The sequence below is a fragment of the Desmodus rotundus genome, chromosome 13 (genome assembly GCF_022682495.2).
Source record: "Desmodus rotundus isolate HL8 chromosome 13, HLdesRot8A.1, whole genome shotgun sequence".
Taxonomy (NCBI): domain Eukaryota; kingdom Metazoa; phylum Chordata; class Mammalia; order Chiroptera; family Phyllostomidae; genus Desmodus; species Desmodus rotundus.
This window is the reverse complement of record NC_071399.1, coordinates 71,642,732-71,786,910: the sequence shown is the minus strand read 5'-3', so window position 1 is coordinate 71,786,910 and position 144,179 is coordinate 71,642,732. Positions and strand designations below refer to the sequence as shown.

The window sequence follows — 144,179 nt, the reverse complement described above, 5'->3', positions numbered from 1 at the left end:
ATTGAATTTATTGGGGTGACACTCGTTAACAAAACTATACAGGTTTCAGGTCCACAATCCTACAACACACCATCTGTACCTTGTATTGTGTTCACCACCCCAAGTCAAGTCTCCTTCCATCACCATTTATCCCCCCAATACCCTCCTTCAACTCCCCCAACTTCCCTTCCCCCAGCAATCCTCACAGTGTTGTCCATGTCTATGAGCTTTTTCTCTTTTTTTTTTTTCTTTTCCTGTTTTTTCCATCCCTTCACCCTACTCTCCAGCCCTACAAACTCCCCTCCCCACCCTCTGACAGCTGTCAGCCTGCTCTCTGTCTATGGGTGTGTCTCTATTTTGCTTGATAGTTTATTTTTTTGGTTCGCACTTATGATAGCTGTAAAACAGTTTATGAATTAGGCTGCTCTAGTGGATTATTAGGAAGCTTGAAAATATAGTCAGGATGGCATGTCCTGTGGAACAGTCATGCCACTAAGACAGGCTTGAGGTAGCCCGAACTCTGGACTTGAAGAACAGGAGGCTGAGGTTTCTTGTAGCTTTTTATAATGGGGACTTTTCAGGTCATCTTCTACTGCCTTTACTGAACAACACATTTACCATTTGATCAAGTCAAGTAGACTTAAACACAGTTGCATTTTTTAGCTACATTGAGTATAAGTGATATACAAAAAAAATCACATTATTTAATGTATACATTTGGATGAATTTGGATATATGCATGCATGCACCTATGAAACTAATCACCACAACCAAGGTACTAAACACATTCATCACTCCAAAATTTCCTTCTTTTGTGGGTTGTTGTTATTGTTGTTTTGGGTAAGAATATTTAATATGATAGCTATCCTTTTTATATATTTTAAAGTGCACAATACCATATTGTTAACTATACAGTTGGATTTTAAGGTATAAAGGGGAAAATAAGACCTACCATGAAAAGAAATTTGAAAGTCCTTGTGTTATGTAAGATTAGAAGATGCTAAGTGTTCCATTCATAGACATTTTATTCTGGAATTTGTTCTTGATTTATAACAGAAAATGTCTCTTTTTTAAAAATGTGAATAAAAGTGAAACATAATTCCTCATTTTAATACATCCTTTTCTTGGCATGCCCACTATTACTCAGAAATATTTTTAGGCCTTGTTAAGATAGTCAGGCTAAATGACATGGTTACACACATGTTTCTTTTCGCCATGAGAGCTTCTTTGCTACTAGTAATAAAGCATTCAGTGAATGGGCTAAGTGTGTGTCCTGCCAATGATCACTACACGAGTTAATTTTCTCAATACGTCTGGAAGGCACCGAAATGTGTAGAGTTGTGTACACCAGTACACTCAGCCCAAGATAAAACTTAATTCTAAAAATCAAGCAAGCAATGAACAGGGTTCCATCCATAAGTCACCTACTCTGCTTTTAGCACTGGACTCTACTAGCTCACAGCTTCTCTTGATACCTGTAGGTCACTGATATACAAGAATACAAAGAGATCAAAATACTAATGATGGGTTCTACTGCTTGGGGATCTATCTTGAATTAGTGTTGTACGGTATCATATAAAAAACAATTCAGCCTCAAGATATAATTTAATTATTTTCATGACAGAGAATGTTAGGATTCACTTTAACATTATTTATTCCTCCTTTGGGTAACAAAATAATAAAATCGCACGATGGAGTTATGGTTGTTGCTTTATTCTAACAAAGAAGATAACATGACAAGATGGCACTAAGTTAATAAACTGAGGGAAAAGTATGCGGTTCATTGTAATATGTATGCTATTAAAAAAAAGCCTTATTATATCTTAAAATAGAATCTCTTAATCATCATCATCACTGTTTTTTTTCAAAGTAAAGTAGGTTAGTGTCCAGCTTGTTTTTCCCAAGACCTAACAAGGTCTGGGGCTTGGGAGGCTGTGGCCAACTTGGAACTGTTCTTCACACAGGCTGGGATGTCAAAGGTGTACCCCTAAAAGCCTCAGTCTTACACTACAAGTTCTCCAAGGGTATACGATACTAAGAAGGGAAGACAAGAGGAGAGAAGCCAGGAAAGCTGAGGTTTCTAGCTGAAATAGCCTGGATGGTGTATCAGTCTGAAGGAACAAGAATGAGCAGCAAGCCTTTGACCTCCAGGAACCAGAGGGAACAAAATAAGGAGCAAGACCTGAAAAGTCAGCTTTGTGGAAGAAGAAACCCATCTTCTAGTTTGCCCAGTGCTTAGAATAATGCCTGGCATGTTGCTGATGTTCATTAATATGTGTTAAATAAAGAATGGTTGAGTGAATAAATGAACTCACGAGGTGAATTTGTACAATTCAGCACGCAAAATAGATGTCCCTTTTATGTCACCTTCACTGTGTGCTGCATAAAATAGCTTTTAAAAGTATCTAACTCCAGCCCTGACCAGCATGGCTCAGTTGGTTGGAGTGTCATCCTGTATAGTAAAAAGGTCGGAGGTTCGATTCCTGGTCAGGGCACATACCTAGGTTGTGGGTGTGAGCCCTGGTCCAGGAGCATATGGGATGCAATCAATCGATGTTTCTCTCTCATTGATGTCTCTCTCTCTCTCTCAAATTAATAAACATGAAAAAACAAGTATCTGACTATACCAAAGTAGAAATATACTCATAAAAAGGGTAAAATCAAGGAGACACTATACTGTGCAAAAGGCCTTTCCCTTTGTACTTCGTCATAATAATTATCTCTGTTATCATAGTAATTAAGCTCCCATTAAGTGCAGAATCTTTATCTCTTTTTTTCTCTGCTGCTTGAGTGTTCTGTGTTTTCTCTTTATTAAGAAAAACTTCAGAAATAATACCAAGTAAAATTGAATGTGTGGTATTATTATAAGAACAAAGATACCTTCCCCATTAAAGATTTTTTTTAAGTATAGTATTTTCTATTTACTATTTTCTAGACTTAGACTATGTACTATTGGCAGGTTCAAACTCTTCCCCCTAATATTTGACACTCTCTTTGCCCTCATTTGACCCCACCTTATGAACTCCACGTCATGTCTTTCCAAGTATACACCACACCAGTTAAACTGATCTTTTCTCTTGTCTCATGCTATTTTATTTCCTAGATTTTGGTTATGTTTATCCCATATCTGGATACTACATCCCTTTCCTATGAGTTACTACTCTCACTTTTTAAGTTCTAGTTCAAGGTGTAGTGCTTCCTAAAACTTTTATTTGTCTGGTCATTCTTCACTAAGTTTTGATTGCATTTATAATTTTTAGAACCAAGTCGGTGTTTTGGGTACTCTGCATAATTCTTTCATGATAGGCATTTGATAAGTATTTGTTGACTTTATTTTAGCTGTGGTTTTGTGAGTCAGTCTTCATTTCATGGCTGCACTTACAGGCAACTGTGGTCTGAAACACCAGAATGCCATGAATAGGTGATGTGTCACATGATTTACTTGAGCACGTTATGTGACATTATTTTCTTTGTCCTTCTGAAGTCAGAGCATATGAACATGGCAACCAATGAATTTTGTTCATCCCAATGTAGACTATTATCATTTCCCAATTTCATCAGTCTTATATATTTGTCTGCGATTCTCTTTCTGCCTTATGGTAAGTATATTAGTCACACCAGGTCAGAACTACAAGTCTTTTTTTGATTTTGAGGCGTTTACAATGGCTTTTTTAGAAGCAACATCTGGCATAAGAAGGACTTTCACGGACAGCTGCAGGGGCTGCCGTACAAGGGCCAGCAGGGTGTTGTCAGTTCAAACTGCTGCAGGGCCTGGGCAGAGATTTCCTCTTCTGTAGTCACCTCCTGCTCTTCAGTTGTCCTTCTGATAAGCTCTATGTCATTCCTCTAATGACGATGGCTTGTAATTAGAGAGCACTTTCTGTAGCCAGGTGTGGTCAAATGCCAAAAAAAAAGTAACATTAATAGCAAGCACCCCATTGATAAAAAGATGATTAATATTTATAGTAAAATGTATTGAAAATGTATGTTCCTGGCTTTTGGTAAGAGGAAAGTAGCATAAACCAGAATAATCCTCCCACAATAGGCAGTTATAAATTCTGGACCAACTATAAGACACAAATGCTTGAGATATTAAAGAGCAACCAAAAGCAGACAGAAAATGAAGGCGATATAATCCTTGAAATAATGGAAACAAACTGGAAGAGATATGAATTTTTTTTGGCTTCTCTTTTTAGGGCAATCCCCAGTTCATGCAGGATAGGGGGTCTAGAACTCAATCAGGAAGGAGAAGTGCTTCTGCACTGAGAGCTCAGAGGTTAGAATGCAGGCTGCCAGAGCAAGAAGAAATTCTGCAAAAGCAGCAGCCACCAATTTGAGGAGCAGATCCTCAAATCTACCTGCCGACCTCTGTCAGATTTGTCTGAACTGCACAAATGAGAAGCAAGAAAATAATGTTCCAGTGTAAATCCCTTGTAGGAATGCTGAAAGAGCTGAAAAGAGATTTCAACACCTGCCTAGTACTAGCGGGGCAGAATTTGACATTTATGTCCTACTAAGTTAACAGGGCTTAGTGGACATCTTGAGCTTCCCATTAAAACCCCAGATCTCACCTTAGCAGGGAGAATGACATCCCAGAATTAATATTAAAACTGAAATAGATCCTACCTAAAAAACTCAAAACTAAAACCAAATATTGAGAGGATCAGAGGTGATCCACAAATAATTTAACTGTCTGCTAAAACTCCCCTGGACACTTTTCAGAGGGAAGTGCAGAATCCAGAATCTCTATAATGTATATTAATTCACAATGCCCAATATAAATATTTTAGAATTATTAAGTGTACATTAAAAGTTAAATAATTGTTAAAAATATTAAACATGAAAATGTGACGATAGTCAAGAAAAAGATCAACTGAACCAGATTCACAGATCACTCTGATGCTGAAATTGACAGCCAGGCCTTTAAAATAACTATGGTAAATGTATTAAAGGATCCTCAGGAAAATGGATGAGATTGGTAATTTCATTAGTGTTGTGAAACTCTAAAAAAGAAATAGTACACCTAAAATTAAAAAATAAAATATCTGAAGTTAAAAAAAATAGCTGGGATGAACAGCCAATTGGACAAAGTAGAATAAAGGATTAGTATACTTGAAGAGAGGCCAATAGAAATCTGTTGAGGCTAGTTTTGGGACCCAACATGTGGTCCATTCTTGCAAATATTCCATGTGCACTGGAGAGGAAGGAATCATCTGATGTTCTGAGGCGGAAGGCTCCATAAATGTCAATTATGTCGTATTGGTCTAATGTGTCATTTAAGGCTTATATTTCTTTATTGATTTTTTGTTTGAATGATCCATCTGGAGTTGTCGAAGGAATATTTAAGTTCTCTACTATGACAGTGTTTTTTTCAGTTTTGTTTTTTAGTGTTGTTGGTAGTCACTCTGTGTGTGCCGGTGCTCTCTGGTTGGGTGCACACGTGTTGAGAAGTGTTATGTCTTCTTGATGTAGCAGCCCCTTTATCATTATAAAATGTCCATCTTTGTCTCTTGTTACCTTCCTTATCTTGAAATCTATTTTGTCAGATATAAGTATGGCTACAAACATTAATTTACATAATCCCCACAATAATACAAAAAAAATGCAGAATTATATAGGAACTTGACCAAGGTCAGAGTGAGTAGGTATTTAAGAGGGTAATGGTTAAAATATGTGTTCTAGAATGAAGTAAACCTGGATTCAAATGCTGTCTTTCCACTAAACAGCTGAATGTATTTAGAACATTTGTTTAATGCTTTAAACATCAGTTTCCTTATCCAAACATGCATAATAATGTCTCTTAAGTTGTAAAAATTGTATAAAATAATTAACATAAAGAAAAGTATCCAAAGCTAGGCATCTAGTAAGCTCTCAAAAAATGTTAGCTATTGTTTTTATATGATCTGAGATTAAAACTCAGTAGTACCTACGAAGCCCATGTCCTTAACCATTGCTCCTTACTACCTGTCTCTTAGAGAACAACTCAAAACCATAAATTTTTTTTTAAATCCCCAAAAAACATTCTTCTCTATCAGGGAATCAAGAGTGTAGAAAATACAAATGTTCCTGCCAAGTTAAAAAAGAAAAAATCTGCTACTTTCTTTGATAGAAGGCATCTGTTTTGAAAATTGGTAAACTTGGGGGTGGAAATATTTACTTTAAATACCTTCAGATACTCAAGATTCCATCTTATACAACCTTTTATTGTTTTGTTACAACAGCACATTTTCTGTACCAACCCCCAAAACAAACAATTACCAAATATGTGTATCTCAGAATAGCATTACTCACTCATATCAAGCTTTTGGAATTGCTAGGGGTAAAATCATTTTTCTTCTTTTAGCCAGTTATATTTTCTTAACAAAATTTTTAATGCCAAATCAATCTGGTGGTGCAATAAAATCACTGTGATGATTTATAAGCTATTATTTTTATTTTCTTTTTGGCCTTTTAAAAGAATCGTAAGCAGCAAGGAAGCTTCCTATCTATGAAATGCATGTCTCTAAACAGTGGTACCAAGTTTTCTGTGTTGTTATTCATGGGATTTTAAAATGGCTCAATTTCAGTCCCTTAATAATAATTAAGGCATTAATTAATTCATTCATTTACTGAAAAATTTTCTTGAGCATCTGCTATATGCCAGGCACTGTGTAAGGCATTATGGGACAGACACAGCAGAGCAGACATCCGGAAATGACAATCTGGGGGAGGACTCAGAAGAGTGTGCAAGTAATGATATGTATGCGGTGTGAAGGCTGCTCTGACCGGAGGGTTAGTGCAAAGGCAATAAAAGATAGCAAAGGCAGTGAACTCAGCATTAAAGGGTGTAGAGGAGTTAATCCAAGCTTTGTTCAAAAATCACTTTAAAAAATACACAATCCAAGCACACCAAGACCCATAAGGAGCACAGTGGGGTAAGGTTTCAAAACTAAAACAATATTGAAAGCTTTAGACATTGGACTTGACACTAATTTCTCGGATGTGACACCAGAAGCATGGGCAATGGAAGTGAAAATAAACAAGCGGGACTCCATCAAACTAAAAAGCTTAGGTGCAGGGGAAAAAATCATCAACAAAATGAAGAGACAACCTATAGAATGGGAGAAAATGTTTGCAAACAGTATATCTGCTAAGGAGTTAATATCCAAAGTATATAAGAACCTCATACAATTCAATAGCAAAACACAAATGACCTCATTAAAACATGGGCATAAGACCTGGATAGACTTTTCAACAAAGAAGACACACAAACGGCTAGCAAGTGTATGAAAAGGTGGTCAGCATCACTAATCATTAGGGAGATGCAAATCAAAATGACAATGAGATATTACTACATATCTGTTAGGATGGCTATGTTCAAAAAAATAAATAAATAAAACCACAAAAGGAAGAAAAAAGAATCCTTATGGATTTTTGATGGAAATGTACATTAATGCAGCCAGTACGGAAAACAGTATAGAGGTTCCTCAAAAAAGTAAAACTAGAATCACTATTTGATCCAGCAGTCCCACTTCTGGGTATATAAAATAAATTTAAGTCAGGATCTGAAAGAAATATCTGCACCCCCATATTTATTAGAGCATTATTCACCATAGACAAGATATGGAAGAAACTTAAATGTTGATCAATGGATGAATGGATAAAGAAAATGTGATATATAATACAGTGGAATATTATGCAGCCTTTAAAAAGAAGGAAATAGTGCCATTTGCAACAACATGGAGTGTCCTGGAGGATATTCTGCTAAGTAAAATAGGCTAGGCACAGAAGTATAAATACTGCCCGATCCCAATTTCATGAGTAATCTAAAATAGTTAAACTCATAGAACCAGAGAGCAGAATTGTGAGAACCAGAGGACAGGGGAGGAAAAGGTGGGAGAGATGTTGGCCAAGGAGCACAGTGTTAGTTATGCATGATGGGTAAGTTCTAGAGACCAACCGTACAGCACAGGAATCAGAGTTAATAACACTCTATTATGGACTTAAAAATTTGCTGGAAGGGTAGGTCTCATGCTAAATGTTCTTGCCACAAACAAAAAAATATATTTTTTAAATAAATAAAGGGAAAGAGGTGAAACTTTTGGAGATGGTGAATAAGTTTATGGCCTTGACCATGGTGATGGTTTCACAGTGTATACTTATCACCAAATTCAAGTTGTACATATTAAATATGTGCAGCTTTTTGTGTGTAAATCCAAACCTCAATAGGGTGGTTTAAAAATAAAACACATAAAAATAGTATGCAAAATATAAAAGTAAACCAACATCATATTAGGTATTAAAAATCCCAGTCTTAAAATTTAGCCTTTTATTGGTGTATATTGTTTTGTTATAATATTCTATAAATAGATAAGTAAATTAAAATAAAAATGAAAATAGTACTGATATTTTAAAGTTTATAGTATCAATATTAAAAAAGTAAACTACATCATAAAGTCGATTTTGGCAACAGCTCGGTTAATATACATTTTATAAGACCAGATTAAATCAAACAGCTTCAGAAAAATAGAGTTAACCTTAATTAACAATGTAGAGTTACTGTGAGAAAAACTTGTCACATAGTATTTCTGTTTTCAATTGGCTTAATTTAAGACCTACTTTCTGCTTCTACCTTCACACAAATTATAAAATGGCCTCATGTCCTATTTACTTACTTGGAATTTATTTCTCACAGAAACCATGCTGCTTAAGAAAACAGGTGTTTCAGCACAAGCCCTGGGAGGCATTATTTAAGCTTAATGTGATTTGCTTCAGGAGTCAAGTAAAGTATGAACACTTTGTTTCAACACAGGTTACTAGCTGATATTTACTTGGATCTTATTAAGTGATGATTTGTCTTCAAAAAAATACCCCTGACTCTTACATGAATCTGTTTAAACTTGCTAACTCTTTGAAACTAATAATGATGTCAAACTTAATGCTTTGGAGTTTGGGGGTTTTGATAAGGTAGGATAAAAATCTAAGAAAAATTACCTTTCTGCTTTAGCATGTTATTGGATCTCCTTAGTGAATATCACTTCTCACGGAATAATAATAGTAACAATAATAATAAATGCCATGGATATTCAGAGTATATTTTTTAAGGAAGAATGAGAAAGAAGCAAAAAGAAACATTTTGGTAGAAAGCATTTTTGACCCTTGCAAAGGGGTAGGAAAGCAGTGCTATTGCTAACATGCACATCTGAATGTTCTACTTTGTTGATCTTGCTGTGAACAGAACCAGAACACTCAAGACAGTAAGTCTCATTAAACTCTGGATTATCTAGTGTGGCATGCACTTCGGGATGAAGCCTACAGAACAATGAGTCTTCCTTGCATTTTTTTTTCTTTACCTAATGAAGAAAAATCAACCTCCTAGGATTACAGTTAAATGATAAGTAACAATTTACAGACTTTGAAGTTCTAGAAGATGGATAATGTCAAGTTCAGCCGGCTTTGTCTCACAGTTGTAGCTGAGAAGTATACATGCTGTTTATTTGAATCTCAGTGGGAGGAGGTGTTGAGCTTGAGTGTAAATCCTGATGACTTGAAATATCACCTTTCTCCCTGAGCATCTTCTCCACTCTTATGATTAACCCTGAAATGGACCCTCCTGGCTGCAGGATAGAAAAGAGACACCTTGGGACTGCCTCCCCTTGCTGCCCCCTCACAGCCCACACTTGGACTTGAGGAGCTGCAGGAAGAGAATTCTTAAAAAATCCTCATTTCTGATAAGGCCTGGTACCTCTGAAGTATGTGTAACTAGTTGTCTCATTTACTATCAAACTTGACTCTTCCCTTGATTGGATTTTTGCTAAAGCTGAGATCTTTAAAAATATATGTTCAAGTGGCTAGAAATGTAGTATTACATTATTGGGTACATTCCTACAAATGTAAGGGGTAAGAATAATTATGATTGATCTGCAAAGGAAAATGGGGAAAATTTTTTATTTGCTCTGATGTTAGGATTTGGCGTTTTCTTGTGGGAAAGCAAGTATGGGGATGTTCTGCCAAGACAAAGGAAGGAGGAAATAAGTACCGCACCCCAGTAGGACTATATAGAGGTTTTAAAAAACATTTTTAAAAATAGCTTGTCTGATGATAGAATCAATTGACCTTAAGGACAATTTCCGAATCCTACTTCTATGAGGTGTTAGTTTCCAAAGTTATATGACTGTTATTCTGACAGTGGTCCCATTTCTTTCTTTTGGGATTTCTCAAATCCTGTTCCTAGCTCTGCTCTGGGAGGAGGGATAGTTTTAACGAGTCCCACCAAGCTATTTTGAATCAGGGTCATGCCTTTTTACACTCTTCCCTAGAAAAGTCTCTCTTATTTGGACCTCATGATTTTTTTTCTCAATGTTCTATTAGTGCTATGACAAGAAGAGCTGTTTCTTTCTGCAGAAACATCACTTATAATTTTGAGATGACTTCCCAGTTAAAGGCATAATTACTAGCCTCTGAATTGGCAGAGAAGTGATATCCTGAATCTCGGGTGATAATAACTCATCTCTAACACATGTAAATCACAGACAAAGGGCAAGGGGAAAACTGATTTCTGAACTTCCCATTAGCAGTTTCCCTTGATTGATGTAGATAGGCCAAAATTATATTCTGAAATTTTGGAAGGTCTTCAAAGATTGCTTTGTAGTTTCTTATTTTCCGAGGTATATCTTTATAGCTGGAATAGATCTAAAAGTACTAGGTAGGTTGAATGTTGGTTATCCAAGGAAGGTACCTATCTTTTTTGATCAAAACTTATTATAATTCTCTGTGAGAAAAGATGTATCATATAATTTAGATAAAATGGGGCAAAGAAGTGGAATAAAGGAATGAAACATTTTTCCCTTACATAAGTATAAATGGAGGATTATCTTACCTATTGGGACAGTTTTTTACTGTGAACCACCTTCTAGGTCAGCGCTGAGCCTCTCCCATGGCTGCTCTGTGAGTGTATTCACTCAATAGACACTTGGAACACACATTATGTGTGAAGCAGTGCAATTTTTTTTAGAAGTAGGGCATTCAGAGATGAAAGAGATAGGGTATGTGTCCCCAATAATAACTTAAAAACCTATCAAAGTTATACAGTAAATAACGATAATAAAATGTTTATCACAACACAATACCAAGTTTAAGCTCCTGCTTTGATTTCCACAATCTAATCCTGTCTAGAAATACACTAATTAGAAAATGTTGTTTGGAGGTATGTTATTCTATTTATCACCTATAAGAGAAAATTTATTTTGTAGGAGAAATAAAAATGAGTTAATTCAGCTTCTTGTGCATTAGGTTTGTTGACTGAATATAGCTTAAAAGCAGGATGAATCCTAGAATTCTAAAAGCTCTCAAGTAGCATAATCGATTCATGCAATATTTTTTCATTAAAGTAAGCAATACTTGAAATATATCACCTTATTTCTACTGACTATACTGTAGAAGTCCAATGTTATACATTTAGTGATGTTGATTGGTCATGGGATGATATTCGTGTCAATTTGACAATAGTTTTTTAATTGTTCAGGATGTGCCAGCACGGTGCTAGGTGTTTTCAGAAGGCTCAAGGACGAGTAAAACACAGTCTCTTACACATAGTCCTGGGACAATCATAGGAAAAGACTGTGTTGGGAACAAGTTGCAATAAGAAAACACACCCTATTAGAGCACAGGAATTTTGAAATAGAAACTGAACCTTGGATAGGATTTCTGAAGGAGAGAATAAGCCACAGGACGCTGAGCTCTAGCAAAGGCTCGAAGGCAGTGTAGGGAGCGGGGAGAAATGTCCGAGTTTGTTAGAATTCTGACTTTTGGAAACTTGGGAAACCTGTAAATATCGAAAAGCTTGTACCCTACTCAACAAGATAATCATTGTGTTATAATTTCTGGTGGAAAATAATACATAAAGACAGAGTTACCCTAAATTCCCTTTGGAGTAAATTTACCACATTATCGATCTGCATTTGAACAATGTGGAGATTTGATGCACAAGGCATATTTGCATTCAGTCTGATACTGAAACGGGCATGGATTTGTAGATGCACTGGCACAGCAACTGGGCTCCCCGGGGCAGGCATCTCTGGCCCTCAGTTTCGCAACCACTGATGTCTGGTATGGCATTAATGGAAGGCAAGGCCAGGCTGTTATTATAGAAGGATGTTGAAAAAAGGTTGTTCTTAATTTGAAACAAGGCATTAAAAATATAAGGGCAGATGTCTTGTCTGTTGTATTCATTATTGGATACACATGGCTAACAGAATGCCTGGATTGCAACATGTGCTGAACAAATAGATATTTGTTGAATAAATGAATAAACAAATGAATGAAACCAATTATGGGAACAGAGTTCCAAAAAGCACAGGGAGATAAAAATTGCCAAGTGCCACAAAGCAACAGAGGGGGATGGCAATAGAAAACAAGAACATCAGACAGTGAATTGTGAGGGGTCTGGAACGATCCTCACAGGAGCCGATCCTGTAGAGCCCCAGAAGGAAAGGCCAGCTTGATTGGGCTTAACGAAAGAAAGGTTAGTTAATGAAGAAGGTGGAGAAACACGATTATTTCAGAAATTCCAACACCCCCTTTGGAGAAGACTTTGGCATTGCCTAACAAAGTTGAGTTACACATATCCTGTGGCGGAACTGTGGATAAGGCAGAGTGGTTTCTCACTGAGGGGAATACAGAGAGTGAACAAACACTATTGAGGTCTCTGTCCCAGACTGTAAATATTTAGAGGTGATGGGGCATCATGTAGGCAACTTGCTCTCAAGTGGTTCTGGGAGAAAAAGTACTTTATACTCTATCTGACCATTTCCTAAAAGTCTGGGATTGTTTTGAATTAAAAAAATAAATCATTAAAAAGGTTTTAAAATAAAGTTTAAACTGCATGACATCCATAAAAAAGCCTGAGCCAGGACAAGAATTTGAATGATAGGCAATGTTTAAATAAATATGAGGTTTTGGTGGGGTTCTGTTTTTGGTTTTGTTTTCTAGAATCAAGAGAATGTTGATATCTTTATAGACAGGGAAAGTGATTAAATTAGAAGAGAAATACAGCTGGAACCTGTTCTAGTAAATGCTTCAATCCAGCATGCTGAATTTTGTGGGACAGTAGAAAGGAAGTAACTGGCAGAGACCGACAGTCTCTACTTTTGCCCTCAGAAAAGTGGATTGCAAATGCCTCGAAGCAGGAGCACATCCCCTTTCACCTCAGAGTGGCTCCAAGATGTCTTAGCAGATGGACTGCAGGTCAGTCTTAATAGGAATGGACATAACAGTTGCTAGGATTTTCAGGGCCAACATTCCCAGTATTCCTGGCCCTTGGCTCCTACGGGAAGAGGCGCTGATTTTGCCTTCCTCCCAGTTACAAAGACACCAAGGAAGGTCTCATTAGTAGGGCATTGTTGCCATGTATAATCAACGGCAGGCTGTGCTCCTATGAACAGTTTTCACAGCAATCAGAGGAGAGTTACCATTTATTATCTAAATCTGGCTCAGAAAAATGGGGGTGGTGTAGCTGGGGGTACAATAGACAGAGCCACTTAAGAAGTGGCTTAAACTGGCTACCACAGCCATTTTGGGAGATTAAAGAAACAGAGCTGTAGTCTATTTTAGGAAAACATTGGTGTATTTTAGGCCATTATAACCTCCAAAACTACTGTGGCTGGGTGAGTCAGTAATGTCGCTCCCGCCGCTGGTGCACTACCACTGGTTGCGGTAGGCTGCTGTCATTCTGTTCAGTTACACGTGTTGGCAGAGTAGGCATAACAGGCAGACCGGGAGACCATAGGCAACATAAATAACATTTATATTTGCTGGAAGAGATACATAAGGTTACATTATGATTATAGGTCTTTAATTACCCCAGAGGACATTTGAGATGACGGTGAAGATCAGACAGGGGCGAGCTCCAGACCCCGAGAGAGAGACGGCGTGTGAAGATCCTGGGGTTCGTGTTCAGACAGAGGTTCTGTTTCATCCCAACTTGTAACTTTAAGCAAGCTAGTGAACCTCATTTTCTCCATCTTTAAAGTGGGGCTAATGGTACCTTATAGGGTTTTTATAAGGATTAAAGATAATGGATGCAGAATGACTAACTATGTTTATCTGCTTACTCAAACCCTGGTGTACTGCTCATTAGCTATTATTGCTTTTTATACTTACTCCTCACAAACTGCATTCTAGTCCAGTAACTCCTTAAGTAGAGGCTTACGAACAGTCACAATCATCAAAAACAAGCAAACATGCAGGTTAAAAAACATAAACACATGTTTAAAAGCCTTTGCAGGTGGAGGTGTTTTCCTATAAATCTTCCATGTTATTATTATTATTATTATTTTTTAGCTGTCTTTTTGCAACCTCATGAAAAAAGAAAAGAAAGAAACTATATCTGATTGGGAACAGGCACTACAAGGCCTGAAATTTAATAAAAGTTAGCCACATTAGGTGTAGAATCTATCTCCTCTTTTTTTTTTAAGGTATCAGGACATTTAGAGGTGTGTCTAAATAAGCAAACTCAAAAAAGAGTTTAGATTCAGTTATGACAATATTCAAACATGATAACTTATAATCTTTCTCTAAATAGGGTCATCTTTTGCCCTGGTGTGCACGGGGAACTTCCAGTTATTCCTGCTATTCTGGCTTAGTTCCTAATAAGTCCTACAGTTCCTTCACTTGTAAAGGTATCACAGTTTGGACAGTAAGTACAGTCATCCTATGTAATGCATTTTGCACTTGAATTTTCCTGAGAACCCAGGTGAGATACAAAGCAATAGAAGGTATTGGATGTTTCGCCTACAACCTGAGTAAATTATAGAGATCAGCACTTAGACTATGAAATGTTTTCACAAAAGATTTTCCAGTTAACATTTTATTATTGAGTTACAGTAGAGATAAAGCAAAAGAGAAGGATTTACAGGACCGAAGCGAATGGAAACCTGTGCTCAGTTCCCTGGTGGGCAGGGCCACTGGGGCTTTGGGTGGTGCGGAGAACTTGGACGTTAAGCAGGCTCTTTCCAAGCCCTGGAATTTTTTGAAGTTCCTCCCAAAAAGATGAAAGATACTTTAATTGACTATGAAGTGATTTTTAAATTTTTTTTATTGTTGTTCAAGTACAGTTGTCTCCATTTTCCCTCCTGAAGTGACTTTTTAAAAATCTAAATATTATGCAGCTATTTTTTTCCAAAATGCTATCAGAGTTAAAAACTTAGCTTATTTTGAAATTTTTGAACTCTGAAGTCCTGTGCCCCAGAGGTGAGTAAGATGAGTACACTGCATAGAATTTAAAAATGATGTGACGTGGGAAACATCCAGTGTGTGGACGGCTCTTCCTCTTCCCTCCAGTATGTTCCTCCTCATCCCCACCTCTCCAGCATTTCTATAAGATTTACAATATTCCCAAGAGAGGGGAGAAACTAGGGTCATGCTTCTTCCCATTAAAAACTGAAATATCTGTATTAATTCTAGCTTGTGGGAAAATTCAAATAGATTTATTTTTGTAATTTAAATAAGTTATAGAAACAAGCATTCATTCAAATATTAGTTTATGGAGTGTGAATATATTGATTTTTGCTATGATATCACTGTATCACGTTTAATACATTTTTCAGCATTATGCTTTCCAATATTATTTATTTACTCAGCCTTACCTCCATTGAACTATTAGTCACAAGGAAAACAAAATGAATCTCTTGGCATGGAATAGAGACAGATGGAAGGAATAGGTGGCTGTCAATGCCAAATAGCAAAATGTAGATTATTTTAAGTCTAATGAGTTCTAGGGAATTATGATCACAAAGTAATTGTGAGTTAAAGATGTTTTTGTCTTTCATCAACTTGTCATAAGTAAATCCCCATGGGCAAAAATGTATGTAAATTCTCTGCTTAAAAAAATATTCAGCCTGAAGTTTTTTATTAATCCAGAGACACTTCTGCCATTAATCTATTAATATTCTCCATCACTGAGTATAAAAAGGGACTATTGTGTATGTATTTGTTTTTAAAAATTAGTTTAAAAGACCTTTCTGAATATGATACTTAAGGCAGAAATTATTATGAAAAAGATTTATAGATTTGACTACAGAAGATGACATCTTCTGTAGAATGAAATCCACCATGAACATAATCTGGAGATAGACTATATAAAATGCATGATGAACAAAAGATTACTCCACTTAATACATGAGTTCTCGCAAATCCATTGCCTCCCTTAGAAAAGTGTGCACAGATTGGGCACGAGAATTTATATCATAAAGCAGAAAATAAGAAAAAGATATTCAACCTGCCTGATAAAGAAATCCCAACTAAGAAGAGATTGCATGCTGTTACCTAGCAGACTGAGACATGATTTTTAGAGTGAGAATGTCTATACTGATGAGGATGAAGGCACTAAGTCACTTTTATACACTGCTGGTAAGCACGTAAGTCAGTAAAACTTTTCTAGACAGAAATTTGGAATTTGTATTAGAAGCCTTAGAGATACACAGATCTTTGACATGGAAATTCCCCTTCCAAGGATCACTTCTTAGGAATTGATTGGAGAAAGCTCAGGGTATTACATATAAAGATATTTGTCACAGGGTTTCACACATGGGCAGAAATTAGAATCAACTGTCTATCAATACTGAATTAGTTAAAGAGATATGGTGCACTGATAGATAAAATACTATCATTAAGGATGTAGATATATTTATGGACATACAAAAAGGTCAATAGACATTTAACTTTAAAATGTTAGGTACAAAAATAATGTTTATAATAGGATATACTGAAATTATATCAACAGACATCTTTCAGTGGTAGGATTATATAGAATTTCACTTTCTCCTCTATATGTGTCTATATTTCCTAAGTTATTTACAATCAAAGTAAAAACAATAACTCTCCACACCTCCCCATTATGAAGGGGAAATGGTATGGTAAGTAATTTTTGACCACTTTTGATTAGGTAAGTTTAAAATTTAATTCTCTGTGCAGAAGACAGTAATATTTATATTCCAATAAAAACCTAAATGAAAAGTTTGCATCATACCTGAAGCTATCAGACAATAACAATTAAAAATTTCTACAGACAGAGATTGTGACCTCTGCAAACAGAAGGGCTATGTGGAATCATAAAAGGCCACATCTTATGACAGTCCATCTGGAGGAGACATTTTTTTTTAGTTTTTATTTATTTATTTTATTTTTAAAAAGATTTTATTTATTAGCAGAGGAAAAGGGAGGGAGAAAGAGAAGGAGAGAAACATCAATGTGTGTTGCCTCTTGCACACCCCCTACTGGGGATCTGGCCTGAAACCCAGGCATGTGCCCTAACAGGGAATCAAACCAGCGACCTTTGATTCACAGGCTGGTACTCAATCCACTGAGCCACACCAGCCAGGGCTTATTTATTTATTTTTTAGAGAGAGGGAAAGGGAGGGCGAAAAAGAGGGAGAGAGACATCGATGTGCAAGAGATACATCAATCAGTTGCCCCTCACATACAACCAAGCAGGGACCTGGCCTGCAACCCAGGCATGTGTCCTGACCAGGAATCAAACCAGCGACCTTTTGGTGCGCAGGCCAGTTTTCAATCTACCGAGCTACACCAGCCAGGGCTAAAGGGGAGATTCCTTAATATTGCATTGTTGTTCTTCTGAAGGTTGGCACCTCTCAATGGTAGTCTCAGCCCTCTTTTTCCTTCCTCACCAGCACAAATTAAGCCAGACCCTGGGAACCAGGAGAAAGAGAAATTGGAGGGAACCTGGGGAGAAGGAAGTGGTGACAACAAGGAGAGAGCCCTTCTGGCCACAGTTTATAGAACAGTGCTATCGGGCCCATAAATTTGGTGCTAATTTTGTCTGTGGAAAATTACAAAAATGAGCCCAAATGCCTTTCCTCCTGCTCTATGCATAAATTTTAAGTCAAAATTTAGCCCAGAGGTAAAAAAAAAAAAAGAGCCAAATAAATACATGTAGCAAGCTAAATTCCTCACAAAGGGGCCTTCAGTGTTTCTACTCAGCATAAGAACATAATTTCTGGCTCTTCTACTGAAATGATTCATGCAAAAAAAAAGCTGAATATGTTTTCTTAAGAAGAAGTCAATGTGTCAGAAAAATATGATTGTCCTAATCCAGTTTAACTTTTAACCTCAATAAATAAGCAAGAGAAGTTTGCAACCTGAACCTTCTTAGCAGTGAATGTTTCTCTTCCTTCTTTCTCCTGAAGAGCTTTTTCTTTTTCATCCTGGGGATAAAGGGATATTATAATTCATCAAAATTTATCCCTACAGGAATCTGGACACCCCCAAAAATGAGCTAGTGAAATAAATTATGAACCTTACTTTCACAAATATTGTTTTAAAAGAAGTAGGCACCCATTTGGATGCAACCTGGGGTGAGCGCAAAGGACTAATGCAAGGCCCTGTGTAAGACCTTCTCTCCCAAGATGAGGAGCAGTGGGTGGGGGAGGCAGGACCAATGACTCCACCAGTATCAGCCGGTTATGTAATCCTGAGCAAGTCCTTTCGCTGCTCCAGGACTATATAAGAAATGGAGAACAGATTGCTGGTTGACAGAGGTGGAGGTTGAGGGGAGGAGGAATTTGAGGAAGGTGGTGAAAAAGTATAAACTTTCAGTTATAAGCTAATTAAGTCCTGGGGATGTAATGTACAGAATGGTAACTTTAGCTAACAAGACTCTATTGTATATTTGGAAGCTGCTAAGACGTAGATCTTAAAAGTTGTCATCAAAAGAAACAGGCCCTGACCAGGTAGCTCAGTGGGTTAGAGCGTCATCCCAATACCCCCAGGTTGGGGGTTCAATCCCTGGTCAGGGCACATATAAGAATCAGCCAATGAGTGCATAAATAAGTGGAACAACAAATCGATGTCTCTCTCCCCCCTCGTCTAAAATCAATAAATAAAAACATTTTTAAAAAAGAAAAAGAAAACTTGTTACTTTGTGTGGTGATAGATGTTAACTAGATTTATTGTGGTGATTACTTCAAAATATACATGCATACTGAATGATTATGTTATATACCTGAAACTGATATCATGTCATATGTCGATTATAAAAAACCAAAATGGCATTGACATAAAAACTGGTTAGACTAAATGGTTTTATTTGTGCCTTAGAGTTCTAAGATCCGATTATTTGTAATATACTACCAAACTGAGGGAGGGGGCACACTGAAATGCATAGTAGGATCCTGTTTTTGTACAGTAAAGCAGAAACAGTAATAAAACAAAAATCTAAGACAAAGACTAGAATGAAACAAATCATAGATTGCAGCTTTTCATACATCTTCACGCAAGCCTTTGATTACTATACTATTACAAGTAGTATCTTCTAATCCATGGCTTGATTTTTTACTCTGATAATGGTGTCTTTTAATGACAGCCATTAATTTTAATGCAGATCAATTTATTGCTTTTCCCCTTTAAATTAGCACTTTTTCATTAGCCCTGCTTAAGAAATCTTTACCCACACCCAGAACTGAAGTTACCGATGGTTTATTTTTGTTTTTATCTTTTGTATTGTCTTTCAACCTGTAGACCAAGGGAAGTACTGTACTCAGGGAAAGTGTTGCAGGGTGGCATGCCTTGTTTTCAAATGGAACTTGCATGAAGGAAATGAAGGAGAAGCTTTGAAGATTCGGGTTCCTCTTTTCTCTACAGCTGGTAACCTATAAGTCCCTTGGGGAGTTGGTTCTCTCTACCTTTCCAGGAGACTCTCCGATTCTCACCATGCCTCATTGGCAAATTCCCCTATTTCGTCAACGTTTTCTCTGAATGCTCTCTTGACTCTCTTAAACTAACTGAAACACTGCCGTTCTACCCCACCCATTCCTCCCAGCAAGGGTGGATCCCAGTTTTTGGAGTCTGGAAATGTATACTAGTTGGGAGCCGTTTTAAAGAAAAAAAAAAAGTAAAATAACAAAATAACCAGGGCAGTGTGTTTAAAAGGACAAACGTAAAATGCCCACAGATGTCCTGTGTGGGATCGGTGCCAGTGAGGTGTTCTGACCACAGGTCACAGTGCACAGCCTTCTTGGAGGGGGCTGTTTTGTTTTCCTACATTTCTGTATACATGAGCCTAGAGTAGGGGTACATTGTGGTTTTTAAGTCATTTCTTTTCCTTCTTCTCTCAAAAGCCCTCACTCCTTTGACATGACATCACACCACTCATCTACTTCCTCTCCTTGTTTTTTTATTACTAACCTCTCCGTGGCACTGACCTTGTATTGAGGATTTTAGCTCTTGTGGGATTGCTCTTCACCTACCCTTGTCGCTTAACATCCACAAAGATAATTCGTCTATCACCATTGTCTCCCATCACTTGAGACTGCCGCTCTGATGCCGTGAGGTCCTCTAGCCACCACTTGGTTTTCTGATCTCCATCACAGCAACTCACCTCACCAGAGCTTTCTCTAGGTAGTGTCTTCACTTCCTCACCCCCGGTCCTCAACCTTCTTCATACAGAGGAAAGTGTCATTCTCAAGTCAGTGATGAATCTGGTGTTTCCAAAAGCAGTGACCTCTCTTTGTCTTCATCTTGTCATCTGAGCAGCTGTCCACTCCCCCTTAAAACAACACAAAACCAAATCCCATTTTTTTCTTGGTTTCCATTATACCACATTCTCTTGGTTTCCTCTTCCTTCCCCGGCCATTTATTCTCTCCTCCCGCTCTGCTCCAGCATTCCAGTCTCAATCCTGATTCCTGAGCTTTATCCTCTTAGCCATCTGCACTCACTACCGAAGTGATTTCCCAATCACATGGTTCTAAATGCCACTTAAATGCATGTGATTCCAAAATGTGTACCTTCACCCTTTCATCTTCCCAAATCGCTGGGTGCATATCTATCTATCTTAGCTTCTTGGGGCTGCTGTCACAAGTACCACCAACTGGGTGACTTGAACAACAGAAATTTATTGTCTCACAGTTCTGGAGTCCAGAAGTCCAAAAATCACATGAGCAGAGTTACCTCCTTCCGAGGCCTGTGAGGGCAAATCATTTACATTTCTCTCTTCAGTCTTCTGTTAACTTCAGACACTCTTTGGCTTGTAGATGGCATTCTCTTCACATTATCTTCCCTCTGTGTGCATCTGTCTCTGTCCAAATTTCCCCTTTTTATAAGGACACATTCATACTGAATTAAGGTTCAATCTCATAACCGTACCTTAACTTGATCATATGCAAAGAACCTATTTCCAAATAAAGTCACACTCACAAGTACTGGGGGCTAGGACTTCAACATCTCTCAAACCAAATCTTCATCTGGCTGCTTCCCTGACACTGTTCTTGGATGGGAATGTCAAACAACATGCACAAGACAGAAATCTTGGCTGATGCATCCACAAACTGAGTTCTTCTTTAGGCTTATTTACTTGAACAAGTGGCACCACCCTCCACTATTTTAGGCCTCATCCTTGATAATTCTCTTTTCCTCACACCCCACAGCCAATATCTCAGTAAATTAATTTACCTCCATTATGCATTCTAAATCTGTTCACTTCTCCCTCTCTCCACCATCACTTTAATCCAAGCCACTTTAATCTCTCACTGGGACCACTGACAAAGCTGCCTACTTCCATTCTTGCCTTTCCACAATCTAGTCTCCACCCTGTCACAATCACTCTTACCTTAAATTTTGTTTATTTTTGATCAAAATAATATATTCATATATTTTAAAAATATACGATAGTATCTAAAAACTTCAGTGAAAAATAGCAGTTCCTTATTAGCCCCTATTTTCTTGTTTTATTTTCTGTTGTTAACCTCCACATTTCTAAATGATATGATTTCTATTTCTTAGTTTATGAATTTAGATATTATCTATTGGCTTCTATGTATGAGCTAGGTGAAGAGCTAGGCCTGCTACACTGTCATTCCCTACTTTTACTCGTCCACTTCTCTCAGTAGAGTAATGTGGTTTTATTTTTATTATTTATTATTTTTAGAGAGAGAGAGAGGGAGGGAGGAAGTGAGAGAGAAAGAAACATCAATATGTTGTTCCACTTATTCATGCATTCATTGGTTGATTCTTGTATGTGCCATGACCCAGGATTGAACCCACATTCTTGGTGTATTGGGGTGACACTCTAACCCACTGAGCTACCCAGCCGGGGCTGTTTTCTATTTTCTGATCAAACAAGTTATCACGGTTTTCATTACTTTGTTCTGTTAAATATTTTTATATTCTAAAGCTAGATGGGTTTTTTAAATCTTGTGCTTTACTTATGTATGTGAGTAATTTTTTGAGAACTTGCAGACCTGAATGTCAGAAAATGATTTTATTCTATGATCAAACTTAATAATTTGGTTGGGTATGAAATTCTAGGTTAAGAATAATTTTCCTTGGTACTTTGTCAGCATTCCTCCATTGCCTGTTTTCAGTGGCAGGATTACTTTTGAAAAGTTGGCTAGTGTTAAACATTGTTCCTCTGTAATCTGTTTTTTTTTTTTCTTCTCTCTAGAAGCTTCTAAAAATCTCTTTACCATGTACTCTTACATGTCATGATGGTGTGTCTTGAAACAGGTCTTTTTTATTCAGCCTCTTAGGAATTCTTCAATCCAAAGATTTGTGTCCTTTAATTGGAAGAGGTGCTCTTGTGTAATATCTTTCATAATATCTTCTCCTAAATTTTCTTAGCTATCTGGAATTTTCTGAATTAGATATTATACACCATGATTCTCCAAATTTTGTCCTTTCTCTTCCTTTTTCCATTATTGTGTTTTTTGTTCTACATTTTGAAAGACTTTCTTCAACTGTTTTCTTGTATTTTTAATTTAATTTAAGTTTTTTCTTTGTTGGTTTCTTTCTTATAGTTTCCTGATTAGATATATAATATCTTATCTTCCTAATGATATTAAAGATTTTTTAAAATAATTATGCTCTTTTTATCTCTGTTTCCTCCAGGATTTTCTTTTGTTTCCTTTCATCTCTCATATATACGTGTGTATATATGTGTGTGTGTGTGTGTATATATATATATATATATATATATACACACACACATACATGTATATATGGCTGTTTTCAAATGTTCAGTTGTTATGATCTACTATTTCATATTTAATTGTGCTTGGAAACCATATTGAGTCCATGGTCAGGACTGATCAAGTGGCAGGCTTCACTGTAGGCTGAATAGTTAGAGAATTACAAGAACATATGCTCTGGGCTTTTCATTTTCTTCTGAGAAAAATTCCTTGAGTTTCTTGCTTCTGAAGTATAGACCAACGTTTATGCAACAGACTGGTGAAAGGGGTGAGAATTAGCCTACTCAATTTTCAGGGTTTAGATTAATCGTCCATTATTATCCCTGAGCTGCACATAACTGTCCTTCACACTGCCAAGTGCCCCTGATTCCTTTACCACTCAAACTCAAATTCCCCGTAGAATACGTGTTCCTTTTTTGGTCATAGAGGTCATTATCTTGATGCTAGACTGGGCATGGCATCTGGAAACTAACAGCTTCATACATTATACAAATTTGCATCCAATCCCTTATTTCTGGGCCTTGGCCCCACCTGGCTCTCCATGGTGCTTCACAACTTCAAGTCCTGGGCAGTTAAGTTGACTTAACTCCTCTTTGGTATTCTCTGCATGTACTTTAGGTTATAATTACCTGCTTCTGTCTAAATCAGTTACCATTTCACTGTCCATCTGCTTCCATTTTCCAAAAATACACGGTTATGCTCTAGCTCCTGCTGTCTCCTCTCCTTTCATCATTATTTTTAAAGTTTGATGCCTTTTATGTTCCTTTACTATTATTTCTGCCAAGGCATTGTAATAAGAGGAGATTGGTTAACTGGTCATCCTTAACATATTTGACCAAAATAATGACTTCGTGTTTGAAGTTCTCCAGTGAATTTGTATCACATTAAGATAAAATCCAAACGTGTTAGCATGGCTCCAAAACGCCATGAGATGCTAGGTGTCTTTCTGCCCTGTCATTTACCTCTTCTCCCCTTTCACCTACTATGCTCAGACAACCTGACCTTCCTGGCACTTCAAGCCTTTTTTCTCAAATCTTAACATGGTTTGTTTCTTTTTGTTATTGAGATCTCAACTCAGATACCAACTTCTAAGACAAATGTTCCTGACTTCCTAACTCTAAGTACTGCCCCCTCAGGGCACTTTATTATATCAGTTTGTTTTGTTTTGTTCTGTTTTTTAGAGTATTTTGACCAGTTACAATTATCTCATGTCTTTATGTGTTAGCCAATGTATTGCCTGTCCCCTCACCACTAGAACGTCCACCTCAGGGTGCAAAGCTCTATCAGGCTTGGTCACTTCAGTGTCCCCAGTGACACACCATGGATACTCAAGAAGTGTCTGCTATATTATAAATCCTCAATGTCGATGTCTTCATTTACTAGACTGGGCAAAACATGCTTGTCTCCTCTGATACAGCAAAGGAATTTTGGAGAACCTTAGGAGAATTTATTCTCAAAACTTCACTCTAAAAGTCAAGATATTATGATTTTAAAGCATTTTATTTATTTATTGTTTTGTTTAGGTTTAAGAAGCTGCTGTATAGAGAACCGATAGGACCTGAAACCCTTCTAAATAAACCCACCGACTCACCATTCCTACTGTTGCCAATTTATTTATTCAATCAATGAGTATTTATTGAGTTCTTACTATGTCAGGTACTGGGCTAAGTGAGAATATATAAATTTGATACAGATACTATTTCTGAAACTTCCCTACCAGTAAGATAGTCAGATAAAGAATAATGCTCAGACAAAGAAAGAAAGTCATAATAAATTTTAACAAGTCTAAGAAACGATAAAACAAGTAGATTGATAACAGGTAGGGACCAGCTTTAGATAGAGTAATCAGGGAGCATCTCTTTGAGAAGATATGAAAATTTATTCTCATAAAGGGGAGAAAAATAATCTCACCAGTTGCCCTCCATCTCTTGGAAATGTTTAGTCTTCTAGTCCAAGTCACATGCCCCTTTCATTTTTTTGTAACTTAAAGACAAAATTTAAAAGTTCCACCTCCAACGCATCTTATATAACATGTTGGTTTGTGGGGAGGTGGTGGTGGAAAGGAACTAAAATACACAAATATATACATAACAAAGCAGAGAAGAAAATATGCATAGCAATTATAATCCTTGTGTCTGCAGCTAGTCATGAAGCCATACAGTTTTCTCTTTTGCATTTGATTTCAGGTTCCTTTGCCCTCAGCCAGCTCCTCAATTCCTCTGTTCTTAGTTTCTTGAAGTGGTAGGATGATCCAAACCTTTTTCTCTGAAGGGTCTGAGCCATTAGTGTTCTTGCTTGTACTCAATTCTAATCTCCTTCTATGAATTTTAACCCCTGAATGACAAAGTGCTAAGAAGTGCCTCTGCAAAACTCTGGGTTCCAAACACTCCTTTTTGCATCTATTGTACAGAAATGACCTTATTTCCCTTGATAATCAGTACCAATCACCAATGTACTATCCTTGTATGACTGTCTCACTGAATATATTAAAGCCTTCTTTGCTTTTTGTACACAAGGAGAAAACTAGAGATGCAGGTGAGGAACCCAGTATTTGGAAAAAGAACGAGGTTAGGGTGTGTTATGAAAACCAAGAGAGAAATGAGTAGATGGAACTATCCGACATGCTGTCAAATGCATAGGGCTGAGAACAGATCTACAGATTCACTGACTTTTAAGAGAATGACTTTAAAAGAGAGGTGAAGGCAGGAGACAGACTTTGGAGGGCTGAGAAATGCAAACTAGTTAAGAGGTGAAGGCCCAGGTGCAGTTTGGAGATGGGGGGACTTGGCTGTAGTAGATTATTAGTCATTCAAAATCACTGGCAGGGGAGGGAAGGAAAGAGGGCAGGGCAGGGTGAGAGAATGGTGATCATAAATTTAGAGTATTTCAGTCTGCCCTGTCCGGTAATTCTCTGTAGCCCCACTCAGCTGCCCTGGATAGGTATTCTCTGGTGAGAAAAAAATATGCCTTCTTCATTGCCTGTCTCTCCCCTCTCTCTCCCCTTCTCTCTCTCTCCCCTTCTCCCTCTCTCCCCTTCTCTCTCTCTCCCCTTCTCTCTCCCTCTCCCCTTCTCTCCCTCTCCCCTTCTCTCCCTCCACCCTCCTTTTCTCCATTGTTGATTTCATTGTACTTCCTACCTTCAGCTGAATGTCTGCAGATGATTCTTATAAGCTAGTTCTTATAAGAATCTGCTAGATTCTTATAACCTGGTTCTCAGAGCAGGCCCCACACCAACCATACTGAATGAAAACCTCTGGGAGAGGAGCCCAGCTATGTGTTAACAAGCTCTATGGTGATTCTGATGCATGTTAAAATTTGATAACCACTCCCAAAAGCTGCATCTTAATTTCTGAACCTTCTTCCAAGCTGACGGTCTTGCCGTCCCTGTGAACCAAACATGGCTGTCTCAGTGTTACCTCCTACTTTCTGAGGCCCCTAACTCTTGTTTCCACTGTAGCCTCACTGTTCACCACTCCTCATTTGAAATTTTCAAATATTTTCATCATCCTAATAGTTTTATCACATATTTAATTTTCCCATATCCCTTTTATAATCAAATTAGTTTTAAAAAATAATGTTAGCCCTGGCTGCTGTGACTCAGTGGATTGAGAGCCGGCCTGTGGGCCAAAGTGTCGCCGGTCTGATTCCTGGTCAGGGCACATGCCTGGGTTGTGCGCCAGGTCCCCGGTTGGGGGCGTGTGAGAGGCAGCCGATCAGTGTTTCTCTTGCACATCAGTGTTTCCCTTCCTCCCTTTTTCCCTCCCTTCCCATCTCTCTAAAAATAAATAAATAAAATCTTCTAAAATATAATTTTAAAACTGTATATGGCCTGACCAATAAAAATTTATTCACTGTTATTCATACTTCCTCTGTGTTAATCATCTTCACCACTTTAGCCATTTAGGATCTTTGTGTTTTTATAAATATTAAAGTTCTTCATGTATTGGGGGCATGAATTCTGTTAAGTGTATCACAAATATTTTCCTGTTTTGTTGGTTTTTAAAGTTTTGTTTTGTTGTTTTATTGTAATCAGGTTTAAAAGTCAATACCGTAGTATGTAATAAATTGTAGACAAATGTGTGACTTTGGTTCTGTAATATTTTGTATTGTTCAATAATTAGAAGATTATCATTCCTACAGGATTGAAATAAATTTTACGTTGTGGCTTCTAATGTTTTTCCATGGCTTTAAAAATGTGTAACATTTTCCCTGGTTCATTTTGGTGTATGGTATAAAGTACCCATAAGGTTTATTATACCCCAAATACTTATTAGTTAATGATTACTTTCCCATCTGCTTTATTAAACTTCATTTTTCAGAGGCAGTAGAGTGTAAAGGTTCAATGTGGCTCTGGAGCCCAGTGGTCTAGATTTAACATTATTAACTTCAGCTCTAGCTGATGTTGGGAAAGTTACTTTAACTTTCAGCTCCTTCACCTCTAATGACAGACCTATTCATATGTCACACATCCTCAGCAGCTTGCTGTGACTACGAGACACATCAGTTCAACATCCAGCACCTAGTAAGTGATCAGTAAATGTTAGCTGTGTTGCATTTCAGAATTCACTACCTTCCCTTTTCCTCTTTTATTGTGACATCAACACATATTCCAATGTTTTTGCCTTGATCATATTATTGTTAATTATTGTTAGTTTCCAGATATAGGCTATTGTAGAGTGGTTTTGTTTCAACCCCCTTTTCTGGAAAATCATATACAAAAGGCACATGCTATGGCTGACTCACTTGACGAAATAGTTAGTAGGTAGACCATAACTTGAAAGAAGAAATACGGAAGAGTTTGGAAGATATCAGTCCAGTCAGGTGTGCCTTGGCAGGTGGGCAAAATGAATGTGATGCTTTTGTGGGGGAAGCCCGCCTTGGGACAGCGGCAGAGTTTTGGATGGGAGAGAAGAAGAAAGACAGGTGAGTTAGGAGGTGGTACAGGACAGAACTTGTGGAGAAGAAAGCAAAGAGGCAAGAAAGGCAAAGAATAGAACAATAAATCCTGTGAAAGAGAACTATACACTGAATCTTCACAGCTCGTTATCTCTTAGAGGGACTGGAAAGGGATCCAGCTAACTCTCTCAGCGCTCAATAAGGAGGCTTTGCTCACACACAGCCAGGGACATGAGAGCTCCTCAGTAAAACATGTACCTCTGCCTTTAGTGCTCAGCTCTATTCTATTTTGCTTAAGTGTTTAAATGCAAAGTTACTGATTTTCCCCCCTATTGGCTGGATATTCCACATATTATGTTTTGCTCTAAAACATTGGAACCGCTCTTTATTGGTACCTCCAAATATTTCTCAATATATATTTGCATGAATTTTTAAAATCATTTATATTGTTTCAAACTTACCTAAAGCCCCTTGACCATTACTTCAGCATGCTCAATCATTTTGGCAGTATTCCACATTTGAAATTATGATTTGTGTTTCCCAATAGATTTCTGCTCAAATTTCATCTTGACTCCTAACCTTTATTTTACATTACCTAAGAGCACATACTGTTACCTTCGGAGAGGGTAGATGCATATTGCATTGAAAAGCTATGCTGGGCCTACTCGTAAGTTTGCCTTAAAGCCGATTTATGCCACTTAAAGTAATCCAGTATGCGCCTTGGTAATTGAAATCCTTCCATTACCCTCACCCCAGCCCATTTAAATATTTCTCTTTCCGATGCAATTACGTCAGGAGGTGAGCCAAATGCTTTGGGAAAGACATGGGCATTTCCAACAAGAAGGCTTTTGGCTGCCCACCAAAAAACTTACTGGTGTTTGTAATTCCAGGTCCAACTCTTTTCTCTGCAAGGCTCCCATTCGCAAAGAGCACTGCCGACCCTCCTCCTCATTCTAAAAATGACGGGGACTTGAGTTGACCAATGCTCAGGGTGGCAACCACTGAGAGGAGGTTAACCTGGATTTCTTCATTGCTTGATTTTTTTGCTATAAGAAAATCTCATGCCCTCCCTTTTGCTTCTTATCCTCAGTTTGAAATCAAAGCCTTTTAATCATGTAGCAGCATCATGTCATTTAAAAATCTTAAATCTTCCCTGACCAGTGTGGCTCAGTTGGCTGGGTGTCACCCAGCAAAGTGAAAGTCACCAGTTCAATTCTCAGTCAGGATACAGGCCTCACCTGCAGTTTGGTCCCTGAGCGTCTGAGAGGCAACCGATCAATGTTTCTCTCTCACACTGATGTTTCTCTTTCTCTCTTTTTCCCTCCCTCTCTCTCTAAAAGTAAATAAATAAAATCTTCAAAAATCTTAAACCTCATAGATGCAATTTTAGCCTGAGTGCAAGCTTACCCCATAATTAAGAGATTGAAAAGAAAGGTTTTGGATATTAACAAAACTAGCAAATTTCTAGCCTAAAGCATCAGTAGTTTTTTTTTTAAATGCGCTTAGACAGATGTTTATTCTGTATTGACGTATGAGAATGCTGCTGGATACAGCATGCAAACTAAATAATTCAATGGGATACATAGAGAAAACGAATGATTCTATATTCTAATAACTGTTTTATGAAAATCTTTTCATTAACTCTCAAAAAATGACTCGCAAAGTGACACTTGGATGATGCGACACAGTTATATTTAATTCTAGAACTCACCTCATGTACCGGCTTTCAAGTCTGCTTCTAAGTAAATGTCCCTTTGGGGGCTCATTAGGACTATTCACGTCTTTTCTCAAAACAAAACTATCATGCATGCTCATTTCCCTTCTTCCCTGGGCTTCTGGCTGTCAGAGTTACACCTCTTCCAAGCTATGCTATCTTGGCCTATAGCAGCAATATCACACCCAAGCACAGGGAGCCCAAGCCTGACAGGCTTTGCCAGATAGTACCTAACAAATGTTTTCTTATGTGATCGATCTAGTCAAGACATGGCCCAAAATAGTATTATAGGTGAGGCTTATAATGAGCTACTGGAAGAATTATTAATAAATCACTGATTGATATCCATAATTAAAAATAGACCAAATTTACTGAAATACAGAGAAGTATATCCAGCCAAATCCACACAGACTGCCCACCCCTCTGCCAGACCAAGGATTCGAGACGAAAGGGGTTGTTAGGCTGCGTTGCTCCTTGGCAAGGTCGAAAAGTTGCACAATAATAACAGGCTTGTCACACATGAAGATATTGTTGTAGCACGCATCGGGGCTTTTGCGCCGAGTTCTAGTTAGAAATCCTACTAAAAACACATTAATTTCTTAGTCCAAGTCCGCCCCACCAAAGAAGCACATTTACTGAAACACCAAGAATTCTTCAGAGACAGGGTACCAAAATACTTAGTATCCTTGATGTTACCAGAAAGATATGTGGAGGCGGGAAGCTGAACAGCTTCCATTCGTACGTAATGGAAAGAAATGGGGCATTGTGTCTGTCTGTCTGATATCTTTCATGGGTACTAACATCTATATTAAAATTCCCTGTAGGCTTTAGAAAATGCTCTTAAGTGTTCTATTAGTTTCACATTTGTGAGGTCTCTGGCATTTAAAATCATAAAATTAACATTTTAGCTCAATTTGTATTAGGTAACAAAATATATCCTTATTGTATACAACATAGCGTGTGTGTGCATGCGCTCACATGTGTCTGAGGGAGAGAAAGGGACAGACAGCTGTGCCTGAGCTTACACGCCGCATTAACGACCACAGGAATCTTGGTCCAAAACTCTAAGGTGTACCACTGACAAATACTCATTTAGGGGCTTTGGGCAGGCTATTTAATTTTTTGGCTCTTCAGTCACAAGTTGGAAACCTAACACTAACACATTTTTCAGAGTGTATATTCTCTAATTCAGCTGTAAACATTCCTGAAAATATGGCCTCATAAAATTTGTTCAAGCCTCAACAGAACAATAGTAGTCAAAGCATGAGACTTCGCCTAAAATGCAAAAACGAGCAATGGGGTTCAAGCAGTTGGGGCCAGAGAGTAATTTTCTCAGGGTAGTCCACAAAAAGAAAACTTTTTAATATTAAAATCTTTATGACTTTGTGGTATTGATGGGCCCATAGCCCAAATAAGTGAAATAACATCAAAGTAGAAAATTTATCTAATAAAACCTGATCCCTGAAAAAGAAGGCCAGTGGTCTGGGATTTAGTCCTTTGGGCTCTTTCCACCGCAAGGCTTGAACAGTAATCATTTTCTCAGAGACCTTGAAGCAACCCCACATCAAGACCTGGTGGGCCCTGGCTGGGTGGCTCAGTTGGTTGGAGTGTCATCCCATACACCAGAAAGGTCGCAGGGTCGACCCCCACTCAGGGACCACACCTAGGTTGCAAGTGAAATCCCCGGTCAGTGGGTTGGTGCATGTAAGGGAGGTAACTGATCAATATTTCCCTCCCTGTCTCTCTCAAGCTCTCAAAGCAATAAAAACAAATCCTCAGGTGAGTATTAAAAAAAGGGAATCTAGTGGGCCTCATTCTGCTCAGAGTTTCAGAATAACCTGCACTCCTCAGAATCCAGGTTACTTAGAACTTGGCCTAAAAGTCTTTTACTTTAGCTTTTGCTAATCAAAGTTGGGGTCGGGGGTTTGGCATTATTTGGAAAAATTGTGTCTTTCCAAGGAAGTTCATTTCAAAAGTAATTATTAAAACACATTCTCAAGACTTCAAAAAGAAATTCCTAATTTTAGAAAGACACTTATTCCATGACCTACGGAATAATTTAAATCTCAATTCCCAGAATGAGGAACTGCCCTCCTTTTCTCTTTGGCAGTTTTATGTAGAGAATGAAATACTGTGTTTGATCGTTACACAGGAGCATTATTTATGAAGAAAAAAATTCATGTTTTTTTTTCATTATTCTGTCTTCTTATTCTAGGGCTAACACTGAGATGGGGGTTTTGTAATCTTCCTCAACAAAGCTTACTTCAGGAAAAATTTGGAAAGATCACTAAGGAAATTGACACTTTCTCAGAAAGTTGAAATGAAATAAAACGAAAAGCTAAACTATTTTGGTCAGGACAGAAAGCACTTGGGACTAATTTGCAAAGGATACAGTCATCCCTTGGTATCTGGGGAGGATTGGTTCCGGGATCCCCGTGGATACCAGAACCCATGGGTGCTCAAGTCCTTCATATAAAATGATGTACTATTTGCATGTAACTAACACATACCATGCAGTATACTTTAAATCATCTCTAGTTACATATGTTATCATACCTAACACAATGTAAATGCTATATAAATTGTCATGCTGTATTGTCCAGGAAATAATAACATGAAAAAAGTCTGCACGTGTTCAATACAGACATAACTATTGTAGGCCTAACTACATAGTACAGATCAAGAACAACATAACTTTCTTGTTTTCACATATTTTTGATCTGTGGTCGGTTGAATCCACAGACGTGGAAACTGCAGATAGGGAGGGCCAACTATAATTCTGATTTAGGTATGAGGAATCGGCAATGATGCAGATCAGGTGTAGAAGCTGTACCAAAATCAAGACTCCATAAGTCAGGTGCACTGAACAGGCAGGTGCAAAACAATGTCCTTTTCTCATTCATTCCATCTGGATCCATGGCGGGGTCCGACAGGAGAGAGGAATGTTCTATAAATACCTTTCTTCATTCACTCACGCACGCACTCGTTTATTCTTTCATTTATTTTTCATGTGTAGATACACTGAACAAGCCCTACGTGTGTGCTTCAGATACAGAGATGAATATAAGACCGTCTTCATCTTTAATGTGCACACAGCTTACATCAGGAATAATGTGAGTTAATAGTACAAAGAGGTGAGTACAATAAGAAAGGTACAGAGTGAAAAAGCAGAAGAGAAGAGGTTCACTTGACTGAACTTCGGGAAAAGGAGATGGTGTTTGAGCCAAGTCCTGAGGGCAGTTGAGATCAGCAGGCAGAAAGAGTCAGGTGGGATGGAATTCCAAATAGTGGGGAAAGGTGGGCATGAGAGGCTATGATACGTGAGGTCAGTGACCATATCACTCTGTAGTGTGGAACATTTAGGGCTCTGAGAAAGATGTGGCTGCCGAAGTGGACAAAGTGCTTACCCTGAAAGGATCTCTAGGCCATTCTAAATGGTCTTTACTTGGTACAAAAGGTAATAATGAACCCAGGGATATTTTAAGCAAATCAGTGGGATAATTAGAAATGTAATTTTAAAAAAAGAAATGTAATTTTTAAGCTTTCCATTTCTTAATCTTTCATTTTTATTTATTATATTATAATATGTAATAATTGCATAATTCATAATATAGTTTTCAGTTTTAATAATTTTTAAATTTAGTGCATTCACATTTTCAAAGGAAATAAAACAATCAAAAAGGTATACAATGAATGATCTTATTTCCATCCCTGCCCCAAAACATCCATTCTAAATGCTTATGTCACATAACCACTTTTATTCGTTTCTTGAAAATACAAATAAATATATCCTTACTTTGCTTTTTTCTTGCATAGAACTTAACATCAATGCCCAGTTCTAAACCTGGCTTTTTAAAACATAATATATCCTGGAGATTTTTTCCTTTTAATTCATAGATATCTTTCTCAGTCTTATATGAATGCCTAGCAATTATAAAGAAATACTCTCACTGCAATGTAAAAGAAGGGTTGGGGAAATGAGAACTTGCAAGAATCCAGGCAAGAAATAATAAGAGCCTTGAAAGGTGATAGATCTGAGAAATGAAGAAACACCAAGGAGACAGAATTAACAAAATTTGAAGGCACACTAGGCAGGAGGTGAAGAGTTAAAATGACGTTGAGATTCTGACCAGGGCAATGGGGAAACAGTGCAGATGGTGAAGCATTTACTGAGAAGGAACTCACTGGAGGAGCAGGTTAGGCTAAGACAGACTAGGGGGAGATGATGAGTTGGGTTATCAATGTGGAATTTGTGTATCCAGCAAGAGCTGTTCTGTAGTAAATACGGAGCTCAGGAGAGAGGCGTGAGGTGGGAAGTTTGGAATCGTTGGAATCATGGTCAATGATTAAAGCCTTGGATACAGATGAAATCATCTAACAAGCCTAGAGGACGAGAAAATGAAAGCAGGTGAAGATAGAATTCCCTGCATTTAAGAGGCAGTTGCAGGAAGAAAAGTCAATATTATAAATACCACATGACATGAAAGGCTATAATAGGTTTTGCCAAACTTCATTCTTATGAAGGTGCTACATATGCACACGGTGTTCCGTGGGCGGAAATCTTGGGGATTCACAATACACGTTGCCATGCTAAAGGCTAATAACACCTTAGGGCCCGTTTTTGGAAAACAATATCCAATTGTTTTGAGGACTGGAAAGTACCACCTTTACATGTGAAGCATATGACTTCAGCCCTGGGAGCTGTTCTTTTGAGAACCCTGTCTTGGTTCTACCCTAACTGTTCCCTTTCCCGTAGAAAGAAGTGTCCATGAAACTAGGAATATATATAGCCACTAGGAGATCGTCCCACCCCTCCTCCCACAGTTAGACCATGCTTTTGATATCTGAGACCTTAAATCTGCACCTAGGGCCTGAGTGGCCCCTCATTTGGTCTGCGCTCCTAAAGGTGGAATGTATTTACTCTCTGGTGTACACACTGGTAATCCCAATTTGTGGTTAAGAAGTGGCTGTTTATGGAGAATGCGGAAGAAACGTGGAAGGGTAAGCTGAGTTATCCATACAGTTATGCATGACAATCCTCATGGTATGGGTGGGAGTTGGGGGTGGGAGGAAAAAGCTGACAGACCAAGGACCAAACACTGGGGCCAGCTTTCCTCAGCGACCACATCACCCAAAAAGAGTGACAATTCTGAATTCAAACTAACCTTCAGAACCATTGTGGATGTAGGTTTATCAAGTTGGAAGACAGCATATATAGTATCTCCCTTTCACCTTGCTTTTGCCTTCCATAGTTTCACTTACCTACATTCAACAGTGCAAACATATTAAATGGAAAATTCCAGAAATAAACAATTCATAAGTTTTCAACAGCACACCGTTCTGAGTAGCGTGACGAAATCTTGCATCATCCCACTCCGTCCCACCCAGGATGTAAATCATCCCTTTGTCCAGCATATTCACACTGGATATGCTCCCTGCCCATTAGTCAGTTGGCAGATGGAGAGGTTGTCACATCACCTGTCATGGTATCACAGTGCTTGTGTTCGAGTAACCCTTAGTTTATTTATTTGTGTCATTCACCTAATTTTTATTACAATATAACATTAGAAATGCCCTATTTTATTATTATTTGTTATTGTTATTAATCTTACTGTGTCTAATTTATAAGTTAAGCTTTTTCATAAGTACACAAGTATAGGAAAAATATAGTATATATAGGATTCGCTACAATCTATGGTTTGTGACATCTACTGGGGTCTTGGGACATACCTCCCGTGGATATGGGTAGATTGCCACATTTAATTTAGCCACGTGTTAGTTTGATTGATAGCTTGTAAATATTCAGACATATGGTATATGGAGCCTCCATTTGTATTCTTAAACTGGCCCCACAAAGTTTATGGGCTGGTCCAGGAAGGAATTGCAAGAGGATGGTGTAACTGACAACCACTGAGGAAGGGCGAGGTAACACTTGTAAGAAATAAACATCTTGGACCTGGAGGTTATTATGCTAAGTGAAATAAGCCAGTCAGAGAAATACAAATACCCTATGATCTCACTCATATGTGGAATCTAATGAACAAAATAAATTGATGAACAAGATTGAAACAGAGGCATAGACACATGGAACAGACTGACAGCTGTCAGAGAGTAGTAGGGAGGGGGGCTGGACGAAAGAAGGTGAAGGGATGAGCCAAAGAGCATATATGCACAACTCACAGACACAGACAACGGTGTGGTGATGGCCAGAGGGAAGGGGGAGGCAGGGGCTGGGAGGAGGGGAGCAAAGGGTGCAGGGGCAATGGGGACATTTGCAATAGTGTCAACAATAAAAATAAAGAAAAGAAATAACATCTTTAAACAAATTTTAGGAAAAGTCCCAGTTCCTTAGAGCCATGAGCCCTGCATTAGCTCCTTTAATCCTTACAGCCTTGGGGCATGCAAATGAGGCAGCTGAGATTCGGGGAGATCCACAAAATTCACAGTTAATAGTTGCTGGGCCTGACTGCTCAGGACGCCCAACTCCAAACCGGTGTTATTTCCGCCGTAAATGCTGCCTCAGATCTTCAGAGCACCAGCACCTTTTTTCTTTTACAAAAGAAAAAGGAACTTTTCACTAAAACAAGTGCATGGTTTTAAACTCATGATTCGTTCAAAAGTCACCATGCAGTCTTCAAAAGTAATCTGCTCTGCTGTTCTTACACATCATGCCCTGAGGCGCATCTGATTTAGAAGTAAGGGCCTACGGTCCACGTCACTTCTGAGATCAATAGTCTCCCCAGAAAACGTACACATCGGCACACCAGAAAATCACCCTTTAATGTTGGCAGTATGAGTCAGCATTTAGTAGCTTAGTATTACAATCATTCGATTTAGTCTATATTTAGAAAAAGAGAAAACTCCCTCTTTCTCTGTATATGCTCATATATAAGCATTAATATATAGACCCATAGGAAGTAGGAAATAGCTTTATAGGAAAGCTAAGTATATACATTATAAAACAACATTATCATGTGCTTAAACTAGAAAAAGGTTATATTGGTGCCATCTTGAGTTGGTGTTGATTAGCCAAGAAATGTTCAAAATACATTTTTAAATAAGTTGTATCAATAAGAAACAATCCAAGACCAAAAATAAGTCTATAGTGTTTAAAGAGTTTATAAATATTTCAGGAAAAAAAAATGCCAAATGTTTTCACTTGAGTTGATTCCTGAGCAACTCTCTGATTTAAATGGATTGTGTTCACCTGAGGTTGTTTTTTGTTTGTTTGTTTTTTGTTTTTTGTTTTTCTTGGGGAAGCAGTTTGGTGCAAAGGCTTGAAAATGAAAAGTTACATGGTAAAAAAAATAAGGAAAATTATGTGATACAAATTAAGGGCAAATTCACGTGATAAAAAACAGGTTTCAGAAGTGAAATAGTCCCCCATCTCCCTACGATGCCAGCTGGGGACTCCTTTCCCCATTCCTGCAACACTAGAAAAATGACCCCCACCAGCGCCTGGAGGTCCCCTCATGTGCACTGGGAAGATGGGCCTCATAACCACCACAGGTTATTTGGGACTACAGAAGCAGAATCTCAACATATCTTGAATTTGCCTGGGGCCCAAGATTCCCAGGGAAAGATCTTCAGCTCAGACCATAACTGGGTTCAGGGTTAGTCTGATGTGTGTAAAACAATGACCTTTCTCCTCCAATGGTGGGGAAAACTGGGTCCCTGGAAGTAACCAGAGAACATGACTTGACTCCCATACCTCATGCGGGAGTCCAGGATGGTCCATCACTGCCCTGCAGCCCTCCTCCCCGCAGTCCCTGAGTGTTCTCTGTGTGCCCCTGGGCCCAAACCACACTGCTGCGGGAGCCCACCATGAAAGACCTGGTCACAGACGTCTTGAGAGCCATTGGTCCAGAGGAGAGGGCAACAGTGACACCACGTGCAAAAGCCACAAATTAACCACGGGAAGGATGTGGAGTGCCAGCCATAGCCTCCAGCACTCATGCTCCCAGAACTTGTTCCTCTCCTAGAACTCCGAGGGCAAGAGACTTGTCTAGGCCAGCAAGAGGCCTGCGGGACACTTGACTTACCCGTAGCAGTTCTGAGGCTGCTCAGAGATATTATGGAGGGGAACCTATGGAGAATTCAGGACCTGTCTAGTATCAGCGGGTGAGGGAGCTCAGAGCACGAAGATGTGGGCATTTGTGGCAAATAAGATCATATATTCATCAGCTAGACAAGCCAATAACATAGAACATCACGTAATATGCGTACCAACACGTTACATAATATATATGTGCATGTTGTATATTATACATAACGTGATGGTACTTTTTGCCTTCTAATCTCTTATTATCCAAACAGAAATTATGATTGCTCTTGAAATGTGCCCTTTATTTAACTTCAATGCCACTTCAAGGTAAATGCATGCTGTACGTACTCCCATAAGACATTCTTTCAACATATTGAATAAGTGATTTCCGTGTGGCAGGCACTATGCAAAGCACCGAGTGAGCAAACGAGACCCGATCCCCACTCAAGTGCACCTTACAATCAAGTCTGGCTCCAAATGTAGTTACCGCTCAAAATATTTTGTTAAAATCTGAAGTGCAAAGCTCTCTGCCTGTTTATTTTATACATGTAGAAGGAAATGCCTCCAGATTTTACTGCGGTAAAACACACCACACCCAATGGCAAAGATGGACCAGCGTCACTGCTGTGTGACCTGTGCTGTCACCGGGGGCCCCGAGCTTCATGGAATGTTCTGTTGTCACTGTCTTAAAATGCGTAATAATTTTGAAGCAAGGAGACCCACATTTTCATTTTGCACTGGGCCCTACAAAGTGTGCAGCCTGTTCCAGGTCAGAAGAGTTTTGCTGCCCTGGGCATAGAGGGTGTGTTGCTTATGTAAATGGGTAAAGGGGTCTCGGGTAGGGTTGCCAGGTTTAGCAAATAAACTACAGACACCCAGCCCTAGTATAAGTCCCAAATATTGCAGAGTACACAATTATACTAAAAATGTTATCCATTTCCTACAGATAATTCAAATTTAACTAGGTGTCCTGTATTTTATCTGGCAAGCCTTCTCCTGGGTAAAGGTAGTTATAAGCCTATGATGCCACTGTAATTGTTAATACATATTCTTTCACTCTCCTAAGTGTCTTAGTTTGTAAAATAAACCTTATGTTCGCTCTAGGTACAGGGCCTGAGAAGAACCTAATGTATATGACACATGTGTGGCCCAGAGCACTGGGAGATTCCTGTGCTCTTCGCTTTTAGGGAGACAGCAATAAAAGGCTCAGGAGGATAACAGGAGGAGGCAGACAGTTAAATGGGGGCAGTGCCAAAGGGCCTTACAGGAGTCAAATGGACTTTCCAGATCTAATCATTTTGAAAATTCAATGTGGGATTAGACCAAAAAAAAAAAAATCACCCCATATATCATACCTAATTGCTCATGGACGAGCCTTGAAGAGGGTTTCTTTGAATGGACAAATGCAAGAAATGGAGGAGAATGTGAAAGTCATTGAAGCATCTCAAACCAGCTGAGTCATAGAGAGTTTGCCAAAATCTTGGTTGTGGAATTTTTAGCGTTGCTTTTTGGACTAATTCATATGTTTAATTCCCTATAGCGTTTTTCCTTTAGATAGTGGAATCACTTGACTATGACTCAATGATGGTTGCTAATAAATATAAATCCATAGAGTACTGATTCAATTTTTAATCCCTCATAGTCTGACTTCTATGAATTTCTTAATGCTGTTCTCTAAAAATCCCCAAACTTCTTTCCTTACCAGACTCTGCAGTCATTCTTCAGTCGTGGTATTCTTTATCCCCCTTTGGCTTCTATGCCACTTACTCACCTTGATATCCTGTTTTCCTAACTCTGTATCTGTTTATTCAACATTTAACAGGATGCCACTGACTATACCCATTATTCCAAGGCTTTTTCAGCCTAGTTCCAACCTATCCTGCAGCCTAGTCGCCCAGCTTCTCCCTTTTATGTGTCTTCCACTCTAATCAAATGAGACTACTCTGTGTTCTTCCCATGGCTACAAACCACCCTCCCACTCTGCCTTGTGTTCCAGCCACATTCTTCACCTTCTCCATGATGTCCTTCTTCCTGTCCCAGCCTTGCCTTCTGAACTTCTGTCCTAGTTTGCGGGGGTCTCTTTTACATTCTAACTTTTATTACAAATAGTTATTTGTAGATTTGTCTTTCACCTTTATAAAGTCCAAAGTACACCAAAACAGGAGCCAATTTGGGGGGGGGTCTGGCTATTAAAAAAATAATAAGGTTTGTCCTCTATTCAGCTCACTAACTTGAATAATCCACGCATCAAATACAGGTGCTACAATCAGTGGATTTATTTAAATGGAATATACTTCAGACCCTATAGAGTATCTTTATAGGATAATAAAATAATTTGGCTGAGAACAATTGACTTTGAATCTCTTTGATTGCATAAGTCTTTGAGAGAGATGCCAACATATTCAAATAAAACGAGGCCTTGGTTTTATTGAGAACCAAGAATTTTTTAGTGCAAATAACAATAGAAAAACCCTTTTAAGCTGTAACTATAGGAAGTCATTACTTACTCACTCATGGTAGATCGTAGCTAACATATCACATTGAAATTGCTTCAACAAATATTGAGTCCCTCCTCTATGGAAAATGTAATATTATGTGCTACGCTTCATAAAATACTTTGAATTGCCAGAAAATAGAAACCCTTCCTCAATTTTGGGTTGCTAATGGTATTGGAAACAAAGAGGGTGATTCATGTAGAGCAAAATCATATTAAAATTTAAAATGCATTAAAATTAAATAAAGGGCATACTTCAAGAGCACATATAATTTACATTTAGGTAATAAGAGAATAGATACTTCCTTTTCAGAATTTTTCTTTGATATTCTATGAGCAGTGTCAACTATTGATGCCTTCAGCTTATAAATGTGGTGCAGTCATAGAAACAGAATTTTAAAATCCATTTTGCCTGGCCTCATTCTCTCCAAAAAAAAATTCTCTATTGTATGCCTCTTAATCTATTTCCTGATAGCTTCTCTCATTTAATTTTACTGCTACTGATAGTGGTTGGTGTGTGTGTATTTGAGCGAGGAAACGTAGAGCGGAGCAATGTGGTAATTCTTGAGCTGTTACACTCTCATATTACACACACACAAAAGAGGATTGCATTAAGATATGGAACATTCCACAAAATCAATGAGATCCAACCTAATTTCATGGAAGTGGTTTGCGATAACACTGGAAACTAGGATTTCTTACAAGCGAATCTGTTCACACTGTGCAGAGAGCAGCTCTAAGTCTGGGCTCTCTATTCTTACCGACCTTTGGACCAGACTTGTAAACTGCGACCCCGATTCAGGTGACAGGATGAAGGAGACGAGGCCTTCAGGGGAAGTTTACTCTGCAATTTCTCAGCAGGGCTGGACTCTGCTCGGTAATTATTCTAGCTCTGGGGAAATCTTAGTTCTTGACAGTTCTCCAGGAAAGGGGTGTGGGTGGAACAACAACACTCTTCCACCCCCAGATTTATCTAGTAACCTGGAATCATTGGAGTGTGTGCAGCTTGTTGGGGGAAAGAACATCAGCCCTCGCTGGAATGAGTGTCCCCACTAACAGTAAAACAGCCCTTCCCAAATCCTAGCCACGTGAGACCTGTCTCCTTTTCCACTGTTTTGACAGAGCTTTGAAAAGTCTGTCTTTGGGAAGGCCAGTGTGCTAGTGCTAGACCCACACCATAGAGTACCTTCGTGCAATATGAAAAAGGCACCTCTCTGGGCAGATGTAGCCTCACCTCAGGGGGCATGGCCCAGTGAGCGTGGTGCAAGCGAGATTTACCCACACTCACCTCCCTTCTCCTCTGGGTGTCCTTTTGCAAGGCACAACCCACATATACAATAACTCTGGTTTTCACTGTTCATTTGCTGTTCTCATTTTCAAACATTATGGACAAAACAGTAACCAAAAGTTTGCTTAGTATTTGCAATTTTCAGCAGTACCTTGGTAACATTCCATTAAGTGAGATCTGCTGATAATAAGCCCCCTGATTACACCCCTGGCTTCCCAGTTTGCCATATCCTGTCTGCTTCAGACACGTCATTACCAAGTTATATGCAGATATATCAAAAGATAAAGCCTTACTTTAAGATGACTCTTGCAGTGGTTTATCTGTAAGACGTGTTAGAAAATTTCTCTAAATTATGAAATTATTTTAAGCCTGTCTTGGGTGACTTCATGTTGCAATCTCTGTTCTAATCATCAGGTCATTAAAAAACCTTGCAGAAGAATTGTTAATGTGCTCTAACATAATTCTAGGGAATTTCTCTTGAGGCCCATGGTGGTTACAAGAAGAAAAAGAAAAAGTTACCTTACATTACACTAGAAATACATTCCTTTTCAGCTAAACCATCAATGTAACCCATTCATTTTTCTGTGGGAGAAATGTCCTTCGCAGGGCCAGCCTTAAACACACAGAGGCCAGGGAAGTTCATCTCCTAGGAGGAAGGAGAGCAAAGAAGGGACCTGGAGTCCCTTGTTGCTGACTAGAGTTAAACAGCAGCAGAAAACCAGAAATGGGTGAGTAAGATTCCTGCCCTCTCTGTGCTGCCCTTCGCACTGTGCCTGAGACAGCACAGGTACCCCGTGAACAGTTGCTCATGACTGATTTGGGGCTCTGTGGCACAGGGACCTGGAGACATATATCATCATCCAAGGACTCAGCTCTTTCAGAGGTGGGAAATCTCCAGAGTTTAGCTCAGGTTAGTTTCCTGCCTTTAGATACCCGGAGCTCGGCACTATTGTACAAATTCCCAAATGGGTCATATTTTTCTGTGTTTTTGACACAATGGAAATGCCTATGATCACATGTGCATCACTGCATAAGCATATCCTGACAGGTTTTTAAATTAATAGCTATTTAATTTACAAAGAATGTTGGTATTATTAAGGACATGTCGGTTCCAATGGATTAGGCAGCTCATCACATTTTATAAACTGCCAACATGTAGTGACACTTTCCTCTTTACGATGAGTTTCATCAAATTGAAGTGCTGGTTTCTGGTTTATAATTCAATCCATTTCACTGACTCACAGAGGGTGGAGTAAAATGACAAAGTCCTTTGGTCCTTCAGTCAGAGTTTTTCATATTACCAGGTGATTATACATTTATCTTCTTACCACATGAGGTGCTATGTAAAACCGTGGTCAATAATTACCATCCTGCAACTGACTTTTATGTATTCTAGAACTGCCCTAGCATAAATATGTCAGATCAGAGGAAACAAATAAAGCATAAGACTGTCATTAAACTGAGGGTTGGAGAGACAGGGAGGGAGAAATTATCACAGCCCTGCCAGCTAGAATCCTGCCCAAAAGGAGACTCCAGCAACACTTCACCCCCAGGTACATTACGTACTGGCTACATTTACTGCCTGTTGTAAAGTGATGCAAAACACCGGCCAGACACAGCACAACAAAGCTTACATTGTACACACAGGATGTGGGGATGTAAATATAGAAAACCAAGGGCTATCGGCTCATTTGTGCTGGCAACTTTCTGAATGGTTAATTAGGGTTAGACTTTAGTTTCCTTCTTCCCTGCACCCCTCCCCTTTTTGGAATCAGTATTCTCTCATACTGTAGGCGAGGTTTGTACAGGTTTTGAAGTGTGTGGAGGAGTTGAGGCCCTTTCAGTAGCTGCAGGGATGCAGAGAGCAATGTGGTTGTGTGACAGGTGGGAATTCTAGAAAGAGGTACGATGATTAAATTATCAACTCTCAGTAGTGCTTTTTTGTATTTAATATATGTACTTTTCTAGTTAAGCTCATTTAAATTAGAAGAGTTTAATTCAAATGAGCTTAAGAGTAGCTTGTTGATCTAGTATTTGCACATATGCACAGACCAAGTATAGGGAACCCTGGAGCATCCACGGCGATAGAGGAGAATGGTAATGATTGAAAATGAAGACCTGTATCTTTCAAAGCATTTCTGGGTTTACATCTCACTGTACATATATACATATATGCAGATATATGTATATACGAGGTCTGTTCAGAAATTACCCAGCCATGGAATACAAAAAATAGAGACATTTATTGAAAAAGGTACGAGATACAAGAAATACTGTACACAGGACAATGATGCCTCAGTCCCCTTCAAAGTAGGCACTTTCAGACCTCACACAGTTCTCCCAATCACCATCAGCTGCCCCATGGTATTTTCCTGAATCTCATCAACGGTCTGAAATCTCTTCCCTTTCAAAGGAGATTTTAGTTTTGGGAAAAGCCAGAAGTCACAGGTCATCAAATCTTGATGCCTGAGCAGGCACGTTGTTGTAATGAAGCTGCCAATCACCAGTTGCCCATAGCTGCAGCCATCTGAATCATCATTTCCATGGAAGAATGTTCAACCTTAATACAAAGTTTGATTCAGATTTGTTGCTCTATTCACCCAGTCATTTTGAATGCGACGACAACACAGTACACATGCTTACTCAACAGCATCTACTGCCCCCACTGACTAGTACAGTGAAGTCGTCATTGTTCACACATGCACACTCCAGTCCACTCTCCTTGGCTGCCAGGTTACACCGATGTTGCACAAACCATTCTCCTTATATTAACAATGGCTGGACTCTTTCTGGGCAGACCTCTTATATATGAATTCGGGGCATTTAAAATACTTCGAACAAAATAACAAAGCTCCAGTTCTGAAAAAGGTAGAGGACTGGTCATCTTCCCCATTCTGTTACCTTCACAACTCCTCCCTGTTCCTCACTCCATGCAAAAAAATGAGGATGTTGCCAGTCGGTGCTGCGTGCGCATTAGCCTGATCAGCAAGCGAGAAGGTAAGCACTGCCACATGACAAATTGGACAAACGACCAGTGCCTACTTATACACAAATAAAAAGGATCACACTGCAACGAGGGCATTCTCCTCATCAGAATCCAAGTCTCCCTCTTATCAGTTTCTTTTTATCCCAGGTTGGAAAAGCAGGAGGGATATAATTTCTACTCTGACATTCTCCTATCTTGGTTATTCTAACTTAAGCTCTTTTGTTGATAACTATTTTGAAAAGCAACAAAATACTAAGGTAACAGGTCTGCCATATGTATGTGGTATTTTGATTTTCCTTAATCCTAAAGAAGGCTCAGTCAAAATTCTGAAAAACTCAGTAGCTCTGTGAAGGTATTAAGTACAAATCTAGCCATTTTGTCCCTTGGTGCAAAGCAGCATTTCTCAAGCCATTTTGCTCAGTTCTAACATCTCTAGCTCTTAAAAATGTTAATAGATACATCTTGAAATCAAATTTTCCAAAGTAAGTTTGGAAGGAGCGCCTTCTTGAGATCTCATGAAGAATGCTCTCATAACAAAGGCTCGTGGAAGTATTATGGTAAAGAAAATGTTCGTTGAACTCCTTTGACAATGAAACTGGTTTTGAGAAATAAGTACAGGTATCTCATAGAACTAATATTAAAACATATTTTGAAAAAATACTAATGCTTAAAAAACAACAGGAGTGGGGGAACAAATATATCTATATGTGAAATTTTTTTTAAATCCACACAAAAAGCAGAGTGTTTTAATAATACTTCAATACTTTGTGTTGAGAAAACATCTGTTACAAATCACTGGAAGAGTAAATTGTGAGCAAGGAGTATTATGGTTATAGTTTTAAATGGAAATAGAACATATAAATGTATCATCATATACTTTATTTTTCATTGAGTGTCCATTTATTCTTTTCTTAGAATGATAATATGATAATAGTTTTCTTTACATCATTTGGATTTACCACATTAAATATTGACTGTACTTAAAAAATTAAGAAACTATTCAACACAATGGTTGAATTTAATTGGTGAAACTGTGAATTATATACCAGGCCAAATTTTTTTCGTTGATTTTTAAAAGAATTCTTTGACCTATTAAAATAGTGCAGAGTGGGAAAAAAAGTCTCTTTTCTTCCAAATTCTCATAATTACAATATGGATGTGTCACGAGCATATTTTCCTAAAATCTTTTGGAGTTTGAAATTTTCACAGGATCTCCACTACAGAATCGTGCTTACTTATTTTAGAATAAACGGGCTTGAATGGATCATTTGCAGGTATTAACAGGAGGAACTGAGGGTCTGGGAGCCTGAAACACCACACCCTGGTTTTCATGACAAAATCTGGGATGCATGTGTCCTTTAACCCAATAATAGAAGCTTTTGCTTTCTCAGGATGAGCCCTTCCAACCTGACCTGCACACCATTCTTGCTTTGTTACACACTCAGGAGACACCTCTTCTGTCCTTTATCCTACTGTGAGTTTCTGGCCCCCTGATCTGGCCTGGGCTTCTCTGGTCCCTTTTACCCCTCAGGACCCACCGCAGGGCTCCAACTTCCACTCTCAGCCCTGCTCACCTGAGTCCTCTTACAGACCACCCTGGTCAGCTCATTTGCCTCTGGGCCAGTGCCTGCCTCTCTTTCACTTCTTGTGTCTCCAGTGTCTGGAATCACAAGTACAGCAGTAAATTAATAATATTAACAGGGATTAATTTTAAAGATGCATTGATTTTCAAAATGTGAGGAAGCTAAAAGGAGAAAAAAAGTAAAAAGCTTTAGCTTGAGGGGGGGAAATACCTATTCTTATCTACCAACTCATTTATTTTTCTAAGAATCATCAACATATATTTTAATTTCTCTTTCCTTAGCAACCATCTCTTATTTGGCATCTGCCCACCATGACACATTTTGCCTGGAGATTTTGGTAAAAATACCCAACAGAGGAGAGAACTCAACTCAATTTTCCCTTCCTTATGTATCCCTACTACTTCTCTAAGGGCTTGTCCCTGGCCAACAGGTTCAAGTGCTTCACCGTGTCTAGTGGCATTCAAAGGTTGGGGTGAAGAAACCTGGGAGGTGGGGAGCCAAGACTCAGGGAGTCCATGAGATCAAAACCATTTTTGTAATAATGTTAAGATGTCATTATTAACTTAATTTTCTCTCATATTCTTTCATCTATGCACATGTTTCAAAACCCATCACAGGTTTCTATCAATAGAAATCTCTGATAGTGAGAACAAGTTGCCCAGGTTTAGCTAATGGAAGTTGCCAGGCAATGCTCTGCATAATTTTGTATATACAAACATTGTTATCACAATCTAGGAGACAGATACTATGCCAGTTTTGCCAATGAAAAAACTGAGGTTCAAGGGGTAGATTTATACATATGTTTATCACCAATGGTTTTACCTCTACAACTCCTTTTAAGAAAGGGCAACTTTCTCTATAAATTGTGTGATAATGAGGTGTCCCTCTAAATTGTGTGATAATGAAATCTGAGTCTTCACAGGGAGGGAATTGGAAGAGATGCTCTATTTGGTCGTGGTTAAGTGCAATAATTTTCTACTAATTTATATGCAAGCCATCAATTAGAATTCTACCTTTTTTTGATCAGAAGGATTTTTTTTAGAAAGTCAGAATTTCCAAGACTGAACGCTCTAAGTATGAGGTCTGCTCTGTGGTGCTAGGTCTCTGGCATGATCTGCAGGAGTGCGGGATGTCACTGAATGTGGTTTGTTTTCCGTGGTCTTTGACATTTTAAGAAAGATCGACAGGACTGTCATTTTCTCTTACACTTGCAATACAACCAGAGGACACCGAATGCTGCAGCACCCAAAAGGTAAATAAAAGTTTGAAAAGTGCTGAGTATCTTACTATTTATCAAAGAATTCAGTGGTATTTCTGCTGGGCTTGTGTTTTATGTTTATCAGAGTGTTTCTGTCTTATTGATCAGATAAATATCTGTACTTGCCAATCAGCCAATATGGATCAGATGTTTTCTAAAACAAACAAAAAATATCAGTTACTGATTACATAGCACCAACCAATTGATAACATCCTTTCTATCTGCTCAGATACCCAGCTGCCAAGGACTTTCCAGTGTTGCGTATTAGTGTGCTAGTTAGCCCTTTAATCAGTTTTGTCTGCGTGCTGGTGATGCTGGTGGCACCTGCTCTTTGACTCTTGTATCTGTTGACAGTAAAATCTGCTGGATAGATGTTTTTAATCAAGCGTTATAAGGAGTCTTCTAATTCTGTGTCGTGGTTTTCTTTCATAATAAACACTTCTATAAGGCTGCATATCATATTAGAAATGGCTAATTTGAAAATCTCTCTTCTGAAAACGTGCGTGACGGAGTTCAACTCACTCTGACTCTGACTCCATTTCAACAACTCCCTGCATGGCCTTCATAATAAAGTTCACTGGGGCCCATTGTTTGGGATGTTATTGACTTAACATTCATTTAGAGACACATAAAAACTCACTTCCTGCATACCCAGGGCATAGTGTTTAAGCTGTAAATATGGCAATATGGGTGTAAATATTGGCTTAAAACTCTTGTTGAGTCATTTATTTCCTTTATCTTATTGTCTCTAAATCGCCGTTCTATTCTCTTCTGTTTAGCCTGGCCGTTGCCCAGTCTCCAAATGTGCTTTCTGAATTCCCAGTGGCAGTTTTGTTGGGATTCTTCCCGAAAGAGTCAGGGGGCATGGAACGAGGGTAGTTTTTGTTCTCACTCTGTCCCAGACACTCCGTAGCGGCTGAGCACGAAGACGGCACTCCACTGGGATGACCTTTGATTCTTGGCAGAGGATAGCAGTTTCACTGAGGGAATTCACTCTGGCTGATGAGTCTCTAGTGTTTGTCGAGATCTCTGTGGAAACAAACATTTCTGAGGGTCTTTGTGGGACAGTCCAGAAATAATTAAGCCAGTAGACCCCTACCCTACCCCCACAAACAAAAAAGTCAAATTACGCTTTCTTTAAAGACTCCATAATCGATGCCCTTGTGTGCATAATTGCTATTTCCCAGCACTTTCTCTTTGCCTTTTTACTGAGAAAAATACAAAAGAAAAGTCAACCGAATCAAGACATAAATTCATTTTTACAGCTGAATAAGCTTTTCCTTCGGTTGTTTTAAAAATGAAATAAATGGGAAAATATTTGTTGGAGAATAATAAACACACCCCGGTATTTGCTGCTCTTCTTAGGCTGGGCTAAGATTGAAGTGGCTCGGTAAGACCACCTGTGTTTCTTGGGGCAAGCCCAGGAGCTTCAGAATTTGTAGAGCTGGTTTCAGTCCAGAGACCTGGCTACATTCTTGGATCTCTTACTCAACATGAGGCATCAACATCACTGGAAACTTTAACAAAACATCAACAACTGGAAGAGCCAGTTAGCCTATGGTTTGACCCCCGGTCCGCACACCCTTACATCAATCTCCTTTTAATCTTCTGGGAAATTAGTTCAGCCTTCGGGGCAGGAGAAGGGGCAACCTGAGGGTACAGCTGCTCAGTCTCCCATAGGAGATGAAGAATCTACAGTCACCCCAGAGCTCACGGCTAGATGGTTGCTTTTTAATCTGCTTTCCCCTTGGCAGAAAGGATGCCTCCATAATAACTCTAAAAGCATCAAAGAAAAAGCAGTACACTCTGAAGCATTCCACGATGGAATCCAATAAAAGAAGCATAACTCGGAATCATTTCAGAAGCAACTAATAAATTGCTACTCAGAAGCAGCTCCTCAAGGAAGCTTGCTCTTTAGCCCAATAATCTAAAACACATCTTGAAAACAGTAGCTGAGGAGGAAGGAAAAAGATAACAAATCCTATTTTCCACTTGTCTTTTGGTACGCTTCACAGAATTTGGATTCGTTCTGAAGTAACTATTTTGGGTATTTGTATTTTTTTCCAAAGGTCTCCTTAGTTTAACTACCTTTATCTAAAGAAGATGGTAAAATGGCCACATCAACTGTAATAGTAGAAAGAGTGAGCTATAGACAAAGTCAGGGTCACTACTGAGCCAGCCAGCATCTGTCTCAGGACCCTGCCTCCAGTGCCCGTCTGTGGGACTGTGGACAGGTAACTCAACCCTTTTCAGCCTCCGAGTTTTCATTTGAAAACGAAAAGACTGGATAAGATTCTGGTTTCCCATGATGCATTTCCTAAACACACTGGGTCGATCACATCTTGTAATATACTAGTTACTACCATAAACTTATTCATGGAGCATCATAGGAATGGCGCAATCTAAGGTTGCTTCCAGCTCTAAAATTCCGTTTTTCAGTCTGAAGTAGCTAATTGCAAATTGGCATGTGTACAAAGGTCACCATCACAGCAATTATTAATCATCATCGAATGATGTACTTCACAGGTGGATGTGTGGGAACATGGAACGGAACAGGCATACACAAAATCCAATGTCAGCAGGAAGGTTTTCCTACCCTCCACCTATCCTCCTCACCGTTGGGGGGCTGCTGTTCTATGCCTACAGGGCCTCGGTCGGAGGGATAAGGCCCCAGACTCACCACAATGTAAACTGGCATTACTCATTCCCGGTATAACTCATTGCAACCTGCTATTGTCCTTGTCTTCCCCATGGGTAATGTAAGGTCTAAGGAATTGACAAGGTCTGTTTCTCCACTCAGCATTGTATCCACCACACATACGTTACCTTTTTCTAGAAAATAAAATAAACTTCACTTTAAAATAGTTTAAAGCACTAGCCTTAGTTACAGCCTTATGCTTTAACCCGAATTGTTTCCTCAGTCTGATTTTCATGTATAACTGACCCATGCACATTGGAATTTTATGTGTCTGTCTCCTCATGGTGATTATCACTTAGTATCGCAGGTTACAAAAGCAAAGGCGACAGTAAACGTGAAGTAATTGAATTGCCTGCCTAGTGACAATTCTGTCAGTGCGTTTTCTTATCTCCATTGAAAAGAAGACACTTTTCCCAAAGGGTAAAAACTACAAAAGTGATCTGTGATTACTTTATGCATTAGGTAAAGAATATAAAGTTAATTAAAATTTTAGGTAGATTAATATTTTAATTATAAATTTAAACATAATTATGAATAAAAATAAGTTATAAGCGTTTTTTTCTTGTCAACAATTATTCACTACTTCACTTTAATGATTAAATCCATGTGTGGTCCTGCTGAGACATTTAACACATATGGTTGTGAAAATATTTCTCTCAAATCTCCCGTTGCATGGAGTGTAACTGACTGATGGTTTCAGCTGCTGCCTCCTGCATCCACCACTGAATCGGAACTAAGGTCACATTCCCCATGAGTATTCCTGAGAGACACAGGTTCTTTAATAGGCACTTTGGCTTAACGGCTCTCTGTCAACTTTACCGAAACTGTTCAGCTGTACTACTTGTCCAAGACTCTTCCATCCAAAAAGGTCTTTCCTTCCCTGTCTCTTTCTCAATGGTGAGACCTGCATTGTGGTCTGATGGTGCTCCCTCCCAATTTTCCCTCACTTGCACTTACCCTAGTAAATCTATTGCATTAATAATTTTATCCTGGCTTCTAATTTTTAGAGTGTCTTAGCTAACATGAACTAATTCCCTATTTTTAGACTTTTAAGTTATTTCAAATTTTTGCCCTTGTTTGTTTTCAATAAATAGCATTTCAATGAAGTTTCTTGTAAGATCTCATACATGGCCGTCATTAATTCCTTAGTACATAAAGTTTGAAGTGTAATTGCTTGTAGCACAGAAAGTATACATTTTAGGACTTTTGATACATATCGAAAAATTGCCCTCCAGAAGTTATTTGAATTTGCATAACTAAAGCAAATTACTTGTTTCTTTTGAGTTGTTTTTACTTTTTCTTAGTGACTTATAAGAGAGTCAATTACTGAAATAATTTAAATGTTAGCAATTATTGACTTAAGGAATCCATTTCAAGTCAAATAACCTTATTAAGCAAATTCCACCTACTGGAATAAAATTTAAACACCCCCACATTCACAGATACACACACAAACTCACAATAAATATCTAGAAAATATTGTACATGATATTCAATTGAGAAAAGCAAAATAGAAAAATTTGTCTTTTGAAAGAATTCTTATTCAGCCAATAATATTATGGAGAAGCTTAGTCTCCTATTGCTGGTAAATCATCTTGGTAAGCAACTAACAGAATCTGGCCAGAGATAGCAGAGGAATTTTGTGTGGGCATGTGCATTCGTTTACTTTCCAAAATAATTCCATCTGGATGCATGAGAAATGTTCTATCTGTTTCAGCTCATTAGGAGACAAGATTCAAGCAAACACACTCATTGATTTAACATGCTGGATCGGTGAGAAATGAGTCATCCATTGCAATTTGCTCCACCAAGTTTGGAGATGGAAGATGACCCACATGCATTTTCTGAGTTGCCCATTAATTTATAGCTTAGAAAGCCATAACATTTTATTGGCTGCCTCTAAATCAGGCACCCAAAGCAATTAGAAACTTGGGGAGTGGGAAGGGATAAATGGTCGAGATGAACTCTTATTTTAATTGATTCTTCAATCACTGGAGTCAAAGAAATGTCACTGATTTAAAGTGAAATGACCCTGTACAAAGATATCTTACAGAACCCTTAGTTTTCTATACTCTTGAGTCTCAACCCCAAAATAGGCCTCGGAAATGTACTTTAAGTAAATAGTTTAGAGGTTGTACAATTTGCCCATGTAAATAATGTTTATTTCCTGTTCATTTCTACAGACAAGTTTGTACTGACCAAGGACTGTGTTCCCAAGTGAATAACAAAAATCCTACTAAGCCCATAATGGACTGTGCAAGAGCTGTGAGGAATTGCAAACAAGGCAGGACTCCCCACACTTAGGGTCTCCCTGGCTAGTAGAAAACAGAAATAAAAATGCCGAAAAACCATTTAGGTCCATTTAAAAGCTCCAAAGTATCAACTTACTTTTAAGGGGCACTAATAGAGGGAGCTTCACATTTGCATTACTGACTGGAACAAAACAAAGGAAATGAAACCCTGAGAGTATTAGAAGGACCAGTGAAAGACACAGGCCTTTCAGAACACATATTCATTTTCCTGGAAAATGCCTATTTTAACTTTCAGTGGATCTTTTGAGGCACAGTGATCTATGATGATTAGTGTGTTAATATCTTTACAACAAATCTCTCCATTTTGACTCTGACTTCTAGACTAACGACAATAGGGAGATGTGTGGTTGTGTGTCCGTGTTTGCACATCTCTGTGTGCACTGTCGTTTTAATTGTGTGGTGTGTACTGCTGGTACACACATTTTCGGTAATGGTATGACACTGACTGTTTAAATCAATTGTATGAAATTTAAGCAAAGCCACTCAAAACAGAGTGAAGAATGTAAAAGTTTACATTTCTATATAATCAACTATATTGGGATTTTATGGGACCAAGTAGTTTAAAGTAAGGTTTTCTCTATTTAAATTATGATGACAGAGCCCTGGCTGGGTGGCTTGGTTGGAGCATTGTCCCATACATCAAAGGGGTGTGGGTTCAGTCCCCAGTCAGGGCTCACACCAGGGGCAACTGATTAATGTTGTTCTCTCTCTCTCGTTCCTGCCCCCTCTCTTCCCACCTCTCTCCTCTCCCTCTCCCTCCTCCATTTCCTCTTTCTCTAAAATCAATAAATGTGTCCTCAGGTGAGGATTTAAAAAATGTATGAAAAAACCATAATGAGAGAAATGTCTCTGTTTTACCAAAGCCCAAAGTTGGTAAACTGAAGACAAATGCAGGGCCCCCGCTGCCTGATTGCCAAGTTAAATTGTCCATCCAGTTTGCATTGGATGAATTATTGTTCACTCTCTGTCCTAAGCTATTAAATTGATACCTTCAGTGTACAGAGTTAAAGACTGTCATCTCTCTTCCAGAAATGAGCATCTTCCAGGGACAGGAAGAGTTCCAGCATGCTGTGGTCAAATAATGGGCATCCAAAGACATCCATGGCCTAACCCTCAAACATGTGGCTGTGCTCTATTCCATGGCAAGGGGGAGTCAAATTTGTAGATGGGGCCAAGGTTTCTAATCAGCTGGCCTTGAAAGGAAGAGATTATCCTAGAGTGCCTGGGTGGGCCCAAAGGAATCACAAGGGTCTCTTAAATGGTGAGAGGAGATGCAAAAATCAGTCAGAACCAGGGAGATGGCATCATGAGAAAGATGCAATTGGCTAATGATGGCTTCGAAGATGGAAGGCAGGACCCCAAGGGCCAAAGAATCTAGTAGCTTCTAGAAGCTGAAAAAGGCAAAAAAAAAAAAAAAAAAAAAAAAGGCTCTTTTCCTAAGGCTTTCAGAGAGATGAAGCCATGCCCACACCCAATTTCAACCCAGTGAAAGCCATTATACAGATCTGACCCTGCCCTAGCTGGTGTGGCTCAGTGGGTTGAGCGCAGGCCTGCAAGCCAAATGGTCACTGGTTCGGTTCCCAGTCAGGGCACATGCCTGGGTTGCGGGCCAGGTCCCCAGTGGGGGTTCTGCAAGAGGCAGCCACACACTGATGTTTCTCTCCCTCTCTTTCTCCCTTCCTTCTTCTCTGCCTGGAAATAAATAAAATCTTAAAAAATCTGACCCCTAGAACTACAAGACAATAAATTTGTGTTGTTTGAAGCCACTAACCTTGTGGTAATTTGTTAGAGCAGCATTAGTAAGAAAATAAAATACACTGTGTCATCAGTCATTTGAGATTTTCAAAGGGGTGTGTGTGTGTATTATATGTGTATACTTGTAATATATACACACATGTACACACATAAGATTGTGTGTATTTACAGTGCTATGAAATATGAGTTTTTAATCATAATCATAAGCTAACCTCTCTAAATTCAGATAAAGTTCTCATGGTTGATGCTTTTGGGGGGAGTAAAACCCAGTAGTAGTATAAAATTACTTGAGAAATTTCAAATCTTAAAATATAACTCATTTCTATTAACTTTGAAGAGAGCCACAGAACTGCAGGCTCCTCTCTGGGGAAATTAGAGTCTGATTCCACTAGACCGAGCATTTCGGCAAGAAGTTCCCAGAGCACATCTTCCACGTACAGACAAGGAAGGCCTAGCATGCAGGAAGGAGTGGATCCAACCCAGGAGAGGCAGATGGGAGCCCTCAGGATTGTACTGGAGAGGGGTCCCAAGGTGACAGCGGAAAGTCCAGCAATGAGGGAGGCCGGTCCGCCCCAGTGTGGTCAGTCATCTCCAGGCCAGACATCTCTGAAAAGTGAGACTGAGAGAATACTGATGCACTTAAGGTACAAGTTTGGGCTTGAATTAATGCCAATTATTAATTCCATGAAAAAGAAAATGCTGCAGAAAGGGAACAGGAATTACATTGTACTATGGAATTTAGTGCCAATGATGTTTCCACAATCATAATTACACAATAGTGAAGACTGAACTAACCAACGTTACAATATAGCTACAGTCACGTGTCACTGAACAATGGGGATTCTCTGAGAAGTGCTTTCTTAGGCGCACATCAGGGAGTGCACTTACTGACACCTAGATGGGATAACGCGCGACACACCCGTGCTTTGTGCTACAGCCTATTGCGCCTAGATTACAAGCCTGTAGAGCACGATACTGTACAAAACATGAGATTAAATCAAGCGCGAGGGAAAATGATGCAATTAAGAGGAGTGGTAAACACGAGATGTATGAGGCCATTGGCGGCCTAACACAACCTGCTGTTTCACAGCGAACTTCTTTTTAATAAGTGGAAACAGTGCCCTCTAAAATCAAAATAAAATGTACAGTGTAGTAAATACATAAACCAGTAATATAGTTGTTTATTATCATTATCGAGTGTTATGTGCTGTACATAATTGTATGTGCCATATGTTGATACGATCGGCAGCACCGTATGTTTACACCAGCGTCACCACAAACACTGGAGCAATGTGCTGCACTGCGACATTGTGGCGGCTGCAGCCTCGCTAGGTGGTAGGAGGTTTTCAGCTCCATTAAACTCTTCCGTGAGCACTGTCCCATATGCGGCGCATCTTTGACTGAAACATCATTTTGCAGCACACGATTGTAAATTAAGAGAACGGGACAAGGGAAGGCTGTTTGTGTGATGAAAGATGGGGTATGTACCTGACCTAGACCCTTATTTTCTAAAGTGGGAAGTCAGTTTAAAAGCCTAAGTAAATAAGTATTGTCTACAACTTCAAAATGTAGAAGTAGCTAAATAAATGTATTCTTTAGCCATGTGGAGGAGAATATGAGAAGAACCAGTTGTAAGAGTTGGAAGGTGGTTTCCCCTGGAGGGAAGGGTGGAGGGGCACTAGGCTGTCATGCAACTCAGCAAGCCTCACACAACTGCACCATAATTCACATCACATGCATGGATTTAATTGTGCTCAATAAACAACCTAATAAAATTGAAAATTTACATTTATAATAAAAAAGCAATGACCAGTGTGTTTTAATAAGGACCCATACCTCCCACCTCTGCTAAGCTCAGAGCCTTGATCTCTTCAAGATTTGTTGTTGTTTATACAAATTAGCCCTTGAGCCTATTTCTCAAACTTTCCCAGTGAATTCATCATGCGATAAGGAAGTCTGACGTTTTGCATTTTGCAAAGAGAATCAATAAACATACCTCATCCGCTCACCCCTCTGAGACTGACACCATTGACCCATATACTCAAAAGTCATCTAGGAATCCGAATAATTTGGATGTTAGTTGTAAGGATGGACTGGACAGTGAGATTTGGCTTTTCAGTTGAAGAGGCGTCTTTCAAATTTCCCCAAAGTCTAGACGGAGAATCCCCTGAGGGGAGAATCTGTGAAAGTGCACCCATCAGGGCCCCAAGCCCACATGGACCTCTGACCTGCCTTTAGGTAGTAGGTGCTGGCCCCTGAGCCAGGTTCGTCTTACGTGAGAGGGTTGGAAGTAGGACAAGGATGTGAGCACCCTCCAGAAAGACTAGACTGAGAAGGGGGGAGGCCTGGAGCGCCTGATAACATGCGGAGTCTCCTTTCTCTACCTCAGCATGTTGCTTCTATGACTTTGAATGTGGACAGGTGAGAGGAAAGGCAGAAGCTTCCCCTGCAATCTATCCAAGAATGTAAAAGTCTTGCCTTATGAGGTTAGACTAAAGGAAGCAGGAGAAATGGGTCTCTCTTATATAGAGAACTAGAAGAAGACAGTAGCTGCCATTAGTCAGTCAACAGATGTTTACTGAGTTAATGCCCCATACTAGGCATTGGATGCCAAACTTAGGGCAGTCCCTGTGCTTTGCAAACTGACTTCTCAGTGAAACTTACAGATACTCTGATACCTAGCTCCTTGACAACCTGAATCTTGTTCCATTCTCTCTTCTTTCTATCTATCTATTATCTATCTAGCTATCTAGCTATCTACCTTGGTTCTGGGAGTGTTTCTCTCCTTTTCTTCCCTTTTCAAATCTGGGTGCAATATCTATTTGACATACTTTTAAAACAACCCAAAGATAAATCAACAGCCAAGCACTAAAAATATAAGCCCCAAGAAAATAAGCAGGTGCATTTTGTGTTATGTTGCAATTTCAAAATATTTTGTCTATTTTGCAACCAGCAACAAAGCAAACAAAATTTTTCTCTATTACCCCAGAAATACCATTCATTCTTTTTAGAACCTTTATGCTAGAAGAAAGCTCCTTCTTTTGAAATCATTTCCTTCCTGTAAATCAGAAACAAAACCATTCCATAAAATGAAGTTTTGACTTCCTTATCATTACAATAGCCTATAAATCTGGAAGAAAGGACAAGGAAATGCTACCAGCATCAAAATGAACTCTCCAAGGAAGCGGGGGTGGCCTTCCATGGAGTCAGCCAGGGCTAGGTCATGACATTCTAGAAAGTAGGAAGAGTACTGGGAGAAACTGAGGAGACTCAGAGTCTACCTAGGCATGATGTGAGATTCCAGAGGTCAAATATATAGAAAGCAAGAAGAAGCACAAAAAAATGAAGAAGAGCTAAAAGACACTTTTCTCTGCGTTCTCTCTCCCCCAGGACACAGTTGTTTAAAGATAAAGTAGCCCGGTGCATTTGCCAACAAAGTAAGGAAAATACCCAAATGGCGCTCCCTCCTTGGGTGTCCACCGTATGACAGGCACTAGAGAGACATTGTTCTGAATTCTCACGAGAACAGTGCTAGGGAGGCATTTCCATCCCCTTCTGCAAATGAGGATGAAGGCTCAAGCTGGTTAAACAACTTGTCCTGCCTCACATGGCTGTTATATACCATAGTCAGGATGCTAACCTTGACCCATCAGATGGATAGATTCCAAAGACATCCTTCTCTCTGCCATTCTAATCTTCTTGTCAGTGTGTTAAGTAGGCATTTGAAAAGTGTTTGTCAAACTAATGAACAATGTGTACATTGAAATATTACTCAGCAATAAAAAAGAATGAAATTTTTCCATTTGTGACAACATGGATGGACCTAGGGGTATTATGCTAAGTGAAGTAAGTCAGACAGAGAAAGACAAATATCATATGATTTCATTTATATACTGAGTCTAAAAAAAGAAATGCACAAAACACAAACAAGCTCATAGTTAAAGAGGACAAATTGATTGTTGCTAGATGAAAAGGAGGTTGGGTAAAAAAGATGAAAGGAACTGAGAAGTACAAATCTCCAGTTACAAAAACAGTCATGGAGCTGTGAAGTTCGGCACAGGGAATATAGTCATCAATAATACTGTAATAACTGTGTATGGTGCCAGGTGGGCACAGTGTAATCACTTCGTAAGTTATATAAAAATCGAATCATTATATTGTATAGCTGAAGCTAATATAATATCATATGTCAACTGTAATTGAAAAATAAATTTTAAAAAACTAGTAAATAAATGAAAGAAGTAGGTTCAGGAAAAAAGAGATTCCAAAATATAGGTGTGCAACTATTAGAAGGATGAAATAAATATACATAAGTCTTAGGTAAGGACTTTGGCTTTTTTTTTAAATCCTCAACCAAGGATATGTTTATTGATTTTAAAGAGAGAGGAAGGGAGAGAGAAATGTCGATGTGAGAGAGAAACACTGATTGGTTGCCTCCTGACCGGGGATCAAACCCGTAACCTAGGTGTATGCCCTCACAGGGGATGATGGAAGCCACAGCATTTTGGTGCATGGGAAATGCTCCACCCAACTGAGCCTCCCAGCCAGGGCCAGATTTTTGCATTTTTTGAAGAATGTACTTCTGGAAGTGAGATTTAGTTGATTTATAGAGAAAGAAAGAGGAGACCTATGAGTAAAGAAAAGTTGCTAGACAATAACAGCTATTATTTTAAATAAGAATCTCTCCAGGGCAGTAATGAAAGCCATTGTGAGAACATCAAAAACCAACTGAAAATGATACTAATGGGAATTTTGACAAAGGAACAATAATCCTGGAAGCAAAAACATAGATTGTTATGTTGACTCTATTTATTTCAATGATGTTATACTACAGGATTTATGTGGCTCCTAATAAACGCAAGAGTACATAATATAAGATCCTCATATGCATTGAATTTCATAAGGCAAGCAGTGGAATATATATTTCAGCATCGTAAGTGAAATTAACAAATGATAATGACACTTATCTCTGGGGATATTAGATACTAATCACATTGCTTATTCATGTAAGTTACAAATGCTTTTTAAATCTTACAGTTCCACTTAAATTAATACTATCCATTAATTCCATCCTATGACATTAAGTACAACACATTAATTATATATCTAAGTTGTTTCCTTGTAACCAGTTTTACTTGTCTTTAATTGGGTCTTCTTTTGTTTGAAAGAAGCCCAATGGCCTCATTAAATTTGTTGCCTTCTTTTAATTAGGTTAGCTGACAATTGAACGTACTGCACTATCAATTCCAGGATCTCCCCTCTGCCTAATACCATCTTTGACACTGCATCCCTTAAGTAGAAGTAGGATGGTCATTCACCAATAATACAGTGTAGGAAGAATGTGGGATTTCCACTTCCTTTCCAATCTGCCTTTTCTACTGAGTACCCTCTTCCTCTTCCATCGCCCCTGACACCAGATCACTACAGTAATCATCACTTCTGCCACCAGCACCACTGCCATCACCTCCAAGTCCTCCATAAATATATCTTCTGGCACACTGATCTTCTCTTGTGACGTGTGAAGCCCGATTGTCACTCCAAGAATATACCGAGCCCTCTGAAGCCATCTTGTCAGACATGGTTCTTGTCTTCCAGAGGGAGTTTAACATTCTTCAGCCTTATTCCCCTGTTCTTCAAATGTCTTCCATTCAAACTGGCCTACTTGTTTTATTCCTGCTGTAACTTGGCCCTGTGGCCCTATAGCTGTTTGGACTTCTTGACTTAAGGTGCTTTCCCTTCGCAAAGTCCTCAAGATCCAGTGCAAATGCCACATCCTCCACAAAACCTTCCCTGTTCTCTTCTCTGACTGTGATTTCTGTCTCTTCTAAACCTCCTTATCGGTACATCTTGAAGTTAACTATCAGCTGGCCCTTTATGCTAATATCCCCTGTCTTCCACATAGTAAAGCTTAAGAAATATTTATTGATGGAATAAATGAATAAATTAATTTATAGTGTTGATCTCGGTTTAGGTTGCAAGAGTTACATGTCTTATTCCTCCACTGAGGGGGGAAAAAAAACCCAGAAGTATCAATATGCATAGTTATAGCCTTCTGGCACCTTTTGGAGTAAATCCCACAAAATAGACCCTCACTGCATGTGTATTGATTCAAAATAAAAACAGTATTCTGATGGAGACTGAGCGAATGACTGCTGTGAAAAGGTGAAGTGTGAGAATACTGTTACAGCAGCAATGTTGAAGAAGACAGAAATGACTTTTTAAGATATAACTCACCAGTGGCCCTGACCTTCCCACCTCAGCTTGGCGTTCTGAACTCAATTTTTTTTTAAAGTGGCCTCATAGATATAGAAGGCAGATTTAGAGGCCTTGATGCTGAGAATAGGAAGAGGTCATATCTCTTTACTCCCGATTCGGTGACAGTATAAATCGGTCTGAGAGACGTGGTAAGAGAACAGTTTTCTACAGCCTGTTCTCTCACGTTCTCTGTCTTGCGAGGACCTACAGGCCTGCGAGGGGTAGTGGAGCAGAAGCTGCCAGCCCTGTGGGCACACAGTGATTGGCACTTACTGGACCCAGTGCCTTTAAATGGCTTCCGCAGTTACAGGGTGGAAAGAAACAAGTGCCTAATGCCATAAAAAGCACTTGATCTGAAGAATCCAACCAATCTCAACCTGAATCCTGGATCTAGTACTTTCTCAATGTCACTTTGCTGCTTGGAGTCCCAGCTTGCTCATCTGAAAAAAAAAAAAAATGGGGATAACATCTTATGCCCCATAAGATCATCAAAAATATTTGAGGTTAAGTAGATACGTGAATAGACAGACAAACATTCTCTAGAACAACACCTAACATTCCATAAAAAAAGACATAGTGTTTTCAACTTTGTCAGGAAGCTTAATTGGAATGAATCCTGTATTTACCAAATTTAGAACTTAAAGTAGTTTGAGATCTTAAACAAACACTGAGACCAGTATAGGTACATCAGAGTTCTGAGGCTACCCCGACAATTGTGCATTAACACAGTTAAGTAAACCAGAGATCAGAGCAGTGAATACATATGGCAGATAGAAGCCATGGTAAACTTTATTATGTCTTAGAAGCGAAGAGTGACTCATGTGCTGCTGCATGTTCAGACACAATGGAGTTGAAGAAGAAATCTTTCATCCAGTTACTCAGGAAAGCTTTGGGAAGGAGGCGAAAATGAGGGGAGGAGAGGGTCTAGTTCAGTTAAGAACAGGTAGCATTTCCGGGAATAGGGTATGAGTATTAAAGGAGAGTAAGAAGCTGGCTAACTCAGCTAAACTGAGAACTCACAGGGACCGCAGAACAGAAAGAAAAATAAGAAACACCTGGGTTTCTTTTCCTGGCAAGTGACTGCATAGTGTCTCCAGTCACTCATTCTATCATTCATTCATTCATTCATTCATTCAGCCATTTGGCAGGTTTTAGTAGGAACTACGCGCTAAGTGGTAAGGGCTGAGAGCACTGCGGTAGGGTAAACAATCTCGAGTGTATAATTATGAAAGGATAGATACGTGCTATATAGGAAAACCCTCAGTTCTCTCCTCTATGTAACAAGTTACTTAACTAGGTAGTTATCTCTTATATCTCCAAAACTATGTTGTGAGTGATAAAACTCACTTTGCCAATTTGCACTTTGCAATTCATCAAACACGGAACATTGCCCATTTCTAACACTCGGCACATCTAATATCCCTGAAGGGCAGGCTATTATCTGGGCATGCACTTGTGTGTGCACTTGTCCCCACGAGTCTGCACACACACACGCCTGGGAGTGGCACAAAGTCCTCAGGGAAACGTGGACGTTAGAAAATTATCTCGGGAAATTATCGTGAGATTAAGGTCAATATGCAAATAATTGCATCAAGTGTTTGCCCTTTTTTATAACACTAACATATCCTCTAGGGACTCAATTTTTTTATCTTTTTCTCTCTGATGGTTGATTTTCCTTTAAATCTACCAAATAAAGAAATTTTCATATGCTTTAAATATAAAAAAATGAGTTATGATTTTTAAAAATCTCAAGTAATTCAAAATTGTTTAAATGCTAAAGCTACAAATATCACCTCCCTTTTGTGTTTTGAGTCACTCATCTCAGATGTATTAGTCACATTGCTTAAGGCTGAACCTTATTTTATTAATTTCTGAACATTTCTCCTCAGGTAAAGGTATCTGGAGTTCTGCAGGAGCGTTAGAACAGGATCAGTCTGTTCTTAACGTGACAAATCGCACGGTTTCTATGTGAACATTGCCTCTCTCCGTTCAGAGTCAGGTAGCATGAAGAGTCGAGATGACTCACAGTTTCCCGACACTGGTGGAACGAGTTTCCATCTGCAGCCCCTTAAATACCATCAGAGATGAACTTGATTCTTCCCAAGTGCAAGCAACCTTCAGAAGATCTCACTCTAGATAAGGTTAGCAGTAGAATTATATCAGGCAAGATCAGAAAAGGAGCTGAGAGAGCAGCTTCGTCAACCACCATGTTGCACCCAGACAAGTCAATATTTGAACATTCTTACACAGATGTTGATACATCAAAGCGGCTTAGTAATGCTAATTTTGGTGAGGAGTATCAACATCTCGATGCTACAAGTGAACATGTAGGGACATATTTCAAATTGCAAAGGGAGGCACAGAGAGCTGCTCCAGTAGCATGCCAATGCTCAGCCCTCCCGTGAAGCCCAGAAAGCCAGGCTGCGTTTCCCTGCTTTGTTGAAGTGTTGCCAATTTTCTCTGCAGTCTCAAATTCTAAAACTATCCTATGTGTTCTTCTTTTTGAAAAAAAAAAAGACCCTGAGTGTTAGAACCCAGAACCCAATATTGAGTTTTGAATATTTGGATTAGAACCCAAACATTAAAAACTCAGTATTTGCCTAGATAGAAGTCGAATGAGTCCATAGAGAGAAAATAGGGGTTCAAATCCAATAGAATTACATTAGGACGGTGCTATGTAAATTACTTAACTTCGTTCCACCCAAATTTCTTCATCTGTTAAAAGAACTAAAAAGATAATGAGAGCTCTTTCCCAGGGATTCGTGACGATTAAACAAGGTAATTCAATTAAGGTGCTACTCCACAGACGTTATAGTTACCATCCCCTTTCCTTCCTGATATTAATTGGTTTTTTCTCCACAAAGAAGATTAAATAAGGATTTAACATTTAAATTTTTTTTTAAGTGACTTTCTAAACAAATAATCACCACAGGGCTCATGAAAGCTCTAGAGCAAAGACCTATTAACAGAGTGGTTAAGAAACTGGTCTCCCCAAACTAGGCTTGGAGACCCCCATAGCACCGCCCCCAGCACTGCCCTGGTAGACACATCCCACATTCGGTGGTAAGTTCACAACCCGCTCCCCTCCCCCGTAGTTACTGCTGAGAGGATGGGTTGTGGCAGGATGAGCTTTCTCCCGTGATCCACGTCTGGCCCAGGCCACCTCCCCAAGCTCTTGGGCTTGGGCAGCATGAAGGCAGAAGCCAGAGCTTAATAATAATAACAATAGTATTATCTTCCCCAAATCCATTCTGAAAGGAGGGTGTGTATAAATGTAGAAACAAATAAACAAATTGCAGAGCAGGGAGGTGACCTTGGAGTGTTATAAGAAGTGAAGAGTGTAGGCTTGGAGTCAGATGTGTCCCCTGCCAATACCTCCTAGCTGTGTGCTCGCAGAGCCTCACTTCTCTCGTTGTCATATGGAGCAATAGGAGCTGCTGAAAAGGGTTCTTTTTAGGATGAAAAGATACAGTATATATGAAATGACTTAGCCACTTTCCCCAAACCTGAGCTGTGCTATAGATATTGCTGTGCATCCAATGTGCACAGCTACATTGGCCTCAAAGTAGAAAGAAGAGCAGAGAGAAGACAGAAATTTAAAGGTTCAAACAGTGAAATATTTGAAGTACTACTAGTAGTAGTAGTTGTAGGTTTAAAGGATGGGCAAGGAGTTAATCCACCAATCTAATACTGATTCAGATTTAGAAAGTGCAGAAAATATGACATTTTCAATAATTCCATGAAACAGAAGAAATGAGGGTTAAGAAAAGATAAAGAGCTTCATCTTTTGTCAAGCTGATTTGGACTGCATAGTAAGGTACCCAAGACAAGATACAGAACAGTGTGGAAGAGCCATGTATTCAGTAGCCCTCGAATGCTAGCAATTAGCAAGTGAAACATAAAAAGATTAGCACTTACAGTGTTTTTTTCTGGTAATAAAAGTAAAAAACAAATGTCGTTTTTAAAAGTTAAGTTATACGAGTATAAACCAGAAAATAAAAAGCACCAAATTCATCTAGAGATATATCATTCATTTGTCCATTTGTTTATTTATTCCACAAATAAGCCAGGAACTGTTCTAAGTAACGAAGATCCAATAGGGAGCAAAAAGAAAAGTCACCACCTTTCAGGGGACTTACATTCTTTGGGGGACAGATAGTAAACCAAAAAAAGTATAAATTAGTCACAGGGTGGCAAGTGCTATTTTAAAATGCTGTCTAAGAGGGCAGGGAGAGGCAACATTGGGGTAAGGCTAGGGTGTCTTTTAACTTGAGTGATCACATGGGGAGATCACACAGGGGCAAATTCCTAAAGGTAGTGAAGGCACCAGCCCTTGCTGGTGAAGATAAAAGTAGACAGAAAGGCTCAGTGGAAAGAGAGGGTGTTAGGTGGGTACCAGGAACACAAGGGGCTCGAGTGGCTGCAACCAACAGTTTGAGGAGTAGAGTGGTAGAGAACGAATTCAGAGAGAGAGAGCAGACACGCCAAACAGGAAGGCCTTTGCGGGCCAATACATGGATCTGGCTTTCATCGTGCAGGCTTTTTGCAGAGGAGTGACAGGACTGAATGAATCTATTTTAAAGGCTCACTCTGAGAAAAGAGCAGAGGGGGAGGAAGGGCTGATGCAAAGACCAGTTAAGAGACGTTGGTAGTGATCAAGCCAGGACATGGTGGAGGCTTGAACCAGAGAGGAAGCTCTTGGAGATGGAAAGTGATCAGATTCTGGTCTGAAAGGAGAGGGGAATGGATTCGCTGCTGGACTGGCTGCAGGTATGAGAGAAAGAGACAAGTTCAGGAGAGATTTTAGATATGTGACCTGAACAACTAGATGCATAAACTTCTCCTTATTGAGATAAGAGAAAAGAGGAACAGATTTAGAGATTGGTGTCTGGGAATTAGAATTTTTACATGTACACGTTTGAGATACCTATTGGCCATCCATGAGGAGGTGCTTAAAAACGTCATAATGTGGATCACTTATATGTTAATAAGGAAGTGAGATCATATGCTCTATTCAGTTTTGAAATATCATAGGTGTATTTTTTCTAACTTTAAACTGTTCTTTCAGAGTATTATTTTTAAACTTAATATTCTACTGGCACATTTTACCATTCAGGAATTGTCACATATTAGTTTCACATTTATCACTATTATGTATAATATTTTAATAAAAATCTTTGACAGCTTCACTGACTGTCTCCTTAAGGGACAGATCCAATGACAGAGTCAAGAGTGTGAAAATTTCTAAAACCCTTGATCACATTAAGCTGCATTCCCAGAAGTTTACACCAATTCACAGTCTCACTCTTAGATCCAACAGTACCTGCTTATTTAACTGTACTTTTGCCCAAATAGAAGATTATCATTTTAAATATTTTTCCAGTTCTATAGTAAAAATTATCTATAAAATTTTAATTTGCATTTATGTGAGTTTTAATAAATTGGGATGTTTCTTCATAAGTTTATGTGTCTTTTGAATTTTTCTTCTGTATATTATACACTCATACTCTAAACTGATCACTTTGGAAGTCAACACTCAACATGGAAATAATAACCTAATGACAGCAGTAGCTAACATGAATTGTGTTAAGCCATATACTAAGCAACTGACATGTATTAATAATCTTCACAACCTTATTATTAATATCTAGCTTATGGACAAGAAAATTTAGGATTAAAGATGAAATGACCTGCTTCTAGTTACATGAGTACTTGGTACATAAGCCAGAATTTGACATCCTGACTCCAGAGTCCACCAACAGTAATCATATTTAGTCATTTGAGAAGAGAACAAGTTTGGAGCCCATAGAAAAGATTGAAGTATAAGGTCTGAATTTACTCAATTGAGAATTTACTAGGACAAATAAATCTAGTGCAGAAATGTTATTTTAGCAAGTCAACTACTCAATTGAATATTAAGGGCAAAGGTTCACAGAAGAAGCTGTGGGGAGTACAAAGGATGGCTTGACAAGCTCATTTTTAGCATCTGAACACTAAGCTCATCACCCCCAGTATGGCTGCCCTATATTCAGATGGAAATGCCTGCTAGTTTTGAATTTACCTGAATTATAAGGTCTGTCCAAAAAGTGTCCAGCCACGAACTATGAAGAGTAGAGATATTTATTGACGAAGATACAAGAAACAGTGTACATAGGACAATGATGCCTCAGTCCCATTCAAAGTAGGTACCTTGGGACCTCACACAGTTCTCCCAGTCACTATCAGTTGCCCCGTTGTATTTTCCTGAATCTCATTGATGGTCTGAAATCTCTTCCCTTTCAAAAGTAATTTTAGTTTTGGGAAAAGGCAGAAGTTGCAGGGCTGTAGGGGGACTGAGTCACCTGGGTGATTTGATGTTTGGAGACGTGATGCATGATCAGGCATGTTGTTGTGATGAAGCTGCCAATCACCAGATCCCATAGCTGCGGCCTTCTGAGTCATTTGAATAGTTTCTGTGGAGGACTGTTCAAGCTTAACACAGAAATTTGATGCAGAAACATTGCTGTACTCACTCAGTCATTTTGAACGAGACAGCCACACAGTACACATGCTCACCCAATGGCATCTGCTGCCCCCACTGACTAATACAGTGAAATCATCATTGTTCACACATGCGAATTCTAGCCCACTCTCCTTGGCTGCCAGCTTACATCGATGTCACTCAAACTGTTCTCATTAGAGTAACAATGGCTGGACTTTTTCCAGGCTGATCTTGATGTAAACTTTAATCACTGTGCTTTAAGAGAAATGTTGGAAGGAAAATATGGGGTGCCTGAAAAGATGCTTTTGAAGAATAATTTATTTTCTTTATAATAGGTCCCCACAAGAAATAAATACTATGTAGAATTAACATTTTTTTTACCTAATGTAATAATTATTTTTAGAAAGGATGGTAAGGTCCCCTCCCTCCTTTCCCACAACAGGCCCCTGACCTCCTTGGTTGTACCTTCCTTGGCAGATATTTTTATCCCCAAATGCATAGTGATCTGTGATCCTGTCCAAGGCAGCTTCAGCTTCATTAAAATGACTCTCACATCTCAGGATCAAAGTTTCCCTCAAAGTAAGTAGGTGGTTTTGCCTGTGGCCATGAATCAGGGACAGTTCCTCGACAAGGAAGAACAAAGGAACTAGGTGGGGCCCCTAAAGGTTCTACAGGTCTCTGCCAAAGCCCTGGGAAGATTCCATTTTCTCCAAACCATGGACAAGGAGGTACAGCCAAGACAAGTAGACCTCTCCGTCACCTCTGAGTGAAGATGAACTAGAAAACTGCAGTCCCTAAAAGCTTGCATCGCTTATAAAATTAACCGACCCCTGTGCTGACCATCAAAACCTCTAGGAGACACAAAAGTAGTTCTTGAAAAGTTGAAAGTTGACAGGGATGTAGGCGCCACAGGCCTGACGTACAGCAGGAACCTGGTTACAGCCCTAAAGGCAGATCGGGAATGTCATTGAGAGGCCCGCTCTGTGGCTTGGGAAGAAAATGAATGATGCCATCGGCTTCATGGCTTGCGGGACTCAGGGCTCCTTCAATCTTAAAAAGGACAGGTGTTCTTAAAAAGAACTGGAGCTCGATGAAGCGGTTAAGAAAAAAAAAAGACAACTGGGAAGTCTTCTAGTCAATCATGAATTCATGGGAATTAACATCATAATAATTACCATAATAAAAGTAGTTGCCATTCGATAAGCCTTGCTATGCACCAGACATCATGTTAAACAGCTCACACGGGCTATCTTCTTTATTACTCAATGTGAGGTAGATACTACTCTTATCTCCACTTCCCCATACAGACATCAAGTAATGGGCCCTAAGTGACACAGCTAGTAAACGGCAGAGTTAAGATGCAAACCCAGACCTATCATGGGGTGAAAAGCAAGAGCTTGCCCTGACTGGTGTGGCTCAGGTAGTTGGGTGTCATCCCGCAAAGCAAAAGGTTGCCAGTTCTATCCCTGGTCAGGGCACATGCCTGGGTTTCAGGTTCAGCCTGCAGTCGGGGCATGTATGAGAAGCAAGCAATCGATGTTTCTCTCCCTCACTTTCTCCCACCCTTCCTCTAACTCTAACAATAAATAAAATCTTTAAGAAAAAAGGAAGAGTTTAATTATTGTGCTGACTTTTTACTCTGAAGTAGGCAAGAATAGTTTTATTATAATAATCGTATTTAATTGTATTTTATAGGTTGACTATGATATGTACTACAGATACTTTAATATATATGTGTACACATATGTACATATATGTTTGTATGGAAAATAATCCAATAATTAATAAACAATAGTACCAGAATGAACTGTATTTTCTGTACGCACAACTGTAAACCTACTTTTGCCCCACCCTGGATGTACACATATGTATATATTCCCTCTCTCCTGCCCTGCCTTTCTTATTCACACTTCCTTCTTGCCTTAGCTTTCTTATGTACTAATTTATTTACTTCTATTCAGTAGTCCATTTAAATCCTAAAAGGAAAGCACAAATAAATGAAATAAACAAGTTACCTTACTTCCATAAATTATTTTAAAGTCTAAAGATTTAGCAAACTCAAAAAAAAAAAGAATAAATACACTCACTGCCAAGTACAAAACTAGCTCTAAAGCAAAATGCCTCGAGTACCTAACGACATATTCCACAGTTTAATACTGAGTAAAACAGGAAGAAGAGCACAGAGCATACCTAAAATGGCATTACCAATAATTTTTATTATCATATCATAATCAATTCTGAAGACATTGTACAGCAATTTCTGTGAAAGCTCTTTAGTCAGCAAAAGTGATTAAGACCTTTACTATACATCTTATTCACAAGGGCCCCTGAGAGCAGTGTGCCTACTCACAGTGATTAGCTAGTGGGTCAGCCTGAATCATAAGAAAGAATGCACCTGACTGAATCACCCATTCCACTTCCTGTAGCACCTGGTTTTCCTTGGACCACTGCCACCCACAAACCGCCCCAGCCAAAGCCTGTTTAGTATATGAAATCTGATAAGGTCACAATCAGAGGTAGTGCGGTAGTGAGATCCACTAGAGTTTTGGTGCAAGAGTCAGAAAATCCATCACCATCCGAAACCAACACCTGTATGTCTCTCCAGTTTTATAATGTACGCATCATAAGCTCCCAGTCATGTAGACGAAGCCGTCCTATTGGAGCCCTGGAAAGCACACAGGAAACGGCAAGTGCACGTCCAAGTAAATACCAGCCTGTTGGATTTCAAAACGATTGAGGTACAAAGTGTCTGATAAATGTGGCTCTGAACTTGTGAGTCATCTACCACCACAGTTCTGGCCTGAGAATTATCCTACTTGCCAGACAGCCTGACAGCCTCCCAGTGCTTCCTCCCCTGAGGATTTGACCCAGTCACTTCACTTCCACCTTGGAAGGAGCTCTCATCTGTGTGAGCTGGAGAAGAATCGTCACTTGAATGAAAATATTTTTAAATCATATTTTTGTTTCAGCTTGAGAAAAGCAAGTAGTGAGGGAGAAAAAGAGGTTGATTGCTCCAATCCCTACATGTTTACATTTACTTTAGTGAATGAATATACCAGGCCACGAAACGTATAGATTCAAACGACCAATAGCAGCATGCCAATGGGTGAGCCATCTCTTCTGAGTAGATTTACATTAGTTTGACTCCTAAGGACTGATCCACAAATCATTTACAATGAAAAAATTAACCGTCAGAAAGGTTGGAATGATTGACTTGGCAGATCAATATATACTTTCTCCCATAGTCAAGAGATGTGGAAAGTCAAATTATCTTTTGCTTTGTGAGCATGAATGGAATCAGAACATGAGGACTGAGCGAATCTTAGGTAGCATGAGACACACGGCTGATAGAGGAGAACCTTGCCAAGTCTCCCCTGATAGTTTTGACATCGATGACTCGACCTTTTCTAAGCTTTTATAGTTGACAAGTCTTGTTATACCCATTGGTGCTTTCTCCAAGACAGGTAGGAATCAAAGGTTTAAGTTTCCACATGCTGAGTTATAAAGTTACAGCCGCATTAGTTCTCCTTTCTAATATTCCTATTCTGCTGTCTTGACTGAAGTGTCACTTGTTTCACAATCTCTATTCACCATATTCAGATATCTAATTACATCCAGTGTGTAAGAATTGTCCAACTTTTACTTAAAGAATTAACTTAGAAAAAAATAAAGACAACCACATGTTCAAAATCTTTGGGGACACCTCGTCATCACTCCCAAATATTGACAATAGCTCTTAATTCCAATTTAAGATCTACATCAGAAAACTACCAAAAAGGAAGTAAATTCTGTCCACCTCAGACAAATTTATCTAAAATATTGTATTTATTATAATATGAATTATTTTTAGAGACACACACACCAAAAATAGTCACAAATTTCCACACAAATGAAAACTGGTGAGTATGTCCTTTGCTACTCGAGTTGGCCTTATCTGGAAGGCTAAGAAGGTGAGTGCCTCACCAGGACCTTGCAAGGCTTCGGTCCGTCAGTGAAACTCTGCTTCACAACAGAGATTTCAAAAATCTCCGCTCAAGACTCGCGACTGTATTGCTAAACGGGTCGTGCCTGATTGTTCTGTCTGTTTCTCTTCCTGCTTTGTGGACAAATTCTTATTGATGCAATCATGGCATTTAAGTACTAGATGAGACCTAAAGAAATTCCAGTTAAGCTTTCTGCTTCAACCCAACACCACATCAGATTACCAGGGCTTACCTCTTCAATTCTGAAAGATTTCCTAAAGCAAAGACCTACAATTTCCTTCCCTATTAAGTTCTAGAGTTTAATCAAGAAGTTCTTTCTTGCGTGTAAACATAAGCTTTCTTGCCACAACTTGAGCCCATTTCTATTTTTGATTTATATTGAAATAGGGGACAAATACTTGTTCTTCAATAAATATATTCCATAGACTTGAAAATACTTAGGTTATCCATAATTGCTTTTCCCCCCAGATTAAATCCCCCACAGTCCTTCCATTTTTCTTCATCTCTTCTATTTCTCAACATTTTAATTATCTTTGTTTCTCCCTGGATGCTTATCAAATTTTGTAAATCCCGTGTAACATACAGAGAGATCCAACCATACTTAAAATGGTGTAATAAATCTCTAATAATTTTATCAAATAAATATTTTATCCCATCTAACCTATCATTAAGTTGTGACTACACCTTCTAATATGTTGACTTGGGGAGGAAAAGAAGCTGTCACCTGCTCACTTTCCTATGTCTCCCTTACACTTCTTCATTTTGGGATGGCTGAAGCTTAACCTTTCCTCTGATATTTTTCCTTATCTTTAGCGTATTTACCTTTCTCAATTAAGAATCACCAGTAAACCCAAAGCACTGGGTTCTACCCTACCACCTAAATTCCAACTTCTTCCAATGAGTCTGAAGCCATTGCCTCAGCAGTGGGCGCCAGTTCAATCTATGCCAAACATCAAGTCTTTTCATTGTGACCTCCAGTAAACATTCCCATCAGCAGCTTCAACATAGTGATTAATTTATCATAACTACTGCTCAGGAGTTGAATAGCGATTATAACAATTGGGTCAAGACAGAACCTTGAAGTGAGAAATCTGTAAGCAATCATAAGTAAATGCTTAGAAATACCCCTCAAAATTACAAGGAAAATAAAAAGAGAAATGCTCTCTGATCATTATAATCTGGGGGAAATAATTATAACTATTTTCAGTGAAAATGCTTATAGCAACACTTGGGTGAAACCAAAGGATTAGGGAATGAGTAGGAATTTAAGGTAAGAATAGAAGAAGTTACACTTGATTTAATTCAAATAACACATCATTATCAGAAAATAAGAACCCAAACACACATCTCCTTATTTTTCTGAAGTTGTATTAACATCACACAGTGATATATTAAAAAGCTATAAAGCTTAGTGCTTAAGAGCCCAGGGACTGGGGGTCACGTAGTCTGTGTTTAACTTCTGCCTTTGGAAGACTTCAGCTTCCTCATTAATTCTTCTCCTTTTTTATATTATATGCCAAGCATTTTTATAAATTCTTTGAAAACATTGATTTATTTAATCCTCCTAACAACCAGTGAGAGAGAAGTTATCATAAACCCTGTTTTACAGATGGGAATGGAGGCTCAGAGAGATTAAGTAAATTACCCAAGGTCACACACCTAGAAAATGGCAGATTCAGGCTCTGGGCCCAGGTGGCAGGGATTCAGTGTTTGCTATTAACTATCACTGCTAGGGTTGTCATTAGAATTGATGGGAATAACTTTTAATTGCCTGGCAAATAATAAATACTCAATAAATGGTAGGGTTTATGTGTTTGGGTGTGTGTGCAGTGGTTGGTGGTAGTGGTAATTGTGTTCCTAACATTGTGTATGAGTTGACTTCCAAGGATGTGACAGGAATTGTCATTGCTGATCAGTAGGGGGAGCTCTTTCCTCTGATTATATATTTACCCCCCTCAAACCACCTCCCCTCCAAGTGTTGTAGGGTGCTTGGGTAAAGCCACATGTCAAATTTTAACTGAGACTCAATCCATGCTCCGTCATAAAGACTTTATAAAAAGTCTATGATAATATTGAAAATTGCTCTATTTTATCAAACTACATTTGTAAAGAATCTAGCAAAATCTAATAATGTTCATTTTGGTGCCTCTAATTTAGTTGAATAAATTATATTTGTTATGTGAAGATTTGTTGAGAATAACAGACAAAATATAATGTGCCATTATGTAGAAGTTATCAAAATATTCAGCTTACATGATCATAACAATTTATACTTCATTTAGTTCAAATTGTGTTTACATAAATTTGCAACAACCCTGAGTAACGCAGTTCTACACCCATTTAACATGTTACAATAGCAAGTTTAGAGATATTAGATGAAGTTACATGAACCAGGAAACAATATGCCTTGGCTATAGGACTTCTGGATCTTTCTCCAGTGCTTTCTGCACTATCATATGCGGGCTGTCATGATGCTCTGCTGGTAACCATTCTTTCCGTCCTTCCTTCTTTCCTCCTGTGCGAAACAAACACGTTGTGGCTCTGTCAAGAGGCAGGATAACTCAGTGATAAAGTAAAGTGGGTTTCAATTCTTTTTCTATCACTTAGCTATGTGAGCCTAGACAAATGATTTACTCCCTCTGTGCTTTTGGTTTTTAAATGAGGATACTGATTGGACCTATCTAACAGAATTTTTGATGGGAGATAATGAAGTGACCCAAGCAAAGCATTTAGACCAGTTCTTGGCCTTCAGAGAGCATGCAACAACTATGAAGCATCAATAAAAGCTACTTTCTCTCCCCTTGCTCCTTTTCTTGCTCTCCTCAAGCCACAAACATCTATGGAGTATCGGTGTGCACCCAGGTAGCTACTGAGGAAGACACTAGAAATATGCAACCTAGAATTTTAAGCTAGGCTTTCAGCTTCCTGCTATGCTACTGGAAAAGACCAAGTGACGGACATCAGGAAGCTCATGATGAAAGAATGTACTACCACCCACATGTTCGTGTTTTATTTTTCCCAGTGGAAGTAACCATTTATTCATCCAATGAATGTTTATCGAGCAAATACTCTGTTCAGTGTGCAGTGCTAAGTGCTGAGGAGACAAAAAATAAAGATGAATCAGAGATAAAATTTACCCCCAAACAATTAAAACCTCATTCAGAAAACAAGAAATATAACAAATGATAGAAGGCAGAGAATATATGCCACAAGGAAGGGGTAAAATTCTTTTAGAGTTTATTTATACATTTAGTACCACAATCATTGAATACTTATTGAACACAAAGCAGTTTATGTGATATAATTTCATTGTAAAATCTTTCCTTTTTTTAATTTAATCTTGATTGCATTTTTCCCATTACCATTTAAACTCCCCATTTAAACTTAAACTCCCCTACCTCCAGCAATCACCACACTGTTGTCCATGTCCATGAGTCCTTTTTCCTTTTTGCTCAATGTCTCCTACCTTCCCCTCCCTTAGCTGTCATTCTGCTCTCCATCTATGAGTCTGTCCCCAATTTCCTTGTTAGTTCAGTTTGTTCATTAGATTCCACTTAAAACCTTTATATGAACAAAGAAGATTATCTAGAAAGAGAAATTGAGTGAGATGAGATGTATTGTTCTTTCTTTTCTTTGTAATGATATTATAATAAAATATTTTAATTAGAATGTTACTGAAAAAATTATGAAGTACCTTTCAACATTTTGCTAGGAACCTAATAGAGTCCTTGTTTAGGCAAGGGAAATTTAGTGGAGGGAAGAATGAATGGTGCTGTAAGGAGACTTTGACCTTGAATGATTAATGTGACTTCTTAATAACTTCACTGTGTTGCCTATAAAATGGGGAAAATAACTGCATTGCTTCAATCATAAGGATGCTAAAAAATACAGTGAAAAATAGTCAATATTAAAGTTCTATAGATTCTACTAAAAATAGGAGGCTAAATAAACCAAAACTATTGATGGGATAATGCAGAAAAATGACATAGACTTTTCTTACTGGTAAAACAGAGGTTATGACTCTGTGTAAATACATACTTCATGTTAGCACCTAGTAGTGAGCACTGTTCACAGTAATCCCCTTGGATTCTTATTTCTGGGTCTTCTCAGAACCTGCAACTATGCTTTGCAAATGATAAAAATTCATTACTACCATTGATAGAATGACTCTTAGAAGTTACAGTAATTTTCAGGAGTTTGGGCAAATACATTTTTTAATTTCTATTACATGGAAGTAAACTTCTATTTTATTTCACTTTGAAATAACTTAGTTACTAAATACTCAGTCCACTCCCATATCTGAGTATTTTGGGGGCTTCACATGGCTCTCCACATGTTTTTTCCCAACTAGAGAACATGATACACTAAAGAATATGTAATTCTGAATAGTCATAATTTTCAAAACAAATTGGTGGCCTGAAAACTAATCTTGATTTAATGCTGACTCTCTTTCCCACCTATACTACAGCTTTTAACTAGCCTGGTGCATAGCACCTCGTTGAATATGCCACACCTGTTTGTTGAATTGACCTGAATTCAAATTCTTAGGGCAAGAACTGGAAGTTAAGACTTTCGGTGACTTTTCAGTGACTATGTTTTGGGGTTCAGGTAATATACATCAACATCCCTGTTTCTTTCTCTGACAAATGAAGCTAGAAATGCAGGCCATCTATTTAATTTGAAAAGACATTGTAAGGATTCCATTTCTATGGTATTTTCAGATGGTAGAAGATGTGAGAGCACAAAGTGTGATAACTACCGATTAAAACTTTGCCTCGGGGTTTAACTATCCATCATCTCTAAGGAAGAATAAAGAAAAATGTGCAGAGTCTCAACTTTCCCATCTCAGTGTTTTCTTTCTAATCCTCATTGTCATAGAAACCTAGAGTATTTTTCTGTAGATTGAAGTTAAGAGTCTAGACAAGGAATGGAAGGAAAGGGCCTGCCAGAGGAAAACTCTAGAGAAATTTGTACATATAAAATGCAGAAATAAAATAAACATTGATGTATTTCTTTAAGGAGATTGAAATTTTTTGCTTCTGGTACTACAGGTTGTTGCTAACCCTTTATGACACTTCCAAAGGAAGGGAAAAATAAGAGCAGCATCTTAAAATCTTACAGTTCTATTAGTAAAACAAAACATTTAACTAAAGCAGAGGATTCTGACTTCTTTAATGTTTTGCTTAAAAAATTCAAACTGTCTTGGAGTGATTCCCTGTAAGTTGTTATGAGATATTAATGGGGAACTGGGCATAGAGCTGGGACAGCCAGGCCTACCCACGTGAGCTGGTGCTCCTGCTCACGGGACCAGTTTGGGGCTCGAAAGGAAAGGAGAGACGTATTTCTTCTTATCTTATTAATATTCAACTCATAGTACAAATTCCACTTCCAATCTTTCAAAGACCCTAGTATGCACAGAGAAATAGTGATGGGGAGCTCTACGGTAAATTTCTTACACAAATAATAGCAGGGAGTCATTTTCATACAGCGAGCTTATGTGTGCCAAGGAAACAAGATGTGAAGGCAACAGAATAAATATCAGTAACAGCAAGTAAGTCTGGAGGTGAGCATTTTCAGAATCAGAGCCCAATGCAACCTCCCTAAGTCTGCTCTATCTGACACTAAAGTTGAGGACATAGCAGAAGCACTTGAGAACTTGGAAACTATATGATTAAAGGAAAGGCCTTTTTTTCTTTTCTTTTTTTTTTTTGCAAGTTTCAGTTTATTTTAGTTAAAGAAAAATGGCCTATTTCGGGGCAACAATGAGAACTGAAAGTCAGAAGGAAGCAGGGTGTAGGTGTCTCAGAAGTTCACACTCCAAAACCTGGACTTGAGAAAGAGGGCCCTCCTGGGAACTCAGGGGTGGCTGGCCCACAGAGGAGTGACTTTGGTGGGGTGGGGTAGAGCTGCAACCTGCCTTGGTCACTGGCTTGGTCTGCATCGGCTCTCAGGTGATTTCCACCTCTCAGTCAGTTGACATGATTACTGCTATTGTTCTTGGGGGGCATTAAATTAAGGAATGACACATGGGGCCAAGAGAGAGGTTTATTTAGTTGGATTCTGATTCACAGTCAGGAAATAGTTGTTGTCTGGTGCAGCCATAATTCAAAGGAAGCAAATTCAAAGGAAGGTGAAGTCATTCCGGGAGTCAAATTCACGCACGGTGCTCCAGGCCTTCAAGATGAAGTTGTGCATGAGGTTGGTGCACTGTGCGGTGGTGGGATTGTCCGTGGGGCTCTTAATGAACATACCTTCTGTGTTCCCCACGATGATTCCCTGCACTCTCTTCTGACTCTGAAGTCACTTCTGTGTCTCCTCCACCTCTGCCATCTCGGACCATAGGGCAGCTCTCAAGGGAAGTCTTTGCTCACGCCCCTTACATCCCAACCCACCCCGTGTTCACATTTTTGTCTCAGTAATAGAGGCAGTCTATTTCACCAGCTTCAGTGTTCTCTGAAGAATTGCCCACGTTTTTTAATTAGCTTCATTTAAAAACAACATACAAATGGAAAGTGTTATATATCACATTGCAAGATTTATTTGATATGGATGCTTTTTAAAGAATTTTTTCCTTTGAAAAAAAGTAGAGGGGATGCTCGAAAGTGTATACTTGTTCAACAACTTCTGCAGGAAGGAAGGCTATGTAAAATAAGAGAAAAAGCCATCTTGAAAACTCACTCAAGCATTCTTCTGTTTTATTTAGTGATCCCCATTTAATTAAAAATTTGTGAGTATAGAATGGAATAATACAAAATTAAAACATAAAAATGCTAGAAATTCTTAATTATCAATGTGTTCTTAAGAATCAGGGTGTTGTTTTAGTTTTAGATGTTCCTATTCAATCAGGGTTACCATGCATTTTATGTGTGGTTGCCAATTTTCATCATAAATAAAAATACACAACTTTGAAACCTTAATGGAAACAGATCAATCATGAAAATTCAGGAAGCCCTTTGAGATCTTCACTACCTCTGTGTCCTTATGATAAATGATAGTCCTGATTATCTGGATTCACAGTTTTAGAAGATATGGGTGAAATTTTGATTCCTACTGCCCCGGACATTTTGGGGGTTTTGTCATTTTAAAATCATTAATATTAGCTTGTTTTTTCTCATTTGTCTCTAGTAAGAGAGGATTTTAGAAAATCACAACAACATTACATTGGTAGTTTGGGGTCCTGGCATCCTGATGAACAGATTTAAGTTCCAGATTCTCATGGGGTGAAAAGAGAGGAAGTGCGGATTCTAGGCCTGTGCTGCTCAGTGACATAGAACCTTGAGCAATTCCTGGAAACTCCCTGAATGTCAGATGCCTCACTGATGAAGAAAGGATGCTCAACAAAAGTGACCTCCTTAGAAACTTCACATCCCATTACTTTATGACAGCTAGGGTACAGAAGGACACTCATGGAAGTTTTAAAAAATGGAATTCAGTGGAAAGGTGGATCAGTTAAGGTTAGGAGACTAGATTCTAGTTCTCGATGCCACTAACTGGCTGAGTGACGGAGCCGAATTCAACCCCTCTGAAGCAGGAGGAAGTGTAACAGAATTAAAGTAAGGTTTTAAAAGCCAAATGATCCATGCCAGACACTTACTAATTAACCTTTCGGCATCTCAATTTTCTTGTTTGAAATATGAAAGTGATTGACTAAATTATCTCTGGAATCTTCTGGCTCTAAATTCCAATGTTATTATAACAATGTTACAAAAATATTTGGCCATTTCTATTTTCTAGATCAGCTTTATCATTATGATGGTTAACTTGCCCGTTTCTGCAGTAATCATTGTAAATATTGAGTAATTAGCAGCAGATAACTTCTTATGTATTCACCACTCTTCCAAATAATTAATATGTTCCAAGTGTTGATTGCCAAGATAACCAAATCCTGTTGATGAGCTATTTCATTCATTTATATTCATTGAGTTTCATTCAATAAATATTCATTGAACCTCTGTGCCTTTTTAAATGATGACTAAATCTTTTCACTAAAATATATTCCACTTTAAAAAACAAAAACACCTCCTTTGTGCTTCTTTCTTTTCTTTTGTATTGAATTTATTGAGGTAGCATTGGTTAATAAAATTATACAGGTTTCAGGTGTACAATTCTATAAGACATCATCTGTATACTGTATTGTGTGTTCACCACCCCAAGTCAAGTCTCCTTCCACCACCATTTATCCCCTCATACCCTCTTCTAACTCACCCCACCCCCCTTTCCTGCTGGTCACACCACACTGATGTCAGTGTCTATAAGGGTTGTTGTGGGGGGTTGTTTGTTTGTTTGCTTTTTGCTTCATCTCTTCACCTTTTTCACCCAGCTGCTCAAACCACTCCCCTCTGACCGCTGTCAGTCTGTTCTCTCTGAGTCTGTTTCTGTTTTGTTTGTTAATTAGTCTGTGCTTCTTTAACTATAAAATTGTGACCACGGATACTTACCCCATTTCAGAAGGGCTTTGATGACTCATGACATGTGTAAGGTGCACTGAGGGCCTTGATGGAAGGCCCTCCATCTGTTGCAGAGTATAATTAATGTTATGAGTTTACCGAAAGAAACATAAGAGTCATTGTTAAAGAGCATCACAGGGGCTGTCTCCTCCTTCAGTCATAAGACACCTCTGATGTGGCAGAAGGTAATAATTTATAGGAGCGACTAAAGACAACTTGGACATGAAAAGAGTTCGTTGTTTTTAAATTCAACACAGTCTTTTTATTAATTAGAGGAAGCAGCCATGGCACTGTATTCAACATGTTTTATTTTTAAACTAATAATAAAAACAATTAAGTACCATGCTCTAGAGAACATGTTGGATTCTACGAATGCTAAAGAAAGTAATGTAATATTCATATGAATTAGGCAAGCTCATCTTTAGGGAGTTCAGTCGCGACAGATCTGAAAAATTCCTGTTCCTTTGGGCAGGAATGGAGAGATATCACTTCCATTCTCTTTAATTCTACAACACACTACAGCAATGTCTCGAGAAAAGGCATCCATTCCAAGGCTATAATCTTGATTGCTTGGCATTCCAAGTGAAGGGTTTCCTTAACCCCAGCACCTCCTCTGCAAGGCAGGGAGAACTCTGGGAAGGTCTCGGGGTCTAGAGGAGGACTGTCAGACAGTTCCTTCTGACAGGTCAAGCCACACAGCACCATGTACATTTACCGTAGCTGCTTAATAAATGTAATTGATAATGTTGACAATAATGCTGAAGATGGTGTTACCGATCGAGGTCTGTGGTTATTTTGACAACTTGCAGATGAGAGGTAATTGTACTCACAAATGATCCACAGTTGATAATTTAGTGCCTTTCACCTTCAATGAAAGAGAGAGGAAAGGAAGGAAGAAAATTTCTATTCTTATTCCAGTCATGTCCAACATTATAGGCAAAAATAGAGAAAAAGGATAAATTGATAAGCTTTCTGAGAAACTAATTAAATTCGTATTTATCTATATATTGTTCAAAAGCCAAGTTTGAAGTAATAAGATAATAATAAAATGAGAATAAAATATTATAGATGTCCCTTCCATTTTTATCATGTTTCTGGCATTAGTCTGTGTTGCTATTAGAAGAATATGATTCCATTTTTCACAAAATTAAACCATTGGAGTGTTTGGAGAGAGAAGGAGGGGTCAATAGGCAAAGCACAGGAGATTTTTACGGTACAAAATTATTCTGAATATTGCTATAATGGTGGATACAGGGCATTTGTCAAAACCCATAGACCTGGATGACACAAAAAGTAAATCTTAATGTAAGCTACAGACTTTAGTAATAATGATATATCAATACCAGTTCATTGGTTGTAAAAATGTACCACAATAATGCAAGATGTTAATAATAGGGGAAATGTAAGGGCGGAGCAGAAAGAAGGTAATGGAGGCTCTCTGAACTTTCTGCTCAGTTTTCTCTGGAAACCTAAACTGCTTTTAAAAGTAAAGTCTATTTAAATTTAAAAAAATTAAATCATTGCCCACTGTATAAAAGAAGAGAAAACTTTTATATTACTATAGATACACATTCAATTTATACAAAAGGAGGCCAAGGAAGTTATGACTGTTCCTTTAACCTGTGTGTGTGTGCCATGTTCAATATTAGCATGAAGTTCTTAGTTTCTTCTGAACCAAAAACTAAATTGAAGTACCAGTTTTTAAAGTGATTCTGTGAGGATCACCATTAAATTTACACTTCTATCCCTCAATCCAGAACCAAAGCTAAATATTCTCCACCATAATAAAATGTCTATATGTTTGACCAATATAGATACCAGGTAAACAAGGGAATAGCTAGACCACATGGACGACTGAACTACATATTCTGGGATTGTTGTACTTCCAATCCTGGAAATATTCTGACCCAAGATCTAAATGTCACAGAAAAGTAGATGTGAATTCACTGGTCTTTAAGGTAAGTCATCTGGAATCAAATGGTTATGGTATAGTAATAATATTTCATATTTATGCAGTGTCTTTGTGTCCTGAATCATCTCACGAATGGGTAGTTCAATGAAATCATAAAAAACAACATCAGTTACAAGGAACCATTGTGTTAAGACTTTAAGGATTCCCAAGGCCAAAACTTGCAAGCTCTGTAACAACTAAACCTAAATTTAAAGAAACACGCTCATCGTCCTCCTTCAGATGTCATTGTCCTGTAAGGCTGTGGGGTGGAAATGTAGTAAGCAAAGTGTTCTGATGTGGCCAACCCAGGAAAAATTAAGAAACAAGTCAAATTTGACTTTGGCATTCCTCAAGGGATAGCTAATTTTCTTTTTCTCAGAAAGAGGTCCTTGGTACCCCCACAACCCAGAGGTTTTTTTCTTCCTGCCCTTAAAATATGTGCAGCTCCTGCCTCACCTCAAGCTGATTACTTTAAGATAGGGCTCCACCGTGGTAACCTGTATGGGCTCACCCTCCTCATTAGTGTTCCAGCTGCTTCGCCAGTACCATCCACTGATTCACTCATTCTTCATTCACTCATTTGTTTCTTACACTCATTCACTCATTTAATCATTCAACAAATACATGTTTGTTGCCTACAATAAACCAGACGCCAGTCTTGGGCTCCAGGATATTTCAAACAATAAGAGACATGTGGTGTTTGCACTCATGGAGTTTAGTTTATCCAGAAATGCTAACATTAAATGTATCATTTGAATGAGTATTTAATTACATTATTAATAAGTGCTACAAAGGAAAACACAGGGTTCTGAGAACATTTAAAATAGAGAGACCAAACCTGAAGATGTCTGAGTAAGAGTTAGCCCAGAGAACTTTAAAGCTGTGATTTTTTTTTATTTGGCCTACCCTGTCATCAGCATGCTGAAATCTGCTAGTCTTACAATTCATCTCTTTAGGACAAAGCTCCCTATTCCTTTGAAAATGCAATTAGCTAGTCTGATTCACCATAGTGTTGATCATAGTATTGAAACAATGTGGAAAAACTCCTGGAGCTACCTTCAGAAGACTCTCTTGTCTGCTAGCCCCATACGTTCCTATCAGAGGAGACATCAAGCCCCTCTGATGTTCATAGATCAATATTTCTAAATGGGAAAACATGAGGTCGATTATGATAGGAGAGCTGATAGACAAGCTAATTTGGACAGAGTGGTTCCTGCTGCCTCCTTAACCTTTACCTGGGGTTAGACCCAACAGTGAGCCTCAGACAGATGTCACTGAGACAAGGACATCAATGGTACATTTCAGGTCTCATGATTGGCTCATACCAGAAGAAAAGTCCCTGAGAAAAATCAGTGACCCACTTCAATAATGATGACCCCTTAGGTTACACAGAAACCCCTCACTGTTATCTCTTGGCTTGGGGATACCTAATCAGGTATCCCACTGAAAGGCACCAATGGCATCATGGGCGAAACTAAAGTGTCTGGCATCAAGGCAAGCAGAGGCCACTGTCCCTTTTCTAAACCCTCCTCCCACAGAGCTAGCAAGCTGGTATCATATCTGAGACTCTATCAACCTTTCTAATACTGGTTGACCCACCTTGGAGATCCCCAGAGATGCCACCCCACCCAATTTATCGGCCCAACCAAAGTTGCTTTTCCTTATGAATGGCTGGTCTTGCCTCATGCTTCACAACTTGCTAAAATAAATTTTCTCTAACAAGCAACAGCTGGCCTCAGTGAGCCCCAGGCCCAGCACTAGTAACAGCCAGCCTAGATTCACAGCTTGGCTTTGCCTGCGATTCTCCAAGCCTAGCACAAGTAGCAGACATCTCAGAATGCTCTATAGCTCATTCAGGGTGGCCCCAGGCAGAATATAGGTGGAGCTGACCTTGGCCTGCACCACCTTGGAAATCCCAGAGCCTGCATATTCAGTCGACAGCTACAGACCACATTGGAGCGCCACCACCCTGCACCTTCACGGCTGATCTTCCACAGAGAGTAGAGATTGGTGGTCAGTGGTCACAGCCAGTCCTTGCAGTCGACTGGCCTGGGTCAATGATCTGCCAACAACAACCAAGGCTCAACTACAAGAGGAGGTGTACTCAGCCCACACAAAGGATGCACCTCAATTACCCAGCTTGGGTGATAGGGGAGGTTATGCTACTGGATACCTACAGGACACCTACTACATTAGGCCACACTATCAAGATACAGAGTCAAAACAGCTCTACCTAATATAAAGAAACAAACGCAGGGAAGCTACAAAACGAGGAGACAAAGAAACATGGCCTAAATGAAAGAATAGATCAAAACTCCAGAAAAAGAAGTAAATTGGAGAAATGCAATCTGTCAGATGTTGAGTTCAAAACACTGGTTATAAGAATGCTCAAGGAACTTAGGACCTCAGCAACATAAAAAAGATCCAGTCAGAAACAGAGGATACACTAATTGAAATAAAGAACAATTTACAGGGAAACAACATTAGAATGGAGGAAGTTGAGAATCAAATCAATGATTTGGAATATAAGGAAGTAAAAAACAGCCAATCAGAACAACAAGAAGAAAAAAGAATCCAAAAAAAAGAGGGATAATTTCAAGAGGTCAAACACGCACATCATAGAAGTGCCAGAAGGAGAAGAGAAAGAGCAAGAAATTGAAATCTTTATTTTGAAAAAATAAAGAAAACTTCCCTAATGTGGTGAAGAAAATAGACATGCAAGTCCAGGAAGCACAGAGCTTCCCAAACAAGATGGATGCAAAGAGGCCCACTCCAAGAATTAAAATGCCCAAGGTTAAAGATAAAGAGAGAATCTTAAAAGCAGCAAGAAAAATGAAGTTAGTTACCTACAGGGGAGTCCCCATAAGACTGTTAGCTGATTTCTTAAAAGAAACTTTGCAGGCTAGAAGGTATTGGCAAGAAATGTTCAAAGTCATGAAAAGCAGGGACCTACAGCCAAGATTGCTCTACCCAGCGAAGCTGTCATTTAGAATTGAAGGGCAGATAAAGAGCTTCCCAGACAAGAAAAAACTAAAGGAGTTCATCACCACCAAACCATCACTATATAAAGTGTTAAAGAGACTTATTTAAGAAAAAGAAGATCAAAACTATGAGCAATAAAATGGCAAAAAATACATATCTATCAACAATTGAATCTAAAAATCAAACTAAGCAAACAGGAAGAACAGAAGCAGAATCATGGATACAGATAGTGTTTTGATGGTTGTGAGATAGGATTGGTTGTAGGAGAATGGGTGAAGAGATGAAGGAATTAAGAAGTACAAGTAGGTAGTTACAGAATTGCCAAGGGAATGTAAAGTACAGTTACAGTATAGGAAATTCAGTAGCCAAAGAACTTATACACATGACCCATGGGCATGAACAATGGTGTGGGATTGCCTGAGGGAGTGTGGGGGGTGCTGGGGTGGGGAGCAAAGGAGGAAAAGTCAGGACAACTATAATAGCATAATCAATAAAATATAATTTTAAAAAAGAAGTCAGCCAATAAAAATATATTGAATGAATAGATTAATTGTGTCCCAATATCCTTGTACAAAATGCCTTCCCTCTTTTTATACTTTAACTTCCCTGGACCTCATTTTTCTGTGACTAAAATGAAGAAGTTGAACTAGATGAACTTTGAGTTTCTTTTCAGCTCCTATAATCTATTCATGTAAATGAGTGATAAAGGTTTAATCAAACCTTATTATTCTCAGAGATTGCTTCTCCTTCCAGAAATTATAATGCTCATAGGCCTACAGCTCTTCCCAGCTCTGGATAAGTCCCCAAGTATCTCATGATCTGCCTTTCTCCACACCCCCACCCTTTCCCTAGCACCTTGTCTCAACATGAGAACCCCTCACTTCTTCTCTAAGTTCCTCAGATGCTTTTTGTTTTTCTGGGCCTCGAAAATGTGCATATTCTATTCCTTCTGCCTGAAAGAAAGTTCTGACACACTTGTTGCCAGACTTTGTCTTTAGCTAGAAAATATTTACAGCATGGAAAAACAGTACAGACACCAATCACTCACAACTCAGAATTAACACTTCAGTTTTGCTCTATTGTCCACCAATCTCTCTTTTTTTTTTAGAAGTGTTGAGTTGAATACCTTACCTTTATCCAGCCTTCTTCCCTAGTAGAAAACACCATTCTGTGTTGTGTCTTCTGCTTTTACATTACATGTATATATTTATAAATACTATTTGGAACTGTTTTGTAAACTGTTAAACTTATGCATATGGAATGCTCTGTGTTTTGATTTGCTATTTGCTCTTATTGGTTAACATATTTTCTGACATCGTCTATGTTGATGACATGTAGAGCCAGCTCATTCACTTAAGCTTTTATTTCCATGTGTGAATAGAGCACAATTTAATGATTCATTCAATTACTGAATGTACATTCAAGCTATTGCCAGTTTTGTGTTTTCACAAATAGCATCACGAGAACAATCCTCTTAAATATTTCTTTGGTCAGGTGTGAGAGAGTTTCTCTCGAGTTTATATGCTTAAGCATAGAATTACCGGGTCACAGATTATATGCATCTTCAAATTTACTGGAGACTTGGAAGTCATATAAGTGACTAAGAATTAGTATACGGAATACATAAGAATTCCTAAAAATGGGAAAGCTAAAATTACCCAATCAAAAAATGAATGAAGGATATAAATAAGCAACTGGATAAAGAAAAACCACAGTTGGCCAATAAATATTAGAAATATGCTCAACCCAGTAATCAGGGGAATCCACATTAAAACAAACAAACTCAAAAGTGGGCTACTATTTTATACATTTCAGAGTGGCAAGACTTTAAAAGCCTGAGAAAAAAGAATGTGGAGCCAGCACTGTAGGAGTCATGCTGTGGGAAGTGACCCATCCTTTCTGGGACTTCGTTGTTTCATCTACAAAACGAGGATGGTCTCTAAGAATCCTGAAGCCCTACGTTTCCTGAACCTCCTCTCTCTGTTCAATGAAACATGACTTCAGCAACACTGGATTCGGGAATGAAGGAGACATTATTATTTGTGCAGTGAGGCAGGGCCTGCTAGTATGGATAGACCTTGTTTTGATGCATTCATTTGCTCTTTTCTTTCCCCCAAATATGTAGTAACCACCTACTACATATTGTACATTTGGCAAGTCCTTGGAGGGAGAGTGAAAAATTAAAATACTAAAGAGATAGTCACATACTCAGAGAGGAATGTCATGATGTGCTGAGTGCAGGGGGCACTATAACCCAGAGTTGAAACATTAGAGAAGGATTCCTAAACAAAGTCACATCTAAAGGAGACTTGGAGGTTGAGTGACATCATTCATATAAAGAGGAGCAAATATAACCAGGGAAAAAGCAACAAACAGCACGAGGGAAGATCAAGAGGTAAGAGAGCATATCTGAAGGGTGTTATTCAAAAGGTGAAGGGTAAAGAGATAAGGCCATAGGTGTACACAGGGACCAAGGATATATGAACTTTGTAAGTAATGTTAAAAGGTTGAGTTGTCATCCTAAGAGCAAGAGGGGGAGCCATTGATAGCTTTAAGGCTGGCAGGTTTGAGGTATAGTTTGGAAATGTCAGTCTCCATGGCCGAGGGCAAGGAGCCTAGCTACAGATCCAGGCAGGAAAGGTGCAGAGCTTTGCGCTGCAAGTGCCAGAGAAGAAGGAGTGAAGTAGAACCAGTGAGTTGTGTTGAGTAAAGGGAGGTAAAAAACCAGAAGGGCTCCTAGGTTTCTGGCTTGAACAAATGTGGTAAATGCAATGCTATTCACTGAGATGCAGGTCACAGGGCCGAAGGGGGTGTGTAGCTGATGACAGTTTGGGGCAGGTTGAGTTTGAAGCAGGTGGGGGACATCCAAGAGCAGATGTGACTCTGAGACCCTAATGAGTGGTGTTGCCTCAAGATTTAGATTTGAGAATCCTTGCTATATAGTAGGCAATTGAAATTCTACTAATAGGTAATGTTATCTAGCTAGGACATCTAGAATGAGAGGAAAGAGCAAAGGACACTAAAAGCAAAACAAGAGAGTAGTTTTATACACACACACACACACACAGCTGCTGAGATCCACAAGAATTTTTTATCACCAAATACATTCTTCTTGAAGTTTGGCCTTAGCAACAATAACTTGTCAGAGAAGCCCCATGATGGTTTATGGACTTACCCTACACCAGAGCCGGCTTTAAGAGATCAATTTATGACTACCCTGGGGCATTGAGGTGAGCTGTGGGAAATCTGTCTTGCAGTTTCTACAGTCTCCTAGGAGTGTCTGCCCTGCTAGAAAGTGTCATTTCTGGCTGCATCATGCTTGTCACTCACACCTGCACGGTCCTGGTGGAGGAAACCCTCCATCACCTTGCCCTGCAGTGCCCAATAAGAGCTAACAGAGAGCTGCCAGATGATGCTACAGAGAAAGGGAAGGAAAGTGTCCTGTTAACAGCAGTGGAAACTCCTGAGACACAGACTGCAATGGCACATTTTTTAAAATTACCCAAAAACGATAAGGACAACTCTCCAATTTTAGAAGAAAACAAAAGCCAACTGAGAATCACTCTGGGACCTAGTCCAGGATGGACCAAGACCTGTCGCCTCTGGAAGGGCACTTTCTCCTGGGGCTGGGCCAGCAGTGCCAGCTCCGAAGTCCTCCAGAGAAAAGCAGGGCCCAGGAAGTGGTCCCTGCTTCTCTAACCCGTTCCAGCCACCAGGCCTTCTCGGACATGTACCCTTTATACTCACCAGTCCAGTCTCTGCTCACTGACCAAGCGTACATGTCCCTGTACAAATAAAGACCTTGACACATCGCTGCTTCTATTATTTAACAACAAAACAGAAGAAGAAGACCTCTGGTGTTTGTTTGTTGCCTCCCTACCACAAATTGCACGAATTACAAAGGAGGACACTTGGGGCATCTTCAAACAACTGCCTCAGTGAACTCAGTGAGATGGTGGCACCCACAAAACAAGAAATAGATGATGGGGTGCCGGGGAACGTGAGCTCCTAGGGGACAGGAAGTAGAGACCTTGATCTCCTGTAAATATTTTCAAAGCAATAACAGAGAGGGGGGGGGAATACACAATGACGATATATGTCAAAACATTGTCACTGGAAGTGTATGTTCTAAAAGGTTAAGAGGAAGAAAAGGGCAGGCACTGTATATAGAAATTTTTAGTCATGTTTTCAAATCACTCATGGGATTGAGGTGCTGAAAGGCCTTGAGGCCGGGGATTTATGCATAATCGGATCATTCAAAAACACATAAATGGCTGCCAGAGCAAAGTACAATGTTCACTTTTGAAATCACAAAAAAAGCTTTGTTTTAAGTAGGCTGAATTGACTAAAGTTTAGTTGCAGTGAAGCATGTTTTTGCTTTGGGTGTCATTATTTAGTTTGGCATCCTTGCCAAGGAAACCTTTTTCTTACTTCAACTGTTGTTTTTCTTCTGCTGCTACAACTGTGAAAGTCGAGGCGAGATTCTGATGCTGTGTATTTAAATGAGAGCTGGCTCCCTGTTTACCTTTGATTCTGAGGAAGGGAGTGGGGGAGCATAGGGTCTTGACGGCTTGCCAGGACTTGTAAAGCTGATAGATGTGTGCCTTGTCTCCTGAATAATCTGGAAAATCCAGTTTAGCTTGTTGGATCAAAGCGTTTGCAAGTCAGTTGAGAACACTTGCATGCAATAACTATAGATACTGTATACATCGACCAGCCAAAGGCCAAGAAGCTAATAGCTTTGCCAGAGATAAAGGATTATGTATGTTATGCTTGTGAATACCAAAGGAAGGAATTCTCCATTTTCATATTGTACTGGTTAGACATTCAGACAAACAACATACTCTAAATCCTAAGGATTTAAGGCATGACAAAAAACCTTTTAAAATCCTGCTGCTATCTGCCCATTTAAATCCAGTGTGGAATGAGGGCATAAACTACACACTTCCTACCGACAGTCCATCAGGAGAGAGGAGCAGAGTCTGACGAGGTTACGAATTGAAGTCTCCTATTTTTAGAGTCGTTTTGCATCCAGAGCTTCTGGCCGCAACACCTGCAGGGACAAGACAACTTTGATTGAGATTGATGTAGAGGCCTGGCATGCATTCCTTCTCGGACATCCTCCTTTTGGGCAAGTTGGTCATGAGGGAAAAACTTGTTTTCTCTGCCAAGAAATGATTCCCTGGATCAGAAAGCTGTATGTCATGACGTGAGAAATGAGAAAAACTAAAACCAAAACAGATTTGTCAGATCGTCTGCATCTGGTCTTTCCCATGAAATAACAACCTGCCTGGCTCTCACAGATTTATTTCAACGCCTGTGTTTTTAGTTTGATTTAACTCGCTTCGAAGACAGCACCTCTGTTGGCAAAATCATGGACAACTAATTGACTACACCTTCAGCCGGTGTTTCCCATTTTTTCAGATATTATTAAATAGTCCCCTAAAAGGTGATCCCCTCGATGACGTCATGGGAGTGGAGAATATTGTGGATACCTGCAAGGGAACGTCACTTTGGCCGGTGATGATTTCCTAATATAGACACTGTTTCAGTTATGATGCCCCATGAAACAACCGCTGGGGAAAGCTCCAAACACACACAGACACCTGGCACAGTGACCTGGCATTAAACTAAATTACAGGTACAGCGGTGACATATGTAAACGAATCTGCCAGTACAAGTTACTGGATGTTATGTGCCGTGCACAATAAGAGGCAATGCATTATTCAAGTTTTGTCCTAATTAAAGAACTACTTTGTTGCTAAGAATCAGTGTATTAAAAACATACGTTCTTATTAACTGCGTTCCCAAGAGTTAGAAAGATGAGAGGTTGGATCTCAGGTTTCAGGGACCTATTATTAGGTTCTCAAAGTATTTTCTTAATCGCGTGCATTTTTTGAGCGAAGCCCTGAGTCCACATCACATAAACAAGGTCTGACTGTGGGGTTTTAAACGGCTATCTTGGGGTTTTCTTCTTTCCGCCCTGTTTTTTCTTCTCACTCCACCAAATTTCACTGCTTGGAATCAGGGCCTGAACCAAAGTTAAACATCATAAAGAAATTTGCTTAGTAAAACAGGACTTTTATTGACTGAAAAGCATTTTTACAGTGTAATCTGCATTTTTGTAAGTCCTTGTGGAAAATCCCCTCTGACTGAGGGGTGCTTAAAGACTTAAATGAGCGCATTGCCCGTGAAGCTTCGTAAGTCGAAGCAAAGGGGGCAGAGGTGGCAAAACTGATATGTCTGACATCCTCCCCCTCACCCCGCAACCCCCCACAAGTCCGCTGTTACCAACAGAACAAAAAGACTGCTTTTATGGACCGCCCTGCAGATTGGCTTCATCTGCCCGCCTGGCCCCTGGATCTCCGGGCCTGTTCTCTGCTCAGCAGGGAGACACGGACAGACCAGATGAGCTGAACCATCCCTGCTCTAAGGACCCCTTCCCAGATTCTCCGTTTTTGCTCATAACCTCCGTCTTCTCAACCCTCCCTAGCTTTTGCACCCCACCCCCAAGATTTTTCTCTTTGACACATTTTTTTTGAATTTCTGAAGACTCATTTCTCCACAGGATCCTTCCCTTTCTCTCAGCCTAGAATGGCTGAAACTCAAAAGCACTCCCTTCTCCCCGTGCATTTCCCTGATAGTACACCACCCCCTTAATCCCGAGCTTTGGACTTCCTCTTTCTCTTGTTTCCTGGCTCGTGCATGCCAGTGATTTGTCCAAATGGGAGTGGATTCAATTTCACCCTTTCTCATTTGCACCTTGATAGGTTTTCTTGAGTGGATGAGAATGAGGTGAAATTACAGTTAATTTGCCAGAAATTATATACTCCCATGACAGCATAGAACATGTGAACATTCTCAGTCATGTGTGCACGGTGGAGAACCTCTGAGAGCCATTGGTGAGCATGCTTTCCTGGCCCGTTTTTACTAAGTTTGCTCTGTATTTGAAATATTGTGCTCTTACATAGGGCAGTTTTTCCTGGTATTCTGTTTTAAGGCTCTTCTTGATTCCTCTGAGGCTGCATATGACCTTTAGTCCAATGGTCTAAAACCTCCTTCATGCTCAAACAAAAAAAGCCAAACACACCCCATCCACCTGCAAAACCCTATCACTCTCTTTTCAATTATTCCTTTTCTTCTCCTGCTCACCCCAATTTCTTGTCTTCCTTTGTACCCCTCTGATCACCATCCTGTCCCATAATTTTTTAAACTGCTTAGGGTTTCTCTAACAGTACCAAATCAAATTCTCCATTTTTCTCTGTGCCTTTTTCCACTCTCTTCCTCTGCATCCCAACAGATTCATAGATTCCATTAATGTGGACTGGCACAGTCTACAGTAATGCCTGTCCTCAATGTTGTGGCCTGTTCTCTCCCTACTTTTGCTTCCCTAGCATCAATGCATGCTCGGCTTTCTTTCCCAGAGCCCCTTCGGTTTCTGGGCTCCTCCCTCAAAAGCACTCCCTTCAGCACTCCCCCAAAAGCACTTCCTCCCTGTCTGCTCCTCTTCCCTCTCTCTCTCTGAGCCTATTCCCCCCTTCCTGAACTTTGGCAAGAGTTTTTTATTCCCAAGTCACATTTTCTCACTCTCTCTCACCCTATTTTCTTCACTTACAGGATCTGCTTTATGTATCCCTTTGCCCCCAAACCTTCCTCCTCTCTCCTCTTCCATAGAACCCAGCATGGAAGAAGACACACTAACTCCAGAACCACAACACCTGGAACAGCCAATGACAAAGGCAAGCCATAACTGCTTTTTTCCCTTAGAGAAGTTCTTTCTAAACAACTTCTGTGATATAGCTGGCAGCAAAATTATTCTATATTTTTTCTTTATTTCTTTATTTTCTCTATATTTTTTTCTTTAAATTGTAACTTTAGGTTGTAAGGCATCACATTTTTTTCCCATAGACTCACCAACTACATCTTCCAGGACATCATTTTACAGACCTGTCCTTTTCTGGAGCTGACTTAGTGATCTGTCATTGGGTGGAGGGCCAATCGCTGCTTTCAACACGCACTTGAGTTTATCCTTTTAACAGGATTTATTCAGTCAGGAATTGACGTACATCTTGAAGCTAATTGTTGATTTTTCATGTAAGCAGCATCCTCCTGCTAATAATTATAACATACAACTCCTTAAGCAATTTATGCCCCAGTCAGGTACTCGATTATCTTATTAAAATAATGGCACCTAGAATTTTTTAGAAAAGATTTGCTTTATTTTATATTAACAATACTTTCTTTCATCGGGTTTAAATTTCCCCAGTAAAAATCTTGAGCCTACCATCAAACAACATATTTTATTTTTGGTCAGACACATCTAGATTATAAGAAAAATAAGTCCACAGTTACCACAGAATTTAAACAATACAATATGCATATCTTATAAGGTTTCTGAAACTGAACATGCACTGAACTGAGTCATCACTTTGCCTTAAATTTTATCTAATTCCATGGCCATTTTAATGCAAATTCTCCTCAAATCTTTACCCTAAAGCTTATGTTCTTCCTGAGCCACAGATGGGAATTCCGGCTGCCCGCTGTCCATCTTCACCTGAAACTACCCTTACCAACCATGGATCCAAAAGGAAGCCCTCTTCCCAATCTGCTGCTCGTATGGACCGCAGCCTATAGGAACCCCAAGCAGTTTGATAGAACGCCATGGAGATACATATGCCATCTGAGATGGTGAAGGAAGGCTTCACCTGGAGGTGGTTGCTGGAGGTGACTTTGGAAGGATAAACAGAAATTCCCCAGGAGATGATTCCAGGCACCAAAAACGAATATGATCAAGACAGAATCATGAGGCTCACAAAACCCCTGGCTCACTTCTATTTCCACGGTTAATACTCTAGTTCTGGTCTCCATCACAGCTTCACCAGCCTTCAGACTGGTCTCCTCAGCTCCTGCCTCTTCTGTATCCCACCCATCCCCCACAGAGGTTCATCTTCAACCATTCTCTACCGAGGCTGTGTGTTCCAGCCAGACTTCATCACTCTCCATCTTATCACTTCTCTGCTTGGAAAGCCTTTTGTTCCCTCCCTGCCTGTAGAAGTTCTGCTCACCATTCACCTCTGTGAAGCCTTCCTGAATCCTCCAGAGAAGATTCGTGATGCCTTCTGCCATGCTGTCATATTACATAGCACTTGTTACAGCCGTACCTACGTTAGATTCATTATGTAATTGTCCATCCCCCTCATCAGGTTATAAACTCCTTCAGAACAGGGACCATATCGGACCCATATGTGCCTCTGTGGTAGTGCCTAACACAGTGCTTTGTGGCAAGTTCTTCACTATTACCTATTGAATTGAATTGAATAAATGGTTACTGAATGAAAAAAAGTTACACATAATTGTATCTACATAATTATAGCTAAGCTGATACAGGTGGGTACTCTGCAATTCTCTTGGTTTCCAAGTCTCAACTTGCTGTTGAATCTTTTGTAGATTTCCTGACATATTATTTTTTATATTACTAGGATTGAGTGGTTTAAAAATACTATTTAACAATTTGACTTACTGTAAGTGTTGTTCCTTATTTTTGTAATCTGTGTAAAGGTTGTAGCTGTATATTATTCTTCCATTTTAACAAGCAAAGCAATTTTTCCTTTTGCCCCTTGATGTCAGGCCTTTAAACCCAAAGGCAACAATTTTATTCCTACATCAGGTGAATAATTACACGACAGGTAAATTACACTACAGGTAAAAATTACACAACCGATGAATCTCGTGCTGCACTTATGGGCCACATCGAAATAAATTTTCAATAGTCTCTGCATGTAAATTGAATGATTTTTTGTAGATGGTCATATCTTGCATTAAATCTCCAACAACTTAAACATTTCTCCAAACAATAAAACCTACATAAAAATATTGTTTAGATCTGGCTAGAGCTGATTGGAAATAAATAAAATATTAGGGAAGTTTGATTTATTGAGTCTATTTTCAGGGTAGACATGGTGGCGACCTGGACTTCCCAGCTCTCCAATTAGGAGGCATTTTAAGGGGATCGGGCCACTTAAGCCAATGGAACATTTTCGGTCATTGGCTCTCTGATTTCGCCCTTACAGGTAAATCCTGTGTTGCCCCTGAGCCACTTAGGTCACAGTCTCCCTCTGCCTATGCGAAGACCTGAAGTTGATATTTATCTTCATGTTTTATTTTATAAGTAAATGCTTTTTGTATTTCAAAACACATCATATACAACTAATTTTAAACATAAATCTAAAAACTTAATAAGCAAGTGTTCCTTAACTATACATTGATTAAAATATGGTCTTTAATTTGGAAGTCCTTTCTCAGTTTCAAAGATTTAAGAGAGTCCTTTGGCTTATTGAAGCATGCCAAAAACTAAGGATCAAAATGCCTGGCAAATTAACCTGAAAACTTAATAGATTCAAGTGAAGAATTATCCTACAGGCTTTAAAAATATAATTCATGTGTTTCAATCACAAATCTTATTGATTTTAATCAAATATATAGGTCTCTGGTAACCCAACCCTATTTATCTGACATAATTCTCAATCCATTCTGCTTGAAATATAGAAGTTTTTCATTTACCCATAAAAGTACATTTGTCATTAAAAACGAGTCTCTTCAATTGTAGATAGAAGATAAGTTTCTGGTTTCTCAAACAATGTATTAAATTTGAAAAGCTTTTCTTTTTGGTAAAAGTAAATGTTACCACTATCTTATAGAATATTGCTTTTAACACACAATGTCTTTGAGACCTCCTTGCACCAGAAATTTTGAAGTCGTGCCCACTGTGATAGCTTCGTTACCTTTGTTTAGAATACATAGTGGAGACATTCTATAATTCCAAATGAAAACAACTTTTGACCTTTGAAAGACATTGCTTCATTTATACAAGGAGTATGTTATTGCATGTTCTATGTGTACTAAGATTAATTGAAAGGACTCACATAAGACAAGGCCCTTGGACTCAGAAAAGTCATTAAAATCACATTAACTGAAGGGCAACAGACAACAAATAACTACTGGAATTCAGGATGAGGAGAAATGGAGAAGTTGAGAGCAGAAAAAGGTCATTTGACCTTTGTGGATGTCGAGAAGGCACAAAGAAAGAAATATTTGGCTAACCCTGATGTGTTTAAGAATCAAAGGGAAGAGTAATGGAATAGCAGTAGAGAGTTTCTGGGGAGGAACAGTATCATAGGGGAGATTTGAGTGTGGAGAGTGAGGGGTGAAAATAGCAGACCGTAGAGTAGAGGGGAAAAGATCCCTGGCTTTGCAAGTGGTAGAAATGGGACTGAATTTGTCGGTATTCCGCACTGCCCACTGAGCTCGGTGCCTGGGTCTGTGCTGACACCTCAAGCAGAGGATTTGAACTCTATGAGCATCCATTTACCAGACTCAGCACTTAGAAACCATAAAGCACTTCCAAAATGAAGGTGATAAAATTATTATCAATATTATTAATGATCATATTAAAACACTCTCCTGTTTAAAATCCTGCAGGGACTTCCCTTCGCACTGACAATAATATATAAATGTATCACAATCTACAAACAATGACAAGATCTGGCACCTGCCCACTCTTCAGCATCAGTCACTTCTATTGCTCACTATTCTTTAGCCATACTGGTCTCCTTCCTTACATCCCACATGTGGCAAGGTCAACTAGGCCATCTGAATTTTCTATTTCTTATGCTAATCTCTCTCTCACTCTCTCTCTCTCTCATCCCTCACCCCACACCCACCCCAATTCAAAAAATCTTCAGATCTCAACTCCAACATTGCTGAAAGGCCTTCTTCAGCCACTTTATCCAAAGTAGATCTCAAGGCTTCTCTGGATCCCACATCCTGTTCGGTTTCCTCATAGCACCTACTGCAATCCAAAATTACTTAGTTATTTGTTTCTTTGTTGTCAATTGGCTTCTGAATCAACTTTTAAAACTCTACTGCATCGTTCTCATCCCCACTGAATAACAAAACAAAAATTCCATGACTCACATCACTCTTCAGTTGTTTTCACTGCAAAACTCATTGAAAGGTTTTTCTGTGTTTGCTAGCTCTGTTTTCTGCTCTTCCATTCTTTCTTGAAGTCCCTCCAGTCAGCATCCATCCTCACCACCCCATGAAACTTCTCTTACCAAGATCTCTAATGACACCATATTGCCAAATCCAAAGGACAATTCTCAGTCCTCATCTTCCTTCGATCAGCAGCGAAGGAAGCATATTGATGTTGATCGTTGCCTCCTCCACATTCTTGCCTTGGCCTCTGGGACTCCATTTTCTCTTAGTTTTTCTACAACCTCACAGGCTGCTCTCAGCCTCCTGTGGTAGGTCTTCACCATCTCCTACATGACAAAATTGGGGCTCAGTTGTCGGACCTCTCCCCTGTCTACACTCACGTGCCGTATTTGGTCCTATGGCTTTAATATTTCTATGTCCTTTGGTGCTTTTGGTGCTAGTCATCAGACCCTTTTCCATAGGAAGTCTTTATTTCCTAGAAGGGCCCTGTTACCCACAACAGTTGTTACCCACAACAGTTGTTACCTAATATTAATACATGGCAAAGCCACCTGATTATTTAGGCAGTCATAGCATGGTGCTCTAACCTTGTAGAAACATAGATTTTTAAAAACATAATAAAGACCTTAGTGAGCACTTAAACCCTCTGTTATTTCACAGAGAAAAAAAAACCCTTGAGATACAGAGACATTAAATGAGTTGTCCTAAGGCACACAGTTACACAACTAAAATGAGAATCCACGGTTTCTGACTCTTCAGATTCCTCAAGCAACGTTCGTTCTGATATTTGGTAGTGTCGGAATATGAAACATAGGCTGGAACATCAAATATCACAGACCTGCAAAACTGGCAGCGACCTTAATCATCATCATGTCGATTCTACCCCTCTGTCGAAAGGGGAAATGTTGTGTGTGCCCCGCCACTACGCAAGGCAGAGGAAACACATCCCACCGCTGGTTACGGCTTTGACCCTTCAGGCACAAAGACCGATTAGATGATGGGTTTCTTGAAATGCAGCCCATGATCTTAAACCACTATGGATCTAAATTCTACCTTCTTTTTTATTTGTCCTTCTTCATTTATCCCAGGGTATTTCTCTCTTCTCATTCATTATTAGTGAGGGTCATTTCACTTGCTATTATTCTTTTGAAGCTTCGCCATTCTGAAATGTCACGCGGAGTAGCATTTATTTTGGCTGGAGAGCAGTTTCCCTTCACAATGGCCTGCCCTACTCTGTAATATTTTGCTCAGTCGGTCGGGTTGTCAACTTGGATGTTGGATGATAAAATTCTGCCATATTGCCTGTTTATATGCTGTCATGTCATTTTCTAATTGGGTGGCTTGAAAAATAACAGTTTGTTATTCCCTGGATCACTTCCACTGTCTTTTTCAATGTACTTGCTGGCCAGTCCCACTGGTTGTTGACTGATGTCAAAACACTCCAAGCTCTTATATCCTACTGTGTTTGTTGCTTTTTAATTTCTCATAGTTCCACTTGATCAGGAAATGCCAGTTTCCCTCCTGGACAAATCATCACCAAAAACAACATCGTTTCCTGGAACCACTTTACCTTGAATTTGCCATTGCCGTCATTAATTTATTTACAGACTTCATGATGAGTTGGCAATATCTTCATGAATTATAACAAGTTATTATAGTTTTTTAGTTGACATGTCTTTGCTCACCTAACAATACTGGGTATGACACTTGTCATATCTTTTACTATTCTAAAGATGGCCAAAATATTACAGTTCTCTCCTGGAAAAACATCCCTTCTTTTTTTTTTTTTTTTTTTTTTTTTGGTTTCTGTTTTCTCGGTTTCCAATTTGGAGACAATTTTAAATTTCACTTTCAATTTTATTTCTCCAAGACCAGTGCAAGTCTCAGTTCAAAATACCTGTTTTTATATCACTCATATTTTCTTCTTTTTTATCTGGTAGGTAAGTCCCTTGCTGTCTTTCCATTCTATCATATTCTTGAACTAAGAAATTACTTTGTTAATCCCTGCCTCTCCAGCACATTTAGGTTTCCCCACTGAATTGTTCTGTCGCTTCTGCCTTCCAAAAGTTATCTTGAAAATCCATCTGCCTGCCTGCTGCCTCCAATCCATTTCTTTTGTCAAGCTTCTCACTTGCTGCCTTCTGCTCCTCCTGCTGCCATCCCTTCTCCCCCTGGTCTCTCTTCAGTCCACCGTTGTTTAGAAAATAACCTATTCAAAGATTAACAATGCCCCACTTATCGATAAATCCAGTGGCCTTGGCATATTCCTTAAATGCCTTGTAGCCTCTGTCTATAGCTAGATCTTTTTACCTGTGGCCAGAAACTCCTTTCTCTGTATTTTCCTATATCCCTTCGTTTCCCTTCATAGCCTGCCAGTTCTTTACCTGCCCTCTTTCCAGGCTCCTCTATCCTTTCTCACTCCTTGAAGTCCATTGTTCTCCCAGGTGTAACCTCTGCTCTCTGAGCCTCTCTAACTGTACCTCAGCAATTTCATTTTATAGCCTAACTACTAAACAATATATTTAAAACCAAACCCCTCTCTACACTCTGAAAATTGGCTGCCACTTTGTACTTCTCTATTAACAGATTGTTATGAGTGGAAAACCACTTCTTGTGGTATCATCAGGAAAAGAATTTTCTGAGACCCACACAGGAAGATGTGACTCCTTGATGAATTTCACTGATGATGTAAAATTAACGGGGTTCCCCTCCTGACTTCCCAATGTCCCATCTCTGCCCATCTCACAATGGAAAAGGTTCAATCTTGGGCTCAGCAAAACCAAAGCACAAGCCAGTGTCCAGAGTTTCTGCTCCATATTATAGTCCAGTTCAGCATCCAGCTCGCTTAGTGTGCGTTTCCAGCTACAGCCCATCGCTGTGCCGTAGTACTCAGGCTCCCTTCTGGAGCTTGCCTGTGGAGCCCACATGGCCATGGGCCATGTGGCTACTGGGGCAGCATGGCCATGGAGAGAGGAGGTGTGAGTGTAGGGGTGAGTACAGAACACAAGCAAGACAGAGAGAGAAAGCGCTTAGTCCTTCTGGATCCCACACCATCTGCTGCGGGCCCCAGTAGCTGCTAGAACGCACAAACAAACAGGGCAAGTCCATCACCAGGTGGGCAAGAGAGAGCTTTTTTGTTGCCCTGGGATTGTATTACCTTGGGTTTGGGATTGGCCAGGTGCTTTTTCAAAAGAACCAATCAACTTCCCAAGCTTCCATGGGCTTCGGATCGGTTTACATTTCTAGTTAGACTGACAGGCCTCTTTGGTCCAGAATCTCCTCTTGCACTCCCCAGCAATCTGTACCAAAGGGGAGGAAGGAGGAGTATTAATCTCCTTGGTAAAGCATACTGCTGTGGGCCCCTGAAGTGTGAAAAGCTGTAGCTTCCTGGTGAAGCAAATAGTCTCATGCTTCCTATTTTTTTAAGCCCAATGTCTACGTCCCTTTGCTCCCCTTTCCTTTATCAACATCCAGTTAAATACCAATGATAACAAGATTACCATTTCTTAAGTCAAAATGATCTCAACATTTCAAAATAACCTGTAGATTTCTTCTTACCATTCTTCAATCATTCATGAGGCCTTATTTTTCTTCTATACAAAATCTCTTAAATCAAACCCCCTGTTGTTGTTATTCCCATTATCACCTTTATAATTTGCATATTTAATTGCTTGTGCTAGATTTAATGCAATAGCTTCCTAAGTACCACCCTTGCCTGTAACTCCATCCCTCTCCACAGCCTATTTTTTATATTATTATCCTATCATGTTTTTCTTATGGCAGTTTTTTATTATGTCACTGTCCAAATTAATGCCATCCCCAGTTACCTATGGGCACATAGTTCCCTTTCTTTAGTTTGCCATTTACTAAATGACACTTTATTTATCACGCATTAAGTCCATTAATACACACGCATATCTAAGGGATAGTTATTAGTCCCATAAAATGTGTGAAGAATTTGAAAATTAGAAAGATGTTTTCTTACCCAAAGGAAAATAGTGAGCAGGTAACTGTTTCAGGGTTCAAATCTAAAGCTCAAAAGTAGCTCCTAATACTTAGGATATGTTGTCTTTACCCTTGGACATGAACCTACTTTTCAGATTGCAATTCTCCATTTTTCCCTGCCACAAAAACATAACTCACGTGTCCCTATCTTTATATTTTCTTCTTCTTCTTCCTCTCCATCTATACAAACTACTGGGACCCAACCTAGATTACTTGAGCCCACATAATTTTCTTTTTCTCTTGGACATTTACTGTCACCACCATTAATTTGGTTCCCAACCATATGTTGCTTGTTGGTGTGTTTTGTAATATTGTCTTTATTGCTATTCCACCCTTGTTAATCAAATAATGTACATTGGTTTATATTGTCTCATCAACTACCTTGTAAGGAAAGGCGCTTTTCTTATATGCTTTTTGGACTCACCTCTCAATTTCTACCACTCCATCTCAATCATTTGCTCACAGTACATAATTATTGCATGGGCAAAGGTATGATTTTTTAATGTCTATTGTATGTATAGCAATGTATTTTTCCTTTCAAGTTTTATTGTTACTTTTGTGGTTTATCCACAGGTATTTATGCTTCTCGATAGGCATTTATGGTAAATAATCTAGCTTTTGATGATGTTTGCATTTCTTTGTTTTTTCCAGCTTTACTGCAGTATATTAGACACATAAAAATTGTATAGATTTAAGATGTATAATGTGATGTTTTCATATATGAATAATTATGAAATGATTACCACTATCAAGCTAATATACTGTCACTTGACATAATTTTGTTTGTGTGTGTTTGGTAAGAACACTTAGGATAAACTAAGTGTTTATCCGAACACTTAGGATAAATCTTGGAAATTTTCAAGTATATAATACAGTATTACTAACTATATCCACCATGCTGAGCAATAGCTCTCTGGAACTTATTCATTCCATGTAATTGAATCTTCGTACTCTTTAACCAACATCTCCCCATGTCTCCTAGCAATGTGTGTTTTTCATAGATGATATGGCTCCTGCATTTGTGATTTAGTTGCTCAAGAGGATGTAAATTAGGGCCCTAGCTGGGTAGCTCATGTGGTTGGAGCATCATTCTGATACACCAAGGTTATGGGTTCAATACCAGATCAGGGCACATGCAAGAATCAACCAGTGAATGCATAAATAAGTGGGGCAATAAATTGATGTCTCTCTCTCTCTCCCCACCTTCCTTTCTCTCCAAAATCAATTAATTAAAAAAGAGAGTGTAAATTAGGAACTGCAAATTCTTTCTAAAGAGAACACAAGGTGCAAAATATCCAATTTCACACCAAGCGTATCGGATCTATTTTAATCTTATAAATTTTACAATTTTAAAAAGTACTACTAATATCATATTTTTCCATTTAAATATTCTCTTTTATTTTCTAAAGTGAAAGTAGCCAATGAAATGAACTCTATTACAAGCATTAGAAATTTACTGGAGCTAAAATAAATCACAGTAGACATACAGAGAATCAAAGGGCAAAAGTAAAATAAATATAAAATATTTTATCTCTCAACTTTCTTCTCACTGGTCTTTTAAAAACTGGTATTTTAGTGGAAGAATCTACTTAAAATAATTCTGAATGATGATAAAGCAGTGTTTTGAAGGTTCCTGGAAAAGCAGCCTACGTGTTCTCCACAACCGAAATGAACACCCCTGATAAACATTACATAAAAACGTTTTTTCTTCCCAGCTTTATTGGTATAATTGACAAATATAATTGTATTTATTTAAAGTATACCTGATGATGGATACATACACACTGTGAAATTATTAGCACTATCAAGTTAATTAACGCTTCTGTCACTTCACATAGTTACCTTTTGTGTGTGTGTGGTGAGAATGCTAAATAACTTTCTCAGAAAATTTCAAGTATATATACAGTATTATTAACTATTAATATTAATAACAACTATTAATATTAGTGCTATTAATATTAATAACCTGTTATCCTCAGAAGTTATTTATCTTATAACTAAAAATTTGCACCCTTTACCAACATCTCCCCATTCCCCCACACCTCAGCCATTGGTATCCACCACTCTATTCTCTGTTTCTATGACTGACTTTTTTTTAATTCCAAATATCGTTACTATTCAGTATTTGTCTTTCTCTGTTTGATTTATTTCATTTAGCATAATGCCCTTCAGGTTCATCTATGATGTCATGGATTTCCAAATAGCAGGATTTCCTTATTTTTTTAAATGGCTAAAAAATATTCCATTGTATACAACATATTTTTTATTCATTTATCCATTAATGGGCACTTTAGTTATTTCCATGTCTTGGCTATTGTGAATAAAGCTGTAATGAACATGGGGGTGCAGATATCTCTTTGAGAGAGTGATTTCATTTCTTTAATATATACATGCTCAGAGGTAAGATTACCAAATCACGTGGTAGTTCTATTTTAAATTTTTTGAGGAACCTCTGTACTGTTTTCCATAGTGGCTGTACCAATTTATATTCCCACCTATACAGCACTAGAGTTCTTTCTCTACATCCTTACCAACACTTATCTCTTGTATTTTTTTAAATATATTTTACTGATTTTGCTATTACAGTTGTCCCATTTCCTGCACTTTATTCCCCTCTGCCCCGCACACCCACTCTCACCCACATCACCCCACCTTAGTTCATGTCCGTGGGTCATATATATAAGTTCTTTAGCTTCTACATTTCTTACACTATCCTTAACCTCCCCCTGTCTATTTTCTATCTACCATTTATGCTACTTATTCCCTGTACCTTTTCTCCCATTCCCCCTGCCCCTTCCCCACTGATAACCCTCCATGTGATCTCCATTTCTGTGATTCTGTCCCTGTTCTAGTTGTTATTTTAGTTCATTTTTGGTATTGTTTTGTTTTTAGGTTCGGTTGTTAATAGTTGTGAGTTTATTGCCATTTCACTGTTCATATTTTTGATCTTCTTTTTCTTAGATAAGTCTATTTAACATTTCATGTAATAAGGGTTTGGTGATGATGAACTCCTTTAACTTGACCTTATATGGGAAACACTTTATCTGCCCTTCCATTCTAAATGATAGATTTACTGAACAGAGTAATCTAGGTTGTAGGTCCTTACCTTTCATGACTTTGAATACTTCTTTCCAGCCTCTTCTTGCCTGCAAGGTCTCCTTTGAGAAATCATTGAGCTTCCTGGACTTCCTGGAAGTCTATTTCCTTTGCCAGATTGGGGAAGTTCTTGTTCACTATTTTTTCAAATAAGTTTTCAATTTCTTGCTCTTCCTATTCTTCTTCTGGCACCCTTATGATTTGGATGTTGGAATGTTTAAGGTTGTCCCCGAGGTTCCTAAGCCTCTCCTCATTTTTTTGAATTCTTGTTTCTTCATTCTGTTCTGGTTGAAAGTTTATTTCTTCCTTCTGGCCCAAACCATTGATTTGAGTCCCGGTTTCCTTCCTGTCACTGTTGGCTCCCTGTACATTTTCATTTACTTCATTTTTCATAGCCTTCACTTTTTCCTCTATTTTGCTACCATCCCCAACCAATTCTGTGAGCATCCTGATTACCAGTGTTTTTATCTTCATCACTTAGTTGTATTTTTTTCTGGAGCTTTGATCTGCTCTTTCATTTGGGCCACATTTTTTTTTGTCTCAGCATGCCTGTTACATAGTAAGGGGCAGAGCCTTAGGTGTTCACCAGGGCGGGGCAACCCTCATTGCTGCATTGTGGCAGTGTATGTGGGGGAGGGGTCTGAGAGGGAACAATGCCGTTTGCTCAGCTCTGCGCGGACTTTCAGTTGTTTCCTCACTGCCCACAAGCAAATTGGGCCCTTCTTGTGCTTATTCCTGCGTGGGTGGGTTTGGTATGTTCTAGGACCCTGTGGGTCTCTCCAATGAACTCTCCCATGAGGCTGGGAGTTTCTCCTGCAGCCTGAACCCCTACAGGTTTTTTCAGTCAGAGGTTTTGAGGCTTTATTTCCCCTCACTGGAACCCTGGGTTGCATGGTCTGTCCCACTCCCCACTTGTTCCTTCCGGTTTATCTGCATGCAAAAGTGGGACTGCCTGCTCTGCCAGCTGCAGCCCACTCCAGTCCTCCAGCTGCTGCCTTGCCAGGAGTCCTCTCCGCCCCGCTGCCCATCTCCACCCCTCCTGTCGGTCTGGTTGAATGTTTCTTCTTTAACTCCTTGGTCGTCAGATGGAAACAGTTCAGTTTTGTCAGTTCTGGTTGTTTTTTGTTTTCAAATTTGTTGTTGTCCTTCTTTTGGTTGTGCAAGGAGGCAAAGTGTATCTACCTACACCTCCATCTTGGCCAGAAGTAGCATCTCTTGTCTTTTTGATAATAACTATTCTAACAGGTGTGAGGTGATATCTCATTATGGTATTGATTTACATTTACTTGACGATTATTGATTTTGAGCATCTTTTCATATACCTGTTGGCCATTTTGTATGTTTTCTTTAGGAAAGTGCCTATTTGGGTCCTTTGCCCATTTTTAAATCAGATTATTTAGTTTTTTGCTATTGAGTTGTATGAGTTCCTAAAATATTTTGCATATTAACCCCTTATCTGATATATGATTTAGAAATGTTTTCTTCCATTTCCTGTGTTTCCCCCTTCATTCTGTTGACTGTTTCTTTTGTGCAGAAGCCTTTTACTTGGATGTAGTCCCACTTGTTTACTTTTACTTTTGTTGCCTTGCTTTTGGTGTCAAATACCTGTGTACTTTTGTAGCTCCTGAGCGTCCCTCAAACACTTTAAATTCCTTGCCTTTCCACTATTTGCTTCCACTTCTTTGAGGTCTGTTACTGAAAAGGTTTTGTGCTCCTTTGGTGATGTCTTGTTGTCTTGATTTTGTGTGTGTTTCTTGTATCCTTGCAATGATGTTTGCACATTTGTTGGAGCTGCTACCTCTTCTCAAGGTTATGGATTGGTTTTGGTAAGCCAAGGCCTCCACTTGCAAGTAGGTGCAAGGGGGCCGGCTGGCTGGATTATGGTGATTCCTGATCTGGGGAAGGCCCAGTGGCATGGTCTCTGTGCAGACCTGTTGCCTGGCATTAGTGTTGGCAATGACTGCAGGGGTCCTCAACAGCCAAGATTGTGTCTGCAGCAGTGGCCAGAACTTTGGGGGTCTTTGGTTATGAAGGTTGCTGGGGACCATTTGATCATTTTGCTCCCACAGTGAATGTCATTGCTCAGGGGACCCCTCTGGGAGCACAAGGGCTCGTGGAGCAACAGCAACTCCTGAGCCGCTGGCCTAGAGCAGCAGTAACTCCATTGCCTGAGACAGGGGCAAATGCAGAGACAGTGGCCATGGAGCCATGGTTTTGACTGCTTGCAGATGAAAAGCAGTCACAGAGCCAGGGTCTGAAATAGCAGACTAGCCTGTGGAACAGCTGTGGCTCTGGGGTCCAGCATGTGCACAGGGTTTGGAGGGACAGCTCTGGTCCCAGGATGGCAAAACAGCCTTATGGGGGCCACACAGCGGTGTTTTCTCTGTGGGGGATCTGCGATAGAGGTAGCTTTCCATTGCTTCAGGGGCAAAAGCTGCCAGTGTCCTCTGAGGAGCCAGCCTCTGGGGTCTATGCCAATAAATATTATTGGGTTCTCTTCCGTTGAAGCTCCCCCAGTGATGTCTTCTGTACATTACTTTCCACTTTATACTCCACTGTGCTGCTGTAGGTTCTTAGATGGGCTCTTGAGCCCTCCCAGTACTGCTTTGGTTTATGGATAAGCTGCCTAATTGTTGGGTGTTTTGGGGGCTGGAGTGGGGCTGGTATCTCCTACTCTGCACTCTGGCTGACACCAGCTACAAAATGTTTACTTTTTCAGCATAATCTAATTTATTGATTGTTTATGAAACTATTTAACCAAAAAAGTGAATCAGTCACATGTCCCAATTGCTGTTGTTTCATTACTGCTCTTTCCTCATTCATTCATTCACCCAAACCTGTCCCAAGCTCTATCCCTACTACTATGACCTGACTTGAAGACTTCCTCTTTCTCACTTAAATTTCTCCACAACTATCTACCTGGTCTCCCTGCCTCTAAGTTTCCTCCTTCAAATCAAGCCTCCACAGAGCCCCAAGAGAAACCTTTCTAAAATATATGACTAAAAATCTCTTTTTCTGGCTTACAAGCCTCCCATGGCTTCCCCTCATCTTCCTGAAGTTTTCTTAGAATAAAGTTTAAACCCTTGAAGCTCGCACACAAAGCACTTTGCCACCTGACTTTTGCTTTTCTGTCCAGCCTCATCTCTCCATTTCCTCCTCATGTTTGGCTTTTAATATTTGGGAAAGTACCAGACCTTTTTATGCCATTGCCTTTTATAATACCACCAACATATAATACTATATGCAAACCATGGGGCTCAATCAAAGGTTAGAGTGTATAAGAGTTTTCGTATATAGGTGAGTGAACCTCCAATATGTGGTTCTGCTTGCTAAAGCTGCAGTTATCTGAATCTGATATTTCCCATGAAACTAATTCCTGTCTGTAAATCTTTTGCACCTGGCTCCCTGCAAAGAGGTTACCATGAAATCAACAAACTTGTTAGGGATTTGCCCATCTCTACAGGACAGAGAACAAATACCTACTCTTTGTCAGGTTTCTGTGAATTTATAAAGACAAGTTTCCCAGACATCAAGGTACAAAACTCATATGTAATAGTAGAAAAAAAAATCGGAGTACAAAAAGGCATTCAGTTCTCTTGGAAACACTGTGCTTATTAAAGGCATAAACATAAACAGAAAGTTCAGGAATCTTTTTCCTAAGGGCAATAATAGTTTTTACATTACAAAATCAAATGTTTTTTCTTTACTTGAGGGCTGGAAATAAAGTGCCAGTTTGGAGAGAAAACAAAGTGTAACCGAGTCAAACGTTTGCATCTCAATGGAGGGTCAGTCCTTCTCCATTCTCAGCAGCTTTCATCCAAATGTACCTACAACAGAGACAGTTTTTATTTTTCCTTCTCCCAAGTCGTACATCCTTACCATTGGTTGAGATTCTGGCATAATTTCAGAAACCCAGCCGCTCATTTAATCTTCCTTTACTTTGGCTATTCCTGCGTGTCCTAAAGGGAAGCCAGGACTCTGCGCCCAACTCAGCACATGCTGAGCCTTTATCACGCGGCCATCATCCCTCTATGTTCTCATGACAATTGCAATATTAATAAGCAATAAAATTAGAGCTGAAAACTTCTTCCTCAGAAAAGAAAAGGGAAAAGGAAGTAAAGATACTATCCTTTGGTTATTTTATATCAGTGATCTCCCATACAAACAGTACTCAAAAGTAGTTATTTTTTAATGCGGTGGATTACTGCCGCCATTGCAGCTGAGTATGCCACGCCCAGACTTCTAAGAGACTTAGGAGTCTCTGGCCCAAGCTCTTGCAGTTAGCGAGTGGGCAGAACCAGGATATAAACTGATATTCAAAGGACATGCTCTTTCCCTTCCATGCCAACCGCTTCCCAGAAAAGAAGCATAGACCTATTGTGATGCAGTTAATTTCTAGCAAACCATAAATTTAAATATGAAAACTGATTCTCAGCAACTCCTGTGGCCTCTTTATAGCTTGAGTAACGAAGTGGATCATGCAGAGAGGAGGTGCCGCATCTCATGGCTTCCATTTTTGTTCTCTAGTGAACATTCTTGTAATGATACTAACCCTCTGAATTCTAGGTTTTGATTTTTTTAAAAGTGACTGGTCTCTGAGTATTTTTAAAAATGGAAATCAAACTATAGCATGCCCCTGTTTAAGATCTTTCAATGGCTGCCCATTGCAATTACAACGAAAGTCAAGGGTTTTATCTTGCCCTACAAAATCTACTTGATGCGACCCCTGTTCTGCTCTAGCCACACTAGAACTTCAGCCTACATGTTCCATTTGCCTGCGGTGCTCCTGCCTCGAATCTTCACATGTTTGGGCTTCTTCCCATCATTCCGATTCACCCGAAACATTATCTTCTCAGAGAGATCCCTTCTGAAGATTCTGTCTTAAATAAAAATTAAATGTCTACAATATTTTCCACTTTAAATATTACTTTAAGCATTTATTACTATATGAAATAATTTTTAAAGATTTTATTTATTTATTTTTAGACAGAGGGGTAGGGAGGGAGAAAGAGAGGGAGAGAAACATGAATGTGTGGTTGTCTCTCACACACCCCACACTTGGGAGCGTGGCCCACAACCCAGACATGTGCCCTGACTGGGAATCGAACCAGTGACCCTTTGATTCACAGGAGAATGCACAGTCCACTGAGCCATACCAGCCAGGGCTATATGAAATAATTATTAAATTATTTAGTATGTACTTCTACCACTAGAATGTCAATCTCTTGGGGAGAGCAAACTTGTTGAATTTATTTGCCACCGATCCCAGGACCTAAGCAGAATCTGGTTCACCAAGCTGCTCAAGAAATTCACATATTTAAAGTATAAAATTTAATGATGTTTTTGTGTTCATATGCTTAATCATGTAGCCATCACCATAATCAATTTCAGAACATTTTTATCATGCCAAGAAGAAATCCCACACCTATTAACAGTCACTCTTCATTATTCCTCCATCCCCAACCATAAACTTTAAAATCAATGGTATGTAAAAACTAAGAAAAATAATGTGGAGGAAAAAAAGATAGAAACTAAAGGAAGAAACAACTGTCAGGATGGGGTAGTAAAACACAGGCAAAGCCATATGTGGTTGGAAATAAATAAAAGGTTCATTCCCAATCAATATTTCAGGAAGGATTCCGGTGAATCTAGTACCAATGTGGGCTCAGTTCCATAATTGATAGTCTTATTCTTGTAAGGAGGGGAAACACAGAGGTAATAGTTAAGAAATACAATATCAGGAAACTGCTTTAAATACAACTTGCCAGAATATGATAGAAATGAAGCTGAATTACTAGACTGTTGACCACAACTCTTGATTAAAGCCATAGAACATTTCATAACTTAAGAAGTTACCGAGACTGGAAAAATTTACAGGTTGAAAATTTTTTTCTATAGCCCAAAAGGTGTTCCTACCCTTGATTTTCTGGGATGTTAAAATGAATTATACAACATTTTCCATCATATTGGCAAAAATATGTACAATTCAAACATCTGAAAATCCTTCCTATTTTTACACCATTTTCTCCCACATCTGACTCAATAATTTAAGAAAGGTCACTCCAGGACAAAGGGTCACAGAATTCTGTTCCGGTGTCTTGACCTTCCACCCTCACATGTTTAGAGAACACGTTGAAGTTAATGTTAGCCCGCCCAAGTTGAAAGCTATGACTCAAATTTTGCCAGCTGCAATCAAACTCCCCTTCATCTAAACTTTTGCACCTTTCAAGACCACAGAAGTCTTACTCTTAGGAGATAAGACAAAATGAAACACCTGGAAGCAAAATCTCCATGCGCCAGACTTTCTCAAGTTTTGACATAATTGCCACTGGTTCAAAAGGAAGTGAAGTTTGTGTACAGCTGGAAAAATCTACACAATACTGTAGATGTGCATCTGAGATACCAATTGTCAAGGAGAGCTCCCTTAAAGGCTGTGTTGCTAGGTGGCTGATAAATAAAAACAAACAAGGTTAACTGCAGAGAAACCGAGTCTGAACATGACTTCTTGAACAAGGAAATCAATAAACTGCCAGTTAGTAAGGTAAAAAAAAAATGAGATTAAACATGCAAAGTCTACTTGCATTTTTTTAAAGAAGTAATTTCACAAATACAGGTGAAGTGAGAAGTCACTGGTGTAGAAAATGGGAGACTAGGAAGATGAGAGGAAGTTTGTTTTCAAGGTGGGGTTAAAAGGAAAGGGTTGAAACAGTGACACAATCACCTATGTATTTGTTCCTCTCCAGTTTGTACTGTGGAATGGCCTCAAGCCACTGGTACATAAACCAGCTCTTGTAGAAAAACTGTACTTTGGAGATAGACCCAGATTTCTCACAGCTTCCTATCAGGTACTAGGACAACAGCTTTGTGAACAAACAACAGGTTGCTTGGGTTACTCCATGAGAACTGGAAGACTCACAACAGTGTGTGATGATGTTGCCTTAAACAGCTCCCCATTGGCTAAAGGGAGAAACCAATCCCCAAGGTAGTCTAGTATTCAACACATTCCCGAATCACACCCCAGCAACTTTCTCAAAGGTAACCTCTGCTGCTCCCTGATGCAGACAAGTTGTTCCATCTGTCCTGACTAGTGGGTTCGCTATCACCTCCCCCAATTTCAAGACATTCGCCTTGAATAGAATATTTGCCTTGAGCCTCTTCATCTTTCCAAATCTAATCTATCCTTATGAAATTTCTCAAGTCCCACCTCCTCCATGAGAATTTCACTACAGCCTGAAGGAATCTCTTTCTTCCCATTACCTCTAGTGGATACTGTCTGTGGTCTGAGAGGTATGGCATACCTGTACAGTCAGTGTTATTGGTAGGTGTTTCATCTGTCCAACCTGACTCCAAACTCCCTAAAGACGGGACTGAGACTCATTCATTCATGTTTTTACACCCTCACATAGAGGGGCCAAACACTTAGTCAGTGTTTAATAAATATTTGTTGAGTCTCATGAAGAATGAAAAAGATACTGTATAAGGGAGTGAACATCTACTATAATGCACAGCAATGGCTGAAACTGTCTCAGTTTTAGCAGAAAGTGGTCCTTCACACAGATGTTCAGTGGGCCGGGCTGGAAAAGCTCTGCCATCTTCAACAAATGGATTTCAAGGCTAGTTTATGGCATCCATCCCAGCCAGTAGGAGCAGAGGAAAAAGTGGAGACCCAGTGCTAGAGACATTGCCTCAGGAAATGAGTAAGAAGTTTCACACACAAAGTTTGAGCACATTTCTTTGCCTGAAGTCTAGCTGCAGAGGAAGCTGAGAACAGCCAGCCTGAGCTAGGCTGCCACATCCCAGAAGCAACTCTGTTATCAGGGAAGAAGGAGAGCAGAGGTTTCTTTGGACGAGTAGTATCCTAGAAAGAGACACTCTGGGCACCTTTCCCATATGCACAGCTACTGAACTTTTAAAACTAATGACAAAGAGTGTCCTCTTTGCTGGAATCAGGCTTTCCATGAAACATCAACCTCTTCTCATCCAAGGATGAATCTCAGCTCTCCCTGCCCGGGTCTCACCACAGAGTGGCCAAGAACCACATGCTGAAGGAGCTCTCTCTCTCCCCACTTGCTTAGCAGAGGAGGAGACTTCTGCCCCAACCTCTCCATTTTGCCCCAAGTAACAACGACTCCTGCCCAGCAGCTCAGCTCCCTTCTGCTGTCTCATCAAGGGTGTGAGACAAATGAGGACTCCCCTTGCTGCTGACTGTCAAAGACATTGAAAAGCCCCGTGCCTCTCACTTTACTGCTCTGTTATGTCTCCAGAGCCGCACTTGCCTACCGCGCTTGGTAACCGGTATGCTCAGAGCCGGGGCCCCTGCCCACTTACAGGTGTCTTGAAGCTTTCTCTGTAAATACATAATTTTAATTCAATTTGAAAACACTGACTGATCGCATATAATGAGCAAAGCACTTTGTAGATACTGAGATTTTCAGAAGCACAACTCCTGCCCTGAAGTTGTTTAGAATCTCCTAAAGGAGACAGATATGTGCAAATGACTATTACAAAACTCAGTTGGCCAACTCTAACCAGAGATACAAACAAGGGCTGTGAGACTGTGGCCAAAAGGGAAACTGAGTCTAACTAGATGGCTAGGGAAGGCGTCAAAACATGTTTAGATAAAAAGCCTTCCTGGAGGCCTGGCCAGGTGTCTCAGTGGTTGGAGTGTCATCCCATACACCAAAAGGTTGTGGGTTCGATTCCCAATCAGGACACATATGGGAGGCTGCTGATCGATGTTTCTCTCTCACATCAATGTTTCTCTCTCGCTCTGTCTCTCTCCCTCTGTCTCTAAAATCAATAACTATATTCTCAGGTGAATATTTTTTTAAAGCTTGCTGGGGAGATGGTACTTGAATAGGGCCTTGAGGGATGAGTAGAATTTTAACAAGTGACAGAAAGTGACACTCCAGGTGGAACACAAGTGAAGGCACAAAGATGCAGAAAGGAAATGCGTAGGGCTGGGATGAAGGGCGTGGAGCAGGAGATTTGAGGATGAGGGAGGTATGGCAGAAATGGCTTTGAGTGCCTGCCAACCTGAACCATAAGGATGAGCGATGAGCAGAGATTTCTGAGGAGTGTAGCAACTTGGTCCATCTAGGTGGAAGGAAGACAGCCCCGCTGATGGTGGGACTATGGGGCAGAGAGGCAGGAAGACCAGTGGACACTCATACTAACTAACATTTACTGAGCACTAACCTCCCAAGCACCACGCTAAGTACTTTACTGGCATACTCCTATTTAAAAGGAAATCTTACGATGATTTCCGTGTTACAGATGAGTAACGACTGAAGTCATACACTTAGTGCGAAGGCAGGATAGGACCCAATAGGTCCTAAATGCCAATCTTAACAGGGTGCTTTAACAGGGTACCATTGCACTATAATCCTATTGGCATGAGGGTTGTCCAGCCTGGAGACACGGAGGGGCTGCATGAGGGCAAGTAGTGAGGAGGAAGGCCACTGAATGGACCTGACATTGAGGGATCAAAGAGAGACTCAGGACTGTGACTTGAAGGAGCATGAGACTGGAAATAGGGGAAGGATAAAGGTCTGCTTAGACCTATGGAGTTCCAAATGGATCAAAAGGAAAACTACAGAGACCACAAACTATCCCTGAGAGAGCTGGGGGCTGGGGATTAAGGGGAAAGAGACACAGAGTGGCAAGTGTTGGCATTCATCTTTGTTGTTACTGTGCACAAGAACATCAAGCAGCATGAACAAGCAAGGCAAGACAGCAAGTGGCTGCCTGCGCGAGCTCTACTCAACTGATTTGGAAGAAAAATTCAGCTTGATTGACTGGCCTGCATTATACTGATAACAGTAAATCCTTTTGGCCAAACAGAACTTGGTTTGACTTTCAAGGTATGCTGTGTATTATCACTTTGCATACCAAAATATTCATATATCTTGGAAAAGTATAAAAATTATGTTTTTCCCTTCAAACAGTGGAATGTAAAATGCTCACCAAATCCTCCTGCATGGCGTCTGGCTGAACGTATTCCTTGTTATTTCATTTAAGCTTCTAAATATCTATTAGAGTAAAATTATGGGCTCTTTGTACGTGGAGTTTCCACTTGCGGCTTCCTGAGCACCGAAGCAATAAATGTGATTCACAGCCCTCTGTTTGGTAAGGCACATCTGCTTCAGGACAAGCAAGTGGCAAGTTCCTTTGGGAAACTCTCCTCTGCATACTAAACCAGAGGGAGTCGTAGAACCAAAAAGGTAGCCCAGATCTTGGAAAAATAGGACGACAAACCAAAGCCATTCACTGATGTTAGACTTTCTTTGAAAAACCTGAAGACACTGGCAATTCCAACGACCTAAGCATGTCACCCTGAGCCCTTCACTCTGACCCAGGGACTGCTATCTCCAGAAGCGACCCACCCACTTTACAAAGTCAGGATGAGTCCTTTCTCTGTAAGCTCTTTCCACTCACCTCCAGTGCGTATTTCAAGTTCTTCAGGTGAGCCACCTGTGGCCTTTGCTAAGCAATGAATGGAAGTGGAAGGTGGGGGTAGAACTCAAATGCTTAAAAACAAAAGAAAACAACTCTTCCCTTTATTCAGCGGTACTAACTTTCTCACCGCATATAATGAACAAATCCAAGTGAGACATGAAAATCAGCAGCTTTATCAAAGCACAGAGCTGTCAGATTATGGGGAAAGATATTTGCCAAATCAGAACACATAGACTTTTAGTATAAAAACCAGAATATGAATTAAGTTATCACTCAAAAAGAGCTGAATGCATCTGAAACCAAAGTACACTGTCAGCCACCTCCACTTGCTCGGGGCACTGATGCCTTGATTAGCTATGCAAGAAGCTACCTGCTATTTTAGAATTATACGAAGTCACCTCAGGGTATCTACAAGCTTCTCACGCACAAGATACTAACTTTTTTTTCTTCTCCCTCTTGGCTTAGAGCACAGTTGTTGCTACATCCAGGTAAGTACTATATCATGGATTGTTATTGCACAAGCTGTCATTAAGGCAGCTCACCTTCTCACAAAAGAGTAAGTCTGCAAACAATAATGGTTTGTTGCTAAAACCCCCGAAGACAAAAAGACACCTAGTATTTTCTTTTTTTCAGGTAGTAAGTATTCCCCTCAAAGATTAGGGAACTGAAAGTTTAATTTCTAAAGAGGATTTTTTTAAATAATAGAGAACGTTCCCTCCGTCTCATTTTTTTAAAAAATAAATCGCCTTCTCTCCTGAAATAGTAACTAAATGGATAGGACCAAAGGAACAGCTCACATGATAGCATCTAACCAACGAGGCTGCCGGCGTACACAGTGTTGCAGGCACCGCGCAGTGCGACATGTTTCTACCTGAGGTACACAGATTCTGTTTTGATACTGCACTGCTTAAAAAAACATTTTTAGATGAAAATGTGATCATGAAAGTGAGAGACTGACAGCTCAGTCTTCAAAAGCAAGGTTAGTAAGGGCCTTTGTACACTTTCCCAAATAAATACATTAATGGAGTTAACCTTTGACCTGTAATGCCCTTAATCTTTCAGCCCCGAGCTTCTCCTGGGAAGGGTGCAGCGATTCTGCCAAACGAACGGTGCCAAGAACAGTGCTGAGCACTCACTCTGGTTTAGACCGAAACTACCTTAATCACTCACCTTTCATCTTGCCAGGATTTTCGGAGTGTACCTATTCAAACTGTCCTTAGATTTCTCAGGCTTAATCTTCCCCACAAAACTCGAGCGTTTCACATAAAGGAGGAAAGCCCTGCATCTCTGCTGCTGCCGCTCCTTTAGCTCAGAGGCATTTCCCACCTCCAGCTCCTGCTACTGCCATAAAAAGATAAAGATTCCGGCCTGGACTCTGAGTGCCCACCTGCTCTAAACTCAGACAGGGATCTCCGTTTAACTAGCTTCTGTTCTCGCTCCTCGCCGGTGTTAGCAGGCATGGCCTGTAAGTCCAATCTTCCCTGAGGCCTTAACAAAACTTCCTTTACCACACATGCAATTATTAAGCATGCGATTTATATTTCCAGGTGCAAAAATTTGTCATGCAAATCTCTGACCTGAAGTAACCTAACGCACCTTGGAAACATGAGTCCCCTGTAAACGCCATCAGCGGCCTCTGATTCTGCCCCACTCCGCATTGCCGTGGCTCGATTAGACACATCTGAAAGGCTGGCGTCTCGGGGACGCTCATGGAAGAACTGAGCCAAGGCTGTGCGATAGGATTAGCTTCTGTCTTTGTGGTTTATACAAGTAAAGAAGATGACTAAAATCCAAGAGTTCCACTCCCGTGATGTGAACACTATTCGGTTACTTAATGCTTCTGACCTAGGCTGTTCTGATCACATCAGCTGTAAAAAAAAGAAAAGATATGAAATAGCTATCACTACTTTTATTTCACAACTAAGCCAACGGCTCTAGAGCACCACTCTTACACTAACCTTCCAGCTGATCAGTGAAAGTTGGGAGGAGGGAGAGGAGAATGAAGACTCTCCCACTGTGGACCTGTTGAGCCGTTCTGGGCATGGCCAGTGGACCAGCACAGGTGCTTGACGGTCCCCAAAAGATTACACAATTATAACCCCTAACCTTCTATTCCCAGCTAGATGACGATTAGTTCCCCACAGCTTCCCAGAAAATGTGAGGGCACCTTTCTGGTCCTAGTGCTAAGCCAGAGAAACCATCAATGGAAGGTCCCTAAGTACTTCCTCTACTAATATTTACCTCAATTCCAGGGAACAATAGGTGAATGCATTTGAAAGGCTCCCCTCACTCCTAGAATCAAAGAGAATACTTTGCCATTACTTAATTACTTATTTATTCAGCCAACAAATATTTATTCCCAGTATACTGAGTGCTTGGGTACATGCATCGTTACACTGGGCACACACAATAGTAGGAAACATTAACTAAATAAATGCTAGTTTTCTCCTTCCTTCTCTCAGGGTAGACACATTCTAATTGAAAACAATACTCTGACCAGCGGTCCTTTCAAGACTGCCTATAACTAAATTCAGGCTATAACATGACAGGTTGTGGGAAGCTCCAATGTGCTGATTCTTTTTTTCTAATTACCTCATTTCCAAGTGGACACCGATCGCCAGAATGAAGGCAGCACAGCCTTCTGTATGTGAGAAGTGAAGCTCAGTGTGCTACCTGAAGTTTCCTCGCAGTATTTCTTAACACAGACTATCAGTACATTGAAAAAAAGGTATAACAAATATTTTTCGTCTTGTTCTTCAGGGGTCATCTGGCACATGTAAATTGCTTTCTTTTCTTCAGAATGTAAAGAGTGACATAGATTTGATCAATAGCACTTCATTACAAAATCAACAGGTAGTCATTACCTGGGTGAGTCATGATGAAGTGTTCTGAGACTATCTGAAAAGGAAGAAAAGTTCATTAAAGTTCAGATACAGAGCAGAAATCTAAAAGCCTCCAGTTTTGCAAATGACCCAATTTAAAATTACCCTTAAAATCTGATGTTCACCAAGACGTCACAAATGCCCAACTTAGTCACGTGAAGGGAAGCAGGTTAGTTACAAGAGAAGAATCATACTATTCTCCTTTGTCTACCACAGGCCAACAGGAGGTGCATTGCAAGGGTTTATTATTTCTGAAGATGTACTTCAGAAGCACGAACATAAACACCAATGCGAAATTTTCAGCGTGAACACTGCCTAAGAACAGGGGCCTCAGAAGGGCCCCTGGGGAGGAATCCTTATGCCGGTCTTCATATGAAGTCTCCTCTTCCCCCACAGCAGCCTCTGACATCGATGTCACTTCCCCAGCTCAAACCGAGCAGTCTAAAGCCGAAAGGAGAATAAAGGGTCATCAGGTAAACACATGCTAGCAGAAGTCCTTTCTGAAGTGGATCGAGTATCTTTAATCCTGTATTCTGGCCTCCAGATGATTTATGGCTCTTATTTTCTTTTCTCTCTTTCCTTGTAAGGCTTGCCAAAGTAGACTTTAACTCTGCCTTGAAGCATGCAAACACAGAGTTCCATCTTCCTTGACGAGTCGGATTGTTGCCAAGTGAAAGCTTTAATGACAAAATTATGCTCCAAAGAAAGGACAAGGTGATCGTCTAAAAGACTGAGGGAAAAATCACTGAGTGTTCCTTGGACTGCTAGAGTTTACAAAATTAAGAGTTAGGCCATGATCTTCCCTCCACACTCCATTACTGCCCCAACGGACTCAGTTACAACAGAAAAATTGCATATACGTTCAGACTGATTTGATTCATTTTGGGTAGGGAACCCATCATCCTTTGGTTCTGCTTTACTTTGAATGATGAGGAACTGTCTGTCTGCATTCTCTAATCTTCTCCTCTGTGGATCATTCAAGGGTTAGACTTATGCCAAATTGTGGAGTAAGTAAAATGTGCCTCCAGCACCCAGTCACAATCATCGGTGAATTCTTCTGCACCCCCAGCCACCCCTAGCCTTCCAGAGCCACCCAGGCATCCTTCTGTTAGGCTGTGGATACTATAAACAAGTGTGTTCTAAACTGGAAGGGACCTTCCTTTTCTGATTTTTCTTATGCCTACACTTAGAAGAGGAAACTTCTGAATTTCTCTCCCCATCCCAGATCTTTACCCAGTGCTGCAAAGCTACAGATTAAACAGTTTATTGGACATTTTCTCAAGAATATCCAACACATTGCTTCCCTCATAAACTTACTCTCTGTATTGATGAGTGGAGCAGTCTTCCTTCCCATTACCCACACCGACAGCCAGAAAGGTGCACTACACACTATTTGTTCCCTTACCACAGCAGTAGTTTTCAATTTCTATCCTACTTTTAATTCAATTGCATCAGCAAATGTTGATGGAGTGCCTACTCTGTGCCAGGAATTTTTATTGGTTCATGGGATTTATCAGCAAGCGAGATGGGGAAGGTGCCTACCCTCCTGGAGTTTACATTCGTGTTTTGGGAGACCAGGCTGTTCATAGAATGGTGGTGATGATGATGATAAGTAAATAACAAACAGCCTCTTAGAAGATGGGGAGTGCAATGGAAAGAAAATTGTTAAGTAGAATAGAACTAAGAGGTTTGGGAATGCAAGTACAAATGAGCAGTGGGAGGTAGGGAGTCAGATTTTTAACGAAGAGGGCAAGTAAGCCTTCTTGAGACGTGGTATTCAAGTATGGAGGCATTAACCATATTATCTGGGGCAGAATGCTCCTGTTAGAGGGGACAGGGCACAGGTTCTATCATGGGAATATTTCTCTTATGTTCAGAAAAGGGTGAGGAGGCCAGTGTGGCTCAGCCAGTGAAAGAGTGGGAGAGTGGTGCCGGAGGACACCAGACGGCAACTGGACAGGTGGTGGGAGGTCTTCAGCACCAATGTAAGAAAGTTGGTCTTTACCCTAATCTAATGGGAAAGAATTATAAGGTTTCATTTTTCACTTATAAAAGAATTATCCTGCCCTGGCTGGTGTGGCTCAGCAGATTGAGCACCGGCCTGCAAAAGCAAAGGGTCACCGCTTTGATTCCCAGTCAGGGCACATGCCTGGGTTGCAGGCCAGGTCCCCAGTAGGGGGCGCGTGAGAGGCAACCACACATTGATGTTTCTCTCCCTCTCTTTCACCCTCTCTTCCCCTCTCTAAAAATAAATAAAGTCTTAAAAAAAAAAAAAGAACTGACTACTGCCTTTAAAACTGGCTTTGAGAGAGCAAGAATAGAAGCAAAAAGACCAATTAGGAGATTATTACAATTATCTAAGTGATAGATAATATCTTAAAGTGGTTCCAATGAAGGTTATATGAAGTGACTGAATTTTACATATATTTTGAAGGAAGGTCCAACAATTTTTCTTTTCCCTTTTTATTTTGTTCTTCTTTTTTTAAAAAAAATTTATACTTACAGAAATGTTTCCAAAAATATATAGCTTCCATATATCCTGCTTCCCCAAACATTTAACAACTTATATAAACTGTTACGTAATATTTAAATTTTTTAATCCTCATCTGAGGATATTTTTATTGACTTGAGAGGGAGAGAAACATCGATGTGAGGAAAGAAATATCGATTGATTGCCTCGCTTGTGCACCCTGACCAGGAATTGAATTTTTAAGCTTTTGGTGCATGGGATGATGCTTCAACCAACTGAGCTACCCAGCCAGGGCTGCTGTGTCATGTTTAAACCAGCAAATTAACATTAATACAATGCCATTAACTAAATTACAAACTTTATTCAACTTTTCTCCAGTTTTCCCCCAGTGTTCTTTTTGGTGTTGTTGTTCCAAGATCCATTCCAGGATCCCAGTTGCATTTAGTTGTGTGTCTCCTTAGTTTCCTCCAATCTGTGACGCGCTCTTCCTTCATATTTCCTTGTTTCATGACAATGGCACTTTTGAAGGGTAATGATTTTACACAATATCCCAACATTTAGGCCTGATATTTTCTCATGATTGAATTGCAGTTTGTCAAGAATATCACAGAAATGATACATGTGTTGATCCCCACGCATTATATCAGAATATATAAGATACCGATATGTCTTATTAACTGGTGATGTTAATCTCCAATGAGATTTCTTGACAGAATGAAATGAGGTGAATAGGGAATGACAGAAGTCAAGAAGGACCCCAAGACTTTTGTCCTGTACAACTGTAAGGATGGAGTTTTCAACAGGGATAGACGAAGCAAGTGTATGGGAACAATAGCATTCAGCTTTGAATATGTGAAGTTTGATGTGTCTATTCGATAATCAAGTGGAGGTTTCAAGGAGGTATATAAGTTTGGAGTTTGAGAAAGAGATTCGGCTAGAGAAACAAATTTAGAAATTGTCAGTCTATGGATGGTTTTCATAGCTGTAAGATTAAAATTAGTTCACCAAGGGAGAACATAAAATAAAAACAGTGAAGAATAAGGACAGAGCCCTAGGACATTCCAACATTGGAGACTCGGTGAAGAAAGGAGAAACTTGCAAAAGACATTAAAAAAGAGTAACTAGTAAAATATCAGTAAACCCTCTTGATTAATCTTTTAGCCTCACCTCCCCATCATTACTCCAATGACCTTAATCTAGGCTAGGTCTACCCCTTTGGGATTCCATTGTCATTTGGAAAATGGGGTTAAACTAGCTTCAAATTTATGTGTTCTGTAAAAATTAGGTGAGACAATACCAGTGGATTATTGTGCACAGTGTTGTGCACGTGAAAATTGCTAGCTATTGTGGTCACTATTATTTTTCTCTGTCCCATTCAGCAGACTATGAACATCTTAATAGCTGAGACAGTTTTGTTTTTTTTAATCTACTACCTAGTACAGCATTAGCACATCATTAATGATCCACAAATGATTCTTGAATGAATAGAGAAAGGAAGAAAAAGATAACTAAGGGCCCTGCTTAACCCGAAAGAGTAAATTTTTAAGACATTCCAAACACAGTGACACTTAGGATAAAAGTAGATTTTGCCAAAGCGTTCTCCTAATGCCCCCGAAAGCTTCCAGCCTGGTGACTGTCTTGGTGTCGGTGTTCACGCCCTGGATCCTGGGTGGAGAAGACCTGCAACAGAGCTCAAGCTCCTTGCCTGGAACTCCCCCGCACTGTGTTTATCTTTTCATTGCACATGGGCCAAATTAATCTCCCCCAACGACAGCTCTCTCGAGAGTGGCACTTAATTACTGACATCCAGACTAGAATGACACCATTTACCTTGGACAATTTATTTAGTCCTTTTTTTTTACCTCTATGATTATATTTGTAAAAATAAAGATGGTGCCTCTTTTATTAGAATACAACTACTGAACAAAACCAGGTCTTAAGGTCCTATTGTCTTAATAGACAATGATGTGATGAGAAAAACAGCTCAGTGTTATGTTATTGTTCTATATTTGATGGTTAGGTGGGCAGGGAGAGGGAGTACATGCATACTGAGCAGTCCTTATGTGGGGCACTATCCGGTGTTATAGTATTAAATCTCATCGTAATTTTATAGAGTAAGTATTAAGGTTAGCATATACTTAAGAATTTATAGGACAAAAATAGGGACTCAAGTTCTTCTGATCCAAATGAGTGTCTTTTTTTTTTCCACTGCAATATGCTGAAAAAAAATAAAGTCAAGAATCTACTATGTGTAGGACAGAGGAAAGTGCTTGTGTGAACTTTGGGTGGAAAAAACCATGTGGCTCGATGCTTTTGCCACCTGGAGGGACCCTTAGACTCTTCTAGCACTATCCTGGTCTAAGTTTCCATTTTGGCACTCTGAGTTAAAGAAAGCTTCGGGTGGATAATCAAACCAGGCATTCATGCATTATATACCTATGATTTTTTTCCTTAGGTCAATGTTACAAATTTGCTTGTTCCCAATGTTTTCTCCATAATCAACATTGCACTTTTAACTCCCTTGTGAGAGATAATGAAACAGAAGAAGAAATCAATGGTACCACTATTCAGAGTTTCCTGTATAGGAAAGAGTAGAACTAGAACCCAACTAGTAAGAAACTTTCTCAGCAATTCGTTTGGTTAGGTTTTGGTTTCTATGTTCCACTTTACAGAGAAAAGAGCCTACCAGAAAACAATTCTATATCAGAGATTTAACCTCTACATCAAAAGGGCCATTTCTAGAGTAAATCCCGCTCCTTATGCATTCCGGGTTCAATTAGCTATATCTTCTCTGCCTTCACTACTTGGCTGCACAATGAGAATTCTTATCTTTAATCATGACCCGGGGGCATTGCAAGATAATCATTAAATGTATTCACTAAACTGTATTTACTAGGGCAGAAAATTGGAATAGCATACTTCAGAAAGATTATTTTAAACAAAGGTTGAAATTTAAAAATGGTTTCCTAGTTAATCTTCAGTTAATTAAAAAATTTTTACTCTATCACACCACTGCAGTTTGCGGTACAAGATAACATAAAATGGAAAGCATTGGCCTCCATTTCATTCATTTTAGCAAACATTCATTTGGTGCCAGGTATTTTGTTAGTTTCCAGCGGTATATGAAAATACGCATGAAATAGCTCTACCATTTAGAACAGGGTTAGTTAGCAATCTATAGCCCACAGACCAAGCCTGTGTTTGTATGGTCCATGAGCTAAGAATAGTTTTTACATTTTTTTAATGGTTGGGGAAAAAAAATCAAAAGAAAAATATTTGGTGACATGTGAAACTTACAAGAAATTCAAATTTATGTCCATAAATAAAGTTTTATAGGAACATAGCCACACTCATTCCTTTACATTTTATCTATGGATGCTTTCACACGAAGATGGCTGAGTTGAGTAGTTTACACAGAGACCATTTGACCTTCAAAGCCCTCCACGGGAAAGGTTTACCAACCCTGCTTGAGAAGCTCACAGTCTCTAGTGGGGAGAGGTACACACCAGCACTTAGTTTTTATTATATCGATAGTTCAGTGATGGAAGTGTAATAACAGAGGACAAAGTTATTTCTTCTACCTGTAAAAGACTGAATTTAATGAGCATACTTAATGAGAATGGAGGCCATGAAGGTGATGAAGGGTTTCTAAGCAAGGCTGTGGAGAAGGGGAGCATCACAGAGGAACAGAGAGTAAGAAACCCCTATTAAGTCTGGGACAAGTTCCGTAAGGAGTATAAAAAGAAGTGGGAGATGAGCCTAAGAAAGTACATGAAATCAGATTCTGATTGTTCGAAGATTAAGTGTCATCTGCAGATAGCCATCAAAGATTTTTAAAGCAGAAATACTTGATCAGATCTGAGTTTTAGAAAGATTACTCTAGCAGAAGGGTGGGGACAGAAGTAGAAAGAAAGAGAGAATAAAGGCAGAGAACCCAGATAAGAGGTGTTGCAACAGCCCAGATCAGAGATAATCATCTGTTCTAAGTCAATCTATCACAGAGGGTGGAGTGGAGTCCAGAAGACAAAAGCATTTCAGACCAACCGAACTGGTGGCCTACTGGGTTTGAAAAAGGAGAGAAAAGCATCAAGGTGACATGACACTTGACTGAGTTTCTGAACTGAGAAAAAATACTACCCAAATATGAGTTCTTTGGGGGAAAGGTCCTGGTCCATCACTTTCATCGCTCGAGTCCAGGAGGTAAAACAATGACTGACTCCTCGTGCACTATAAGTATTTGCTGAATGAATAAATCAGTGGATGCCACGAAGCAAATTAGGAAACCAAGAAGAAAAGTAGCTTTGATAGAAACGATTGGAGCTTTCCCATATCTCCTTTCAGTGAGAATAAGATAAAATGCTCTATTGCGGATAAGTCAGTCCTGAGGTACCTGCAGACATCTGGGTAGAGGCATTTTGGAATATATGCCCAATGCTTAGCTGAGAGACCCTGGCGACCTTGAAGGTCAGCCCCACGGAGACACTCAATGAACCCATGGAGTGGATAATAGTTTTCCAGTTAACCTGACTTTAAAATACCATACCTGGATGTTTTATCCCTTGGTAAACTACAAAATAACCCTGTGTAATTGAATAGGCACTGCATACCTTCACAGCCTGGGTTCGTGTCACCATTGAAAAGATTTAGCAACTGCCCTGCCTCTAACAGCCTTTTCAAAGCCGTAAATAAATTAGGTAAGAAGGAAAGAAAGAAGGATATTAACTGTATTCTAAAACATCTGGAAATGATTTAGTGTCTTCTGCTATAATACTACAATCAAACAAAACTTTAGTTATCTCCGTATTAAAAAGTAATACCAATGTCAAATTTTAAGCTAAATTAACGGAATAAAATGAGCATAGAGCGTGACACATAGATTGTTTAAATGTGATGTTTAGCATTCAGCAAACAGAAACAAACAAACATATTGCACCTCGATGTACAAAGACTTGTTCCACCCTACTGTTATCGGAAAGTGAAGCAGCACTCCGATTGCCCAGGGCCAGGTCGGTTGGGTGCGGGTCATCAGCAAGGTGAAACCACAAAGCAGAAAAGACTGATAAGATTTGGTTTCCTTCTCCCATTGTTTAACAGTTGGGAATGTTTAGGAAACATAGGATTACTAAAATTGAAATATATTTTGATACTACTGGACTTCCTGATTTTTAACCCAATAGTGCGTCTTATACATTTTCAAGACAAGAGTACTATCTGATGTGTTTTTCTAAACTTACTTGACCACAAAGTAATTTCACTCAAAGTATCTAATAGAACTAGTCTACCATAGAACCCACTTTCGGAAACAATACACTAATTATCTCCGAGAGCTACACACCTCTTTGTAGGCAATTGCACCCACTGCTATCTTTCAATAACCATGTATTTGCATGATGAACAAGTTCTTTTTCTCTTGAGCTCCAGACATGCGTCTTATGGACATCAATATCTGAATGTCCTGCAAGCACAGAAGAAACCTGTATGTCGAAAACTGAAGTCAACACTTCCATCTGTGCTTCTCCCTGCCACACGTACATATTCACTTTTATAGTCACATTCACGTAGAGCCTCCTGAGAACTCACAGTCTCAGTAATAATACTGTCATGTGGCTAGTTGCTTAAATACGAAATTTGGGAGAAATCTTTGAGTTATTTTCTTTTCCTCACCACTGGTAGCCTTTCACTAAAGCCTAATGTGATGATCCCTAAAAGATCTCTTAAGTCCCTCCTCACAAATCTTGCCATTCTGATTCAGGTAGTGTCCTCCAACATATTTCCACTCTTGCTTCTTTCCAGTTCATTATTCGTGATATAGACAGAAGTCACATACTTTTACACAATTGTCAAAAATCATGGCACTAAAACACTTAAGATGTAAGCATTCTATTATATGTAAATTATACTCAATAAATATAAATATTTCAGTGGCTTGTTACCAAGCAATTCAGGTACCTTTACATAAGGGCAGATAAGTTAGTTACTGATTCTCTAATGCAAATAATTGCTGAAGTAATCCTTTTGATTAATGAATTGAATGAATCATCTAAAATGCTGCTGCCATGAATCAGTGGTCTTCTCATGGCTGTTGTGCCAATAAAACTCAAACATTCAGATCAGTACAAGCCTAATAAAAAGTAAACACATATGTAAACTTCAACACTGTAAGGTAAGATTCCTCCGGACAAATACTTCATCCCTAAAGCAGAGCCAGCGTTGCCTCACAGACCACAACGCGGTGCCCCCAGAGCTGCCTTTTCACCACTTCAAGAAGGAAAGAGCTGGGAATTACGGACAGAATTTCCCCCCTACGTCACATTCTATTATGTATTTGGGAAAATATTCTCATAGACTGTCTAAGAGATCATAAAGAAAAGGCGGGGTTTTTCCCCCCACAAACGCCCCTTTTTTAATCCACATCTTTAACCCTGACACTGTCACACATGGGAAAAAAGCTGCAATATTTCCAAAAGTACTTAATATTTTTCCTTCACTCTGATTCCTCCAGACAAAGCGCATATATTCTAGAACCAAAATGGCAAATATTAATGTGATAGTAGTTAAAAGGTATAACAAAAACCAAAGTAAGAATGGCTTAAACAAAGTTATAAGTTTAGTTTCCTCTTGCAAGAGGCCCCATGAAGACTGCAGGGCTGGCAGGGATGCTGCAGAGCCCTGAGAATTTAGCTTTTCCACCTGCTGGCCCTGCCGGCTTCAGCAGGCAGCTTCCATCTCTTAGTCCAACGGCAACTTCAATTTTTATGGGTCAACTTGATTGAGCCACAAGGTGTTAGAAATTGGGTCAAACATTATTCTGAGTATGTCTATGGGAGTATTTTAGGGAGTATTTGAATCAGGAGACTGAGTAAAAGCAGAGAGCTCTCCCTAATGTAGGTGGCCTTCATCCGGTCAGTTGAATGCCTGAACAGAACAAAAAGGCTGACCCTCCTACAAATAAGAAAGTATTCCTCGATCTGATGGTCCTGGAATTGGGATATCAGTTTTTCCTGCCTTTTTCTCAGACTCAGACTGGAATTTACATCTTTGGCTATCCGGCTTCTCAGGCCTTCAGGCACAGACTAAAGTTATACCATCCGCTCTCCTGGGTTTCCAGCTTGCCAGCTGCAGATGGTGAGACTTTGCACCAATTACTTATAATCTCTCTCTCTCTCTCTCTCTCTCTCTCTCTCTCTGTACACACACACACACACACACACACACCCCTTTTGGTTCTGTTTCCCTGGAGAACCCAGGCTAAAATGGATTTTGCTACCAAGAGTGATCCTAGAATACGAGTTTAAGGATGAGTTTTCTAAATTTTTTCTGGGGTTTCTGGAATTGGCTCTCTAATCTGATCGAATTTACAGGTGCTAATTACCCTGTTTCTAGCAGTGAAGGCAGTGCTGATAATCTCTAGACTGCTGTGGCAATAGAGATACGTAAAATACTCCCACTGGATACTCCTAATGAACCACTGACAAGAAGCAAGGCGCTGGGTGACTGTGCATATGATACTTTCAAACATTTTTGGAAAACTTACAGTATAGTAAGATTGCCTGATTGCTCCTAATGACACTGGACAGCGTGGTGAAAGAAAAGGATTGACCTCTGGGATTCAAGTTCCCAGCTCAAGTACTGCATAAATGACTTCAAAGCTTCTCTGTGTGCCCTGAAAGCAACCTTATCTCCTGTAGCCACGGGGGGCAGCAAAGTTTGGTGAAAATCAAACGCGGGATCTTATCCTGTGACTGGCTGAATTACAATGAGTTGAACTCTCAGCCTCACGGGGTGTCTCTGTTAAAGTAAAGGTATGGTTTGGGAAAGAATGGAGACCCCAGGTAAGCTGGAAAGAGGATGTGTGCATAGACTTTGATGAAGCTGGGGACACTGAGGTCCTAAATCCTGATGATTCTTCTTTGCCAGTAAAGAAGAATCCTCACCCCTCCCTAAGGGGATTAAGACTGCTTTGCCTGAGAAAACTGCGGTGGATTCCCTAGAGGCAGGTGTCAGAAAAGACAGTCCTGAATCTGCTCAGAACCCGCCCCCACCACTCCTCTGTGATTCAACAGCTACAGCTAGACTTTTAGCCCCAGCTGTGCCCTAAGGTGAGATATGGAGTGTGTCCCTCGAGGGGGTATGCCATACTCCAAAAGAACTAACTGAGTTTTCTAATTTATAAACACAGAAATCTGGGGAACTTGTGTGGGAACGGATAGTGAAGATGAGGGATCATGGTGGAAAGAACATAAATTTGGATCAGGCTCAATTTATTGATATGGGTTCACTAAGTTGAGATGCTGCATTTAATGATGAGGGGAGTTAGGAAGAACTCTAACAGTTTGGTCGTTTGGCTGAAACATGGACCAAAAGATGGCCCACAGTGAAAATTAGAAATGCCAAACTTGCTTTGATTTAACGTAGAAGAAGCGATTCGAAGGCCTGGAGAGATTGGGATACGGTGTGGATTTGTCGTTTAGGGTCTACGCTGCATACTGAAGGGATCTAAAACACATACCTTGTATCACAACTGTGAAAAATAAATTTGCGAAGGGAACCCTGGCATCCTCGCAGAGCTCTGTAATCACTCTTTTTTCTAGGTCAGAAACTGAAGTATCTGCTGTCACTGAATTGGAAAACCTAAACACAACGGGAATAATTGGCAGCATTCGGCTGGCGGAGGAAAGGTGGGCGTGGCTACTGTCACAGACTGCGGAGTGAAAGCAACCATCGGTGGTCCGACTCCTGAATGTCTCTGGCATTACCTACTTGATCATGGTGTTCCTAGAAGTGACATTGATGGAGAGCCTACTAAATTCTTACTCACTCTGTATAAGCAGGAATGTTCCAGATCAGGTGAACAAAGTTTAATCTGAGTGCTAAAAACAGAGGGCCACATCCGTCAATCAATTCCCGTGCTAGAACCAGTTTACAGACCCAGAAGGCCTGAGGAAGAAACCTGGTAAACTGCCAAAAATTTATAGTGTTAATTTTCCTTCCAGCTTTCCCCAAAGGGACCGATAGCCTTTTACCAGGGAACTATTGGACACTGGTTCAATGATAAAATAAATTAAATAATAAATTTGGAATACTTTAAATGTTAATAGAAAGGATTAACCAATCCAAAATTAATTCTTTGAATAAATTAAGTAAAATTAATAACCTCAGAGATGGAGTTTGAAAAAAAGACAGAGGTGTAAGGAAGCAAAATCAGAAATGGGAGAGAAACATTATTAAAAATAGAGCACAATGTTTTTTTAAATAGATTATGAGAAAATATTATGATTGCTTTCATTCTTAAGGATCCTGAATATGATTGGGAAGCAGAGGGGTTTGACATACTACTTCCCCCTTCCGATGCCCTGTGAGAAGGTGATATTATGTATTTCCATAATTATATTATCAGAGAGCCGAGGAGAAGATCACCAAATTTCCCTGCAAACAAATTTGAGTGGAATTTTTACATATCTATGCTCTGATCACTGTGCACCTTCCCACAGTCAGGGTCTTTGTTCTCAAGAGCAAACAAACTCAACCTTCCTCCGGCTTATCAATGTCATAACTACCAAGAAGAAAACCAAAGGAAAACATGCCCTTCTTTTAAGAGTCATCAGGTTGATGAGGCAGCAACATTACAATGATGGCCATCAAGGACCCAAGGACAAGGACAATTGGGGGGAGAGTTAAATGTGGGAGGGGGTCAGGGCAGGGGAGAGCAATGAGGGAAAAATGGGGACAATTATAATTGAACAACAATTTAAAAAAATTTTTAAATACCTAAGTCTTTTTAAAAGATTTTATTTATTTATTTATTTTAGAGAGAAGGGAAGGGAGGGAGAAGGAGAGGGAGACAAATATCAATGTGTGGCTGCCTCTTGCAAATCCCTACTGGGGACCTGGCCCACAACCCAGGTATGTGCCCTGACTGGGAATTGAACCAGCAACCCTTTGGTTTACAGGCTGACACTCAATCCACTGAGCCACACCATCCAGGGCTGATTAAGTCTTTTTTAAGAACTCTAATAAACTTTAAATATTGAAAATTGAAAAAAGACAATGGGTTGACACAGAGCCTTTCAGTTAATGAACCTATTTTACAAGGTTATACACATTTATCTTAGCAAACATTTAACCTTCTTCCTTGCCGTCTGAAAGGAAGAAGGTTAAATGTTTGCTAAGATCACTTAGCAAGTGATAGAAAGTGATGTAGTCCTGGGGGTCTTGGGCAGGAGACTTGCTGGAGTGCCTGATGTAAACAAGATCAGATTTAGCTTGGGTTACAGGTTAAAGTGAACAAGCACAGGGGCAGGTGAGATCAGTAGAGATGGAGGCCACAGCATAGCTGCACCTGGGGACACAGTATTGTATAAGGACATGCTCTGGAGTCAGGGTTCAATGCCCAGCTCTGCTTCTTATTAAATCCTTCACCTTTTTAACCCTGTTATGCCTCAGTTTCCTCAACAGTCAAATGAAGACAATAATAGTATGTACTGCATAAAGTATTGGAAGGACCAAATGGCATAAACATGTAAATCTTTTGGCATAGTGTATAATTCGGTGAGCATCCAATAAATATTTGCTATTATTATTAGTAATGTCATCAGGATCATCTTGTAAAGCTGTGATCATACTTGAGTAGCTGTGTTTCTCATATTCTAGATGAAATATGCCTTGTATCATTGACCATATTTGATTTAAAGTCACGCAGATATAGCTTAAGCACTGTGCATTCAAACAGCATGGTATTTTTTATGGTATTCTTTATCTAAATACTTTTTGAATGAAGGGATAAAATTCTTCTAACTATAACCTAGTTTAGAGGATGGTAATTTGAAAAGGAGGTTATTATTTGACCTTTGCTTTTCCCAACTCAGCATCTTTCTGCTGGCCTTTGTGCAGGGTCAGCTGAGAAATTCATGTGTACACAAGAATATGAGCCCTGGCTGGTATGGCTCAGTGGATTGAGTGTGGGCTGTGAACCAAAGGGTCACTGGTTTGATTCCCAGTCAGGGCACATGCCTGGGTTGTGGGCTGGGTCCATAGTAGGGGCCACATGAGAGGCAACCACACATTGATGTTTCTCTCTCTCTCTCTGCCTCCCTTCCCCTCTTTCTAACAATAAATAAATAAAATTTTAAAAACTTGCATAATATTATTTAAAAAAAGAATATGGGACATAAAATGCATCTCATCTGACAATGCAGAACTTCAATGAATTCTGAAATAAAGTTTCATCAAGAGCAAAATATATATGAAGAAATGGAGAAGATAACAAGTTACAGAGGCAACAATAATTCAAGAATTCCCTCCTTCCTGCACTAAACAAAACATTTCAATGCTGGGACACCTTCTTCCCCACCCTTATCACCACCATACATACCAATCCAGAAAGAGGACTAGTCCCAATCTGTATGGGGTTGGGGGGTTTGGAGGGTGGGGATGCTATGGCAGAGAACTCCTCCTAAAGAGTAAGCACGAGAATTCAGCCCAGTCCTGACCAGGTTAGGAGTAATAAATCAGGACGATAGGGAGTGGTCAGTGATTATAAATATAAATATCATATACACCTATATAAAGAGAAAACTCAAAATGCCTGACAGTTTTCAAAGATTCTCAAGAATCAGATCTTCCATCTACTAATAGACGGTATTACCAAAGTAAATCCCAAATCTGCAGTTTGAAAAATGTCTTCTCGGATGAGGCTCCCTACATTTCCTTCCATCCATGTTCCATCACTTCAGAGATGGCTTTAAAAAAAAATTCCACACCAACCAAAGGAAACCAGTGTCTGTGCTGAAATGCCTGTGGCCAGCCACAGTCCCTGATCCCTCAGATGCGTGGCACTGGTCAAGTTCTTAGATTATTTAACATATCCTCACACCTCAAAATCAATCACTTCAGCCACTGAGCAGTGGTGGCTGAGAGACACTGTCATGGAATGCTCTGGAGAAGAGACATCACTACTCCAAGAGGTTACTTTGCCTGTTAGAGACCCTCAGAGGACGGTTGCCTGAATATTGTCACAGAGAATATATGTGTCTGACAGAGAAGCAAACAGGAGGAGTAGATACATCAGATTAGAGAAATTTGGGGTACGGTGTTGGGCTGGAAAAAGTCTTGCTGAAGTCATTGGCTCCCAATCCTGACTCCACAAAGAGCTCCTATTAATGCTCTTTCTTCTGCCCAGTCTCGGAAAAACCACTCCCCAATCCCAGATGTTCCCCAGATACTGCACTTTCCCTGTCCTGACAGTCTGGAAAATAGTGTTTTCCCTAACGATACTTCGTGGGCTACATTAAGAAGTTCCTCACTCCCACATATACTATTACCACACCAGCAGGCTCTGCGTAGCTGAGATTATGGTCAAATGCTAGTAAGGACTTACTTGATGTATATACACAATGACCAGACAAATCAACACTTAAATTTTAATTATTGGATACAGCAAATAATATATCTTACAATTTAAAGTTGTGTTCCCTATTGCAGATTTCTTGTAAGGTGGAGAAAATAGCATTTCCAGAAATTTCAAAACCATGATGAGTCATAAACGGATTAGAGATTCTCTAATGTAAAACAACATCGGCACAGCAGCTGTTAACATATGGCCATCCACTTCAGAATTGGATCAAAATCCAAATCTTATCTTTAATATCTTCTTGCAGGAGAGTGAAACAAGAACCTCTTTTCACTTCAACTTTTGATACTTTGAAAGCAGTGTTTCATTGCAATTTAGATGAGTAAGTTTCAAGGCCATAAACATTTTTGCTAAAAACTCCATTTTCTCAAAACATGCAGTATAGTGAAACAACATCACTGTTGTTCGGCCCCAGAACATTTTTCTTTTTAACACAATTCCTAAAACCTAGGTGTAATGAGAAAGAAATCATTATTTGGTTTGGTTTTCTTTGGACATTTTACCAAAGCCTTGTTTTCTTTTCCCCATTAGCAATTTCATGGGAGGAAGGAGGGGGTGTGGGAAGGCAGAGTAGCAATTCCTCCTGCATTTGTCTGATTTCATGCCTGCCGCTGGGTGAGAATGGATGACATTCTTTGCATTACGTTTGTGAGGAATTATAAAGGCAGTTGCTAATTGTTTTTATGAACCTCCATATCTGCTTTGTACTCTAAGCAGAACAGGAAGATTTAATTCACCTGAAAAAAATCAAGTTTTTGTGTCTTTGATTCACCCTAGAATTTCACACTGCAAAAGCTTCCTGCTCTTTTTGTTTCCCAGAATGCGTTCTAACAGTGTACATAATTTATGCATAATACCCAAAGATTACATTGTCACAAACAATATAAATTAACGTTAGGGGGCTCAGGGTTGTATTTGATGAGGAGTCCTGTTGGATAGGTTCAGTGCTTCAAACCATGTACTTCCCAGAAAATTCTTCCAACAATGAGCCCTTAACATTATATTCAGAAACAAAAGACCCAAGTTAGGAGATTGCACTATTTAAAATAATTGGGTATGAGAATATATAGGTCTATTTTAATTATAATTTATGGAAAATGTTTTGTTAGAAATTTAAAGATTCACCATTAGACTGACTGTTCCTGCAAAACAAACAGACAGACAAAAAACAGAAAACAACAAGTGCTGGCAAGCATGTGAAGAAATTAGAACCCTTGTTCGTTGTGGCAGGACCATAAAATGGTTCAGCAACAGCTACAGAAAACAGTTTGGTGGTTCCTCAGAAACTTAAAGAGAGAATTATCTGATCCAGCAATTCCACTTCTGGGTATATACGTAAAATGACTGAAAGCAGGGATTCAAGAAGATACTTGTGTACCAGTGTTTACGTATGAATAAAAACCTGGTATCTACACTCAATAAGAAATTATTCAGCCTAAAAACTAATGCAACTCTGCCTGGCCAGGTGGCTCAGTTGGTTGGAGTGTTGTCCCATGCACCCAAAGGCTGTGGGTTTGATTCCTGGTCAGGGCATATGCCTAGTTCACAGGTTCAATCCCTGTTTGGGCCTTATACAGGAGGCAACCTATCAGTGCTTCTCTCTCACATCAATGTGTTTCTTTCTCTCTCTCCCTTCCATTCTCTCTAAAATCAATAAACATATGCTCAGGGAGGGCTCTTTAAAATGTAATAGAATTCTGATACATGCTACAACGTGGCTGAATCTTGAAAACGTTACACTGAGAAACAAGCTAGACGCAAAAGGACAAATGTGGTATGGTTGCACTTATATGAGGTACTTCGAATAGTCAAATTCATACACAGAAAATAGAGCAGAGGTTATCAGATTCTGGGAGAGAGGGGAATAAGAGTTTTTATTTAATGGGCATAGGGTTTCTGTTCTAGATAATCTGGGACTGGATGTGGTGAGAGCTATACAACCTCGTGAATGCACTTAATGCCACTGGATTGTAAACTTAAAATGGTTAAAATGGTACATTTTATTTCATGTATATTTTACCACAACAAAAAATAAATGGCCTTTGAAAAGGTAAAGAAAGGTAACTCATTTTATTCGACATTCAGTAACTTGGCACCCAAATGGTTTATCTCTTCTGCTGTGGCATGGAAGGAAGCTGGAGACCTCTGTGCCGGAGGTAGGCTGGCCTTCGGCCGCAGACTCTGTGAGGCCATCACTCCTCCTCAGAAGATCAGTCGGCTCTACAGCAACGTTACAGAAAATAAGTTTTTGAGTGATTCAATATTTTACTTTCCAGGCAATTGCTGCATTGTCTTGAATATACAGCCTAAGAATTAAGAAATGTATATTCTTATCCTGAGACATTAGAAATTATTTCTCCATGTGATTTTCCCTCATAGTGATTCCATTAAACTATTTTATTTTCATCATGTAAAGGTACAAATATATTTTGCAGAAAATTATCAAATCATATAACCATACTTTCCAGCTATGTAACCTTGGATTAATTCACACCCCCAGACCCTTGGCTTCCTGATCTGTAAAATAGGACTAAACACACTGACAACAGAACGGGCCAAAGAATGAAGAGATCACATGAAATCTCCGCCTCCGACACATTCTGAGGATCCACGTATTTTTGATGATGTGAGTAAATGAATATAAATGAAGCAGCTGGGGGCGGGGGAGGAAAAGAGGAATGTTAGAGCTCGGTTTAAGCACCAGATTCATGCAAGTCCTCAACACATGATTTCATCTGATCTGTGGAAGCTTTTATGCAAAATGGGTGTGGAGATTTACAAGATTGGGCCTGAAGTGAACTGGTGCCCTCAGACACACTATATGTTGTACTAATTCTAAAATAATCAAAGCAAAAATAAACAAAACGACACCCCTAAAATACACAGACAAGATGATACAGGAAAAACCGCATATAATTGGATAATAACCACCACAACTGTGAAGAGCAAGCAATTGTGAATCACAAACCATTTGTTTGCTATGGTTCCTTTTATCCCCCGCCCCCCCCCTCCCCCGCCTTTCATGGGAAAAAAAGTTTGTTTTTCTTCAAAATAAAAACACTGGTTTATGGATTTGAATCACTTTTTTTTTTTCACTCTTTGTGTAAAAAGGTCACAGTAACTACCAACAGAAGTATGAAAGGCTAATAGTTTCCGGCTCTGGAAATTTGGTTGTTGGACAAAAGAAGAAAAGAGACCACCTTGTATCACAGAAGACAAAATAAAGAAAACATTACATGTTTCTACCCTGCAGGTCATAAGGAATTTTGATCACTTTGACATTAGTGTGAGAGAAAATGTTGTGTTACTGTTTGTTTTCCTGATCGTTTAAAAGCTATTTCTTATGTTCAAATAAAAAAGGAGCATGCCTCCCCTGACAAAAAGTTTTAATACAAAGGCAAACAATCGGTTGGATTGTTTTACGGTAACTTGACTACACTCTGCTGGTTCTCTCACTTAAGACGACGGGAAAACTAGTTGCATCAGGGCAAGGACAACACGGGCAGTGCCAGAGAAACAATATTTTGCCCGGATCCATGGCAATGTCACAGTCATCACACGTATGGAACAAACCTTCAGAACATTAGGTCATGTTTACCTCATCAGGTAAAAGTCAAAAAGGAAAACTGCAGATCCTTCTAGTACAGGAGTCAGTGAGCTTATTTTTAACTCGGTTTTCGCTCCTTTAAATGATTAATTTAGTCCTGACCACTAAATTATATTTTCTCCCTAGTCTGTGTGGGATTATTTGAAAAATGTATTTGCAGTGATAGATCATCTCAGTACATTCGGAAGGGATGCAATAGCTTTATTTTCTGTGTGTAAATGTCATCTACCTTAGATTCAATTAGACTCTATGAAGGATATAAATACGTCTTGTCAGATTTCTACAAGATTTTTTCACAAAACTAATTCATTCATATCTGCTCAAGATAAATATTAAAAGATCGTATCTACTTAGATCAGAAAGTACACATACTGTCAGGTTCAACAATATTATTTAGATGACTAAAATTATAATCCCATTTACCTATCTAAAAATAAATATAAGGATTTTTATTTTTAGACATATCTTTTAAAAGAAAAGATTTTAAAGAAAGTTAGTTTCTCTTTTAAGCTGCGCTTCTACTTAAAAACAGATGGAAGAAACATATCTGTATAAGGCTTTATCATTAAATAAATCAGCATGTGAAAAGAAAAATACTTGTAGTATAATTATGTTGTTAATTATACTACAAGAGAAATAGAATCAGCTAAGTGAAGAGTTTTGGAAGGAAAGCAGGTCACATTCTCAGAGAGTGATGCTGTGGTTGGGATACTTGCTATAAATCTTTCTCATTCACTTAATTTCTTAATGGAGATAGTTTTACACACTGGCCCTGAGCTACCACTGATGAAAAACTAACTAGTATTATCTGTGACATTTACACAACTGCTATTTTTCTATAGTAAAAAATCAAAATTATTCATTCTATTTATTTTGGCTTCAAATGATGGTAGCTCTTAATAATAATGGGGAGAAGGGTGACTTAAGAACAAGGTGCTTAAAGGTATTTTTAGTCAAGAGATGAAGATCAATAGTATTCTACCTCTTTTAAAAACTGAAAAAAGAGAGAGATGACTGATATAACAGCAGAAGAGAACTCTTCTTTGAAAAAAAGAATGCTCGCCCTGGCTGGTGTGGCTCACTGGATTGAGCACCAGCCTGTGAACTGAAAGTCACTGGTTCGATTCCCAGTCAGGGCACATGCCTGGGTTGTGGGCCAGGTCCCCAATTGAGGCTGTGTGAGGGGCAACCACACATTGATGTTTCTCTCCCTCTCTTTCTCCCTCTCTTCCCCTTTCTCTAAAAGTAAATAAATAAAATCTTTAAAAAACATAAAGAGAGAGAAAGACATCAATTTGTTGTTCCCCTCATTTATACATTCATTGGTTGCTTCCTGAATGTGCCCTGACTGGGAGCTGGAAACCCTGGTATGAGGATGATGCTCTAACCAACTGAACTACCCAGCCAGGGCAACATAAGGTCCTTATATTCTTCTTGAAGTGGTACCATAACACTTGAAAGTAGACTGTGAAAAGTTATGAGTATACAAAATAAACCTTGAAGCAACCACTAAAACAACAACCAAGAAAAAAGAAAAGAATGCTCTCGTGAAAAGCTTCTAGTAGAAGAGTTCCTTAAGTCATGGAATAGGAATGAACTCCTCTCCCCTCCAGCCAAGATAGAACCTATCCCGTTACAGTACTGGTTCTCAACCAGGACACTTGGGAATATGTGGAGGCCTTTGTGTTGTTCCCACTGAGGGGGGGAGGGGGAAAGGTCTCCTGGCACCCCATGGGTAGAGGAGGACAGGAATGCTGCTGAACATCCTACAATGCACAAGACACCTCTTCCCCCACCCTGCCCCCACACACGCATAATGAGTATCCAGCCCAAAATGTCAAATAGCACTGAGGCTGAGAAATTTTTAATGAGAATGACACAGGACTAGGGTAAGTAACACTTTCTGTAAAGGGCCAGATAAGCCTTTACAGTCTCTGGCACACCATTCACCTCTGTGGCTGCAGTACAAAAGCAGCCACAGGCCATAATGACTGTCACTGCTCTGCACCAGTAAGTTTCTTTACAAAACAAGAGGCAGGACCCATTTGGTCCTTCCGCCTTAGTCTGTTGACTCCTGATATTGGTCTCTTCTCCCTTAAAGATTCCTCTAATTCTCATTTCTTGAATTGGAAAGAATTCCAATGACCACGCTCGCTCTTTGTTAGTAGGAATCTAATTTGAGGAATCACATCCAATATGAGACAAAATCTCTGCATTCTAACAGGAAAATTAAATTTGTGAATGGCAGTCACAAATATTTTAAAATGTACTCTCTACTTTGAAAGGGAACAATTTTACCATTAAAATTTTATGATATAGACTTACAGGTTAGAAAACTTGGTCCCCTTCCCAACCACCACACAAAAAACAAACAAACAAACAAAAAAAAACCCAGGGGAATGCGCAAACAAGAGTAGATACACACATTAGTTCTCTAAAGCAGAGGTTCTTACTCTATAGGTCATGGTGCCAAGGAAGGTCCACAGATAGATTCAGGGGTTATACATTCAGCGATTTATAAAGTTGCTGAAATTGTGTGTAAAATACTGCCACTCTGTAGTACAATATACACGTGCATTCCCATGAGATCCTGGGCCTCCTGAAAATCTGGGAGTCATTGCTGAACCATACAAGGTAATCAATCAATCGGGTAGCATGTTTGCAAGAGCAGACTACCTATCAGAGGCTGCCGCATCATAAAAAGCACCGCACAATGATAGAAGTTCGGCTCTGCGTCTCCGCAGACTGAACTGGTTGTTACGAATTACCGCACAGTTTCGGACTGACTACGTGAAACTTGGCCTCCAGTTTGTGTTACACTCAATTTGGTCAGACGGTGGAGGCACATTTCTAAATCGAAAGTCTTAGTACTTATTCTTTTAAATGGCCTTGTTCCAAAAAGAAGGCTTTCAAAAACAAGTGTATAGAGTGACATAATGTAAATTTTTAAAAGATGAGAAAGAAGTGAAGAGGAAACATGCAGGGACATACAATGGGGCTAGTGAAAGAAAGGTTTCCACTACAAAGTCCTTCACATTTTATATCAGACATATTATTTGATTTCTTGGGGTTTCTATTTCCTAACCTTTAGAACTGAAGTGGATGGTTTGGTTTCTACATGACATTTTCCTTATACTCAGGATTTATCAGCGTTATAGTAATCAGTCAACAAACATTTACTAAATCTCCATTGTGAATATAGCATTTCGTGAGGTGGTACGGTGAGTCAGAAGAGTTTCGCCTACTGAATCATTAACCTCACTTCCTGTATTAAGTGTGATCTTTTGGGAGGTTCTTCTGTCAACTGGTCCCACAGTAACCAGCTTATGAAATCAGATTTAAGTTATATCCTAGCTAAAGAAAGTTCATATGGGGCTCCTCAGAATGAGAAGGCAAAGAATGGGGGAAAGAGTGATAAATGGGAAAAACAGCAGATACTTTTTTTAAAAAAAGAAAGAACAATTACTTGCAAACACTGTTTCTTTTAGATATTATAAAACATTAGATTTGGAAAACAATAAATGAAAATAGATTTAAAATGGGAATGAAATTCTGCAAAGCTTCAACACAAGTCATAGGAGTCATCAGTATGGGGAAAAATAAACAGCATCCTTTTCCTTGGAGAAAGAATGGGATATCAGGCAAGAAGAAAGAATGAAGAATTTCTCTTTTAAGACTTAAACTGCCAAATAAAACAATAGTGATTGTGCCAAAACACATTCTTCCAATATTGTACAGCTTTTCATTAAGGTGTTCTATTGAGTTTAAAGCTTCAATTTGATTGGTTGGGAAATCCCTCCATCCACACCATACTAAGTCAGAATCTGAGTATTCTATTTTCCTCCTTTTTGCTTTTGTTGCATAAGATTAAATTGCTGAATCATTGAGATGCTTCTGGAGAAGATAGGCATCCTTTAACGTATGGAACATGACTACATCTTAGGGCTGTACAGCAGGAGAGCAGAACTGCTCCAAGCAATGAACATTTAGGCTCTATTTTTACAGTTGGTACTATGCAGTCACAAAAAAAAATTGATGATGAAAGAATCCAGTTAATCTATCTCCTGCAATATCATTAGTCACTTCCTAGGTTCTGGAGCTCCCTAATGCAAAGAGAGAATAAAATTTCAAAATATTACATTGCTAGTCAGTTTTATAGATCTCAAGTTTGTACAGGCACATAAATCAGAATCTATTCAAAGTGAGAAGCAGATGTTTGAATTATTCCAACAAAGTAAAATCATCTCCTCTCTCCCCATGCTACAAATCCACAGCGTTTTCAGAAGTGTGAAAGCTGTAAAAGGGAATTGGGATTCGTCATTTAGATGATTTACAGTCCCTTTGAGTTTTCCTGCACCAAAGTGGCGGAATCTGAGGCTATCGTGTTATTTCCACAACTATGACAATGTGGCAAGCATTCCTCTGTGTGTGACACAGAAGTAGGCAGAAACCAGTGCCACTGAGTTTTAAAATCATGAGAATCTCTCCTCTCAGCATTTTATTCTAGGTTATTCTTCCAACCAAAATTAAGAACAGAGTGAAGAGAAAATTAATAACGTGAAAGTGAATTCTTTCCTCATTATGTGACATAAGGTGGCCACAGAAGAGACCTTCATTTGAGATTCTTTCTCAGCTGGTCTTTTTTAAAATTTTATTCTTATTTATTTTTTTTTTCAGTTTTAGTTTTACACACTGCATCCTTCCAAAAACTAGCTTACAGACTTTCACACACTTCAGGGGCATTAAGACAAATGGTTATAAGATTAAACCGAGTCTGTCTGAATGATATAAATAATAAAAGCGATGATATTGCTAAAGAGTCGTTTCCTGATACTTCTTACACCTTAAATGTTTGTCTCTTTTGTGTACACCCTCCTCGGAGAGATCAGAGAAACCAGAGCTAGTGCTCGTTATTTTTACATGGGCCCAAACTCCCTCCACGCGTCGTACACAGGGGAGAGCTCTAACAATCAATCACAATGGACGGGGCTTTGCTGCCACAGTCTGCGGTCGGTGTCACAGCAGCAGCACTTCAGCGGGGCACTCTTATTCTGAGTGACTTTCATACTTAAGGAAATTACCACCCTTGCAAAGAATACAAGATAAATTCTTTAAATTTCTTTTTATTTATTAATTTGAGAGAGAGACAGAGAGAAACATTGATTTGGTGGTCCCCTATTTATGCATTCATTGGTTGATTCTGGTATGTGCCCTGACTGGGGATCGAACCTGCAACTTTGGTGTATAGCAGGGGTGTCAAACTCATTTTCACTGGGGGCCACATCAGCCTTGCGGTTGCCTTCAAAGAGCCGGATGTAATTTTAGGACTGTATAAATGTAACTACTCCTTAACTAGGGGCGAGGAGCTCGGCGCTGTCGCTGCGTAGAAACCAGGTGCTGGGCTGGATAAAACGAGGTGGAGGGCCAGATTTGGCCTGTGGGCCTTATGTTTGCCACCTGTGTTGTATAGGAGTAACACTCTTAACAGGTGAGCTCCTGGGCCAGGGCCAAGATAAATACTTCTTACATTGAATCCCTATTAAAAAAATATTAAGAACAAAAATTTCCAACATTAAAAACAATAACATAAACTATCTTAACGTTTTTTTAAATAAAATGTTAGAATGATGTTTCAGTTGAATCTCAAATGTAAATTAATATATAGTAGTTCAGAATTTAAAATTTATGATGATACTTTGGAAACTAACTTGCATACTTATCTTAGGATATTATCAAGATTATGTCAATAAATTTGAGCGGTAGAACAGCTAGAAATAGCATAGAATGGAAAGGGAAGGGAAGGGAAGGGAAAAGAAAGGAAAAGAAGGGAAAGGAAGGAAGGGAGGAAAGTTATAAAATAGAATGGATGGGAATGAATAGAATAGGAGTAAAATCGACCACATGTTTCTAGCAAAGGTAAATACTGTTTTGTGAAGTTTTGACTTCAGTTAAATATTCATACGTGTCCTGAATATCAGTGTAAAAAGTATTTCTTACTGTGGTTCATTGTCAATTTTTTTCCTGAAAATCATTGTATCAGATCAGAATCCATGACTTGTTTTCTTTAACACAGAATTGAATTCACGTCACAGTGTCAATTCAGAAATGGTTTTACAAGATTAATATTTTAAAAATCAAATATTTATTCTCTCAACAAAAATCTTACAAAAAACTTAGATAATTTTGACTTAATCTAAGTGTAACAGAAAGGATTTTACATAGGAGAATAAACCCATCACTCTCCTCCTTTAACATCTTTCACTGATTCTCTGTCATCTACCCTTGTGCCTCTTCATTTTAACATGCATGTGAATCACCTGGGAATCTTGTTGAAATGCAAATTCTGATTCAGTGACTCTAAGGTAGAGCTTGAGGTTCTGTATTTCTAGCAATCTCCTGGGTGATGCCAGTGCTCCTGTTCTGTGGACAGAGGCCAGCAACTCTTTTTGGAAAGAGCCAACTGTAAATATTTGAAGCTATTAAGCCACATGCGATTTCCATCTCTCCTTCTCCTCTTCCTCCACCACCATCACCTTCTTCTTCTAAGGCAACTTTTTGAACATGTAAAAACTTTTCTTAGCTCATTGACCTTACAAAACAGTGCACTGAACTACAGGCTGGACTTTGCTGGCACTAATCTAGAGTAGCCCTAGCCAATAGAAATACAATGCAAGCCACAGATACGACGGGGGACCAAAAAAACCCATAATTTATTTATTAAAAACTGTGTATTTATTCTTACATGTTTACACTCCAGTTATCTTCAAAGTACTCTCCATTTGATGCAATACTCCTATCAAGATGTCTTTTTCCACTGTTCAAAACAGTTTTTGAACCCATCAGTTTTGATGCCTTTTAGTGCTTCAGCCATTTTTTCTGTTTCACCTCTTCCACAGCAGCAAAACGTTTCCTTTCAGGATTTTTTTTCATCTGGGGAAACAAAAAGCAGTCACTAGGGACAAGATTGAGGGAACATGGCAGGGCAGGGCACAGAGGTCATGCCATTTTGGGGGGTCAAATCCTGCTGAACGGGTAGCACTGCAGTGTGGGCAGGTGTGCTTGTAAAACCCCCATCATGAAATGGGCAAATGCGTTGAAAGAGTCTTCAAAAAAATTCACTAAGCCGAATGAAATCTCTCCAAACACCACCAGCTGGGGCGCTGATACACATGGGTTCCTAGAACACTCACCTTAGTGGGGGAAGCCTGTTCTACAAAGGGCTTGCCCTCCAGAAGATAATTCTGCTTTTTGAGGGTCCCCTTCATATAACTTTAAATGTCCAAGTAACCCATGTTTTTTTAAAAGAATAAAGAAGCAGGTGACATTAATTTTAATGATACGTTTTATTCAACACCAAATATCCAAAATGTTATTTTTCATCATTAATCAATGTAAAAATTATTAGATATTTTGAATTTTTTCAGACAAAATCTTTACAAGTCAATGTGTATTTTATGTACAGCTTATTTTAATTCAGAATAACCACATTTCCAGTGCTCCATAACCATATGGGGCTACCGCTGAACAAAACATCTAGAAAAAAAAAGTTTAAAATTCTTTCTTTGGCATATGATGCCTTTATGATTTTACCCTGCTCGCCTTTCTATTGGTAGCTTCATGTCCTACTTCTCAACACTTGGCATTCTAGTCATACCGTAGTAGTTTTATTCCTTGAATATGTTGTTCCCTCTTTTTGGAATGCCCTCCTCCTATTTGTCTCCTACCCAAAAACTTTACTCATCCTTTCCCTAAATTGACACAATTATAGTAGAATTAAATGCACTAAGAGGACACTAGAAACTTATGAAAAAATTGTATAATGCTACATAAATAAATGCTAATATTGTTGCATAGTCCTAATTTTAAAATCAAGAATAGAAAAATTGATAAGTTAATTATTACTTATTTTAATGTTATTAAGATATTACTATCACATTAATATCAGAGTTCTATTTGGAGGGAACGACTTGTTTTTCTTCCTTTTATAAAACAGAATCTTCCAAAAGCATTTAAAATATATTTACTTATTACTACGACATTTCTAAATATGTTTGGTGTCACTGCTTCTATTTAATAACCATGAAAGCTAAGACTTTCAGGAGGTTAAATGACCCTGCAATGGGCTTGATAAATATACTGAAACAAAAAGTTTTGAAAATAAATAATTCTCAACTACCTAGGGTACTAAAACTGCAGTTACTTAGAAGATGAAGATCAGTCGGGATAACTTCTGAGGTAACAAATGTGGTGTACTGGAGTCTGCTACACGCCTCTGAACAGAAGTTTGCTGCCGCTAACCCAATGCCCACGGAGACCCCAGTCTGGATGCAATAAAAGGAGAGACTTTAATGAGGTGAACAGTTTGCAAACAGGGGAAACAAAGCCTCAAGTGGAAACCAAGTGCACTCCCCTGGGGCAAAAGGAAGACCAGCTTCTATAGGGAAAGTGCCTGCCCTGGCCCCTGATTGGTCCATTTTTATGCAAATGAGGAATCTGATTTTTGCACAGTTTGATTGATCCATATAGCACTGTTCTGACTGGTAAGAATCAAGTGTCCTGATTGATCATTACCAAGCTGCTCTGATTGGTAGATAAAGATGCAAACGAGGATATAAGCTGCACAGCTCCTATTGGATGAGGCATGTTTCAGCCCATTGGTCAAAATATGATTCTAGGAACTCCTTTACATGAGTTGGCTCAGATGCAGGAACACAGTTCAGGAGCCTTGGCAGCCCAGCCTGTGGCTTTTCTCTGAAATGCAGCATGTGTGACAGCCCCTCTGTAAACAGTGGCTGCGAGACTCTGAGTATAAGTTTGGGCCCAGTCAACCACAAGTTCTTTTTGACAGGTGTATTTCTTCTCGGGGTCAACACTTCAGAGAGTCTGATATTCTGAATTTAATTCCAATTTTGATGACTAAGAAAGTTGTGAAAAATCCACACCCCAGTTTCCTCAACTATAAGGAGGATCAAAACAATAATACTGCCCTATTGGGATCATAGCAATAGCAAAATAATATACATTGTATTATGCACAATTTCCCTCGAAGATTTTGTTTCTATGACCTGAGCACCTTTTTAACAAAGTCAGATCTTTGTGCAACAAACTTACCTCTGAGGTTCAGGCTAGAATGGAAAATTGTTCCCAGAACAGGTACAAGTAGGTGCGTTGTGAGTGCTGACCTGAGGTTATTTTA

At 39.3% G+C, this 144,179-nt stretch overlaps 1 long non-coding RNA gene and 1 pseudogene across 2 annotated transcripts; both read right to left on the bottom strand.

The window, feature by feature from the left end:
- Nucleotides 1-43,631: 43,631 nt before the first annotated feature.
- LOC123480522 (uncharacterized) lies at nt 43,632-115,169 on the bottom strand. 2 transcript variants are annotated; one of them, XR_006656560.3, is made up of 4 exons: nt 114,786-115,169; nt 99,214-99,355; nt 89,015-89,115; nt 43,632-48,227 (listed from the first exon to the last, which is right to left on the bottom strand). It is a non-coding gene; the product is annotated as an uncharacterized lncRNA (long non-coding RNA). The 2 variants fall into 2 exon arrangements; XR_006656558.3 differs by lacking the exon at nt 43,632-48,227 and adding an exon at nt 79,457-79,994.
- On the bottom strand, nt 76,562-77,012 carry LOC112310855 (dynein light chain roadblock-type 1 pseudogene; annotated as a pseudogene).
- Nucleotides 115,170-144,179: the final 29,010 nt, after the last annotated feature.